Source organism: Halichoerus grypus, chromosome 9, assembly GCF_964656455.1.
Source record: "Halichoerus grypus chromosome 9, mHalGry1.hap1.1, whole genome shotgun sequence".
NCBI classification, from domain to species: domain Eukaryota; kingdom Metazoa; phylum Chordata; class Mammalia; order Carnivora; family Phocidae; genus Halichoerus; species Halichoerus grypus.
Window position 1 is genome coordinate 120,768,632 of NC_135720.1, and position 115,142 is coordinate 120,883,773.

At 40.2% G+C, this 115,142-nt stretch overlaps 1 protein-coding gene across 1 annotated transcript; it reads right to left on the reverse strand.

Moving 5' to 3' along the window:
• Positions 1–14,900: 14,900 nt before the first annotated feature.
• MYLK4 (myosin light chain kinase family member 4) lies at positions 14,901–97,587 on the reverse strand. The gene is made up of 13 exons (XM_078054420.1): positions 97,324–97,587; positions 78,644–78,651; positions 56,415–56,446; positions 41,097–41,132; positions 37,571–37,676; positions 35,070–35,163; positions 34,884–34,993; positions 33,783–33,924; positions 30,935–31,005; positions 29,993–30,121; positions 29,234–29,386; positions 18,906–18,984; positions 14,901–14,948 (listed from the first exon to the last, which is right to left on the reverse strand). Exons 1-13 carry the CDS (start codon positions 97,480–97,482, stop codon positions 14,901–14,903), a joined length of 1,167 nt encoding a protein of 388 aa, XP_077910546.1. The 5' UTR covers positions 97,483–97,587.
• Between the last annotated feature and the right edge of the window lie 17,555 nt (positions 97,588–115,142).

Sequence of the window (115,142 nt, forward strand, 5' to 3'; positions counted from 1 at the left end):
GGCGCCTGGGTCGCTCATTCAGTTAAGCATCTGCCTTCAGCTCAGGTCATGATCTCAGGGTCCTGGATCGAGCCCTGCATCGAACTCCCTGCTCAGCAGGGAGCCTGCTTCTCCCTCTCCCTCTGCTGCTCCCCCTGCTTGTGCTCTCTCTCTCTCAAATAAATAAATAAAGTATTTAAATAATAATAATAATAATATGAATCATTCAGGCTAACATGAAAGGACAACAGATAGTAACAAATCCATATGAAGAAAGAAAGAGCACCAGTAAAGGTACACAGGTAGATAAAACATCTTTTTATCTGATCTGAAAGACACTGCATAGAGCAATAATTATAAAACTACGTTGATGGGATGATAATATATAAAGATATAATTTATATAACAAGAGCACAAAGGAGAGATAAGAATAGAGCTAATTTGTAGCAAAGTTTTATATGCTATTTAAATTAAGTTGGTATTAATGCAAAGCAGATTGTTTTAACTTAACATGCTAATTATAATTCCCAGGAAAATCTCTAAGAAAATAACTTAAAAAACATAGTAAAAAAAAAAAAACAAGAGATTTAAAATGAGACACTAGAAAATACTGTTTAACACAAAATAAAAGAATGAGGGAGGAATAGAGGGGCAAAAAGATATGACATATAGAAAACAAAACTTGATCAATAATTACATTAAATGCAATTGGGTTAAATATTCTAATTAAAAGGCAGATATTGGCAGAATTAATTTTTTTAAAAAGCCACAATCTAACTACATGGTACCACAAGTGACAAATGCTGGACTCAAAGTTAGTTTGCATGGAAAAAGATATACCATGCAAACAGTAACCAAAAGACAGCTGGAGTGGCTATACTAACATCAGATAATATAGACTTTAAGACAAAAATTGTTACTAGCAACAAAGAAGGACACTGTTTAAATGATAAAAGAGATAATTCATCAAGAAGTCAAAAATTATAAACACACGTGCCTAATAGCAGAGCCCCAAAATGCATGAAGCATAAACTTAGAGAATTGAAAGGAAAAATAGATAATTCACTGTAACAGTTGGAGAGCTCAATATCCTACTTTTAATAATGAATAGAACAACTAGGCAGAAGATCAACATGGAAAGAGAAGAATTGAGAATGTGTGAACCAACTACACCTAACAAACGTGTATAGAACACCTGCTACTGAACTGAGCCCTTGGGCTGGCTGAACAATGGAAATTGACAAGACGCCAAACAGGAGTTCCAGGGAGGCTTTATTGGGGCTTATGCTCAAGCACAAGGGAGACAGCACAGAGGAAAAGTCCTTCAGGCTGGCCCCTGAGGAGAGGTGCGGGAGCGCTTTAAAGAGGCCCAGATGGGAAAAGGGTGACGTTTAAGCATGTAGAGGTGGAGATTTCTTGGCTCCTGTGCACTTAAAGGTCATGCTTCTTCATGTATTGCATGTCTAATTGGCATGTTAATCTCCACCCTTGGGTGTGATCTTTAGATTATATCAAGGGGACACATCAGTGAAAGGTCAGTGCTGGGGTCCACCTTGTCACAGACGGGGGTTTGGTCCTGTGTCCAGTCTTCATAGCCGAGTCCCTCCTTTCAGTAAGTCCCTTCCACTTCTGCATTCCTGCAAGATATACTACTTAAGAGGCACAGAGGTTTAGCTTTTCTTGTTATGGAGACAGCTAAGGAATGCTGGATTTTGCAGTTAGAATTGAGGGGACCCGAGTCCAGTCTCTGCTCTACTTCACATTCAACCATAGTAAAATATACTTTATTCTCAAGGGCACGAAGAACATTCTCCAGGATGGACCACAGATTAGGTCATAAAACAAAGCCTCAATAAATTTGTAAGAAGTTGAACTATACAAAGTACGTTCTCTGATCACAATGGTATTAAGTTAGAAATCAGTAATGGAAGGAAACTCACAAATATGTGGAAATTAAGAAACACACTCCTAAATAACCAGTAAGTCAAGAAGAAATCACAAATAAAATTAGAAAATACTTTAAGATGAGTGAAATTAAAACACAACATATCAAACTGTAGGGGATGCAGGGAAAGCAGTGCTTATACCTAATTTATATAACTGTTAACATTTATATTAGAGATGGATGTGATCACCATCATGGAAGTAACTTGAGAGTTATACCTATTCAATTGTACCAACATATCTCAAAACCATTTTAGAACTTTTAAAGAATAATTTTTAGGGTATCCATTATAGTTTAAAAAAAAAACTTCAATGATAGCGATTCTTTAAATTTAAAGGTTTTACAGAATTTTTGAAAACAGAAGTCATTTGGAGCCACATTAGTGCATAAAGTGAGTGGTGAGGCTCAACGATTTCACTGTTGCCTAAAGAAGTGATACTGATCTGATGTAGGCATTTTCCAAACAAGACAGTGGGCAATTCCTAAAGAGGAATTCCAAACATGCATGAAGTTAAAAAAAAAAAATTGGAATAAATGTATAGCCAAAGAAGATGACTATTTTGAGTACAACAGTCATTTAAATGTATATTTTAGGCACGTTTCTAAAGTAAGTATCCTCAATGCCTCCTTACTCTATGTATCCTACCATTTCCAGGTGGTTATCATTATATCTGCCCGTTTTGTTTGTTTCCAAGAGAAACTGGAAATGGTGACTAGGCAAATATTGGCCTAGGATTTTGGTCTTCTAAGTTAAGTTTATATTGACTAAATGAGTTTCTATTTGATCTTAATTTGATTTTTCCATTGTTTTGACAACTGAACATCTGTTCACAAGTCTGGGGAAACGTGTACATGTGTGTATATGCCCATACAAAACACAATAGACTTGTTTTTAAAGTCAGAAAGTCTATGTGCTGCGTATACCCATCTAAGCCTAATTTTTTTTATTTCCCTAGCTGTCTCCGTAGGATACCCAATGCCACATAATAACTACCAATAACTAATAAAAATGGCTATTAAGTTATATGCAATATAAGCTACCATATAAAGACTGAACAGTAAACACTGTTTACAGCTTACTACGAGAAAATGGAAACCTCATTTTGCTGATACGAACAAGATATCCTCTTATCCTATATGTTAAAGGCTATTATTTTGAAAATTACAAGTCCCAGTAGATTTCCACAACAGAAACAATTATTATCTGATTTGTTCTCTTTATGCTATTAGTAATGTATTGTAAAGTACCTTAACCAAGCATTCGATATTTTAAGAAACTTCTGGTTGTTAGCCAAATCTATAAGATAGCACTGCTGAGAGGGACATAAGGAAAGTGAAAGCTATTGCAGAAAACTGAGCAGAACCATGGGATCTGATGAGAGGCAACTTGGAAGGTAGGCTTGGCAGAGGAGCGTAACCATGTTTCACTTTGGAAAGTTGTGAGGTACTACACACCACAAAAGCTGCCAAGTTAATTTTACATGATAAGATATGGGACAAAGAGGAAGCTTTTTGGTGAAAGGATTTTTTAAAAACTGTTTTAAAGTATTTTTAAAAGAAGACTATACACTGTCTTTTGAAACCTTGGGAAAACTTCATAATTTTTGAAATGTAAAGTTCAATTTTATTAAACATGTGGGTAAGTTTGAAATTATTCAGAATATTAAAATTAATTTGAAAATAATTAAAATTCAGAAAACTTCAGGTGTGCGTCCAAGTTCTGGGCAACATTAACATGGTATAAAAATTGCTCAGGAAATTTACAGTGAACAGGTGTGTGAAGTAATTGAGGGGAAAAGAAGTTCAGACATTAATTAGCAAGAATTATGAATATCCTTGTTGAATTGTTTTCTCTCAAGTTGGCATATTTTTAAGCATATTATGGAGGAAATATTTTTTTTAATTATGAATACACATGGAAAATAAACTCTTACTTTTCATAATATTCTACACTTTTGCCATTAATCACTTGATGGCACATGGAAGAAAAACAAAAAGGGGTCTAAACCAAAAGAAAAATATTATAAATATTTTTAAGAGTTTATTCAATAAGACTTGCTAATATTGTTAAAATGTTCTCCCAAATCCAGCAAAATAAGGATTCATGCACTCAAAGGGTATCTCTGTTGAAATTTGGAGAGAAAAGAATAACTATGCCAAAAATAAGACCCAAGTCCTACACTCAAGGAGCTTACAGGAGGAGGGAAGCTGGACCAGAAAAGCAGAAGGTTGGAAAATAATGTGACAAGCCCCATGAGAAACACAGAGGATGTGATAAGGATGTTGCCCTGGAGGGGGAAGGCTGGTGGGATTGGGGTGTTTATCAGGTCGTCAACATTAGAGGCAAACATTTCAGACAGAGAGAAGGGGTGGTGAAGCTGCAGAATTATAAGCAAGCCTATGGTGTGGGTGCCATCTGACACTCTAGGGCAGCACGGAAACAAATACCTGAAAGGTGGGAGAGGCTTTGGAAACAGGCTGTGGGAAGAAGCTGGGAAGACTTTGGGGAGGGTGTTAATTTGAAAGCTTGAAGAGCCTGGAAGAGAGTTTCATGAAATCCTAATGACCTTTGAGGAGGTTGTGAGTGATGGCTTGAGGAGGAGAGTGAAGAAAATGTTATCTGAAACTGGAGGAAAATGATCTTTGTCATATAGTGGCAGAAATTTATCAACACTGTCACTTGATAGTGAGGAAAGTAGAAAACTTACCGAATGAACTGTGTGATCTAGCTAAGGAAATTTCCAGATACCGCTGAAAGTACTTCTTGGTTTCTTCTTGCTGCTTTTAATAAAATGTGAGAAAAGAGAAGTAAACTAAAGGAAGGACCTCTACACAAAGAGGGAGTTAAAAATTCCAGACTCTCCAGATAACAAATGATAATACAACTAAGAAATGGTTGGGGCCCCTGGCTCGCTCAGTCAGCAGAGCGTGGGACTCGTGATCTCGGGGTTTTGAGTTCAAGCCCCACGTGGGGTGTGGAGATTACTTAAAAAAATAAAATCTTAAGAAAAAAGGAAAGAAAAGAAAGAAGAAGAAAAGAAAGGAAAAATGGCTACCAGGTAAAGATCAAACCCAGGGCACTCCGAAGAAAACATGGTCCAATCATGAAGCCAAGAGTTTCAAATTCTTTGTTAAGACCTCCAAAATATCCAAGACAGTGCATCAGAGAATCACTCAGTCAAATAATAGGGCTTCTAAGAACTTGAGGGTATTGTCCCTCGATAGGCTCAGCTGAAGTCCAAGGTAGAGAAGAGTGTATCTTGAAGAGATCTGTGGGGGTGGTCTTTTCTAATAGAGTCAATCCCAATAAAATTCACAGGCGACCTATAAAGTTTTTAAAAGATTCATGTCACCAGGTGCACCACCAGCTTGGACTAAAATGGGCAAAGAGAGCACAGAGAGGAAAGGGGCCTTTGAATTCTCAAACTTCTCTGGGCAGGAGGTAGGTCAAGGAACCACCTAGCAGTTGGCTCATGGGAGAGGAGATTACTGCCTTCACTTATCTCTACATCTTGGAAGCTTCTAACAATAGTTGTGGTAGCTTCGGTCTGTCCCAGCACCAAGAATGAGGCTGACAGGGCAGTGAGCATTCTCTGCACTTTCATGACACTGTGCACACAGTGTTAGTGTGATGGAGACTCCAGAAAATACATCTTCTAGTGCTGGCCTCTTGAAGGAAGCCAGGAGGCCGCACCTAGCAGGGGCAACTGTTTCAGGGTGGGCTGGAACAGCAGCAGGGAGGTGCCCTCAGACAGTGTCCTGCCAGGAGAAGCTTCTCTCCCTGACATGCTGGCTCCTAAACTCGTGTAAAAATAACTGGGTGAGCTTGGAAGTGGCTCAGAGGCTCTAAGCTCTGCAGGTGAGGCCATGAGCCAGCTAAATACAGATTAGTACCTTTTATGAGACCCTACTTGTACCCACAGAAATGTCTGGGGAACATAAATTATAAGCACTTGGAGAAGCCCTATATGAGGAGCAGTTGAAATAAGTTACTGAAGGAGGAGCATCGGGAACCGCTTATCTTCCTGATGGGTGTGGATCATGAGGGGGGGTTGGCATCCCCTTTCAGAGCAAGAAGTGGTTCGAGGAAGTGAGGAAGTGGGTATCAGTGCCCTCCCTTTGTAGGAGTGGTAAGGGAGATTGCCCCACTCACTTTACTTCAGGGCAGAGCAAGGAGAAGGGTAAGAAGATGATTGGTTCTTAGCTCTGAGTCCCAGGCCCTGAAACTCCAGCGTTGAAGATTTATTTCTGTTAAAGGGTGGAGCTGTCCATTGGGACCTGTATTGTGCCAATATTGGAGGGTAAAGGAAAACTGTTTCTCATATTTCTGACACTGAATGTGTGGGTTATTCCCTTGTATTAAACAATTGTGGCATGAACTACTTGGAGTTCTCACGGACCTCACAGGTTAAGAGCTCAGTCCCACAATACTGCCCCTCCTTCAGACACCAGTCACAAGTGGTGGGTCCCCAGGTTACCCACACTTCTGTCTGACATGACTACAGATAGAGGCTTCCCATGACTCCTTCCTAAGGCTCAGTAATTTGCTACCATGGCTCACAGAATCCAGGGGAAAACTTCACTCACTATTACTACTTTATTATAAAGGGCATAATAAAGGATACTAATGAACAGCCAGATAAGGTAGATAGGGCAAGGTCTAGAAGGGTCCTAAGCACAGGAACTTGTGTCCCTGTGGAGTTTGGGGTAAGCCACTCCCCTGGCACATGGAGGTTCTTGTTCACCAGCCCAGAAACTCTCCAAACCTCTTTGTGTGGAGTTTTTATAGAGGTTCCATTGCATAGGCATGACAGATAAAATCATTGGCCGTGGGTGATTAATTCAGTCCCCGGCTCCTTTCCCCTCCCTGGAGGTGGAGGGGTGAGGCTGAAAGTTCCAACCCTCGAATCACATGGTTGCTTCCTCAGGCAACCAACCCCATCCTCCAAGAATCACCTCAGTAGCATAAACTCAGGTATGGTTGGAAGGGGCTGATCACGAATGACAAAAGATACTCCACTCACCCTACCACTCAGGAAATTCCAAGAGTTTGGGAGCTCTGCACCAGGAACCAGGGATGAGACCAAATATACAGTTTTTATTTTTATTTTTTTAAGATTTTTTTAAATTTATTTATTACAGAGAGAGAGAGAGAGCGTGCATGAGAGGGGGGAGGGTCAGAGGGAGAAGCAGATTCCCCGCCCAGCTGGGAGCCCAACATGGGGCTCAATCCCAGGACCCCAGGATCATGACCTGAGCTGAAGGCAGCCGCTTAACCGACTGAGCCATCCAGGCACCCCCAAATATATAGTTTTTAAAATATCACAATATCACAGACGATCAATGAGGTCTCCTCACTTTGGGGAAGAAGTCACAATGTCTCACCTAGTGGTCCTGTGGGAAACAACTGGAGTTCCAAAGAGAGGGATAGGATACCTTTGTGGGAGACAACAGAAAATTTGGTGGGGCTGTCTCAAGCCAGGCAGGGCGGGGAGGGGGGTGGAGGGGGGAGGGGCAGTTTGTTGACCCTGAGTCAGTGTCAGTCACTGCTGGGCTAACATGTGACTTTTGGCACAGAAGTGCATGTCATCCTCAAGCACGCATGCACGCTGGGAGCTGAGCAGCCCCAGCAGCATTTCCAGCCAATGCTGACCCCAGAAAGCAACGTGGCAGCTGATGACTGGGGGCCGTTGTATACTGAAATATTTCAGTAGCAGATCTCCTGAAACAGACACCTTACAGACACCTGTCTGAGGAATAATGGCTAAGATACATTAAAGGGATTGAATTACTAATTGCCTTAATAATTCATTAAACACTGTTCTGGCGCTACACACTTTACATATATCTCAGTCCATATTTTCTATTAATAGGAAAAAAAAATCCTAAATCTGTGTGGGTACATCGCAACCACCATTGTTTTCAAGTGGGAGAGTTGTTTTTCCACTGTGGGACCAGCCAGTATGTGAATGCCTCTGGAGCCCCAATTAAGTAGTGTGGCATCATTCTCTTAAGGTATCTGGTTCTGGGGCACCTGGGTGGCTCAGTCTGTTAAGCGTCTGCCTTTGGCTCAGGTCATGATCTCAGGGTCCTGGGATCGAGTCCCGCATCAGGCTCCCTACTCAGGGGAGAGTCTGTTTCTCCCTCTGCCCCTCTCCCTGCTCATGCACTCTCCCTCTCTCAAATAAATAAATAAAATCTTAAAAAAAAAAACCACCTTATTCTTAAGGTATTGGGTTCTAAATGTCACAGGATTTTTAACACGTCAGAACTTATCATAGAGGACAGAGTTTGTATTGCATTTACCAAATCCACTTCTTCGAATAATTTAACTCATTAACCAAAGGATAAATAAGGTCCATGTTTATTCTTCAATATAATACATATATATGACTGTTATACATCTTTATAAGGCAAAGAAATACAGCTGAATGAAACTATGTTCAGAAATAAAAAATATACATGACATGTGCAATCACCACATTACAAATCCATTTTTATTTCTTACCTACACTACTAAACCTCATCAAAAAGACTCACTGACATCCATCGGCTGGGACAACTACAATATACATACAATTCAAGATAGGAACACTCAGGTATTCGATGTTTTCTGCTCTTTTGAATAAGTAGTAGTTGAGTTATAAGCCTTCATGGAAGGTGAAACTACCCACATCAAGATCACTTATGGAAAGCACTCCTGACAAAAATGGAGCTCAGAGACATATGTGGAACTTCTAGTGGGAGAAGCCATTGACTTCATGCTAGGCAAAGAAGTCACCTTCATCCAGGACTCGAACATCTGATCGTCTAATAGTCCAGCTTCAAGTTTCCTTTAGGACAGCAAGCAATTTGCCTTTTGGAAATATCATTTTTATCCCAAAAAGGCTTTAGGGGAGCACTGTGACGGATAAGAAGATGGACTTTGATTCTAACTGAAGAAAAAGAGAAAGAAGTAAAAAAAAAAAAAAAAAAAAGGCAAAAAGCTAAAGCAAAAGCAAGCTGGGAGCATCATGGCTTTTGAGAAGTGAGCCACAGTGAGGGTGCAGGTTACTCCCATGCTGAAATTGCCCCGGAACAGACACCTGCCTCGCCCTCTTGCTACACTCACACGGATGGACCTTCCAAATGAGGTTCCCTCATCCAAACTGAACTAGTACATGTATGCAGCCTGACACCATTTGCCTCATGCCAAGAGTAGGGGTAGTGGGAGCAGAATGAGGAAAAAAGGAATGAAATAAAGAATAAGACCCTCATTTCCATAATATCAAATATGTATTTTGACTTTAAAACGAGAAAAAAAATTCTATGCTAAATTCCATAAAAATGGTGAAAATGTAATAATTCACGCATCTTTCAAAACACTTTCACATCAAAGTATGCCACAGCAATAGCAGCATGCCTATTTACATTTTCAAGGAAAGAAAGCAAAATAATAGCAAGTTAGACTAGAAACTAACATGAGAATTACCCCCATTTTGACCTAGGAATCTTTCCCCAAAGTAGTTCAGGTGAGAATCCAATCTCAGATGTTTTTATGTCACCGACTGGGACATGAGCTCTTTTCTCCCTGATTTTTAAATAGCAACAGGTTCTGGGGAAGTGTTGATATCTTACAAATGACAAATGGGGGCATGCTTTTTCTTGAATCCTTTGTGAGGTTTATTTCTCTCCAGGCAGTGGGAAATGCCACATCAGTGCTGAACTGCCGCCTTTTTCCAAAGAAAAGGCTACTGCCTAATGCAAGGACTGAAGCCATAATGTCCATTAGGAGGGCGGAGAAGCAATACAGGCTGTCAAATCCTAATGACTTCTTGGAAAAATTGATCACAATAGCCCCAGTCTCGCCAGACTCAGCTTCTCTGGTCCATGCTTGCATCTGGTTTGATTTCTCCGCTGTGCAAAGCCCCCTTTCCCATCAGAGCGGCAATCTACCAAGTTACCAGTTCTTGCTGGGGCAGCTGCACAGGGGCGTGGAGGGAGGGAACAGGATGAGCAGGAGACCAAAATTCTCCCATTTCGCTGTAACTCTAGACTGTAATAATCAACTCTGCAATGCAAACTATCCTCAGCTCTCATATAAAAGACACCCTGCTGGCGTGGGGATGCCTCCCCATCCAAATGCGGAAATTTAACTCCGAATTCAAAGGAGATCCATTCTTAAAGTAGAGTCTCCTTTCTAAACCTCTTAAAAAAAAAAAAAAAATCACACCCACTGACTGCAGGGTCATTAGTGGATTAATTTGACAAAGAAATCATTCCTTTATTTGGCCTAAGCTGCCTCTCCCACGTGTGTTGGGGTCTGGTGAAAGTTTCTCTGCCAACGTGAGTCAGAATGGGAGCTGAATGCAAAAGACCTCCTGCTCTATCTGGTAGAGAGTCCACACCACAGGACAGAAAACGCCCTTCCATGAGGGGTTTCAAATCAGGCCCTTGCGTCTTATTTAGCATTTGAGAGAATGCCAGCTCTCTGAGGTCTGAGTATTAATGCATGCACTGGCTTGTATTTTTCCAGACTCGATGAATACCATCAGCTAAAGATAGCAAGCACAGTAATATAACACTTCAGTCACAGGGTTTTGTTGTGTGTGGTTTTTTTTTTTTTTTTGTATGTGTTTTTTTTTTTTAAGGAAACCAAATTAAACATTTTAAGCATAGTCACATAACAGGACCAGGAGAAAACCAACCTTGAATAAATGCATAGGCCAAAGGAAAAAAGAAATGCATCATAATGTAAGAGCAAAGCTAGAAAGGAGTCAGTTTTATAACTAGCATGACCACTAAATTGGCATGTGGTCTTAACTAAATTACACATTTTCTTCTGTCTCTACTTCCCCTTTACCTTGCACATGAGAATAAGAACATTGCACATACAGTTATTCACAGGCATGCTAGAAGGACCCACTAGGTGGATACAAGCAATAATGGAGAAAAGCCAATGCCAATTAAAACTGCCCTCACTAATATGGCCATTACTATGGTGACTATGGTGACTATCGGAGCCTAGAACCATTTACAGCTAAAAATGCATTCTTATAGCTGATCTCATCACAGGAGTTATTTGGAAATGGGAAATATGAGGACAGCCTAAGAAGATGAATGGGGAGCATGGTGCTAGCTGTGTAATAGGAGTTTCGTGTGGCTCTGCATGGCCTCTCCTTCATAAAGAAATGGCACCCACGTTTCACTCTTCAGAGGCCCTGTGCCTTTCTGTGCCATATACGGTAGGGCTCACTTCCATTATTAAAAATCTGTAATGAAATGGCACATGAGTTCAAGAACAAGAAGAAGCTTCCAACTGGAAATCATTCTCATATCCAAAGAGTGAGCAGGAATGTTCCCCTCACTTTGATTTCTGAATGTTCTTTCTTCACAACCACTGAGCCATGCGAGATTCTGCGTAGGTGAGATCATTGGTCTTCAGAAATGTTGGCATTTACCCAGAAACCTGAGCGCTATTTCCAAAGTCATTTCAACATTGGAAGCAAAGCACCGTCCTTCCTTGGGATGCACACGACCCATCGCTCATTGACAACGGCAGCATGAGGAAAGCTCTCGTAACTGTTACGGTTATTCCTAAGGTTGTAATTCTTGCTCCACTGGTGAAAACTAGCGCATTTCACACGTGTGAATGCTCAGTCAGAAGAGAGGGGAGTGCCTTGTGAAATGCGCGTCACTCATTTGAAAGTAGAATCACTGCTCAGAAGAAACTAATGAGCTGGGACAAAAGTTCAGAATAAACAGAAAACACGACGTCTGATGCCTCTTGCCTCAGGATTCCAAGACAGCTCAAGTTCCAGAAAGCAGATTATTTATGAGTCGGATTCACCTGATTTCAGACCAAATCAAAATAACAAAGTCTGAGAAACCAAGTGATCAAGGGTTTGAAAGACAGAATTTTCTTCTGGTGATATGATCACCCCTTTGAAAGGCATAGTTTAAGGACTGGAAGCAGTTTTCTCCCTCTTAATGTATCCTCCAGGTTTAAATGTCTCAAATAAATCTCCAGTCTGATTGTTCTAGGAAGCTGAGAAAGAGCAGAAATCAGGTACCCCTTATCCCAGCGACTAAAATCAAAAAATAAACATTGAAAACTCAAGATGTCAGGGAAACATCTTCCCAATTGTGTACTGCCATGGGGTGTGGGGTTGTGAGGAAAGGGGCGTGGGGCTTTTCTGCACCCCCAGGACCACAGCACTAGGCATCCGCCTTAACTGGGCGCTCCGAGTTCAAGTGTGGCGGCTCCCCCACCCCCCATGGCCACCCGTCATCCTCGGGGTCAAGGCATCAGAACTGCTGATTTTTCCAGAAATCTTCCCAAAGCAGCAGCGACCACAGCAGTTTTCCTGCTAAGCAAACAAAATATGACTCTTGTTAATTCAGCAGGGCTTTTAAAATTGTAATTAGTTGGTTGTGCCCCTTAGGAAAACCATACATGATTTTTTATAATGCATGTGTGCGTGTGAGAGGGGAAAAAAAAGAAACCCCTTGCAGGATTCCACGCTTACCAGAGTTGGGTTTTTTTTTTTTTTCAAGTTTATGCAAGATATTTTCGTACTATTTGCAAAATCGAAGGACAAGGCCTCTTTGTTTCATGTGAAGCACAGCCAGCCCCCGAGCTTTCTGCCACACCGTCCGTCCTGTCGGTGACCCCGCATCACAGTCACATCGCGGAGCAGGCGTGGGAATGTTCTCCTTTGCGTTATGACCACGGGTGACACGGGCCCCCACGCCGTTTGCGGCCCTACATCACTCCTGTGCAACTGAGGAGGTATCCTCAACTTTTATTTCACAGGTGGGCAGAAGATGGAACGAAATGCCCCGGGTGGCTTTTTAGAGTGTTTCCTCAACACATCAAAAAACCTCTAACAAATTGCAGGAGATTTATATGCCTCAATTTACATTGTGGATCCTGCCTTATTCATAGGGCCTGGAAGTCATTCTTTTTCCACAGGAATAATCTTCAACCACCAGATTTTAAAAATCAATATTATCACAAAGTTGGTTTTACTCCTAACAGAGCCTGCCAAAAACCCATCTTATCCTGGCAGGAAATACTATAAAAAATGATTTGAAAAAAAATTCTTCTCAAATGAGGCTGCTCTCAGGAGTTAATATCTTAAGCTTACATTTTAATTTGAAAAAAAAAAAAGGAAACTAGGAAGCGCCCACATCCCATGGACCTGAAACAGCTCTTTCCCAGCCTGCAGTGCAACCAAGGTGAATTTCTGTGGCCAACTGGAGCCGGAGGGACGGAAGAGTGGAAGGCAGCCAGCCCAAGTGACCATCCGGAGGCGGGCCTGGCCATGCTCAGAGAAAGTTCGCATCAAGCAATTCCAACCAAGACGGTATCCAACAGCGCCAGTGCGACTGGCTCACATGTCTTTGTCCTCTGCATAACTGTCACTGCTTGGGCTGCCGCCATCCTCCATCGTGTTGGGTTCAAAGTGCCAACATGACATGGAAGGACTGTACCCCCTCCCACTGTCATTCACTCCTCGTTCTTACCCTGCCAGACCCTGGCCACAGGTTGCAATGTGACCTCCTGTCACCCAATGCATTCATCCCTACCAGGCCTCAAAAGTGACTCCAGTGCTCATGTGGGAATGCAGTTTGTGGTGAACCCTTGAGGTTTGTGGTCACTGTGGATGAAACCGGCAGGGAGAGCCTCCTGCGGACTCTGGTGCCCACCACTCATAGGGAAGGCCAGGCTGCACCTCAGCGAGCCCAACAACCCAGGCCTGGGAGCACTGAGAGTCCTTTCCTTCTCTGCATTGTCACAAGACATAAAGCTATCTTCTACCTTCCCCAAAACTTTACTTTGACACATGAGAATGGTCATTGTAAGTAGGAAGCCGAAGGCTTTCTGTTGATGTTTCATAGATTTCTAGATAAATGATAGACTTCTAAGTAAGTGACCCATGGACCAAAGGCTGAATGTTTTCCTAACTCTGGTCTGTGACTTTGGTTATGATTTATTGATTTGTCTTTGCCTGATCTTATCCTATGAAAGATTCAAGGTAGCTTACAAGACGGACAAAGAAAAACTTCAGGACCAGAATAAATACCAGTCAGAATAAAAGAGTAAGACCAGTGGGCAGCAAGAATACAGATTCATAAGTCTTACACATTTGTTAAAATTGAGTTGCAACAGTGGCCATAGACTTACCGCCCCAAATTAGAGAACTGACTTGCTGGAGGGTAAATGGGCCCCCAACAAGGACATAAATATTGGGATTTCTAAAAGTCCTCCGTAACAAGTGCACTGCTTTAGGCTTCTCCTTTAGAGCATAAAGTAAGCTAGCTTATTGATATAATCAAAGGTGTTCATGTGTAAAACTATATCTTAAGAATTCTGACAAAATTCTAAGCAGGGTAGAGGCTTTGTATGAAGTGGTGCTTTCTCCAGGTCCAAGAGTAGGCAGCTCAGGGAAGAAAAATAAGCATGGGCTTTAAATTCAGAGACACCTGAGAAGTCACATTCTACCATTTACTAGCAACGCAGCTTTGGGGGAGTTATTTAGTCTTGGAGTCTCTGAGATCGGTTTCCCTAACAATACAAAAAAATAAGAATACTTCCTCTGATCCCACACAATTGTGAGGACTACCGGAGACTGCCCTATTCAGTTATTGGCACCTCCTGAGCTAATTATCAAGCACCTTCTATGTGCCAGGCCCTGGTTTCCAGGCTTTGCTTGGATTATCTCATTGGAGCCACTCAACGAGCATAGGAAGTAAGACTATTCCCAACCCACAAATCAGGAAACAGGTTTTTCTGCTAGAAAACGGCAGATCCAGGCTGCACACACAGCAGTCTAAAATCAGGGCCCTCCCTGTCAGCAGAAACACCACCCTGCTTCCCACATAGTGCAACACACATTTGACTTATTTCTTGCTTTTCTCTCTGAAGGCTTGCAAAAACATCTCTTTAGGAAAAGACCCAAGACCAACCTTTCAAATGGGTGCCTTCCATGGATTATTTGGTCACAAGGTTCTTTGCGTTAGAGCAACAATTCTTCTTCTTCTAGGGAAACCAGAAGACATTTGGAGAAGGATTAGAACTTTTTTTTTTATCATTTCATTCCTAACTTCTGATATGAGAACACCTAAAGAGTCAATAACTTGCTACTGAGTAGAAAATGCTCTTAGAGAGATGTTCTAGAAGCCTACATTGTTCATGACCCTCTGACAGATACACTGACCCACCTTCAGGGTACAATTCGAGCATGTTCCCACTTTCCTTTGTCATCACTACCTTTCCTCTCAGGTCAGAAACAGAGAGCTTGGCATCTGATGACACTTCATTTTTACACGTGTGTGTTTTGTCAAAACTCATTTCCACAAACATTCATGTTGACAAAGCATGAGAGTCAAGACTGAGACAAAGATGTTGCTTCTTCCAAAAGTTTTCAAGAGTACTTAAGTGCCACAAGAGAAGTCCAAGAAGATGGAGAAAGCACCTCCAGTTTGGGGATTGAGAAGGGCCGTCTTAGAGGAGGTGGCCTTTAAAGTAGGTCTCAGGCACTTGCTAGGATTTGGGCTGATCTAGAAGCAGTAGCAGAGACAGGACCAGACACCCGAGACCAGGGCATGCCAGAGCAGGCCTGGACTGCTGGGTTGGTTTGTTTGGTGTGCACGATGGGGAACGCTTGAAGAATTTTTGGTGAAGGAGTAAGATGATCAGAGTTATCATTAATGAAGTAATGATTTGGTGAATTAGAGAACAGATGGACAGAGGTGAAATATCATGTTCTAAGGTATTTTATTAGTTCAGTAAATTGGAAAAAGGGCATGATCTAAGGTCATAAAACTGGAAACGGGAAGGAAAGGTAGAGGCTTATTAGTTCTGGCAGAAAAGAAACAATGTCATAGTTGTTCAGTTTTCCTTCCTCCAGGCCCAAAGCATTTATTAAGTCTGCAGTAGGCGCTTGATGAGTTCTAACAGATTTGTAATTTCGGAATGCTTTGTTCCACTCCAGCTGAGAGCTGTTTCTGATGGAAGATGGGTTATATATGGATGGTTGGAAATGTAAGAGCATAATACAGAAGGCAGAGAGCTACAGGGCTTTAATTCCTGGGGAAAAAAAATCCTTAAATTTATTGACTGGTTATAGGCAGGCTTAGTGGTTAAGAAATGGTAAGTGCTTTTAAACATGAAGCAATTAAAAGAGATAAATAAAAGTTCAGGAAAGACTTTTGAAAAAGAAATTAGATTTAAATAGTAAATAGTTTTGGATAAGACTTAAATTCCCAACATAAAGTTAAATTCTGATTTTATAGAACATATCGGAACAAAGATCATTCCAAAAATGAATCTTCTGGAAAAATCTAGTCTTAATATTTCATTGAAAAATAAAATACATTAAGCTTGAATACTGGCTTTCAGTAACACCAAAAATGTACAGTACATAAAGAGTTCTGAAAATATCATCAGGCCCCCTTTGTCCATTATCCAGCAGGACAGCAGAGTGGTGAAGCTCTGCCCAGACTCCAGAGCCCGCCTGTCTACACTGGGATGCTACCTCCATCATTTTCACCTGGTGGGATCCTATACAAGTACTTAACCCCTATCCTCTGTTTCCTCATCCATGTGAAGAGAATAACAGTATCTGTTTCAGATAATTGGTATGTGGATTAAATGAATTAATTTTTATAAAGCAGTTGGAACAGTTCCTGGCACAGTGCCATATAATTATAACTTTAATGATAACTAACTAGATTTCTACAATGGAATTTGTTTTTTTTTTCATTCATAGATATTTGTGAAATATCTATTCACCTAGTTACCAACAGTTGGATAAAATAACAAAAAGGTGATTTTTGTTGTTGTTACGTGGTTTTAAAAATATTTTAAGCACTTTTTAAACTGTATAATGTCATTATTTATCTGCCATGGTTTCCATATTGTCCTACCACGTCAAAGTGTATTTGGACACCAATAAGCTTGGATAAAAATACATTGGTGGAAAATTGGCCCAAAATAGGTTGGTAACCCTAATAAGCAGGTTATGTAGTCTGGGTGACGTACCAACTAGGTAAAAAGTCTATTTTTACTTGACATCAGTACCAATTATCAAGGAAAGGTATATTCAGACACAAATAAAACTTAGTACTGATGCTGAATTTAGAAGTAAAGTTAATTTCAATAAAAACTGGATGTGGAAAAAATGAGTACCTGAAGCATAGTCATTCCAAGGTTTGTTGGTCAGTGAAAAAGCTCCATTCCAAAACCCTGGGGAGGAGGGAGGATGGGGAGCAGAGATGGAGGAAATGAAAGTGTATCAAACGCATACGACTCCAGGGCATGACAGTCGCCATCTTTTTTTTTTTTTTTTTAAGATTTTATTTATTTATTTGAGACAGAGAGAATGAGAGAGGGAGAGCACATGAGAGGGGGGAGGGTCAGAAGGAGAAGCAGGCTCCTTGCTGAGCAGGGAGCCCGATGCAGGACTCGATCCAGGGACTCCAGGATCATGACCTGAGCCGAAGGCAGTCGCTTAACCAACTGAGCCACCCAGGCGCCCGACAGTTGCCATCTTAACAGATGCTCATGTCAGACCTTCCCCAATGAGGCCAGAAGGCAGAGATTGCTTATTGCCTCTCTATATATCTTGGCCAGTTAAACATCCTAAATGTTTAGTTGAGTTACTTAAATGTTACACTTTTGATTCTGTGTTATTTGTATAATCCATAGCGATGTGGGTGGAGAAAGTCTGGAGGAGGCTGTTATAGTAATTCAGATGAGGGGTGTCATGCGTCAGGATAACCAAGGGGATGGAGAAGGTTAGACAGATTCTAGAAATAATTAGGGAAAATAATGTACAGAGCTTGGAGATAAATTAAATATGAGATGGGAAGATGGAGGGGAGGAAGGAAACAGCAAAGCCCGGAGGTCTGGTTGAGGCCACTGGGTGGGGGTGGGGGGGGTTGGGAGGATGGTAGAGGACGAGGGGAGGTGGGGAAGATGAGTTCAGTTTAGGACTGAGAAGATCCAAGTGGAAATGTCAAGTACACAGGGGGATATATGGATCTAAAGCTTAGGAAAGGAATCTGTGCCGAAGGGACAGGCGGCTGTTGGAACATAAATGGCAATTAAGGCAATAGAGTAGATTAGGGATTTTATTGTACGAAGTTAACACAGAGTGTGGGGCTCAATTATTTTCAACAAGTTCTCAGGAAAAAAGGAAAAAAGAGAGAGAGAGGCAAACCAGGAAACAGACTCTTAATGATAGAGAACAAACTGAGCGTTGATGGAGGGAGGTGGGTGGGGGATAGGCTAGATGGGGAATGGGGATTAAGGAGGGCACTCGTTGTGATGAGCACTGGGTATCGAATATAAGTGATGAATCACTAAATTCTGCACCTGAAATTAATATTACACCGTATGTTAACTAACTTGAATTTAAATAGAAACTTGAAAAAAAAAAGATTAAAAAAACCACAAGTATTTAGGTCATCTTCATTCAGTCTTTGGTAAGAGTCTCCTTCACATATATTTATAATACTATCTGGATCAACCTTAGTATTACAGTTTTTTGGTGCCAGAGCAGACTGAACCAGGTAAGCATCAATGTTAAAATTCCAAGTTCTGTTTTAAGGAGACATGTTTATCCCGAATGTACACTAACCTATATTCGCCAAAATGTTGTATATTTATATATCCTAGACTTTATATGTGTGTGCGCATAGTACAGTGATGTAATTTATTTTATAATGAGTACAATGATTGAATAATAAACGTAATAAATAGTTATGCTGAAAATAATATCTCCTAAACAACATAAGAAGCATTTATTTAAAAAAAAAACAACACAAACTGCTCAATAAAAGCATTTTAAGCAATTCAACACTAGCACAAGATTGGAAGACTGTGAGAGATGGAATTAGAACCCCATATGAGGCTAAAATGCTTCTAGCCTCTGATCATCAAAAGACAAAGGTTGGCTAGAAAAGGAGAGGAAAATCAACAAGCCTCAGTTACCTGTGTGGTGAGTCTGGAGTGGAGTTTGTGGTCTGACAGCCAAGGGTGCTTGAGAGCTTCACTTGCACTTATTCTCCAACTAAAGGGAAATGTGGAAGGCTGTTAGCAGAGACACACCAAGGAGGCCTGAATCTGTCATTCACCCCAGCTCTGGCCATTGCCTTTGGGAGACCAGATGGTCAAATGTCAAATTCACAGGCAATTCTATCTCCTCTGGAACTATCGTTGATGATTGTAGGTTACCAGCAAATCCAGTCAGGGTAACAACAGCAGTAAGACAAGTGAGGCAAATAATTCAAAATTCTTGTTCATAATGGAACATCTACTTTCCAATACAAGTAACCATTTTTCATGCAATGTTTGAGCTTCATGAATTGAACTTTTATCAGTCAGTGGAAAAACAAATGCACACTTAACTACTGCAAGAGCCAAATGCTAAATGATTCTTGATAATTGCAAAAGTGATTTATATATTAAAACTCTTGAATAATATGTATCACTAACTTTTGAATTAAGAAATTTTGGGGGCTCCTGGGTGGCACAGTCAGTTAAGCATCCAACTCTTAGTCATGATGAGGTCATGATATCAGGGTCGTAAGACTGAGCCCCACATCAGGCTCCACCACACTCAGCGCAGAGTCTGCTCGGGATTCTCTTTCCCTCTCCCTTTGTCCCTCCCGCTTGTTCTCTCTCTCAAATTAAATAAGTAAATCTTAAAAAAAAAAAAAGGTTTTGAATACTTAAATAGATGAAAGTTAATATAAGTACTGAGAGAGAGTTCATTAGATACCTTTACAAAGAAACTATATCCTTTTGAGCTAGCAAACGTTTATACAATTTAAAAAAATAACATGGGAAAGAATTATAAAGATTATATTATATTCTAATTCCAAGTTTTATAAATTTGTCTTGTGTGCTAACATTTACCACATTAAACCAAATAACCTTTCAAAATAAAAACTATAAGTGAGTGCAACGATCTGGAGTCTACTTCTGAAACTGTATCAAGAAAGTAGTTTCCAACGATCATGGAGCTTCAGTTTGTAGACTGATTCAGTAAAATTGTTTCATCAGATACCGAACATTTAAGTATAAGATTTGAAGAGATGATAAGGGGGGCGGAGCAAGATGGCGGAGGAGTAGGAGACCTGGATTTCGTCTCCTCTCAGGAATTCAGCTGGATAGGGATCAAACCATTCTGAACACCTACAAACTCAACAGGAGATCGAAGAAAAGAATAGCAACAACTCTCTGAACAGAAAAGCGACCACTTTCTGGAAGGTAGGACGTGCGGAGAAGTGAATCCGAGGCGTTATTCGGGAGGATAGACGGCGGGGGAGGGGCCTCCCTCGGCCACTTCTGGCAAGTGATAGAGCGACGGAGCACAAAATCGGAACTTTTAGAAGTCTGCTCCGCTGAGGGACGTCACTCTGGTGGCGAAGTAGGGGGTGGAACCCTCGCGGGACAGTGTGGTCTCAGGACCCTCGGGGTCACAGAAAGACCGGGGTTGCCTGAGTGCGGCAGAGCTCCCAGGTACTGGAGCAGGGAAGCCGGCTGCAGAGACGGAGCCCAGGCGCGGGCTCTCAGCTCGCGGTTGCCATAAACCGTGATCCGCGGCACAGTCGGGCCACCGCTCCTCTAGCAGGGACCCAACAAGCGACAGATCCGGGGAGACTCACCTTCTTCCCCCGGGAGGAGAGGTGCGGGAGCGCACCGCGGGGATCTGCTGGGTTTGGAGACTCCACCCGGGGTCAGGTGCCAGATAGAAAGGCGCGGTCACAGGCCAGGTGAGCGCGGAGTGTGGCCGGAGACCGGGGAGACGGGAGTGACTGACTGCTTTTCTCTGGGGGCTCACTGAGGAGTGGGACCCCGAGTTCTCGGCTCCTCCGGGGCGGAGACTGGGAGGCCGCCATTTTCACTCTCAGCCTCCAAAGCTGTACAGAAAGCTTGCAGGGAACAAAAGCTCCGGAGAGCAAACCCGAGCAGATTACTTAGCCCGGACCGGCAAGGGGGGGGCAATTTTGCCTCCGGCAAAGATATTTGGGAACCACGGCAACAGGCCCCTCCCCCAGAAGATCAGGGAGAACAGCCAGCCAAGACCAAGTTTACCGATCAATGAGAACGGCAGAACTCCAGCGCTAGGGGAATACTACACATAGAATTCATGGCTTTTTTACCATGATTCTTTAGTCTTTCAAAGTTAATTATTTTTTTTAACTTTTTTTCTTTTTTCCTTTTTTCTTTTTTTTTTTTGAATTTTTCTTTTTCCCTTTTTCAACCAACATCTTATCAATCCCTTTTTTAAAAAAAAAATTTTTTATTTTTCATTTTTAAAGTCATATTCTATCCCTTCATAGTAGTTACCCGTATTTTTGGCATATATATATATATATAAGTTGTTCTCTCTTTAAAATCTTGAGATAGCTTCTTCTAACAGATCAAAATATACTCTAAATCTCTAGTGTATGGTTTTTTTCTACTCCCCTGCCTGATCACATTCTCTCCCTTTTTTCTTTCTTTTTTTTTTTTTAATCCTCTTCTTTCTTTTTTCAAACAACTTATCAAATCCTTTTTTAAAATTTTTTATAATTTCCATCTTTACAGTCATATTCCATCCCTTCATCATATCAACCCTTATTTTTGTACATATATAAGTTTTTCTTTCTTTAAAATTTTGGGAGGGACTTTCTTTTAACAGACCAAAATACACCCAAAATATAGTGTGTGGCACTGATCTATAATCCAGCCTGATCATATTTGATCACATTCTGTTTTTGTTTTGTTTTGTTTTGTTCTGCTTTTGTTTGTTTTTATCTTTATCTTTTTCTTTTTTCTTTCTTTCTTTCCTTTTCTTTTTTCTCTCTTTCCCTTTCTTTTCCCACTGCTTCTGGTCTTTTCTGATTTGTTTAGAGTATATTTTCTGGGGACGTTGCTACCCTGCTAGCATTTTGTTCTCTCATTAATCTATTCTCCTCTGCACAAAATGACAAGACGGAAAAAATCACCTCAACAAAAAGAACAAGAGGTAGTACCGACTGCCAGGGACCTACTCAATACGGACATTAGTACAATGTCAGATCTAGAGTTCAGAATCATCACTTTAAAGATACTAGCTGGGCTTGAAAAAAACATGGAAGTTATTAGAGAAACCCTTTCTGGAGAAGTAAAAGAATTAAAATCTAACCAAGTAGAAATCAAAAAGGCTATCAATGAGGTGCAATCAAATATGGGGGCACTAACTGCTAGGATAAATGAGGCAGAAGAAAGAATCAGTGAGATAGAAGACCAAATGATGGAAAATAAAAAAGCCGAGAAAAGGAGAGATAAACAACTACTGGATCACGAGGGCAGAATTCGAGAGATAAACGATACCATAAGACGAAACAACATTAGAATAATTGGGATCCCAGAAGAAGAAGAAAGAGAGAGAGGGGCAGAAGGTATAATGGAGCAAATTATAGCAGAGAACTTCCCTAATTTGGGGAAGGAAACAGGCATCAAAATCCAGGAAGCACAGAGAACCCCTCTCAAAATCAATAAAAATAGGTCAACACCCCGACATCTAATAGTAAAACTTACGAGTCTCAGAGACAAAGAGAAAATCCTGAAAGCAGCTCGGGAGAAGAGATATGTAACCTACAATGGTAGAAACATTAGATTGGCAACAGACTTATCCACAGAGACCTGGCAGGCCAGAAAGGACTGGCAGGACATATTCAGAGCACTAAATGAGAAAAATATGCAGCCAAGAATACTATATCCAGCTAGGCTGTCATTGAAAATTGAAGGAGAGATAAAAAGCTTCCAGGACAAACAAAAACTAAAGGAATTTGCAAACACGAAACCAGCCCTACAACAAATATTGAAAGGGGTCCTCTAAGCAAAGAGAGAGCCTAAAAGCAACATAGACCAGAAAGGAACACAAACAATATACAGTAACAGTCACTTTACAGGCAACACAATGGCACTGAATTCCTATCTTTCAATAGTTACCCTGAATGTAAATGGGCTAAATGCCCCAATCAAAAGACACAGGCTATCAGATTGGATTAAAAAACAAGACCCATCGATATGCTGTCTGCAAGAGACTCATTTTAGACCCAAAGACACCCCCAGATTGAAAGTGAGGGGGTGGAAAACCATTTACCATGCTAATGGACACCAAAAGAAAGCTGGGGTGGCAATCCTTATATCAGACAAATTAGATTTTAAACCAAAGACTGTAATAAGAGATGAGGAAGGACACTATATCATACTTAAAGGGTCTCTCCAACAAGAAGATCTAACAATTGTAAATATCTATGCCCCTAACATGGGAGCAGCCAATTATATAAGGCAATTAATAACAAAAGCAAAGAAACACATCGACAACAATACCATAATAGTGGGGGACTTTAACACCCCCCTCACTGAAATGGACAGATCATCTAAGCAAAAGATCAACAAGGAAATAAAGACTTTAAATGACACACTGGACCAAATGGACTTCACAGACATATTCAGAACATTCCATCCCAAAGCAACGGAATACACATTCTTCTCTAGTGCCCATGGAACATTCTCCAGAATAGATCACATCCTAGGTCATAAATCAGGTCTCAACCGGTACCAGAAGATTGGGATCATCCCCTGCCTATTTTCAGACCACAATGCTTTGAAACTAGAACTCAATCACAAGAGGAAAGTCGGAAAGAACTCAAATACATGGAGGCTAAAGAGCATCCTACTGAAGAATGAATGGCTCAACCAGGAAATTAAAGAAGAATTTAAAAAATTCATGGAAACCAATGAAAATGAAAACACAACTATTCAAAATCTTTGGGATACAGCAAAGGCAGTCCTAAGAGGAAAGTATATAGCAATACAAGCCTTTCTCAAGAAACAAGAAAGGTCTCAAGTACACAACCTAACCCTACACCTAAAGGAGCTGGAGAAAGAACAGCAAATAAAGCCTAAACCCAGCAGGAGAAGAGAAATAATAAAGATCAGAGCAGAAATCAATGAAATAGAAACCAAAAGAACAGTAGAACAGATCAACGAAACTAGGAGCTGGTTCTTTGAACGAATTAACAAGATTGATAAGCCCCTGGCCAGACTTATCAAAAAGAAAAGAGAAATGACCCAAATCAACAAAATCATGAATGAAAGAGGAGAAATCACAACCAACACCAAAGAAATACAAACAATTATAAGAACATATTATGAGCAACTCTATGCCAGCAAATTAGATAACCTGGAAGTAATGGATGCATTCCTAGAGATGTATCAACTACCAAAACTGAACCAGGAAGAAATAGAAAACCTGAACAGACCTATAACCACTAAGGAAATAGAAGCAGTCATCAAAAATCTCCCAACAAACAAGAGCCCAGGGCCAGATGGCTTCCCAGGGGAATTCTACCAAACATTTCAAGAAGAATTAATACCTATCCTTCTGAAACTGTTCCAAAAAATAGAAATGGAAGGAAAACTTCCAAACACATTTTATGAGGCCAGCATTACCTTGATCCCAAAACCAGACAAAGACCCCATCAAAAAGGAGAATTACAGACCAATATCCCTGATGAACATGGATGCAAAAATTCTCACCAAAATACTAGCCAATAGGATCCAACAGTACATTAAAAGGATTATTCACCACGACCAAGTCGGATTTATCCCTGGGCTGCAAGGTTGGTTCAACATCCGCAAATCAATCAACGTGATACAATACATTAACAAAAGAAAGAACAAGAATCATATGATCCTCTCAATAGATGCAGAAAAAGCATTTGACAAAGTACAGCATCCTTTCTTGATCAAAACTCTTCAGAGTATAGGGATAGAGGGTACATACCTCAATATCATAAAAGCCATCTATGAAAAACCTACAGCGAATATCATTCTCAATGGGGAAAAACTGAGAGCTTTCCCCCTAAGGTCAGGAACGCGGCAGGGATGTCCACTATCACCACTGCTATTCAACATAGTATTGGAAGTCCTAGCCACAGCAATCAGACAACAAAAAGAAATCAAAGGCATCCAAATCGGCAAAGAAGAAGTCAAACTCTCACTCTTTGCAGATGATATGATACTTTATGTGGAAAATCCCAAAGACTCCACCCCAAAACTGCTAGAACTCATACAGGAATTCAGTCAAGTGGCAGGATATAAAATCAATGCACAGAAGTCAGTGGCATTCCTATACACCAACAACAAGTCAGAAGAAAGAGAAATTAAGGAGTCTATCCCATTTACAATTGCACCCAAAACCATAAGATACCTAGGAATAAATCTAACCAAAGAGGCAAAGGATCTGTACTCAGAAAACTATAAAATACTCATGAAAGAAATTGAGGAAGACACAAAGAAATGGAAAAACGTTCCATGCTCATGGATTGGAAGAACAAATATTGTGAAGATGTCAATCCTACCTAGAGCAATCTACACATTCAATGCAATCCCCATCAAAATACCATCCACTTTCTTCAAAGAAATGGAACAAATAATCCTAAAATTTGTATGGAACCAGAAAAGACCCCGCATAGCCAGAGGAATGTTGAAAAAGAAAAGCAAAGCTGGCGACATCACAATTCCAGACTTCCAGCTCTACTACAAAGCTGTCATCATCAAGACAGTATGGTACTGGCACAAAAACAGACACATAGATCAATGGAACAGAATAGAGAGCCCAGAAATGGACCCTCAACTCTATGGTCAACTAATCTTCGACAAAGCAGGAAAGAATGTCCAATGGAAAAAAGACAGTCTCTTCAACAAATGGTGTTGGGAAAATTGGACAGCCACATGCCGAAGAATGAAACTGGACCATTTCCTTACACCACACACAAAAATAGACTCCAAATGGTTGAAAGACCTCAATGTGAGACAGGAGTCCATCAAAATCCTAAAGGAGAACACAGGCAGCAACCTCTTCGACCTCAGCCGCAGCAACTTCTTCCTAGAAACATCGCCAAAGGCAAGGGAAGCAAGGGCAAAAATGAACTATTGGGACTTCATCAAGATAAAAAGCTTTTGCAAAGCAAAGGAAACAGTCAACAAAACCAAAAGACAACTGACAGAATGGGAGAAGATATTTGCAAATGACATATCAGATGAAGGGCTAGTATCCAAAATCTATAAAGAACTCATCAAACTCAACACCAAAAGAACAAAGAATCCAATCAAGAAATGGGCAGAAGACATGAACAGACACTTTTCCAAAGAAGACATCCAAATGGCCAACAGACACATGAAAAAGTGTTCAATATCGCTCAGCATCAGGGAAATCCAAATCAAAACCTCAATGAGATACCACCTCACACCAGTCAGAATGGCTAAAATTAACAAGTCAGGAAATGACAGATGTTGGCGGGGATGCGGAGAAAGGGGAACCCTCCTACACTGTTGGTGGGAATGCAAGCTGGTGCAGCCACTCTGGAAAACAGTGTGGAGGTTCCTCAAAAAGTTGAGAATAGAGCTACCATATGATCCAGCAATTGCACTACTGGGTATTTACCCCAAAGATACAAAAGTAGGGACCCGAAAGGCTACGTGCACCCCGATGTTTATAGCAGCAATGTCCACAATAGCCAAACTGTGGAAAGAGACAAGATGTCCATCAACAGATGAATGGATAAAGAAGATGTGGTATATATATACAATGGAATATTATGCAGCCATCAAAAGGAATAAGATCTTGCCATTTGCAACGACGTGGATGGAACTGGAGGGTATTATGCTGAGCGAAATAAGTCAAACAGAGAAAGACATGTATCATATGACCTCACTGATATGAGGAATTCTTCATCTCAGGAAACAAACTGAGGGTTGCTGGAGTGGGGGGTGGGGTGGGAGGGATGGGGTGACTGGGTGATGGACACTGGGGAGGGTATGTGTTCTGGTAAGCGCTGTGAATTGTGCAGGACTGTTGAATCTCAGATCTGTACCTCTGAAACAAATAATGCAACATATGTTAAGAAAGAAAAAAAGAAGAAGAAGAATGTAGCAGGAGGGGAAGAATGAAGGGGGGGAAATCGGAGGGGGAGAAGAACCATGAGAGACAGTGGACTCTGAAAAACAAACTGAGGGTTCTAGAGGGGAGGGGGTTGGGAGGATGGGTTAGCCTGGTGATGGGTATTGAGGAGGGCACGTTCTGCATGGAGCACTGGGTGTTATGCACAAACAATGAATCATGGAACACTATATCTAAAACTAATGATGTAATGTATGGGGATTAACATAACAATAAAAAAATTTATAATAAATAAATAAATAAATAAATAAATAAATAAATAAAAGATTTGAAGAGATGATAACCCTTTACTTTAATCCATGATGGAAAGTTTAGTAACTTGATGACAACATCACCATTAGGAGGACCTTAAACAGGCAAATATAATTTTTTTGAAACTCTTGACCTCCACCAACCTCAGATGGAAGTGCTGTTTTGTTGAATATCATGATTTTCAGTACTGAATCCCCAGAAGCATTCCAAAAGCTGACCGTGCCAAAAAATTATTATTTCTTCACTGTAATGCAAACTTCTGAAAGCTGACTATTAAAAAGTTAACAATAACATAGTACTAATAATTAATTTTTTAATAGAATTTCGAGTTTATTTTTGTACCCAGAAATTTACTCCATGATCGTATTAGTGAAGCCCTCAGACCAAAGGAGTGAGTAGGGCATGGCGCTGGAGGCCACCAGGCATGGCTAGGACTCTGCCCCATGCTAACCATGTGACTGCTTGACTGCTCTCAGCCTGTTTCCTCATTTAATCCAGAATATTAAATCAGATAACACATAAAAGTGGATCTGTTGAATAGATTCTCAGTAAGTGTAGATCTCACCCACCAAAGATGTGATAGAGTTGACATTTTCCATCTGGTGTTCAGTGATGTACACATAATAATAATAATAGTGACATCAGCTGTTGTGCCTTTCCATTAAAGATAAAACCCATGTCTGTGCAGTGCCCTCTCCTCACACTGACCCCTCCCCCCCCCCCCCCCCCGCCTGGCTAAGTCCTCCTTACCCTCTAGGATGCAGTCCTGACTGACCCTTTTCAATAGACTCTATCTTTGCATTAACTGCATTGTATTCTATCTTTTTAAGAAATACCTATCTCTACTCTTAGACCATGGGGTACCTAAAGGCAGGGTCTGACTTTACACATGTGTTCTCAATGCCCCAGACACATTTCCTGGCAGACTGTCGACAAAGCACCTCCTTGGTTTCAGGTACTGCTCCAGACCCATGTTGCTTCTTTAATCCCCTCCCCCCAAATACACCCTCCTATCTGTTCACGGTCATGTTTATTAATAACTTAAAAGCCATAAAGATAATAAAACAATGAAGCAAGGCTCAGTATGGTTGGCCTTGAAAATCTTAAACACCATTTACCATTTTACATTTTAGGTATAAAACCATCTGAAACTGTTTTTGACTAAATCACAATGTCCTTCCCCTGCCTGTAATTCTAAAACGCAAGCCCTTATGTTTCAAGGTCACTCTTTTTCATCTGCTGAATTTTTTTTATAGATTTTATTTATTTATTTGAGAGAGAGACTGAGTATAAGCAGGGGAATCAGCAGAGGGAGAGGGGCAGAGGGAGGGAGCAGGGAGCCCAACGTGAGGCTCAATCCCAGAATCCTGGAATCATGACCTGAGCCGAAGGCAGATTGTTAACAGCCTGAGCCACGCAGGCGCCTCCATCTGCTGAATTTTGAACTAACGTGGTTTTAGCATGACAGAAAATAGAAGGCCGTGTAATATGTAACAGTTAAGTGGGCAGCCTTAGGGGAAGGTTGACGTGTTTGACGCTCAGTTCCACTGACTAGCCATATGATCTTGGGCAAACTATTTAGAGTCTCATCCATAAAATAATAATGATAATTCCCACCTCTTGGAGATGGATGGGGGTTAAAAGATAGGTCTATAAAGCACTTGGCAACGTCTGGTCCACAGTAGGCTCTCAAATGAAATGATACTTAAGTGTTCAGCTACACAGAACCGGATATGTGCTTTGTAGATATGAAAGGGGTTATGGAAATAACTTATCCCAAACCCTTCATTTTGAGGCCCAGCAAGAGCCCCTAATTGCTAGAGCCTTATTGCAAAAGGCAGAAGCAGGGAAGTTTTTGTAGCCCCTTTCAAGCCTCTTGACCAAACCAGTCCACGATCTTAGTAAACAAGGTCAAGAGCATCACACTCTTTCCATTTACAACTTTGCATGGGCATTGGAGATGTCAAAAAGAGAATTCGGGAATTATTTCCACGAATTGTGGTTAGCCTATGCTTCCCTATTATCCCTCCTTCTTCCAGAGCCCGGAACCAACTTGGGTTACCTCTTCTCCTTAATCAGAAGCTTGGAGATAAACTCCCTGGCCTCCTCCGAGATGTCCTGAAATTCTTCATCCTCTAAATCCCACCTACAGGCCAGGATGTTGTTCAGGGTCTCAGCGTCATTGTCACCCAGGAAGGGAGACAAGCCACTCAGTCTGTAAGACAGAGGAGCCAGAGCGAGTCTCGTTTAAGTAGCTTCAAACCCTTTACAGAGAGGTTGCTTTTTCTCGGTTCTGTCGTTTAAAACTGAGAGAAGTCAAATAACCGGATAATTAAACATAATTTTATAATATATTTTTGCAATCAGGAAAACGCTTCATTCCCCCACCCTGGCCCCTAATGAAACACCTGCAGCCATGGAGTCAGCAGCCCCCCTAAAATATGAAATCTCTAAGGAGAGCACAACTTCCTTTTTAGAGCATTTACAGCTGCTAAAGTCTGCCACACACTCAGATGGCCAACGCCAAAGGGTCACCCTGAGGAGTAAGGCTAGCCTTCGTCTTTTAGGAGATCAGGACACAAGTTGCTTTTTAATTACTTTTAGGGCATTCAGTGGTGTCCTAACAGTTAAAGCGATTACAAGTAGACATACATTTACTTTTTCAGGTGATGCACAGGGAAAGAATTTACTCCTTTCACCCCCAGGATTCACAGAGCCTAGAAAGTGACTCAACATGGCATGGTGTTATTTATTTGTTAAAAGACATAATTGGGCTATTATGCCTGTGTGTAAGTGTCAGAGAGACTGGAGATCTGCTTACAGCATATAGGCAATGACGCCCACACTCCACATGTCAGTGGGAAAGGAAACAAAATCATAGTTCACAACTTCAGGGGCAAGAAATTCCGGAGTTCCAAAGTTCACCTTCAGCTTCTCTCTGGGTTTGTATCTGGAATTCAGGAGACAAAGTGGAGGGATGGAGAGGGTCGATCAAACATCAACAATCGTAGAAACTGAAAAGATGCAGTCTATAAGACAAAATAACTTCAGCCACACAGCAAATTTTGAATACACAGGCTTTAAAGGAAATCGCGTATTTAGGAAATAATGTTAAAAACTTGTAAAAAAAAAAAAAAGTTCCAGGAGTTTAAGGGTCGTAATTCATACTATAAAATCTTAATAATCTGAAACAGTGGTGGGGAAAGCTGGTGAGAATAATTAGAACACGTGAATTCTAGAACACAACAAAAAGAAAACTGATACAATCCTTGACATGCCAATGGCTTGAGTAAGCCCACATTAATGAATAAATGAAATGCAATTATTTGCATCCATTTTATATTCACCATTAATGTACTGAAGTCCACATATAAACTCTTCGTTCACTTAAGAAGCTTATATGTACCAGAACCCTTTGCAATCGCATTTACACTACTCAATTTTTAAAGTAAATCTTCTCTTTACAGATAGAACGAATATAAAAGACTAAGACAAACTTATGAATTCTAAATTAATGTCTTCAAATTTAATAACTTCACTGTATGAGATTTTTAAGTTTTCTTATTTTTTTCTTGGATACACCGTAGAAACCTCTAAACATTCCAATTCCAAAGTCAGCAAGGTAAGGCTGGGATATAATTTTTGTCAAGTTAATTCTAAGTGAGAGTCTAAAACCAAGAGATATATCAGATTTATCTTTGCAAAGAAAAGCACCATCATGCTCACTACTTCCGTTCATATACCTATGTCCAAATACACATACCTTCTGGCCAATCCAAAATCAATAATTTTTATTTGTTTGGCATCCCGATTCACACACAGGATATTCTCAGGCTGCCAGGAGAAAGAGACACATTAGCAATGAAAACAACCATCATTCACTCAAATTGTCCTCGAACCACAACTAAAAATACAACGATGCTCAGGAAAAACATATCAGGCCTTTCACTTTGGGTCTGGCTTGTCTGTGTGGGTATTTTCTCCTTTAATTTTGTGGTGGATGAGGTTGTGGGTACCCTGCCAACCTTGCATTACCCTGCCTGTCCCTCTCCCTGGTTCTGCAGTTTACCATAATGTGTGAGTTCAGGCAGGGGCCTCTTTGAGGGAAGAAAGACAAGGAGCCTGCTTCAGTACCTTCCAAACGGACTGGTGGAGGCTGTCTCGGACTTGACATCTGCCCCCCTAAAATTATTAAGTATGAATTTCCCCTTCTTGGAGGAATATCTTTCCCAAAGATTTATGAGCTCCAGGAGAAATGGCCTGATTCCTTTAAACAGTCACACCGAGGATGTAATATAACGGGAACGCTGCTGACCTCCAGATTTTCCCTTTGCACTTAATCCGTGAGAAAGTCATGTGTAAAAGGAAGACTTCCCTCTCGTTCATTCTTCATTCTCAGCAATTCCAAAGTTTTACTGAGTTTGTTCTCAGTGCCCAAACCCTTGACTAAGTGTTCCCTTGGAGTTTGACTCTGGTTAAGACTTTGCCCTCTGTCAAGGTGATAGAATTGGGGGTGGGGGGTGTAGAGGGAGAAAACGTGGATAGTAGCATTGCAACTCAGTGTTTATGGAATGTCTTACAAGTGTGCCTGTATTTGTTAGGTCAGAAAAACTGAGGTCTGAGAAAAATAGGAAATTTGATTTAAAGTCTAGGTCATCCATAAAAGAGAAATAAAGTTTTCAAAGAATTGCTTGGAACTCTCAAGTTCTTGCTGGGGTGCATTTAGCCAAGTTTCTGAATCCTCAGGATCCCATGTCCCATCCTTTATGTGGGATCACAGCTGTCCCTGCCCTGCCTGTCTGGGTGGAGAGGAGGTTCAAATGAGATCAGAAACTAAGAAGTAATGGATGAAATGATGTAGAGTCTCCTTACCAACATTCAATGGACTATTTGGTTGGCATAGTGTCTTTGGAAGCCCTTTTCTAAAATATCTCTAAAATTGGTGTCTATGAGTAAAAGCTATTGATAAAGTGGATATTCTATAAGAATATGTGGTTTCATGCTTAAATAACTGATCGGTATGAATAAAGCTGTCTGATTCTCAAAGACTACTATGACATAAAAATGTGTTTACAGCTTTGAGGGCACTTTAAAAAGTTAATTTTTTTCTAACTATGAAATGAAAGCATATTCATTGAATAAGATTTTCAAAACACAGAAAAATATAAAGGAGGCCATTTTTCATTTTTAAGTCACCTATAATCTCCCCTCCATGGTGACAAGCACTCTTAATATTTTTGGCCCTTTTCCTTCCAAGGAGCTTTCTGCAAGGGATGAGTGGTCCTTAATGACCCATCCAGCTGTTGCAATTACTATTATCTTTACCTACAAACCATAACTAAAATTGCCCATTGCAAGTCCTCAATCAATGTTATGAAGCCACATACAGAGCTGTTTGACTTACGATAGGTCAGGTCCTAGTTTTAGTTGCCAGTCAAATCCCTTTAGGGATATCTGCAGAAGATCTACACTCAAGGAAAATGCTCCATGGAAATACACATTATCAAACAGTTCCAAAGCCAAGGGCTTTGCTAATGATTTTCAACTTCTGACTTTGTCTTTTATATATCACTTCCTCCTGCCCCATGAATGGGAGAGGTAGCACACATAAATCAAGGCAGTGAGGGAAGCTAAGTTACAAGAAGAGAGGACCATGGAAACCAATTTAAGGAAGTTAAATCTATTTAGCTCTACAATCCCCGATGACTTGCAATAGATGGTATGTTATAGAGAATATATATTTTATCTCACGGTCATGCTGTGCAAACAGGGAAATGAGAAAATGATTGTGCCACACAAGAAGAGGCAATTTATGATACTTAGCCCCGATATTAGAGCTGATCAGAGTTATTGAGCTTGGGTCTTTCACTGGTCCTAACTAGGTATAGTCCAATTCTAGGCACTTCATACTGGGAGAGAGATCAAAAGGGAAGGGTCATTAAATAAGATGAGAAAGGCAGGTGGCTTGGCTCCCCACTGCTCACATAGGTTCTCCACCATGCCCAACGTGGTGCCAGCCCCACCCCCACCACCCTTCTCAGCTCCTAAGCATTTTAGCACCGACCTTCTGGCTGCCCTGTATCCCATTCTGCCATAGGTTCCTACTCAGTGTTCTAGCATGCCCACAGAAAAACAAATCCCTAAAGTCCAGCACATCCTAAAAGAGTTTGAGACTGCTAAGGATGCTTGGAGAGCTGGGAAACTTGGCTACCACGAGGGAATTCTGAGTTAGCTAAAATCCTCCCACCTACTTATTCTAAAAATGAGGGGGACACAGCAAGGATACCATGGTGGTGGTAGTGGTGGTGGTGGTGGTGGTGGTTTTAATTCTAAACTTTTAGGGAAAGCATCTCCCATATGGATCCCTTTCACACAGGCAAGTTACAAGAATCTGAATAGAGTCTCTGAAGGTGGAGATATGCAAATATTAGGGGGTGGTGGAAGCCAGGAACGGGGAGATGACACTAAAAATCCAGGTTTTCATTAATTCCCGAATATGTAACTCATAACAGCATAAATTCCCCAAGCTGGCATATAGTATCTGACGGGGCCCACTGATCCACAGGAGGGGAGGGTGGAAGGGGTTTCATACCAAATAGAACACGCTGTACCTTCAGATCCAAATGGAGAATATACATCTGATGCATGTGTCTTATGCCCTCACATATCTGCTTGATGAACAGGATGGTGTCAAACTCAGTCAGATTGTAGTTGTCATCGATGATGCGATCAAACAGCTCCCCTCCGTCCACACTGCAGAGGGAAGAGGCGTCAAGTCCTGAGTATGGCTCCTCCGTGAACACAGCCACTTCCTGGAGTAGCAGCCACGTGTTTAAGCTCGTCCAACTCTTCCAGCAGGTGTGTGTGCCCGGTGACTTCTCCACCTCCATCGCTATCTCAGCTACATGATGCTTAGGCTAAAGGCCCTTCTTTTAGCTACCATCAATTTCACAACCCGAAAGCCTCAAGGTCCCAGTCATCTCGTGGCTGCAGTTCTGTTATGAGTCTGCATCTGCCATTTCCTAACATATACGGAAGATAAAGAGGACCCTACAAAGGCTGGGAGAGGAATCCCAAATACCAAGTGATGGTCAAACAGGGTCTTCTCAGACTACTTTCAGTGTTAAAGTGCTCCTATGTGCTTCTGATGCTAGACTTTTTATTACCCCAAATTCCTATTGCGCGATGATAAACAAAACCCCAAGCAGGGGAAAGAATGAACTGAATCACAATACTGATTCAGCGTAATTGAGAACTACTCACTTTCTAACTACTTATTAATTTTTTATAAAAGTGAATTTAAATGGAAGTTTCTTAGCCCCAGTTATTAAGAATTTGAAGTGAACTTTGTATTAATGATTAGGTTGAAAAAAAAATGTGGTTCAAAAATCACTTTCCTTCAGGTTAACCAGAATAATCTTTAGGCTGGCTATTTGACACAATAGCTTAGATATAAAGCTATGTCTAGGGTGTCATTCTACTTCTTCTCAGTAAAATCACACATGGAGATGTGTATTCCTAAGTAATTTTCCTTCTGAAACTGATGCGATTGTCTGATACATGCCGGTCAGAATCAGAAGTGCACCAAGCACGGATCTAGCAACTTCTGAAGCAGGACAGAGCTACCGCCGCGTAATCATGCTTGCGTGCAGCTGTGCAGGGGAGGGGTGGAGGAAGGGTGGAGGAGGGGGTGGGGGAGGGAGAACACGTACTACTCCATGACCAGGACAATGTCATTCTTAGACTCAAAGGCGTCGTAGAGCTGAATGAGGTTCACGTGATCCAGCTGGTTCATGATGTTGATCTCGTTCTTCACTTCATCCTGAGAAGAAGGAAAGATGCTTTAGCGAAGTGAAGATGATGACGGCAAGGACAGATCCGCGTTGCACGGACTTTACCTTATCCTTGGTGCCTCTGGTCTTGATGATCTTGGCCGCCAGCTTCAGACCTGTTGCTTTCTCTTCACACCTGTGAACCTGGCCAAAGCGCCCCCTGCCAAAGAAGAGGACGTGGTGCAGCGTGAGGTGGGGCCAAGTGGAAGACGCCCCTGTCGGGGCATTTCTCTTTTGGGGTTTGAATGAGCAAACCTGTTAGTGTTATCTACTGTAGCCAATAAACTTCTAAAATAATGGGCGCCTGGGTGGCTCAGATGGTTGAGCGTCTGCCTTCGGCTCGGGTCATGATCCCAGGGTCCTGGGATCGAGTCCCGCATCGGGCTCCCTGCTCCTTGGGAGTCTGCTTCTCCCTCTGCCTCTCTCTCTCTCTCTCTCTGTCTCTACTGAACAGATAAATAAAATCTTTAAAAAAAAAACTTCTAAAATAATGTTAAAGTGTGGTCTCTCCGTCATGGGCTGAGGGGTTTCCCAGCCCTACCCCAGACCTACTGAGGCAAGAATCTAAGGTGAGGCCCCAGAATCTGCATTTCCACAGAGTTCCTTGGATGATTCATATGCACCCTAAAATTTGAGAACTTGTTATAGAAAAAAATAGAATCTTTCTGAATCCATATGAATGGAATAAGTTAGGCTTTGTAAGCGAATGAACAATACAGTCTGTAGGTCAGGCATGTAAAATTATTTTTGGAAACTGCATATAAATAAAGTGATAACAATATTACATACAGATACATAAAATAAAAAATACATATTACATAATCACCTATGAGATTTTTGACGGTTTAGCTTGGATATAAATTTTTATACACTTTAAAGGACAGCTTCTTACACATGTAATCACATACCGAAATGTACACTCATGAACAATTTTAAAATGTGACTTCTTGCTTTGATTCCTGATTTAGTAAAATAGAACACAGGTGCCTGCTTGTGCAATGTGGCTATCATGGCAGGGGGCTAAGGGGAAGCTTCCTGAACAACACTGTGACCCTAAGAACCCCCCACATTCCTGGAGGGCTGCAGAGGTGAGGATGGTGGCCACAACTGACAGAGGCAGGGTGGTGACCAACTGAGTTGAGGTCCCACTCAACTCAGCTACATCTGTGCACAAACAGATTGGTCTCGGAGAATGACATTTCCGTAAACATAAGCCAAGGGAGGACCTTAATTCCAACTACCATGTCCAGACCGTGAACACAGCCCCAGGCACGTCACATGTGGCTACTGATGAAGAAAATGCCCTGGGGTTGCCTGGGTGGCTCAGTGGGTGAGCGTCCCACTCTCGATTTTGGCTCCGGTCATGATCTCAGGGTCCTGAGATGGAGCCCCGCATCAGGTTCCCTGCTCAGCAGAGAGTCTGCTTCTCCCTCTCCCTCTGCCCCTCCCCCTGCTTGTGCTCTCTTTCTCTAAAGTAAATAAATCTTAAAAAAAAGAAAAGAAAAAAGAAAATACCCTGGGAATTGTCTCAAAGTGTCTTCTGCAAATAACAATTCTCCTTCCGAGAAACAGTTGCTGGTTTGCCACCGAAGTCCCTGACGACCCAAATGAGCTACTACGTGCAGTAATACTAAAGACTCCCAGGGCACCTATTCATGTTTCAGGGTTTTCATTTGTCTCTCTGCCCTTTCTCACAGTCTCAAGAGGAGCTCTCTATAATCAGCAGGCTGAGGAGGAAAGCATTCAGGGGGTTCCCCATGGTGCAGGCAAAAGAAATATGGGGCAGGAAGAGGAAGAAGGGACTTCACAAATGGCGACCACACCCCCAATGACCAAATGCAGAAACATGCACTATAGTTGCTGTACATATTTTCCATGGTTGGTAAGTAGCTTTTGTGTAAATGTTCTGCTTCCTTATGCTATTTCACATAGATATGCTGACAGTAGTAAACTTTATAATTTAGACTTTAAATCACAAGATATCAAAGGGGGATTGTGTCTGTCATAGAAAAGGAAGGAATATCCCCCAGTAATAAACTCGGTCCCTGATGGACTGTACTCTTCCTTCTTCGGGGAGAGAGTATGCATTTAGACGTCCTTTAAAAAAATTCTTCAGGGACTGAAGCAATCACTCAAAATGGATAATAGTAATTAATACAGTAACAACATAAATGGAAAACCAACAACAATGATAAAAAAAAGATTTAACACATGCCACAAGAAATACACAGTGTTGTTCACTCATTCCTACATTTTGTGTCTCCGTTTTCAAGTTTTGGACAGCTTCTAAACCTTCTGGTGACTCACTGGGGCTTCTCCCACTTTCAGATATTACAACATGGGAAGTAAAGCAGATAATAAATGTGGACTTCAGTCACTGTCACCACATCAACCTTTCTGACATCAGTAGCGATTTTCAGAAATGCTAAAAATCTCTTAAAATGCTTGTTTATGATGTTTCTGGTTCTTGGGTCAAGACTGGCAAACATTTATGCAATCCTCAGGATCTGCCTCTTTGAAAATGCTCTTCTTTTGTGGAAAGCGTGTTAAAATTGAGCATTACTTACCCTCCTAAAACTTCCATTCTGCTCACAGTATAAAAGACGTTGATGGCTGCTTGTTTGGCTGTCACGATACGGTGATTAAACGGGGCGGGAGGAGCCGGGACATCATCTAGATGGTGAGAGGAAGCAGTCAGACCTCTTTCTGGCACCAGACTGGGCCTCAGAATAAAATAAAATGGGCCATCTATTTTATTCCTAGTGATCCAGGGAATATATGTTTCTATTTCATATTATGGTCTGTAATTCATGAAGGTGACACCTGACATCTTTCAGAAAGAATGTCAGGACCATGTAACTGTGGTTTATACCATCTTCAGGACAACTTTTAGAAATGTCACAATAGTTGAAAATCTCCAACCCCAAACAGTCCATACGGATAATTCTCTCAAGCCCAAAACCATTTAAGTTCTAAGATAAGGAAGTGTTTGATCCATTAAAAAAAAAAAGCACCACTGATAAGGTTCATTATTTTAATTAAAGCAAAGAAAGATGAAGAGTTACTTCATGTCATTGAAATGTTTGCTATTATTCTACATTACTTTGCAAAATATTTTAGCCTTTATTTAAGACACTTTTAAGGCACAGAGATGAATTTTTCCTGGCTGGAAATAAAACAACCAGTAAAACTGGCTAAGGACATATTCTACAGCTCTCAAATTTCTCCCACTTCCCACCCTCCGGTCTAAGTGTTTTAACTCTAGTCCACCTCATGATCGGTTCTAAAACACAAACTCAGTAATATTCTTCCAGCATTCTTTTTATTTTTCCATGGTTTGCTTTCTGTGAGCCTATTCATTTCCCCATTTATTCCATATTTAAGCATCTATTGCATGCAGCTTCTTACATGCATACAAGGATACAAGGGGAGGTGAGTAGATAATAACTTTGCTTTCAGAACTTTAAATGTATTCAACACATAATTCTGGAGCACTTATCTTGTGCTAGGCACTCTGCCAAATGTTAATATTTTTAAGAATTCAGATAATAGAAGTGTCTGGGAATCTGATTTGATATAGACATTCATCTCTCACACCATAAATATGCTGAAAACGAAAGAAGTCATGAAAGAATTTTCTTGGTGGCATTCATCTCTTCAGACCAAAAAAAAAAAAAAAAAAGTGATTGAATTACATACACAAATGGCATCAGTATGGCATTCTGTCTCCTTCAGGCTGTTAGGCTAAGTGAAATTTAGTTGGAAATGCTTGCTGGAAAAGGTTAAGAAGCTTTAAAAGGCTGAAACAAAAACCATTTCCTACCCAATGGGGCCATCAGATCTTGCTGTCTGGAGGTCTTAGTTCCAGCAGATGCCAAGGGTTTGCCTTGTAAGCCCCCCTGGGCTTGTCTGGTTTCCTGTGTCCTAAATGTGTGTCCTTCACCTGGACTCTCTACATCTATTCTGCTCTTTTTGCTGTCCTCTTTGGTGAAGCACTCCCCCGTCACCCTCCGCTTGCTGCTGCCAGTGTGTTCTGCTTGCTCAGCATTCTGGAAAGTGGGCGCTAGCACTGGGTTTTCCAGGATTCGGGTTGTAGAAATGGCTTTTACATTGCTGATACACCTGGAAAATAAAATCCACCTGCAGCTCTCAACGTTTCAAGGAGATAACTTTCAGATGATCAAAAGTCTTAGCACTAAAGCTTCCTGAACATGGTGCTTTGGTGAAGCTTCATGATAGAGTTGGCTGTTTCAGCATTTGGGATGAAATGGAGCAGTATGCTTCCCCATCAAACGAAGCAGCACAAGAACGGATGTAGATAACAGGATCCCAGGGACTCTCCCTGATGACCTCATTGTGACCCCAAGTTATTCCACTGACCCTTTACAAAAGCAGTCATCTTATGATACCTAGCTAATTTGATCTTCATTTTTTTCACTTCCTTTTCTTATAGAAGAGAGAGATTACTAAATTAAAGTGTACTAAAGGAAGCAATCATCTCTGAATATTAACAGCAGGGAGAGTAAACCTTTATTGGTCAAAGAATTGAACTAATTTCAGTTTTTTAACAGCTCCTTACCTTACTAAGCAGATCTTTGCAATGATGGACTTTCTTAATAAACATTAGCCTTTATGTTTAATTCTTTAAAAATTTGACTTCTCTATGATTGGGTTTCAAATACATTATTAATAAATGAAATAAAAATTATATCTTAATTCCGTAAAAAACACAGAGATATTTGGATACTCTGTTCCAGATAGAGTCTGTGGCCCATCACAACATAGAGTAATTGATTGTGGTTGGCTACATAATTACCTGAATTTATATGTGAAACTTTGCAGTTGAGGAAGAGTCCTTCAATAATCTACTTCTTACTCAATCCTCACAATACCTTAGGAAAATAGCCAATTTATCATGCATAATTTAAGAATTAGTTTCTTAACTTACAGATAAATCTGATCTCATTATTCAGTTCTTGATCTTAGGAAGCATGTGCTTTATATTGCTAAAAACAAGAACTTCATACTTAATCTTAAAAATACTGATTGATAATAATCATTATCTTTATCAGTTGACAGAAGAAAACAGTAAAAATGCCTGAAAATGTCACAGGCAAGAAGAAAAAGTAATGGCAAGAGAACAGGGCCAAGAAAAACCCACACCAGCTGGGAAACTGGTTTCTAAACCGTTGCTTTAAAAACTCACTTCACTTCTCCTTTTGGTATGGCTTTAAATCGCAATGGTTCATAGGTCTACCAAAAACATCAGTTGTAGGCGTGCAATGCTTTAAAGCCTACCTTTCACAGATTTGATCACCATTTGTTTTATCAACACACTGCTTTTTATTTGAACACTTGTCCAACACTGTTTCATTTGCAATTGCTGGTCCTCCTTTTGTCTCAACTTGGCTTTCACTAGTATCTTCTTTAGAATGAAGCCCATTTTTCTCTCCTTTGAACACTGGACATCCATTTTGATCCACAGTGGCTTGCTTATCATCTCCAGAACTATTACTTTCTTGTCTGTTCAGTCTCTGTGTACTCGAAATGTCTCTTGTGTCTATATTTTCTCTTGGCTCTATGGAACTTCTTAGAGCAAAATCTTCGACTTCGTCTTGTGGTCTTTCTGTATGAAATGTGGCAAAACTTCTCTGAACTAGAGAGGCATTGGTCTTCTCAGAATTGTTCTCATTGAGTTTATTAACCTTTTTTTTCTCGGAGGAGGGCTGGTTCTTCTGGGAAGATCTCTCTAAAAGCCACAAAATATTTTAATGGAGGATGCATGTGATCAGTATAATTTCGGCTTCACATAATGGCATTTCTATTCAGGTTTCTCTTTATCAGAAGATACAAGATTTTGAAAGGCAAAGTAGACATGAACATGACCAACTGACTGACATTTGGGTTCCCAAAGAGTTTCTAGTTTGTAACTAGTAGGACCCAAAGCCAATCAAATAAAGATATTCAAACAGCACTTCTCCCAACACAGGGCTTTATGAACATGTAACTCCTTCTGAATAAGAACAACGGCAACAGGACTTTTACATCACAGCTTTCCTTATGCATAAATATCTAGTCTTCTAAAGATGTTACCTGTGAGGGCCGGTGTCCTTTTGCCTTTGACAGGTGCTGTTTCCTTCAGACCAGGGTGTGGCCGTGACTTCTCCTTAGCCTGTGGATACACAATTGAATAACTGAAGTTACTTATTGATTACATCAGGGTTTCTCAACCTCAGCACTACTGACACATGGGGTGGATAATTCTTTGTTGTGGAAAATGTCATGAGCATTATAGAATTTTTGCAACATCTTTGTCCTCTACCCACAAGAAGATGATGATAGCTTCCCTCCCAGTTATAACAACCAAAATGTCTCCAGAAATTGTTAAGTGTCCCTTGGGGGGGCAAAATCATCCCAGATTGAAAACTACTATATTACATGATTCAAAAATAAAAAAAAAAACCCACTAAAATTAATAGCAAGTTAGAGGGCAGGACAGTCTGAATTAATGAAACTGTATAGACTACAATATTTAAAAACAAATGAACTCACTACTCTAAAAGAAATTCTGTTAAACTCTGGCATTGTTTGTAAAAGAAGGCCCATCTTCATGAATAGATTAAAAGATATTGATAATGTATATGTCACCTCTGACCTCTGTTCATATTGTCTTGATATGGTTCACATATTAATCAGATGAAAATGAGAGGATCTATATGAATAGGTTTTGTAAACCAGAAAGCAGGAGACTAAAGTAAGCTTTTCTGAATGAGGTTTCACATGGCTTAAAGCAGATGACCATTTTCCTAGGCAGATAAACATCCTTCTCACAGTTTGGCTTCTCTGAATTTGCTTAGCCAACTTTTCTTAAATACCACATAAAAAGTAAACATTAGCCCAATCCACCCAAGTTATCACAAATTCTGAAGTTGTGCATTATAAATTAATGAAATTGTATGGATGTCCAAAGAGTCCGTTTCTTTTCTTTGGAAAGAGAGCGAAATTTGCCTTAGGGTGACTTGCAAGCATGAAACGCCGCATAAGTGCAGCTCAGGGGCATCAAGACAGAATGCTAATATACTTTTAAATAATCCAAGGGGCAGTCTCATAGGTTCAGAGCATTTCCATTTTTCAGTTAGAGACATTGAAACACAAAGGTATGTTTAGTAAATCTGTGGAAAACCAAAATTAGACATTATAGCCTCAGAGTTTGTAACTTCCTCTTCTAGGTGAAAGCACAATACAAATGTTCTGCAACTTCCTCAGGCAAATCCAGCTGCTCTCTCCTCTGCGCACAGCATATGCACCCATCCCAGCATCACTGACAACACTCTTAAACGTTTTTTCCCGTTAATTTCCCACTAGCCTTGGGCAGAAAGACTGATTCATCTTTGAATCTCTGGCACTTAGCCCAGTGACTAGGATATAGTGATGATGGTGGTAATGATGGTGATGATGATGGTGGTGGTGGTGATGGTAATGGTGATGATGATGGTGGTGATGATGATGATGCTGGTGGTGGTGATGATGATGATGATGATGAGGGTGATGGTGGTGGTGGTGATGATGATGATGATGATGAGGGTGATGGTGGTGGTGGTGATGATGATGATGATGATGGTGATGGTGGTGGTGGGGATGATGTCAATGATGATGATGGCTAATATACACTAAGCACTGTCTACATAGCAGGCACATTTCTAAGCATGTTATTAACTCAGTTGATCCTCATAGCAACCCTTTGGGATAGATACTGTTAGCCACATTTTATAATGAAATCAGGTAATTTCCAAGCATTATACAATTCAGAAATGGTTGAGCCAGGATTATTAGTCAGCTGTCTCTTTCATTCTGTGCTCTTAACTACTACGTTGTACTGTCACTTAGAAAAAAAATAGAAGATTACAGGCAAGGTATGTTGTTAGTATTTATTGAATATCTATTGCACAGCCAGTACCACGGGAGATAAGAAGGAAGATTAAGAGAGATGGGTATAAAATGGAAACACGTTAGTAGAGTGAAGAAATAAATATTTACCAAGCAACTAGAATTAACATGGAAGAAAGGCAAGAGAGAGAGAATTTAAGTCCAATTTTGAAAATAAGTCAAATTAGCCAGATAAGAAAGTTTAACAAATTGTGTTTAAGATATTGTATAATTTTGTCTTTCAGTGTTTCTCTTTTGAAATGAAAACTCCTGGTGGATAGACATTGTGCTTCTGGATTTATTCTGGATAACGTGTACATTGGTGGACTTGATAATGAAAACTGTTACGTTTTAATCAATTTCAGTTCATCAAAATAGGTAAAATTGAGAATTTGGTGGTAAGACTCCATAGAGTGCCAGATTGATGAGCATTTGCCTCTAAGGTCATCCAGGTATTGGTGGCAAAGGTCCAGGAGTTGTGCTAACATTCTTTGGGTAGAGCAGCTGGAGTTGACCAACAGGAGAAGCTATTGATTCTGAGGAATATAAGAAACCAGCTTCCAAATGAGGCTGTTTTTTTTCTTTGTCAATTATATATCACATATGTTTTACCACTTAAATAATGTAAAGAGGTTTTATTCATTGCCACAGGCTATTGTATTTTCATTTCTCTATGTAATACTGACATCTAGAGGAACTTTGAACTGAGTTTCCAAAAAACAGAAGCTGTATCTCTCCTTTCCTGTTTCTGGACAGCAACTTCAGCATGAAGAGCTTTTACTTTGTGTTTCCATGTTATCTGTAGAAGTTGCTAAAATAAGAAGCACAAGTCTGTAGATATATCTTGTCCAAAACTGAACATATTTTCTACCTATGAGAGAGGACATGACAGGACTGTTAAGCATGATGTTCCTATAAGGATTACTATCACCCTCTGTTAATAGATACAAATCATGTCAGAGATTATGTTCCTTTGCTAAATTCACACTGATGACCGAGTTGAACATGAGGGCTTCATTTCATTCAAATTCATTCATTATTCCTTCACTTAATAAATACTTCTGTATTTGCATATGGATTCCTTTTGTGACCAATTACTCATTGCTTTTATAATAATCCATCAATGCATTTAGAATGACGTACAGAAGGGGGCGCCTGGGTGGCTCAGTTGGTTAAGCAACTGCCTTCGGCTCAGGTCATGATTCTGGAGTCCCGGGATCGAGTCCCACATCGGGCTCCCTGCTCAGCGGGGAGTCTGCTTCTCCCTCTGACCCTCCCCCTCTCATGCTCTCTGTCTCCCATTCTCTCTCTCAGATAAATAAATAAAATCTTTAAAAAAAAAAAAAAAAAAAAAGAATGACATACAGAAGAAAGGAGACCCAAATCCCAAATGCCCAAGTATTTAAAACAAGTTCTGTTCTCTCCACTCTGTACAGTTTTCTAGACTGGGGGGAGTATGTGCCCTGAGTGTGTCTAAAGTAGTCTTCAGGTTGTGTAAAGGAAATGTTAGAACTCATTTCTGTCTGTTTTCCATTCTTTTAAAATTTATATTTTATATATTTTTTAAAACATGTATGAATAAAATTGGACAGATATATAATTTATAAGTATCTGTAATATACTAAATTTATTTATAAAATAAATATACATGTATTGTTTATCAATGTGCATAATTTCTGAATAAACATACTGGGATTTACTTAAATGCATTTTACTGATCGCAGTGCAAAATCAAAATAATTTGGAGACCGTTCCTCCAAATAACACCATTTCTTACATTCTGATTTTCTAAATTATGTGCTTTAGAGAAGAAACATTCTAATCAGCAGGTTCAAGGACAAGCACATAATTTGAACAATCAGCTCATGTCTTGCAAACTGCTTTTAAGAGGTCAAGATTCATTGCTTAATGACTATTTTGACAATTTAGACCAATTGTATGCACTTTATACTCTGGTCTCCACGCAGTTTCACTGACTGCCATAGAAACAAGAGCTGAGCAGGAAGGCAACATCCATCCAGAAGAGTGTGCCCACCTACCTGGAGTGGAGCTCACTCCCACCGCGAACCACAAGCCTGTCCCAGTACTACACTACAACTCTACTTCTCCTCAACATGGTAGAGCAACCAAAAGGAAAATTAGTTCCATTGAATGACTCTGCCTCATCCCTCTTTATTTCCATTCAATAAAAATCAACTTTAAAAACCCATCTTAAAGTGGATTTAAACTTTTAAAGAACAGAAAGGCAAAATAGCTACTGCCTCCTCTGGGTGCCCACAATGCAGTGATCGTCTTCTGGGTATTGTATGGTCACTTGACATGCCTGTCCCCCCACTGGGATAAGGACCCTTCTCTTCACCTACGGTTCCCCAGCACCACATGCTCAATATGCTCAGTGAACCCCTGTGCAGTAAAGAAGTGCCTGCAGGACTGGTGCCCTCATTCTGACAATATTCCTTTTTATTTTTTAGTGTATATATATATATAATTTATTTATTTTACTTTTTTTACATTCAATTAGCCAGCATATAGTACATCATTAGTTTTTGATGTAGTGTTCAACAATTCATTAGTTGCGTATAACACCCAGTGCACATCACCACAAGCACCCTCCTTAATACATCACCCCATTACATCATCCCTCCACCCCCCTTCCCCTCTGTAACCCTCAGTTTGGTTCCCAGAGTCCAGAGTCTCTCATGGTTTGTCTCCCTCTCTGATTTCTTCCCATTCAGTTTTCCCTCCCTTCCCCTGTGGTCCTCTGCATTATTCCTTATGTTCCACATATGAGTGAAACCATATGATAATTGACAATATTCTTTAATCAGGCTGTGTCACTGAAAAGCCCGACTCACCCAGCACCAACCGAAATGCATCCCTGTCACTGATGCTCATATCCTTTGCATCACTTAACTGATGGCGAGTGATATCCGCAGCCTTGCATTTGGGGATTATGGTTGCTACAGAAAACTGTTTTTTTACCATCGCGATGGAACATGACTATACTAACTGCATCCCCTAAGCTGAGAGATTGTCATATCACTGCTGTGGAGACACCAAGAGGAACACTTTTTGGCAATTTTAACCCTAATGCCTAGAAATACAAAAACAAAATGATAACAATTTATAATGATGTTGTTAAACTTTGATTGGGCTCATCATGAGGGAGAGAAAAAAAACAGAGCCCAAAAGAAATACAAAAAGAGAAATTTTCAGAATATCCAAACTACATTTCCTTGCTTGAGTATAGAAAATAATTTTAGAAATCATTTGTAAAGTAAATCTATTTCTTTTCATCTTCAGGGCACACTCAAATTCTTGCCTTAAATGAGAAGACTCCCTAAAGTCCCCGGCTGATAAAAAGAATGTTCACAAAGCATAACCTGTTTCATGGTCCATGGGGACTGGCATGGAATAAGGCAGGACAGGATCTGACTGACTGAATCCAGGAAGGGAAAGTGTTCACCTTGGCCTCAGGACTCAGTAAGCAGACCCTCCCGCGCTGCTGAGAAGAACATCAAGGATAATCAAACAGTCACCTGAGAATATAACCCTGCTAGGAAAATTAAAGCCTTTTGATGCATCCTCTGTTACATGGACTGTGCTTCATTCAGAAAGCAAGTAAGTAGAATTCCTCAAGGATATATATCAAAAAAAAAAAAGGTCTGAAATTAAAGGCTGGTCCAGGAAAGTCTAATTGGACCATCTGTCAAGTAAAGATACATGGTAATTTTACTTTTATTCGATTTTAAGATGTATTGAGCAGAACTATTAAAAAAAAGAGTGTGCTACCACATTTAACTGTCTCTTCTAGCAGGAAAAGACTGAATAGGGAACAGCACTGGTCAAATGCACTGCATTAGGTTATTCCTTATTGACTACAGACTTTTCTTATTTTATTTTATTTTATATTACTTTTTTACAGACTTTTCTTATTTTAAATATACTTTCAGGTTTTCTAATTCCAATAACCTCCTTGCTATGGTCAAGCCCATGCAGGCCATATGTTTAGTCCTGAGGTAGTGGATGAAGACCAACGGGTCAGGGGGTGGCAGACCCCTAATATCTGCCCCGCCAGCCCAGGGGCTAGGCCAGGCTGTGGATGAGAGCTACACGTCGTTAAAAACATTGGCTCACCTCCATTCTTCTATCTAGCCTGCCTTTGTTGATTTTAGAAGAAGCAGTTAGAACAAGTTAAGAATCTTCACCTAAATATTTAGTCACATCAGGTACTTTGATCATATAGATTGTGTTTTTTCCTCATCTTATGCCCAATGGATAAGCTTACCCCAAACATCTTATATGGATTCATAATTTTGTATTTCCTTCTCATCATCACCTCTCCTGTCCTCCCCACACAGAAAATGCTGAGCCCTCTGACTAGCAACTCCTCATTTTTCCCACTCAAATTACCCATGTGACTTTGGCTGGCTACACATGTGATCCCCTACCTTCCAGGCCCAAACCCCCTTTGTTCTAACAAGGTCAAAACCAGGGGTGGGGGGCGGGATGTTTGAAAATATTTGATGCATGGGTTCCACCCCTAAAGGGGGGGGGAACTGCACACTATTGTTTTTTCTAATATCCTCCCCTTCCCCCACCCCACAACCATACACACACACACACACACACACACACACACCAATAACTCCAAGGTACTGCAAGGGTTGGGAGCCACTGTCTGTCTGCTCAGCTCCCCTCACTCTGGGTTGTTTTGTTGTTGTGTGTTTTTTTCCTTGAGTCCTTCTTACCACCCAGGCTGCTGTGCCACAGTTTTGAATGATAGTAATAACACTGGAGACGTGGTGTTTCTCCTAATGCCCAGTTCCTCTCACCCACAGCAAGGGTCTTTGATCCTCTCCAGGATGGATTATCCAGCACACCCCTGCCTCTTCCTTGCCGGCCACCCAGGGACACGTGTGTGCAAATGAGCCTCAGGTAGACCTCCCCAGAGACCACAAAACCTCCCCTCCAAAAGTGATCTCAGGGGCATCAATAAAAAAGCCAGCATTTCCAACCACACCTGAAATCCTCTGCCTTGCTTCCTGGTCAAAGCTTAGTTAATTGAAAGTGATTCAATTCCTCCACCAAAATGGAGGTGAGCAGAAGAGGGGAGGACTCAGGTTAAGTGAAGAAACACCACTTCACAGGGTGTAGAATTATTTATAGCCCTTTACACAAAAGCATATCTGAAAACCATAAATGGCATGCTCTGCCTTCTTGGGATTCTGTCACCAGAAAAGCAAGTGCCTGAGCACTTCAAAAACTGTGCAGCAAGATTAGTAAGAAAGTACAACGGCGTGTGTGTATGTGAGAGAGAGAGAGACAGAGAGAGGAGAGAATAACCAATTTCAAATGCAGGTACAAATGGGATTATAGCTCCTTGATGTTCATTTGGTTAAACTGAGTCTTACTTAGTAAGATTCTTCTGTTATACTACACAAGACCCAACTTTGGAATGTTTTCACATGAAGTATACAGTGTTTTTTCATCACCTAATAAAACTCTTCTGTTTCTTCCTGCCGCAGACAGTTTTACAAGCATTCATTTCACAGAGTGTTCTCAGTGTGCTTTTTAATTTTTTATTTTTGGTTCACTTTTATCACTCCATCTCCTGTCTCCTGCTCTGAGAAGCAGTCCGCGTTGTGGCCCAGCCTCTCCCCACAGGCTGGCTCGTGGAAGTGGAGTCTGTTTTTCCTCAGTGTTTCCTCAGGTGAGGTGAGGTGTGGTCCCACGGGGCATCAGGGAGAGTCAGAGATCTGAACTTACATTCCCTGAGCAAAATATCTAACCTCCTCATGCTTGGCCTTTCCATATCTTGCCCTGCACAGCAAACTTTGCAAGCACACTACAAAGTAGCTTTAAAAACCTATCTCTGAAAAGCAATGAGAAGCTGCAAAGCTCTTAAAAAGTCTCTGAATTTGGAATATGTAGTCCAAACTCAGTAGGTAGAAATAATCAGTCATGACAATCCCCAACCTTTCATCTTCTAGTCCCTTCCACTCAAAGTAGGTCCGTGGACAACAGCAACCCAAGAGCTTGTTGGAAGTGGAGACTCTCAGCCCCTCCCTCCGCTTATCCAATCAGAATCTGCGCTTTAACCATTCCCCAAGTGATTCCCATGCACATTACAATGTGGGAAGCATTGACCCAGATAATATCCATAATGACTTGGTGCGAAGAAATATTTCACAAAATATCTGTCATGGCTGCTTGTATTTATTTGAATCTGGCCTCCATCCACAAAGAGCCATTGTCACACTTGGTTAAGCTTAGAGGGAGGACTGTGGAGAAAGCTGGAAGGAGCCAACAAACGCTCCACTGGTCTGGATGTCGGCTGCCCTTGAGAGCAGTGGCCAGTGGAAGTCCAGAACTGTGTGGAAGATCAGTGAGCTTTGAAGAATGTCCAGAATTTTGACACTGACCCAAGGAGTCCTAGCAAGGACTCAGAAGGGTATACAAGACCTGATGTCATGTAGTTAGAATTTTCCACTAATCTCTGGGGTCTCTACCAAACTCAGGTCTCAGAGAAAAGCAACATTAAGGTGTAAAATTTCTGCTATGGGCTGAATGTTTGTGTGCCGCCAAAATTCATATATTGAAGCCCTAACTCCCAATATTAGAAGGTGGGGCCTTGAAGTGGTAATTAGGTATAGATGATGTCATGAGGGTAGAGTCTCTATGGTGAAATTAGCGTCTTTAGGTATAAGACCTGAGACCAGGGCCTTTTCCTCTGTCTCTCTGCCACGGGAGGATACAGAGATAATGCAACTGTCTGCAAGACAAGAAAAGAGTTCTCATCAGAACCAGACCATGCTGGCACCCTGATCTCAGACTTCCAGCCTCCAGAATTGTGAGAAAGGAATTGCTGTGTAAGCCACCCAGTCTATGGTATTTTGTTACAACAACCTGAAGTAAGACAGGTACAGGGAAACTGTGCCAATGGTAAACTCTAGAGAATCAGGAATATATTCTGGTCAGTTCCAAAATGCAAATAAAGTTAGGATTATTAATATAAGTGCTATAACTTGGTTGCTGTAAAGGTGATTATCAACCCCTTAAAAGGAACAAAAGTAATTTTATTTAGCCCAGTTCTTATGAAACAAAAATTTTAAAGTACACAGATAGTACATAAACTCTGATACCATCTAGTTGTCTGTGCTTTCACTCCTAAGATATACTTAAAGTCTCAATTTATGGAGAACATTCCGAATACCTTACTGAACTCTTCGTGTTCTTACCTCACTTTTTTGTTTTATTAGGTAAATACAGGAAAATATGCAGCTGGTACCCTGGTACTGTACCAGTTATTAAAGTAGGAAAGTACTTCTATTCTGGTTGGTAAAGAGTGGATGTCCTGAGCTCCTGATCTAATCACCTTCCGAACCCTCATAAGACCCAGTAACTTGAGGGTCAATATCCGGCATGGCTGGGACCCCTAGGTCCCCATCCAGTGCAGTCTGTTCTGAAAGGTGAGTGGCTGTGGACTCCCGCCTATGAAATTCAGTTCTGCATCAGTGAACATGAATATGAGTGCACCTGGCCACAAGAGTAGGCTCATGGCCATGCAATTTTTAATATTGGAATAAAAGCTTTTAATAGTATCTGTGCTGTTCCTGAAAGTTAATTATTAGTAGGAATTGGAAAGTGTGCCTTGACGCTCAAGGAGAAAGCAGTGACTGATGAGTAAAGAGGAGGTAGGAGAGTTTCTATCAGCAATACCTTTGCCCACCTTAGACCTTGGGACAGTGGTCCAAAGTTTATAAATCTCCTGCCCCAGAGATTCTTAATCAGTAGGTCTGGGCTGGAGCTCAAGAACATTCTTCATAAGCTTTGGAAGTGGTTCTGTTTTAAGTGCTCCAGGGATCATACTTCCAGAAAATGTATGAAATTCTTATTCATTATTTAAGACCCTACCTCAAGAAGTTTCCTTTTGTTAATTCTTCCTTGAAACACTCTAGTCCCACATCCTTCTACCAAAAGAGGAGTCAGTCTTTCTTCCACTTTTATTGACAATACATCCATCATGTACTTATCATACTATGTTGGCATTATTTGTTTGCATGCCTGGCTCTGCCTGGATATTTTGGTATCTCTAACATCTCACTCGGTATATGGCAGATAAACACTGATTGATTAGAAAGTAGCGGTGGGGGCTGATGCTGAGCAATATTTACTGAGCTGAGCATCTCAACCAACTGTATAAAATTTCCAGAAGGGGTGCTGTAGCATGCCCTTTATTATATCCTCTCCAGTATCAGGCTTTGCTGTCTCGCCCTTAGGCTCCTGTGGCACCTAGAAGTTCCCACTTTCATGTAGAGAAATTTGTTGGCCTGAACCTCTAGGAGAAAGCTCGTAGCCTTCTCAGACCTTTGCAAGAATGTAAAGGCTTGTGTCACCAATTCACATCTGAGACTGCATCTTCAGCGTGGGTTATTGACCTAATTTATCATTTGACCACCTTCTTAACAAATGTCTTATACTTAATAAAAATCAGAACATGTGCTATAAACATTCATTTGCTTAATGCATATATTTAAGATCTATTATTCATATAACTGCATCAACCATAACTTTTTTTTAATGTGCTATAACACATTAGCACAGAGCGACACTTAATGAATACATTTTTTAAAGATTTTATTATTTTTAAGTCATCTCTACACCCAACTTGGGGCTCAAACTCACAACCCCGAGATCAAGAGTCGTATGCTCCACTGACTGAGCCAACCAGGGGCCCCAAGAGATGCTTAATGGATACTTTCAATGATAGAAATGAGAAGAGGATATATATTGTTATTGCCACATTTTACCTTGTTATGATTATGGAACTTAATTTTGCCAGAAGACAAGAGCAAGCAGTACCTACTTCCTCTGAAATGTTGGATTACACTTCTTTGGATAGCACCTAACTCACCATTAAAATAGGTGCTAAATAAATGGCTCTGCATTTTCCTGCCGAAGCCCTCTACCATATTTCTAATGGTGATTAAGTCAGACATCATAGCCATTACTCCAGCGTCCCTTTAGCGCTTGAGTTCTGTGATGCCACAGAATCGAGAATAAAGCTTGGCACGGTTACAGAGCACACTCTGAAACTTTCCACGCCGGCAAGAAATTGCTGCTCGGTGCTTTTCCAATGATCTTGCTTGTTGGCATCTCTTTGTGGGGATGATTTACCTAAGTGAGGCCTAAGTAAAAGTGTCTTTATGGCAGATCATAGAAAAAAGTCATGCTTGTTTGGTTTGTGCTATTTATTTAGGTCTCCATTTCTCAGCAGGCGAGGGCTTTGCTTCAACCACATTAGGCCCTGTCAACAGGGAAGGAGTTCTCTTGGAGATTTTATCAACAATGTTTCCGATTTGCCCCTTGCTGCAAGGAGAAGATGGGAGTAGTCCCTGAGTTCTTCAGAATTCTTCTACTGTGTCTTCTCAAGCACTGCTCAGAGGTAGTAACCAGTGAGGTGGGGCTGGGTTTATAAAACATGCCACTCAGGTTCCTTTCCAAATTCATGGTCTTGGGCATCTGTGGCAGTGAACCTGCCTCTCATTTGCTGATTCAGAGAGGAACAACGTTCTTATTCTCAAAGGCTAGAGATTGCTATTTCAATAGACAAAGGCAAAACAAAGCAAAAGGTAGCCTTTTTTGTTGTTGTTGTTGTGGAAACCAGCTATTTATTTTCCATGTTGGTTTATGGCAGAACAGGAAGGAATCTGAAAAATCACCTTAGATTTAACATCACAAATTTACATGAGGTTTTAGAAAGAAATTAAGGCAATGGGAGGAGTTTGCCTCACAATCCAGTAGGTAGATGCTTAACTTTTGTATTCTCAACCACACAATGTACTCCCCAAAACCCACAATATTGTAAGGGTTCAAAACAAGACAAAGAATTAGAAAACTTACTAAATCATAAAATCCATTTTGAATCTGGAGAGATCTTAAAGAGCATTGTGAAATAAGTTAAGGACACCTAACTCAAAATTGGAGGCAGGAAGCCATGCCGGGAGGGCGGTCACACACATGGCACTCATTGCAGCTTGCTTAGTCCAGCAGGAAGAAGGAAAATTTCCTCTCAACCTGGCAACTGCCCTCACCTGCAGCCAATAAGAGGGCCCTCTACTTCCATTACCTACAGCCAATGAGAAGCCACCACCACTATGAACTCTCATTTCCTGCCGATGAAATTTTGTTCAAAACAACCCCTTCCCACTTCCTCCTCTCCTCTATAAAAAGACACTCTCCTCCTTTGTTCTCTGTACTTGGAATGCACTTGAAGAAATCACTCTCCAACTGGAAATGAATCTCTCTGTGTCCTGATTGACACTGGAGGAACACTCTAGTGCTCAACACCACTTCCATTAAACAGCCCCTGCCTCAGAGTCCTAAACAGTTCAAAGAGTGAAGGTCTCTAATAAACCTCAACAGGTTCCTATGCCTAATGATACTCTTCCGCTTAGGCCTTCTAAGAGATACCCACACTTTTCTCCTTAGTTCCTCTACCCCTTTTGATTTATTGGGCCAAGGTTTCCTAGAAAAATATCGTGCTGGAAGTTCTTTCTCCTGAAAAGGGGAAATAATTCTAGAATTTCACAGTAGCAACCAAAATAGCCAAGTAGGTAAATCTGATGACCCTCAACATCTTTTACCTGCTATGTTTCTGATGGCCCCCAGAGCTAATTCCAAGGACACTAATCATTTGTCCCTGTTGGATCATCTACCACCCTCCTGGGTAAATCCTAAACTGATATTGGCAGAATCCACAGTGCACCTCCTATTAAGATCCAAATAGATCCCCCAAAACCTCTCCCCATAATTAATCAATACCTGTAAATAAAGAGGCCCTTCAAGGCATTAAGCCAATAATAAAATGGTAAGGGCCAGGGCCCCCTCATCCCTTGTATCAATCCCTGCAACATTCTTATTTTACCTGTGAAGAAACCAAATGGCTTGTCCAGGACTTCTAAGCCATAAACAATATTGTCATCCCCCACCATTCTATTATTCCCAACCTCCACTTTATTTACCTCCAATACTACTGAGAGCAAATTTTTTCATGATCGATTTATGTAGTGTTTTCTTTAGTATCCCAGTAGATAAAGGTAGTCAATATCTTCTTGCTTTTACTTGGGAAGGACAGCAAAGCTACAGGAGAGTAATGCCAGGGTTTCACAGAAAGCTCACAAACGTTAAAGGCTGGCCCAGATGATATCAAGTTCCCCGGAGGCTCCACAATAATACAATATATGGATGACTTACTTCTTTGCTTCCCTTTCCAAGCCTCCTCACAAGAAGATAGCATCCATGTGCTAAAACTCCTAGCCAAAAAAAGGATATAACATCTCTAAGGAAATATTACAATCTGTTCATACTCAAGTTCAATATTTAGGACTTCTAATCTCAGAACAAGGACTGCATTTGGATCTAGACAGTTTTTATGGCATCCTGAAATTCCCAAAGCCCCAAACCAAATGTCAACTGTGAGGTTTTCTTGAATTGGCAGACTATTATTGAAACTGTATCCTAAAATTCTCCTTATGACCCCACCTTTATATACCTTGTTAAAAACTATTAAACCTGACCCTATCATCTAGGAAGATCCAGATGACATGACTTTTCAATGTTACAAGAAGGTTTAATAAGACCCCTTGCCCTTGAACATCCAAATTATCAGCTCCCTTTCTTCCGTTTTGCATACAAAAAGGAAGGGAATGCCCTTGGGATACTCAACCAAAATCTTGGGGATTACCACCAACCAATAGGATCCTGCAACAACTAGATCCCACAGCCTGGGGATACCCTCCACCCCCATGCCTCAGAGCTCTACCTGCTACTTACCGCTTTTTTTGTAAAGGCCACTGAGGAAATAGTCTTGGGATCCCCTTGAACCCCTTCGGTGCTGCCAAAGCTGCTCTTAGCTCTCATCACACTCAGCATCCTTCAAGAAGCCATCTCACTTCCTATGAAATTCTACTGTGAACTGCCCCTTATACTACTTTTGCTTGCTGTAACAACCTTAACCCTGCTACTCGTCTCCCCTCCTCTACCAATGAAACCACTCACAACTTCTTAATACTAACAGATCCCCTTCTGACCCCTGTGATGACTTAAATGAAACTCCTCTGGATAATAGTAAGTTTTCATTGTTCACTGAGGGTTGATATTGTGGTGGATATTCAATATTAACTCCTTTTGAAGCAAGCAAGGTAGCACCCTTGCCTTTGGCTACTTCAGCCCAACAAGGAGCTATAAGCACACATGGGCCCATATTCTAGCCAAAGATGAAACTGCCAACATTTACACCAACAGGATATATGACTTTGGAGTGGCTTGCAATTTTGGAATGTTAGGGAAACAATGTGGTTTCCTTACTTCCAGTGGAGATAAAATTAAAAGCAGCCCTTACTTTCAGGAATTACTGGATGCCATACTCTTACCTGCTCTTATTAAAATCCTGGGACATTATAAGCTTGACTTTCTGGAAGCCAAAGGAAATCATCTTACTGACATTTCCATTTAGAAATACTGCCCTCAAAGGGTCTAGAAGTCAAATCTCTGTCATGGTCCAAAGGAACTCGCTTCCAGATGATAATTTGGAGAAATTAACTGCAGACACCAAACAATAAAACAATATTGGCAATCAAATGGTTGTTAGTATGATAAGAGAAACCTCTGGTTTGGACCAAGTATAAACCTGGTCCTACCAGAAATTCTAAAGTTCCCACTACTGACCACTGTACATGCATTATACCATTGATCTATAGATAAAATGATGTTTATAAATCAATACTGGTGGAGAAATATCAATAAGACTGCAAAAAGTACCTACCTTACTTTCCCTACCTGCCTAAAATACAATCCAGGGAAACCTGTCCACACTGTTCCTGGGCACTTTAAATTGCCTAATGGGCCATTCAAATTTTGGCAAATGGACCTTATCAGCTACCCCCACGTCATGGAATCAAATATGTCCTGGTAATGATTTGTATGTTTTCGCACTGGGCCAGAGCCTTTCCATGTAGACAAGCTACTATCCTTCTTCAGTAGGTAAAATCCTATTGGAATAAAACCATGCCTACCTGGGGAACTCCTCTTGAGCTCCATGACAACTGAAGAACCCATTCTACTGGTCAAATATTATGGCAAGTCTGTGCCATTTGGCCAGCTGGATAGCATTTTCACTGTGTTTATCATCCTCAGTCTTCAAGGCCAGTCAAAGGAACTGAACTCAATTGGAAAAATTTATGGAAACCTTCCAAATCCCTTGACCAGAAGTATTGCCATTGGCCCTTCTAAATCTCAGATCCATCCCCTTAGAACTCTTAAACCCTCATCTTTTGAGAAAATTACGGGGGTCTCACACATCTAGCTTCTCCCTCTCCTGACCTGCACATTATAAAGGAGATATACATTACTCTTACAAAGCTCTAATTACAGCCCTTGAAAATAATCATACTCAAGTAGAGCAACATTTTCACAGCACACTTCTGGGAGACAAAGACATCAAAGACCACACTCTGTAACCTAGGAATTTTGCTAATTGGAAAGGATATCGCCAAAAAGATTCTTTTCAACCCTGCTGGAAAGGCCCTTATCAAGTGTTACCAACCAATCCTTGTGTCACCACACTGTAAGGAGTTGACTCCTGGATCAATGTGTTTCATCTAAAGAAAACCCCGAACCCTGACTGGACCAGGACACCAACTGGTGACCTCAAATTAAAGATTTTTAGGAACTGAAGCAGACAGCTTTCCCAAGATGACAGGATCAGGCCTGTATATTCTCTCCTTTCTGCTTTTTCTCACCTTGTTTCTCCTTCTCTGTCCTGGAGAGAGAATGCCCTTGCTTACATTTCCCAATCCATTGCAAAAGGAAGAAGCCTTTCTGATTGTTGGACCTGTCATCAGAAACCTCAATCCAGCTGTGACAGATGTGACCCTATAGCCTTCCCAATAGCAAATTTTCCCTTCATCTCCAATGTGACCCCTAATTATACTTGCACCCCCCCAGATATTTCTCACTGAGTCAAACCTCAACAACAGGTTTTCCTGTACCTTGCTTTGACTTCTCCCCATCATAAATCCCAATGCAACAAATTGTACCTATTCACAGGGATAAATTCCTCCAGAGAAGTAAAAACCCAATTACATAATATCTGGGAACATACACATTGGCCAGAAAAAGTTCCACCTGATGATCTATGGTCCTTTGATCTCTAACTGGTTTGGGCTCCTGGTTTAGCACTATAATACAAGCTGGGGTCATTATTCTGCTCCTCATCTTATTTTGTGTAAACATTTTTAAATCTTTGTGCCTGTTGCCTGTTGAATCTTTATAAAAACAACATACCCAATAGGGTGATGCTGACTCAATGCTTCAAGATGATCTCCAACACTTATAACCTTGATAAGATATAGACTAGGTGGAAAATGCCTGGAAGCTCTCCCTCCCCACCCTTGCCTGTTATCCAGATGTGGCCTCAGTGTTTTCCAGCCTGTGTACTTTCCCTCCGGCATGGGACATGACACCCAGAAAAGGTCCTTCCTGGCACCAAGGGACAAAAACGATTCTAATAAGGAATAAATGATCCAATTCGCTATCAGCAATGTTTTTGAAGAAAGATCTCTATCAAAAGGGGGAAATGTGAAAATGTGTTAAGGAAACCTAACACAAAATTGGAGCCAGGAGGCCATGAAGGGGGCAGTTCTCATGCTTATGGCACCTGTCACAGTTTGCAAAATCCAGCAAGAGAAAGGAAGAATTCCTCTCCCCTGGTGACAGGAAGCTGCCTTTCCTGCAGCCAGTGAATGGCCACCACCACTTCCAACGCCTGCAACCAATGAGAATCTGCCACCACTTCAAATTCCTCTTTCTCCAATGAACTTTTGTCCAAAACAACCCCTCCAAATTCTTCCTTTTCTCTATAAACAGACACTTTCCTCCTTTGTTCTCTGGACTTGCCTATGGTTTGCCATAGTTTGCTTGTCCTGAATTGCAATTCCTCTGCTATTCCCAAATAAACTAGATTTTGCTGGCTGAATCACTTACCTTTCTCTTTGAAAAGATTCACAGCACATAGCCCAATCAGCTCAACTGGAGATGAGAAATGAGATTCTACCCAATTTCACCTAATTATAGGAGATTTTAATAATGCTTAAAATGTCCCTGCTAAGAGGAAGGCTGTTATATTACTGGTGATTTTTCCCACAGCACCTTCATCCTTAAAAACGTAATAGGACATTGTGGTATACAGTCTCAATCTTTATTTCCTCTCATTAAAAATCCACCCACCACAATACAGTTTTTGAACGTACACATAGTTCTCGGCATTTCATTTGTTATTATATATCAGTTTTCTATGATGTTTAAAAGAAGTAGGGAGCTATAGATTATGTTAGGTATTGGCGTAAGCCTAAGCCTTAGAATCTGTTTTGGTGATGGGTTACTATTGTGGGAAGTACATAGTTAGGTCAAGGAAGATTTAAAGTGCCTATTTTTGTTTGGAGGAAAAACAAATCCTTCTCAAATAAGACATAATGATGGATAGGATTAAGAAAACTCTATTAGCACATGCAGTAACTATCTGAAGAGAATCTTTAGTCTTAGGCTAGACATCCCCTGAGAATGGAGAGCGGCTGGCTTACTTTCCTTGGCTTGTGAAGAACCCCACTTGGAACTCTCTGTGAGGTAAGAGAAGAGCACTATCATGCATGTCGTGTATTTCCATTGGAAGCAAAAAACAATTGCAGACTTGGGCTTCTACCCTCCTGGAGACTATGCTAGACTACACCCAGATAGCAAGACATAAATACACGGCTATGATGAGGTGACATCTGGTCTCTGCAGCAGAAATGCACAATCACTGATGGAAAGTTCAATTGTGAGTATTCCAGGAACAGGATTAAAGTCTGTTTTCAGTTAAGAACCTCAGTAAAAGTGTGCTCCATCTGTGTTTACTACATGCAGCTGCACCTCTCAGAGTGCTTAATGAACTTTCTCTTCTTTGTGAGCACTGACTTACACTCAAAGCTAACAGCCTTAAGTAACTATCATGAGCAAAGTACTTGTAGAAGACAGCATAGGCCAATATATGTGTGTTCTTCCTCCATTTACTGAAAGGGACTACATACTTCATACTCGCATGCCAAGCTATCTCACCAAATTCCAGAAAATGAATCTAAACTGTGAAATGAGAAACTGCTAAAAGAAAAAAATATATAAGTAACTTTTTCCAACTATTCTGGTCATATCTCATTATGTTCATGTATTAAAATTTAGGCCATAGTCTAAATATACTTGAATTTCACATTTAATGAGATCAGTTCAATTTGGCATTTAACAATCACTGTAAAATGTTTCATTTTGATTTAATTCAGTTATAAGCAATATATTTTTCAAACTGACCTCATTACTGGTGGAATACATTTACACAAATATATAACTTACTAGCAGTATCGGTCAACTCTGAACATGAAAAGCTCTTCACATGCTATTACTTTGCTGTCGTTCATTTTCTGTTCACTCCCACAAAATTACTCATATTGGCACCAACTTTTCCTATCTAATAGAGAAGTAGTGTTATTTAAAATTAAGTAAGTTCCAGGTAGATGTTATAATAGTGTTAAGTATATTTTATGAATTCTACTTATAATTAGAATCACTGCAACATTTTCTCTACTAAAAGTCGTTACAATAAATGTCAAGTCAAATGCAGTTTTTCTTTAGAATTTTAAAGAAAATTAATCAGATGAGAATTACAACTCCTATGAAAATCCACATTCTATAAAATGGAGACTCCAGCTGCAAAAAATCCTCAAATCAAAATCCTAAAATCTGTATTTTTTTCAAGTGATTAAATAACTAAGGCTAGCTTATTATATAATGTGGATATATATTTTAATGAAATAGCATACCATTCATATATATTTCATAATCATCCATATTTTTATTAAATATTGCCTCCATCGATACTGATTTAACCAAATTAATGTCTGCAGACTGTACATAACCTTTCCCCCTAGATGATCTAATATCATTATTAAAATTTAAAAATAAGAATTTTGATAGAATTAACCCCAACGTAATATCTAAATAATGTTTCATTTTAATAACTAATAATATTAAAATAAGTTCCCTTTCTAAGTTCAAGTTCTAATCAAAGAATGCTAGCTCCAAACTAGAAGCTGAAAAAGTTGACAGTGAGTATATAAATATACTTGTATACTAGTACTTAGAAATAATAGAAGTGTGTGCTTATGATTTATATTCTTTGATGAAAACTCCATTTTTAAAAATTTGCCTTTAAGCATTATATTTTGGTACATTCTCCTTCAGTGGTTTTGTGGATCATTTTTCAGAGGATATGAAAGAGTTGACCTCTACTTATCAAAGTTCTACTTCACAAACTTTCCATACAATGTAGGTTTCATTGTCATAAATTTTGGCTGTGGGAAAAAAAATCATGGCTCACCTTTCTATGTCCTCTGCTAACAAAACAGAAGGAATTCTCCAATCTCAAAAAATATATTTGCTTTGATTTAAGCCATTAGTCTCATTAGCCTTAGGGAGTCCAGGGGTAAATTGGCTACTCCTAACACACTTAGGGATTCTGGCAGCTCTCAGCTTTTCACCAGGGTTGTTGTTTTGTTTATACCCAGGACTATATGTTCCAGTCCACTTAATCTTTTGGCTTGTGACTTTGTACTCCAACTCACACCTACAAGTTCTTGTTTCCTCCTTACATGGTTCCCTCGTGCTGAAATCTTTATATTATAGGAAGGCCTGGGTTCACCTTCTGGTTTGAACACCTCAGTATATTTTCCAACCTAGCACATAACCCTGAAAACACTATCTAGTTTCTTTCTAAATGAGCAACTCTGATATGGCACATATTTTAAAAATATCTTAAAACTTTAACATCTCTTGGCAAGCCATGTACCTATCAGATTTCTGATGGTTCCTGTTCTCTTAGAAGATCCCTTGGTTTCTTCCGCTTAGACCTTATCCCATTAGTGGTACTCATTACTCATGCATAATCAGAAACTGATAGCTGTGTGACATTTCTTCCTACTCTGGTCATCATAACACTCTATCAGTGTTTTCATCTACTCGTATATTTGACATCTATGAACACTGAGCTAAGATTTATTCCTCTTGGAGAATCACCAATCCTTTCAACTCAACTCTGTACGAATGATCTCAAAATTATCTTTATTCCCAAAATCCCAATGATTACTAGATCTTAATATCTGAACATGCTATAAGAGTTTTGAACTCTGAATATCTAAAACAAAACTCAACACTTTATACCCCACATTGGCTTGCCTTCCTGTTATTCCAATTTCTGTCAATAGTGCAATGATACTTGTGTCCTATTTGTTAATCTTCTAGTGAAGCATGGGGTCCCTCTCAATGCAAGACAGGGCTAGATCTGGGCCTTGCACTAGAACCTTCCATCTTCCCATTGGGCATAGGTCACAAAATAGGCTCACCCACCTTAGAATCCAAGGCCATGGCAGGCTCCAGTGTTTGAGCACGTGAATGGCAACAGGAATCCAACAAGTGAACACAGCAGAACAAATGGGAATCCAGAGAAACATTGATGTGAATTCCAATCAGGAAGACTAAATTTTGAAAGGTCTGCCCATGGTTATTAAGGTCTTGGGTACTGAGTTCAGGTCTAATGATACAGCTTCAGCCTCTAGGTTTGAGGTCTAGACTCAGCTCTTGCACACACCACCAAAGATTTAAACAGGGACCAGCAGAGCCTAATCCTAATATCTGACACATCCTCGGGATGGAGTATTTTGGTGGAGGGACTCAGGTGTAGGAGGCTCATTATGAGAATTCAGGGAACGCACAAGGGTGACCTACACATTTGTGAACTATGTTGAGGCCGGGATCAGCGTAAGCTTCATACAATGGTTTGAGATACCAAAAGGAGTCCAGTATCTGCACAGAGACATTTCATTTCCCAAATATTTGAATAGAGAGAAATTCCTAAAATAAAAGCTCCCCTATCTAAGGAATGGCAGAGAGGTCAAGGCTGCCTAGTGGTTCTTACTTTACACAAAGCCTGTGTAGCCATAGCAATTAAGGCATAAGATACCTTGAAAAGGAGGTTAAGCTTACACTTGGAAGTCATGGAACAAGGTTCAAAGTCAAAACATGCATTATAGGGCAGTGACCCTCCACCCATAGCTGCGTGATAGAATCACCTGAAAAGTCTTTGAAAAATACCAATCCTGGAGTCTTCATTCTAGACCAATTATACCGAAACTCTAGAGTGAAGCCCACACTTTGGTATTTTTCTCAAGGCTGGTAGTTATCATATTTAGCAAATGAAAGCATAGGATGCCCAGTTAAATTTAAATTTCAGATAGAAAACAAATACCTTTGGGGCACCTGGATGGCTCAATTGGTTAGGCATCTGCCTTCAGCTCAGGTCATGATCTCAGGGTCCTGGGATCGAGCCCCGCATTGGGCTCTCTGCTCAGCAGGGAGTCTGCTTCTCCCTCTCACTCTCCCTTTGTCCTCTCTCTCTCTGTCTCTCTCTCTCAAATAAATAAATAAAATCTTTAAAAAAATGCCAAAACAAAAAAAAATTTTTTTAAATACCTTTTTTAGCATAACTATGGTCCATACAATATTCTTAGACTAAAAAAATCACTCATTGTTTATCTGAAATTCTATTTTAACTGGTGTCTTGTATATTTTCTCTGGCAACCTATGTGACTCTAATGTGCAGTCAAGGGTTGGGAACAATCACCCTAGGGTTAGCTTGCTAGGGTCCTATCCCTCGAATTTGCAAAGTTCATCTTAGTGGAATGTGAATTCTGTTACCACATTCAAGACTCCTCTTTCAGATTTGGTGAACTAGGGTTTCATCCACCAAACTTTATCAGTGTGTGGTGAGGACATGCTAAGATTTGACAGAGGTGAAATAAAATCTTCCATACTTGAACATATATTCCATTAAAATAAGAAATAATTTTTTTAAATATTTACCTAAATAATAAATGATCATGTTGACATTTCTGTCATTATTTAATAAAAGTCCATTTGGAGCAAGACTTATAGGAAAACAACTCTTTAAATATAGTTATCAAAAGTACCCTCTTAAAAATAAACTTTTAAATATTGGTTTAAAGCTTCCTTCATCTATAGGTTTTCTGGCAATGAAAGCCAATTCCAGTGTTGAATGATGCCTCCCTCCTGCAGGCTACTTTCAGCTTCAGTGGTGGTAGAAGCTCCCAAGCCATGTGGCTCCTTAGGAGATTCAAAGCACACTTTTTAATATTTTTTAAAGTTAGTGTTTAAAATGTTGACCACGTTGAGATCAAGGGACAAAGGGCTGAATATTTTATAGTATTGCAGTATCACAGCTGATAGTTTGCAGGATCACAAATAATTTGTCACTAATAATGTCCAAGGTATGGAAATCTGTAAGCCTTTTATTTTCCAAATCAGAGTGATAAGTTGACTTTCATAATACTGTATCTTGCACTAACTCATCTCCAGGTGTGTTTTTTTAAAGACTTTATTTATTTATTTATTTGACAGACACAGAGAGAGAGAGTGCACAAGCAGGGGGGAGGGGCAGAGGCAGAGGGAGAATCAGGCTCCCTGCTGAGTAGGGAGCCTAGTGCAGGACTTGATCCCAGGACCCTGAGCTGAAGGCAGACACTTAACCAACTGAGGCACCCAGGCGCCCCTCCAGGTGTGTTTTCTTGAATGGGACGCATAGGCTGGACCTGTGGCCAGTCCGCTGCACTATGCACAGCCCTGCACACAACCACATACACAAGTCTAGGATAGCAACCATCATCCTCCATGCATGCCGCAGCAGGGCACATGCTGAAAACCACAGCTCTAGGTTCCTATTGATCCATTCAGGAACACATATTGAGTCTTGTGTTTTAATTACCCACAACTTCAGCCTTCTGTTATCCAGTTTACATGTCTCTGAATGTCCCACAAGACATGGTAAGAAACTCAATTGCAGAAATCAATCTTTAATCACAGCACTCCCACATCAGCTAGTTTAGTAACCCAGGAGAAAAAGGGATGAGTTTAGCATGACATTTTCTTGATGAATGCAAGCTACAAATTTTTGTTAGTGTTTTAATATGTTAGCAAACCCCTACCTTCATTCCCAGATGGGTGCTATATACTAAATATTCTTAACTACCAGTTACTTCCAAATTTTTCATTAAATTCTCTTGCAAATGGCTCAGTACAGATGAGATAAAATGAGGGGAAGAGTCTCTTTTTATTTTCAAACTGTGTTTTAGTATGACACAAGAAGAAAATTTTCTGGTTGTTTTCCATGAGCTCTTCCATGGGGTGTCAGCCCCGTGGTATGAACATGATCATGTATGAATAAGCTTTAACAGGGCGGCATTATCTGAGGCACGAGGAGGTGTAAGGATGCTTTGGAATGGCATCTGAGACAAGCATTCAGCACATAATATTATCCACTAATTAAACAGTTTTTCAGTAATGCTTAAAGTTGGGTATCTTTGGTTATACAGAAAAATAAGACACATTTTAAGGTATATAATTTTAAAGTAGGCTCTGAGGATTTCACTCCAGAGAGCAAGATATGAGTGATGCTTGTTTCTCACAGTCACTAATGTTCTTCCGTCCAATCATAGTATCCTTGACAAAAGGTGCTTCTGTACCAATATAAACAATAAAAATAAAAGTTATACATTACGCAGGGGAATACATATCAGAACACATATCAGAGTCTGCCATTTGAAGTAAGTTTTTCTCATCTTTTGTTTTAAAGCAGAAGAGGGACTGCTGTTAAGTGGTTTATTTAAAGAAACCATCACCATGTTCCCACTAATACTCACAGTAATCTAAAACCCTCAAGCGCTGGTACTACTCTCCCAGTAACAACAGCTTCATCATGTTCTGGGGCTCATATTCATTAGGGGCCACCTGAGCTGATGGATGACCTCTGTGGAGAGAAGCCGTAAGTCTCAGCTGGTTCCGTTTTGTCTATCAATGGTGTTCACCTGCTGTGTTCATAAGTACCCATGTGCTCTCTGGGACACATAGTTCTCATAAGTCTCAAGTTAGCAAATTCCAGAGGATGGACCATTTATGCAGAGGCTTGCATATTTGCAAATAGCCTGATGAGCTCTGCCCAGGCCCTTGTGTCTACTTCAGGCCATTTAAAAGCCAGTAGGAAACCACCAATTATTCAAAGAATATCATCAGTGATACAAAATCTCAAGCGATCTCTGACTTGAGCTAAGCAGAGTAGCAACAACAAAAACCTAGAATAATCATTAGTCTATAATATTCATATTTTGAGAAGTTGATTTTAATGATCATGAAAGTCATAAGTAGTGGTTTCTAAACTTAATTAAAGCAGTATTAACCAAACCGAATTTCTAAGGGTTTCAAGGAGTATTGAGGTGAAGAAGACCCCGGTGAGGTATGCCATCTTCACGGAGTCAGACTCCTATGCCTTTCTCACCAAGACTTTATGGCAAAAGGGCCAGATACAAGCTGTTCTGCCCTGCTCAGCAGGGTACCGTGCTTCGAGTCATAAAAAGTCCTGAAGAAAGCAGGCTATTCAAATCCATGAAATGTTAACTCCCTGATGGGATCATCTCCATCAAAATTGATTATTAGTCTATAGCCAGTGTGCTAGGTTCTAGTCCCATTTCTGCTTACCAGCTGTGTGCCCCTGAGGAAGGCATTTAATATCTCAAAGGCTATGTTTTTCTCTGCCAAATGGGCTTACTTTCTACCAGATCCAAAGATTATTGGGAGGCTAAGATACAGGGACAAATGTGGAAGTGTTTTTAGAAAAAGAAAAGCAACCAAAACACTAGTTCAATTTAGTCTTCCTCAAACAAGCATTTTCAAGTGTCTGCACAAACAATGTTTACTCTGAATCCTCTCTTTACTGCCAAGGAGAAGTTTCTGTGTGTCTCTACATCTAGACTGTCACCACTGCTAAAATAGAAGGAGTGTCCATGCGTGACCCTGACGCTTGGAAGAACACTCTCCCTTTTATATAAGAGTTCACACAAAGCTGCCACTGGTATTATATGAGAGAGGAGGAGTTCCCCACCCCAAGAGTCCAGACACGCTTTAACTGTCAGGAATCCCCTGGGGAGGTCACTAAGGACCGGCACAGCCAGGTGGTGCAGTTTCCCAGCCAGTACCATTTAAAGGTCGTATTCCATATTTAGGCCCAGGGATAGGCTGGCCAATGTTCCCTCAGCTACTATTCAGTAGAGAACGTTGCGTTTTTTATTCCTCTTCAAACACAAATAAATTGTGGCCACTTCCACCTAAACCCAGAATGAAGAATGATTTTTTTGAGTGTAAAGTAACAAAAACCAAAACCACCATGAGATACCACCCATCAGGATGGCTACTATCAAAAACAAAAACAAAAACAAACAAAAAACAGTGTGGGTGAGGATGTGGAGAAATTGGAACACTTGGGCACTGTTGGTGGGAATGTAAAAAGGTGCAGCTACTGTGGAAAATAATGTAGCAGTTTCATAGATAGATAGATAGATAGATAGATAGATAGACATAGAATTACCATATAATCCAGCAGTTCCAATTCTGGGTTTATACCAAAATAATTAAAAACAAAGACTCAAAGAGATATTTGTATATTCGTGTTCACAGCATTATTCATAAGAGCCAAAAGGTGGAAGCAACTCAAGGATCTATTGACAGATGAATGGATAAACAAAGTGTTGTATATACATACGTTAAAAAGGAAGGAAGTTCTGACACAGACTACAATGCGGATGGACCTTGAAAACATGCTCAGTGAAATAAGCCCATCACAAAAGGGCTAATAGTTCATGATTCCACATATACAAGGTACCTAGGAGAGTCAAATTCATAGAAAGAGAAAACAGAAGGATGTTTACCAGGGCCTGGAGGAGGGGAGAATGGGGAGTTAGTCTTCAATGGATACAAAGCTTCAGTTTTGCAAGATGAAAAAGTTCTGGAGATGGATGGAGGGGATGGTTGCATGGAAGTGTAAATGTCCTGAGAAACCACAGAGCTGTACACTTAAAGATGGTTAAGATGGTATATTTTATGTTATGTTTTACCATAATTTTTTTAAGTCATAGACGCTAATATATGTAATGCTGTTTGGGAACTTTCTAGAGAGAAAATAGGCTAACCAGACAATTGTGGACAGAGAAAAGTGCCATGTTAAGGTTTCCTGGCTACATTAAAGGCCTGAGCACAGGAGATTTTATCGCTGAGGAGGAAAGAAGTATATCCCTAAAGGGCATCTGAGTCCAAGCTTTCTGCTGACTTTCAAGAATGAGCTGGTCCTGCTTCAAGTGTCCAGTCCATAGGTGAGGATCAAAATCACAAACAAATACGTTGTTCTTCTCTGGTTCACCTTTGCAGAAATTCTTGTTCTCTTTCCATTTCTGAAAGAGGTACGTATTTGCACCACATGGAAAATGAAGGTGTTTTCCCTGCCAGAGAAGGAGATGAAATGTTTGCACAGTAGAAGAACTCAGAGCATGTGTGAATCTAAAGTTCTTTGGAAAAATCCAAGATTCATGGAAACTTTTCTGTGCTAGGCAGGAGCCCATGGTTTGTTACGCACGCCCACCGCCCAGGCTCCCAAGACTGCTGCCACCATGAATTTTTGAGCCTTCATACCGCACTCAAAGCTCTTGTTCCCCAGTTCCTTTTCTCGAAAAAACCACCAATAAATACTTCTCTGTAAATGCAGAAGAATACCAAAATGAAAGATTCTGAGTATGCACTGTTGATAAGTGCATTGGTTAAGCTCAGTAATTATCTCTTTCCTTATTTCTTTTCCTCTTCCCCAAAGGATTTGAGGTTAGTACCATGTGGTTAGAACATTTTAAAAATTGGATTTGGTGCTATGATCCACAATTTTAAATGACAACAATTTTTATGGACCCTAAGTCGATGGAGTATTCAAGGTACCGTAATCAAAATATCATGAATCATCCCTTTGGCTTTTATTATTTTTTTTTTAAGTTGAAAATAGACTTGTACATACTAGCAAGGAGCAGAATGTGGTAAGTGTGATCCTATTGGGATAAATCCTTTAAAGCATTTGCATATATGTTGATATGCAAATAAAAACTTCTAAAAGAAATCACAAGAAATGATCAACAGTGTTTACTGTGGAGAGAGAAACTTGAATTGGGACCTCAGAGTAATTTCTGTCCATTTTGAAGTTTTCTGTACAGTTTGAATTTGCTACCCCAGGCTAGTACGTGTATATATACATTCATTCATTCAAGATAAAATGTTGGGTACGCTCGGAGGAGTAAGACAGAACCCCTGACAGAGAGTTTCTTATAATCTAGTAAGACAAACTGATGAGTACATTATTAAATAATTATGTGTATGCTGTAATTGTTTAAGAACGTGGGTTCAAATTCTGAGTTGGCCATTTTCTAGCTTTGTGATTTTGGGCAAACTATTTACTCTTTCTGTGCCTCAATTTTCATCTGCAATAGGATAATCGTAGCTCCTACATCATCACGTTTTTATGAGCATTGAATGAGCATATGTAAAGCACTTAGGATAGTGCCAGGCACATGGGAAGCTCTCACTAAACTCCATGTTATTATGGGAAAGATGCGAGATAGGTAACACAGCAGCACAGGGCAAAGAGGGATTTCTTCTGCCTGGGTCTTGGGTTATCAAAGGCTTTGAAGTGAAGTTGCTGCTTGAGCCAGGACCTCAAAGATAAATCGTTTTTTGCCAGTGAATAGAAGGGAAAGGACATTTCAGGGAAAGAGAACAGTGTGAGAAAGGGCAGGGAGATGTGGTTGCCTGGACAGCAGCCCAAAAGAGGCAGTTTGAACTCCTGAACTTTCCTTCCAGGAGCGTCTCAAGGAAATGAAAAAGAAAGAGCAACTTTGTTCATTTTTAAAGTCCAGTACGTAATTTGTGTAAAGTCTGACCCTTCATATGGCATTTCAGACTCACTTGTTAAATTGCTTTTTTATAGTCTTCTTGGTAGAAGTTCACACCTGATCAAACATCTGTAAATGAACTAGTATAAAAAATGAAAATCCTGAAATATAAAGCAGATACCTACACAGACCTCCAGAGCACAGACATGCAGGATGGAGCAGGCCTCACACCTCTGCAATCCAATTGACACCTGCTTCTGGGGTCAAGTCATTTGCAACACAGTTTCGTATTGGGAAATGGCCTCGTGATGGGCCTGCCTCAGCACCACTAAATGGGATTCAAGGCAGAGTCTAGCACATCATCACATTCCCCTGGTTGTCCCCAAATCTGAGTTTAGACTAGGACCTTGCACTCCTCAACTCAAAGTCACGTTGAGTGGGCACCTAAGTGTTTGAGATTGCACTAAGTCTAGATCGATCCTCACAAGGACCCTATGGGAAAACATTCTGATTTCCTTCTTGTAGGGGAAGAATTGAGCTTCTGAGAAGTTAAACAATTTGCCCAAGCTCCCGGCCAATAGTTAGGATTTGTATCCATGTCTTCTTATTCTGCGTTCAGTGCTCTTTTCACTATCTGCTGCCTCCTCTGAGAAATGCCTTAAACACAGCATGTCAAGATGGCAGCCTCCCAGTATCAGAAAGTGTTAGAGATGGAAGAAATCCTGGATGTCTACCTGTGGTCTCCAACACATACACGGAGAACCCCCTCATTGCCCACGATTCCAGACGCAGCTTCGGCATTGTGTGGAGCCTGACTGTGTCATAGATTGCCTATCCAACAGCCTTCTCCCATCTTCCCTTCTCACAGACACCTGTGCTATTACATAATATGCTACATCCTTCAACCTCCTTTGCAAATGGGGTAGTCATGGAGATATAAACATAAAAGAATAAAAAGCTTTCAAGAAAAATGTTTTTGCCCTTCCATTGCCCCTCCTTCTTCAAGCTTTAAGAAAAGCAGATTTTGTGGCAGGAGCTCCAGCAACCACCTTGAGACCACGCAGAAAAGGCCAGAGAATTTCAGAGACCTTGGCTATAAACCAACACCTCTGGGCTTCTTTATTGTGAGGGTCTAAATCTTTATGTGTTTAATCCCCCATAGCTAGAGCTGTCTGTCTAGAAGTTACATAAAATTCCTAAGTGATATAGTGGCTAAATAATAGTACAAACTGAATGTGGGACTATTGTTCAAATGTTTGTTTATACTGGTGTGGTGAGTAAAATTCAGACTTACTTTAAAGAACTGCTGAATATAAATAGCTTTCAGTCATGTATTTTCCCAACAGGAAATAACAGAAGTATCACTGCTATTATAAGGGAGTCTGTGAACTTTTTTCTTTTACATTAATAAGGTTGGAAGTCACTAATCTCATTAGATCCTTAAGTGACTTTTTAAGTCCAGTTCTCTAAATTCATGATGGGGTTCTCTTTCCACCATTCCACTGGCATCACTTTGGACTTGCTATTACAGACAGATCATACTAGTAAGCAGTGAGCAAAAATGGGAAGCTAATTTTGAGCAAAATTCTTGGGGCTTCTTAGGGAAAGCCAGCACTCTTCACAAAGAAGACTCTTCAAAGGGCAGAAAGTGCAGCTAAATCTTGGGTTATATCCTTGAGTCACATCCATCCACATGGGAGAAAACACTCCAGTTAATTTTATGCATAAAGATTAGCATATCAAATGTCTGTCAGTGAGGAATGATGGACAGAAGGAAGAAAGGAAGGAAGGAAGGAAGGGAGGAAGGAAGGAAGGGAGGAGGGAAGGAAGGAAGGAAAGAAGGAAGGAAGGAAGGAAGGAAGGAAGGAAGGAAGGAAGGAAGGAAGGAGGGAAAAAATGGAGGGTGGGAAGAAAAGACCAATGCGTAGTATTTAAAAGAAGCAGAACAAACAACATTCCTGTGAACTGGAAGGCTGAGGTGCAATTTCCCCATCTTTTATAATAGTCCCTTAGAGTGTGAAAAGAGGGCCACCGTTTCACAGGTAAAATTGTGAATTTGAAAGCAATTAAATATAGTGATTTTTCCCACCCAGCTACAGAATTGAATGTGCCAAATAATTTAGTATTAATTGACTGTGAAAATGCATGGCATTTTATAGCCCTGAATTTCTTGCCTGTGTTTAGTGATTTATTAATTATAAATGACATGTTATATTTCACAGTTTGTCTTTCTGTTATTTTCATTAGAGTAAGTTCTTAACAATTCCAAGTTCAGGTACCTGAGAAGTCTATTAAAAAAGTATGAAATTTGTTTAAAAAGAAGTGCAAATTTAATCCAGTTCTTTTAATTCTGTAATACAAATTAATAGCTAATAAAGTATGGTTCAAGTACATGCCATATCAGATTCACATTGACAAGCAGCATTTGCAATCAGAAGAACTAGTTTGTCTTTCTACGTGTAAGTTCTAATAATATCCTTGAATATTTTCTCTCTTACCTAGGTTGCTAATCTACAATCTTGTTTACACTAATTTTTTTAATCAAATCCTCCCTCTGCCAAGTAGAACAAAGGTAATTTTTTCTTAAGCAAATCCTCTCCTGCCAAGTTGAACAAAGGTAAACTTTAACCAAGTCCATTATCACTAATTATAGGTTAGCAAAATTTGACTACATGAGGTTTTACTGTGTGACTGTGATGTCAGTGCTCTCATATTTAATGAAAATTGGGGTGGGTTTTTTTTTTATAAATTAAGTGAAGTAAAATCACAGCTGATATATTTGTAAATGTATCAGTAGGGCCTTTCCGGTTCAAAACTTACCTCCTCAATGTACTCTTCCCTAACTCCACACTCTGCTCCTTCTTTAAACCCCATTAAAATAACAGTAAAGGGATTTGTGAAATGACAAAAACACACACAAAAAAAAAAATGAAAGGAGATGACAGTAATAGACTTTTGGAAGTGGGAGGCAGATGGATAAGTGGTAATCAATCGGGCACCTGCAGGAGAGCTGAATCCTAAGACAACAGAGGAAAACATTGAGAAGTAACTTAAATTGTCCCACAAAACCCCATAACATCACCTGGAAACCTTCAAATATACTGATCTCTAAGTCCTATTCCCAAAAATTGCAGTGTAATTAGTCTGGCATGTGGCCTAAAGTTTGGACTTTTTTTCAGATTTCCTAGGCGATTCTAACATGCAGACAAATTTTGGGATCCCTGCCCTAACATGAAAAACAGAGATTTAAAACTAACAAAACAAAGCAGTTAAAGGAAATAGAGATTATGTGGAGAAAAGAAAACTTTTTAAAAAACTCATCACTATCCTCAGAGAAATAAGAGAATGTATTAAATCTATGTAACAAGAACAGGATTCATAAAAAAAGAAACACTCAGAGAACTAAAAAGAGTTCTTGGAAATTAAGACTATGATAGTAGACAAGGAAATTTAAAGAAAACTTCCACAATAAAGAGTGTCATTGAAAGCAGAGCAACCAGATATATAAAATAAAAATGAAGTGAAAAGATAAGAAATTTAGAAGACTAGGAGATCCAACATTCAAATAATAGGAACTCCAGAACAAGGAAATATGAGATTGTCCAAGAAAGTTTCCCAGCTTGAAAGATGTAAGAGCCCAGAAAACATCCCACACAATGGATGAAACACCTGTACAAGGCCTATCATTATGAAATTTCCAAATTTCGGGGGCAAATAGGGTCTCTCACAGCTGCTAGAGAGAAAAATAATATGCCACATACAAAGGATCTGAATTCTGAACTTATTTGGACTTTTCCATAGTAATATGAAAACAAGAAGACAAGTTACAATACCTTCTAAATCCTGAAAAGAAATTATTTCCAGTCTAGAATTATACACCAGATAAACCATTATCCAAGTGCATATGTAAAATAGTCATTTTCAGACATGAAAGATCTCAAAATATTACATCCCTCCATCACTTCTCAGGAAACTACCAGAAGATGTGGCCTATCTAAACAAAGGAGTAAAACAAGAAAGAAAAACAAAAGATATCTACCAGAGGATACCCAATATAGGAGACAGGAGACAGGGTTTTTCTACACTGATGGGGAGCAGAAATCCTAGGATATCAACCGTGCTTCAGGCCTAGAGGGCAACCAGCGTAGAATGAATTAAAGTTCAGACTGATCAGAAGTCTCTGGGAGAAATTCCTTCAAGAATATAAAGTCGATAGGATACTTAATATATCTGAAATTTTGTAGAAAAGATTTAGACAGTTAATAGTTTGGTTTTGAATTAATGACAAAATTTTTTTAAATAAACAAATTTTTAAAATCAAGGCAACCAGTAACTCCAGCGAAAAGAAAAGGCTGAGCAAGAAATGAAAATACACAATGAAGGGGAACCCTCTTACACTGTTGGTGGGAATGCAAGTTGGTACAGCCACTTTGGAAAACAGTGTGGAGGTTCCTCAAAAATTTAAAAATAGAGCTACCCTATGACCCAGCAATTGCACTACTGGGTATTTACCCCAAAGACACAGATGTAGTGAAAAGAAGGGCCATATGCACCCCAATGTTCATAGCAGCAATGTCCGCAATAGCCAAACTGTGGAAAGAGCCGAGATGCCCTTCAACAGATGAATGGATAAAGAAGATGTGGTCCATATATACAATGGAATATTACTCAGCCATCAGAAAAGATGAATACCCAACTTTTACATCAACATGGATGGAACTGGAGGAGATTATGCTAAGCGAAATAAGTCAAGCAGAGAAAGTCAATTATCATATGGTTTCACTTATTTGTGGAACATAAGGAATAACATGGAGGACATTAGGAGAAGGAAGGGAAAAATGGGTGGGGGGAATTGGAGGGAGAGATGAACCATGAGAGACTATGGACCTGAGAAACAAACAGGGTTTTAGAGGGGAGGGGGGAGGGGGGATTGGTTAGCCCGGTGATGGGTATGAAGGAGGGCACGTACTGCATGGAGCACTGGGTGTTATACGAAAACAATGGATCGTGGATCACTACATCAAAAACTAATGATGTATTGTATGGTGACTAACATAACATAATAAAATTAAAAAAAAAAAAAAGAAAAAGAAAATACACAATGAAGCTCTACATTGCTCTCAGTCATGAATAGAATTTTCCAAAATCACAATAATTGAAACACTGAAAATTTATTTAACCAAAAATTACAATTATGTTGGGAGAATGAGGGGAATAGGCAGGACATAAAAGGTGTGTGTGTGTGTGTGTGTGTGTGTGTGTGTGTGTGGTGGAGGCGGGTGATGAAAGAGACTTTATCTTTCTTTCTACAGCATTCAATTAAAGAAGCCTAATTATGAAATGGAAAAACAACATATACATGTTATTTAGACATATGGTGGTAAATGACAAAAAGAATCAGCTAAAACAAATAAAAATGCTTACCTCTGATGAGGGGGAAGTGGGGAATAAGGGTAGGGACTGCTGTTTCTCACCAAAAATTTTAGAGAACTTTATGACTCTTTAAATTATGTGAATGTAAAATGAATATAAAAAATTTATATGAAAAATATGAAGATTTTTATATAAAAATATTTTATGTATCTTATATATAAAATATTTTAATTATGAGTGAGCTGCCCCAATTTTGGCAAGAAAATTTGAGACCCTGTTATATCACCTTAATAATTCACTTTTACATTTAATAATTCACATTTTTTTAATGATACACCAACTTCTCATATTGTTACTTCTCTAATTAAAAAAATAAGTTGTGTGATGTCTGATAATTATTAAGATGACTAAGGTTTTAAAGGTAAGCTTTCTCATCCCTGTAGAGCATCAGAAAGAGTGTATTTTAAAGCTTGCAGTGAAGTAAATTCGCTCAAGCAATTCAGCATTCAAATATTTGAAAGTACAAAAGATGCAAAGATCTTTCAATAAAACTGGGTGACTGCCCTCACACTAGGCTACCTTGAAGTTTTCTTTCTCACTGACACCCTAGGGTCTGCATTTGTTCTTTCATTTGCAAACACTTCTCCAAATTTCCTCTTCATTCATGGCTTAGTCAAAACACCTCATAAAGTTGGGGCTTTTCACATCCTCAATAAGGGCTCAGGTAGAAGTGGTTGGGCTGTGGGTAACTCTGGCTCCAGGCATATCTGGCTAGACAGATACCTTTCATTAGTTTTGCTGGCTCTCAGGGGAGCCTATTTCTGGGCTCTTCTACACAAAGTTATATTGACTGTTTCTGATATTCCTTACACTGGCTCTTAAAGATTACTTTGTCTTCCTTTAGTCCCCCTGTAGCCAAGAATGATGTTTCTCCTTCTCACCTAGCGCCTGTGCTGGTGATCTAGACACGTCAAGGACGTTCCGGTGGCTGCTTAGTCATCATCATCCAAATGTTCCTGCTCCTGAGGGTCCAGCGGGGGCTTACTCTGGGTTAGGGATTTGTTAAGGAAAAACAACAGGAATCCCAGAGGGTTCAGACTTATAGGAGCTGTGAAGGGGTGCTCTGACATTGAACCAGCTGAGAAGAAACCAAGCAGAAAGGCATCTAAAGATCTTAGTCACCCCGTGCTGAGAAACCGAAATGAGAAGGGTCACTGAGAGCCATAAGGGAAATCGTGGAGGAAAGAAGAAAGTCTCTTTTTTCTTTTGCCAAGTAAACTCACACTACAGAAATTCATCCTTTACACCTTTATGGCCAAGACATTAGACCTAAATAATCCAAGACATTTGAATCTACTCAACAGTTCATTATTTACCAGAGATCTTCAGGGAGTCCATTTCATCGCCATGGAGTGAACCTATAGACCACAATGTGGTCTAATTTTCTAAACACTGTATGTAACACAGCAGCAGACAAATGAAAAATTAGTTCATGTCTTGATGATGATTAAGACAGGCAGGGAAATCCTCATGGAGAATCCTCATATTCTATTAAGAAACATAATTTTTTAAGTTCAAGCTCATGACACAAACAACTCAAGCTTACTAAAACTATATATAAAATTAAGAATATATTGTGTGGCTAAGCAGGATGCTAGACCTAGCATCTTTTGAATTAAATCTTGGCGTGCAGAGCACTTTTTAAAATAATCTCATGTATCTGGGGGGAATATAAATCAGAATTCAGCATATCTCAGGATTCAATATATTAAAACAATCAAAGAATCCTACATTCTGGAGGGGCACACAAATGTGTCTCATTCAAACCCCTTTTATAATATCCCTGACAAATAGTTATCCAGCTACAAGCTCATGACTTCATGATCATGTTCCAATATGGAATGACCTCAGTGTTTGGAAGGTTCATTCTTATATACCAAGGTCAGCATTCTTGGTCTCATTTTCAAGACACTGACATTGAATTTACCAAGGAGCAAGTTGGTGCTGGGCTGTTTTCTCTTGGCTGACTTCTCTCCTTATCGGTTGTACATACTATGAAATGTCTCACGGAGTTGAGAGGCGCTAAAGCATTTCTAAAAAGACTAAGAAATAATCAGCATCTCCAATGTATTTAGGAAATGTATAATGCTTGTTGAAGTCCAAAACTGAGACTCTGCAACTATAGAATTGCAAAAAAGTACAATGTTTCAAGTTACAGACAGATGTAATAAAAAGCAGAGAAGATGGAGGAGGTGAGAGAAAGAAGGAGCTCTGGGCACACAAAGCCATAGCCATTTGCCAGGAAATAGTTCTAAGTGTTTGGAGACTGTAGGTGAGTGGTTTTCGTGAAACCAGATCTCAGTGTTAGGTGTCTGCTTAACTAAATTCCATCCTTGGTGCACTCCCCTAGCCATTGAGAAAGTTACTCACTCCAACTTAGAGGACACAGAAGCCCTGCCCAGAGTTGTAGGGCCATTACAAGAGATGAGAAAGCATAGTGAAAAGCAGGAGTGGCTCAAAGGAACCCCAGACCAAAGCAGCCCTCACACCCTTGGCTTTTTTTTACTATATAATTAACCAAATGGTAACTCAAGCTAAAACAAATTTCTATGTAAATATCTTAAAACGGGATTATTACCTTACAGCAGGAAAGACCAATTTTGTGGTATATAATACTTCGGAATTATAAATATGCGTCAGATACCGTTACCTGAAATGTGGCCCTAGTAAAGTCCACTGTGTGGTTTCAGAGAGCGTAGGCACAGGCAGATGGGTGGAACCCCAAGGGCCTGGAGAATTGCCTGTTTCTGGTCTCTTTGGCAATCTTTATTAATCTTAGAGAACTGGCTCCGTTAACTAAATCGAAGTCAATTGCTACTACCCTTTAAAACAAATACAGTGGGTCCACTGTTCTGCCTCAAACACAAAAACTTGGGATTCTACTAATCTAAGAGCCTGAACACAAGGCAGGAACAAGACACAGGGAAGCCCCAGGAGGCTTTTGGGTAGAATGGAAATTGAGAAGAGTGGGGAGCATGCCACGGGAAGAGGCTGCCCCAGAGCTGGTGACAGGGAGGCACTAGAAAGCTCCCCTTCTCCTCAGGAGTCTCAGACACAACCTCCCCCATAAGTGGGTGGGAAGCCCCCAATGGACAGGCATTTTTTCATAGACAACAAAAGGCAGTGTTTTCAAAAGTTCAGAATACCTACGAATTACTAGGGGCGGTTCCTAAACATAAGGATCAGAAATTCTGATTTTATGGGTCTGGGATAGAGCTCAGAAATTTAAAAAAAAGAGAGAGAGAGTAACCTGGTTGGTTCATATCTTCTCCTTTTACTTCTTCTTGTAATTATCACTATTATTAGCTAGCATTTACTGAGGACTTCATAATGGCCTGGCCCTGCTCTTATTTAAGCCACCTCAACCTTGTAAATGCTCATTTTTCTTCCATTCCACACACAAGTAAGCCGAGGCACCGAAGAGTGAGGTAATGACTCCAAGACCACTTGGGTAGTAATTAGCAGGGCTGCTATCTCGATTTTTCAAGGTAACCCACGTGCCATAAAATCCTCACAAGTAGCATCAGACAGTGGGGGACAAGTCTCGGGGCAGCATGCATGCTTCGTTTCTTCCTGTTTGTCTTAAAGTATTTTTCGGACGTAAGACACATGGGGTACAATGACACCTGCCTGTTTGCTGCACAGTGGAAGGTTTGCACCTTGACCTCTGGAGGGGCTGTTTCTGTCTTACCTAATCATGTAATGTTTGAAGAAAGAGCTTAAAAATAAAAGAGTTTGGGGGCACCTGGGTGGCTCAGTTTGTTAAGCATCTGCCTTGGGCTCAGGTCATGATCTCAGTGTCCTGGGCTCGAGCCCCACGTGGGGCTCCCTGCTCAGCGGGGAGTCTGCTTCTCCCTCTCCCTCTGATGCTCCCCTTGCTTGTGCTCTCTCTCTCTGCGTGTCAGATAAATAAAAATCTTAAAACAAAAATAAAAAATAAAAAAATAAGAGTTTGATAATGCCCAGCCTTCGGGAGAGTCAAGCTCCTCTATCAGGCTCTCCGAGGCCTCGGCCCACCTATTTTCCCATGTCAGCTCCTGCCACTTCCCCTTTTACCCATCTGCATGCTGGGCCCTGCTCAACAACGCATTTTCTTCCAGCTGTGACTTTGCTCACTGCCCCAAGCCCCGCTGCCCCGCCCTGTTCCCATCATGCCGGGCTAGGCTGGGACTCCCACTGGGGCTGAGGTTGGGAACCAATTGGGGCATCACAGGTTGTGTTTCTCTTCTGTTCTGGTTATCACTGTGCACCGAAAGTCCTCCGTGCTGGCGGGCTTCTCTTCACAACTTGGAAAACCAGGAAATTCACACCTGCATTTTCTTGATCTTCCAATCAATTCGCCGAGCCCCCACCTCCCAATCAGCGGACTCTCTGGCCTCCTCCACCCATCCCCACCCGAGTCCCATGAGAGAGAAGCTGGCGAACATTCCTGGCGCCCGTAGTTTCAGGTTTCTGCAGCTCTGCCTTCGGTCGCTGCGTCCCCACTGAGCCATCACAGGGCCCACCCAGCATGACAATGAAGCTGTTGCTTGCTGGTCCCCGTGAGCGCCCTGGAGCCCTGCGTTCCAGTCCACCAGCTGCAATCACACCGGAGGTTCCCGGGCGTTAGCTCCCAACCCCCGTCACAAAACACGTCCTGTGCAGCCTTAATTGTGAGCCACGCCCCATTGCTGTGCAAATAAAACTACAGGAAGCCCAGAGAAATTTGAATTTCAGAGAAGCAATGAGTAAATTTAGGGTTATTTATGTATGTCTCAAATGTTACATGAACAGACTTACACTAAAAATGATGCACTGTTTATCTGAAATTCAAATTTCACTGCCGGTCCTGAACTTTATTTGGCAACCCTACCCTAGCCCCTGCCTACAGCAGTGGGCCAGACCCCCCCAAGGGGAGTTTCTCTTTAGGCCTCTTTGGATCTTTTCCAGACTGGAGACTTTAGTTCATCAGATGTGTTTTAATAACTTTGGGGACAAAAGCGAAGGTCTCATTTTGTTTCTAGGAGGCTCCTCCTCAGGGGCATTTTTCAGCATTTATCCACCAAGACCATTGGGAGAGGAGTTTTTGCCCAACTACAAAGGAACCCGTTGAAACCTATCTGGGAGGCAGTGGTTTCTGTGATTTTCTTATTTACATAACCCAGAAGGGTTACTCAAGCAATTTCTCCCAGCAGGACCACTGGGCCCAAGACAACTTTTTACCTCCATCCAGATGGAGATGCATTTGGCAAATGCTAGCTTTTCTTCTCCCTAAAGCACTGCCTTCCCAGGAAACCCACTGAGATTTTGCAAATGCATTATTTACATTCTTAAGAATGAACTCTTAGCAGTTCAACAAGAACAAATGGAGAGCAGACTAAGAGCAAGTTCTCGGTTCAGGCGAGTCGTCCACATTCAGTGTGTGGTTCACACACCAAACAAGGAAGCTCTTCCAGGAGGCAAATGGCCTGAAAGCCAGTGTTTTCCCGCGGCTAAGCCTAAGGAACGGATGCCTTTTTCTTCTCCCATAAGTGATGTCAGCTGACCAAGACGTCAGTCCATGGGGCATGTAGAAGGATGTTCCCACAAATCTACGCCTTAGAGGGAACGCTTTTCAAAATGTTGCACAAAGGTACTTTCCCGGCTCAGAGTGACCCTCTGTTCCAGGAGAGTTGCCCAGCACAGGGGGAGAAAGGATGAGGAAACATCGAGAGGAAGCAAGTCTCACAAACCCAGTTTTCCTTAATTACAACATCGAACCAAGGACTCCAAAGAGCCACAGGAGCAGGTCCTTATGTGGTTAAAGGCGCTGGCGTTTGCTGAAGAGGCTAATTTTCAGCCCACATTCTCTTACTCAGCACTTTTAATCAAAATAATCAGTCCAGTGTCTGAGGAGGGATGGGGAATGAATAGGGCAGTGTAAGAATCCCTTGTTGCTAATGAAATATTTAAAAATCCAGGACAGGGATGGCCTGTACTATTTAATACAGAGGAGACTCTTACCATGCCCCTCCATACCCTGGTGGGGTTTTTTTTTTTATTTGCAAGAGGAAAAAAATAGAATTTATGCACCTTAAAAAAATATGAAGTGAAAAATTATCCATTAGCACAGCAAAGACCTATTTCCAGGAAACAGGTTTTAAAAGAAAATTCCTGACGTCCTGAGGTTAAAACCAGGAGGTGTCATGACTTTGAAAGTGAACGATGAAAGAGCCACTGTGTCCAGGTGCATACAGGCTTGCCTCGTTTCATCTGTTAAGCGAGGCTGGTTAAATCCTTGGTTGTGGTCCAAAAATATCCTGGCAGTTAGCATCTTGCATTAAAATTTATAAACCACGAAAGACCTTTTCTTAAAGAAAAGTTAATTCAGGCTGGATGGCCTGGAAAAAAAAAAAAAGTATTTAAAAGGGGTAGTCATCAGAAGTGGTTATATGGAAAACTAGAGGTAAGTAATACTTTTTACTCCCCTAAAACATACTAAAAATATAGCAATAGTAATTTCAGAAGGAAGGGAAATGGCACCAAGTATAATTTCATTTCTAAGAAGTCCCTGGAATTGCCAGAATTGACTTTTCGGGGCAACAAAATAATCGTAGGAATATTAGCAGGAAATCGGAGTTGTCGTGTGCATGGAAACAGGCTGCCCTTTGCTCTCTCCACTCCGGAGCCAGCTACGAGGTTCCTCCCTCTCCAGACTCTGCTTAGGCAGGTCTGGAGGGGCACTCAGCCCTTTCCCTCCATGTCTCTCTGCTGTGCCTCCTTCTTTAGTTCACCTATTCGATCCGCCTTTATTGAGCACCTCCTGTATGCTGTCTGGCTCTATCTATTCTTGCTCATCCTGCAGAAGCAAACTGAAGCACCATGTGCTCAAAGAGGCCTCCGTGAGCTCCCTGCAGATTAGGTCAAGTCCCCCGGCCTCTTGCTTCTCTTCGCCCTCAGCTCTCTTTTCAATGGCCTGACTTCTCTGGGAGGTGGTGCGGGCGGAGGGGAGATGGTTTCTTTCACTCACAGCTGCATCCACACCCCCTCACCACACACCGGGTACCCACTGGCAAAATGAATAAACTCCAAACACCACGATTCGAGTTTCACAGGCCCATTTTATCTGGTTCATCTTTTATTCCGAAAGGACTTGGAGATTCGGCTCCGAAATTGGAGTTTTAAGGGATTGGTAAAGAATAGAAAGTGGCAGCAAGGAGAGGGTACTCATAACAGTAGATGGCCATGACGTGCTCTCTTCTACATGGTACTGAGGTTGTCAGCAGGCAATCTGAGCAGATGACTCCATTTCTGCATAAACCTAAGTGGGAGGAGAGAAAGCCCCAAACAACAGTGGTCTGCAGGCGCGTCCCACAGGAGGTCGGCCTGGACCAGCCTGCTGGCTACACTTGGAGAATTACAGTCCCCAAGAACCCGCGTGAATTTGCCCAGCCTGGTTTTCTTCCCGATTCATACAGTCAGACCTTTCAACCTTGACTAAATGATAAGCCTCTCGAGTAACAGTAACAATAATATTAATGTGAGCTACCATTTATTGAGTGCTCAGTATGTATCAGACAGAGTGCTGAGGGCTTTATACACAGTGTCTATGTATTCTGCATAGCAGCCAGCGTGAGAGCAGTATTATTAACCCCATATTTCAAATACCTACTCAGCAAGCTACAGGAATTGACATAGGTCCAACAGCTAATCATGACGGGCACTGTAAATCCCATTTCTTTGGCCTCCTCTATAGATCCTAGCAGGTATCTGGGCACTCGGGAAGCATTTCATAAATCTTTTCCAGTTGGCCTGAGCAGAACAGTACAATTCCTTGCATTTCTGGAGACAGTAGTCCCACCTGGGCCCACACACACAGCCAGAATCCATCTGAGCTGGACGCTGGTCTTGACGGAGTTCATTGGCCAGCTCCGCAGTGACCCTAGGGAATGCCGTTCTGTGCCAGGCCATGCGGAGTGAACCCTGAAGCTGCTGGAGTCTTGGGAGGAGGTGAACTCAACATTCTGGGAGGCTAATGGAATCTTTTGCCAATGCCATAAAACTGAAAATCTAGAGGGCTTTGCAGTAATGGCCAAAGGGACTGCACCGTGCTTCATTTCTGCTGAGAGTGACCTCCCACTGAAGAAGGTGCGGGCTTCGCTCCACCTGACCTTGGTTGTTCCTCCTAAACATTCTTTCGTTGACAACCTTCCTTGACCCTCTGTCCCCAACTGCTGTCTCGATCTATTTGTGGATATGTTCAGAGCTAAGAACACTGGGGTTGGATTTTATTCAGTGTCTCAAATACATTCAAGGAAGGCTTACTTCATTATAATTCTTCAGACAGGGACAGGCCCTCCCACCTGCTTGCATGTCATGCAAAATGATTCTCAATTCTTCTTTAAACCTTTGTATTATATCTTTCTTCTTTTCGGATTATTTTTAAATCTGTTGGTTTTATTCTGGGTGAATCCTCTTTTGCTACCTTAACTACCTAGTGTATCTTCTACCCAACTGTAAAGAAGCCAACGTTCTCTCTTCTCTCACTGGGTATGAAAGAACCAAATTTTTAATCCTACGAAACATTTCTCCTTTTAGTCTTGATGGAGCTGACATGAAGAAAGAAGAGTTATGGTGGAAATGGAAATATATACGTAAAAACTATAGTTTCCCACAATTTTCCGTGAATTCATAATCCCCAGAGACCAAACAAGCAACAGGAGGGTCAAGAAGTTCTGTAATATCAGCTGACAGTTATGCAGCATGGACTCAGAACAAAAATCATCTCATCTGTGTGTATTATTACCAGTTTATTCTATAGATAAGGAAATTCAAGTGGTCACAGGACTAATTTCACTATAAGTGGTAGGGGTGATGAGTACTCAGGCCAGATAGTTCAAAGTTTCATATATTTTTATAGTCTAACCAACCCACAGCAATGACACAACATCACCTTCTTAGTTGCCAATTGGCATCTGCCGATACGAATAAGTTTAGGGATAGAAGAAGGGACGTGAGCTGGCTATCAATCAAATGGTTTCCCTTGAACATTGCTAACCACATTTCTCGTAAGAATCCCCTGAAAGGTGATTAGAAACACAGATTCCCAAGCTCCACTCATGGAGATTCTGCTTCAGTGTCTTTCGAGTGGCTGGGGATCTGTACACTCCCCAAGCCCCCTAGGTGATCCTCAAGAGACTTTGAGACATGCTGTCTTCGAACAGCGTTTCTCTTCCCAGATAAACAAATTCTCAGAGAGTTACATAACGTAGTCAAGGTCACTTATCTAATGTGAGTGGCAAAGGCCAGATGGACCCACAGACTCCGGATACCAATGATCTTTCCACTTGACCCTGAGAGCTTCTGAACCAAAAGCCATCCTAGGACCCGCGCCAGGGGAAGGCGATGGGTCCAGCTCCTTCAAACCACAAGTGCTCATGCTTACGTGCCAGGAAGCACCTGTGGAAGAAGTAACTCCGGGACCAGGTAGAATCTCAGGGATTAGTCCTTTACTCAGCACATACGTGGCTTTCAATTAAACCGCCTGTTGCTTTGTCGGCAAGAGCCGACCAAGGGATTTCCATGACGCAGAGCCTCATCAGAGGGCTACAAACTCTCAAATGGGCAAGGAACTTGATATCCACACCCGTCTCTGAGAGTGTGACCTTCACAGGGAAAGCAGGCCATTCCTGGCACTTCACAAGTTCTCTCACCCAGCTAATCTCACTGGCCGGAATGCAAGCTTCGTATTTTGTCTGCCTGGGAAATCTAATGGAAAGAACTATTATTAGACATATTTATTTTATCAAGGAAAATATTCTCATAAAATGTTCAAGAAAGGATATTGCCTGGTTCCCAAGAACAGCCAGAGAGACCCTTTGGAGGATACACACGTATACATTTACGTCTTGAATATATAGGTGTGTGTATACATGTAATATACATATATATTACTTAGGTAAGCATATATTCTTAAGTGCAGTAGGAAATGTTTATTTTCCTTTCAGCAATTTTTTGCAGTAAACTTTAACCCTTCGTTTTTCAATTGCGGGAGTAACAAATATTCTAGTGCTTCTCAGACTTACATATGCATGTGAATCATCCAGAGACCTTATTAAAATGCATTCCTATTTAGTAGATCTGGGTGGGACCTAAGAGTCTCTATCTCTAACAAGTTCCCAGGAGATGCTGACAAGTCACAGGCCACGCTCTGAACAATAAGATTCTGGTTTGTGGCGAATGACCATCTTCATCACACATAAATAGCAACTGTTAAGGATCAGACTATATAAAAGGAACAAAAAAATAAAAACTACGTTCAAATTAACCTACTCTTTATTGAATAATTAATTCCAAAAGGGACTTCAGAATCTATGCAATGTCCCTCGGATAGAATTGTAAACAATTTTCACTCAATTTTATTAGAGCCATTTCAGAGTACAAGTTGATAGACAGATTTCGACTTGAGAGAAAGAGGAAGCAGACTGCCTTCTTCTTCAGAAGGAGCCAGAAATCACCCAGAATTATGGGTATTCTCTTATTGCAGACACTCTGATCTGTGGGTAGATGAAGAATGCTGGAGTGGATCAGATCATACTGATCTCTCAAAATTGATTCTGCCAGTCTAGAAATGATTAAAATTTCATTCAAGCACATCCTCTTGGAACTTTTTGAGGAAATGTCCAACACCAATATCATTCCAAATATTCTGCTATTTGGAATTCTACTCATTGCTTTGTTTAAATATTTGACATAAGTATATTAATAATTATCTTCACTTCGAAGACTTAAAATATGAATTTTTTCCTAAAATGTGTTGGTAATAACTAGAGCACAAATGAAAATGGACATGCCTAACACAGTTGCTAAGAGGGATACAAAGAAATCTAGGGAATGATCCCCACAGGGAAGGAGCCCCAGCTTTTTAGGAGCAGAGACCCAACCTGTGAAACAATTATTACCAGAAAGGGTACCAAAACTACCCACACAAATGGCATATGTTATTTAAATGGTGTACTTAAAGGATGATGTAGTTAAGGCAAACTTGGTGTGGGGGGAGGAGGCGGGATGTCAGATTAGAATCAACGGTGGTGGGATTTGAATCTGACCTTGAAGGACAGGAAGGATTTCAAAAGGCATAGAAGAGGAGAAAGAATGCGGTAAGGTGTAGTGAAAATAAAGAAGTGGGAACAGATATTAAATTTGGGGGTCACATCTCTGTGCCAGGCACCAAGCCACTTGCTAACAGATTAGCTAATTTAACCCTCCCAATTATTCTGCAAGGTGGGCATTCTGGCCCATTATGATGAACCAGGGACAGAGATTCAGGCTAAATGACTAAGGTCACACAGCTGGTAAGGGGCCCCACGGGAATTTGAATCTGGGGCTATTTGATACCAGAGTTGATAATGGATCCTCTCTAAACCAGCATTCCACAAGGTACATCTTATGGCATCCTGAGACGTGAATATGATTCGGGAAACAGAAGAGTTCAGTGGTCAGATAAATTTTGAAAGCTCTTAGGATAAATTAGAATGCTAATAGTGTTTCAGATATGAGCTAACATTTATTGAATGCTTCCCATGTGCCTGGTTAAAATGGTTCTGTTGCTGTTTTAACAGGGGACCTCTCAGAGCCTTTAATATTGTAATATGCATTGAGAATGTCCAATGTTATGTGTTGGGGAATAATATTAATAATCCCACATAAGATGATATGATCATGCAAACACACAGTATTAAAGTAGAATAATTGGAAATAGACAGGCTTCAATTAGAGGTCATTATCTTCTGGTAGACAAGCTTAAGAGTTAGCTATTATGCCCGGTGACTTTCCATTCTTCCCTGTATCCCCCAGTAACTTCGCTGTAATATACAATTCTGTTAGTAAACTGGGTGTGGCCTCCTGAGCTTGGGACCAGGGATGGTTCTCAGAGAACAGGGTCGGAGAGTCGAGAGGTAGATGATGCAGCATCTCTTGTGGTATCCAACAGCTAGGTAAGTCGGGTCTAGTCATTCACCATTTGAAATATCAAGAGATGAAGGTGCTGGACAGGACCCCAGTGGAGTCTCCTGCCCCTTTTGTCATATCAGCGATAGTAATTGTTATAATTTAAGAGTTCATAAATCTTTAACTGTATCTGTGTCAGGCTTGAACGACCCACACATTGCCTTGACTCCTGTGACATATTCAGTAACATGTGTCCAATAAAATAAACAGGCTCTGCCTTCTCTCATGTTCTATCAAGCCCAAGTTACTAAATCCTTCTCTATTTAAATACAGTTGACCCTTGAACAACGTTGGGTTGGGGCTGCTGACGCCCTGCACAGTTGAAAATCCACGTATAACTTTTGACTCCCTCAAAACTTAGCTACCAACAGCTTACTGTTGACCAGAAGCCTTACAATCATGTAAACAGCCAATTAACACATATTTTGTATGTGATGTACTGCATTGTTACAATAAAGTAAGCCAATTTAGCCTATCATTTTCCAGCCTTATTATATGTTTCAGAGAATCATTAGTTCCAATATATTCTCGCCTAGCTTCTGCTGTGTTCATGGACCAACACTTGCTGATGGCTGACTTCGGCCACAGGACACCCATCCTACGATCAGAAGGCTTAGCCTGAAGTGGTGGGACTTCACTGCCCAGCCGCGGTAACTTTTGCAACTTCTCCCCACTAGAGGTCACTGTTACATCGCTGTTCCAGAAAAGAGCCTCGCCGTCAAGCAAAAGAAACCGGACCGCTTTCAATCTAGCCACTCTGGCTGTGTTTGCATAGAGAAATAGAACAAACAAGCAGAGCAGTCATCAGATGGAAACTATATTTCAGATAATGTGCAGATAATACAAACTGTCCTTAGACAATCCATCAGAGACGATTTGTTTTCAAATACTTCACGTTTAACTTAAAAAAAAAAAAATTCCAGTTAAATTTTCTTCAAATAAATGTAGTTTTCCTTTTCGTGTTATGGGGCAAGCTAACCCATTCAAGAGATATCATGGTATATAGCTGTATAACTCTGGGCAAGTACCGGATGTCATTAAGCCTCACTTATCTATAAAATGGAGGTAATAATTATATAAATTCATTGGACATTGAGGATTAACTGAGATGCTGTATGAAAAGTTCTTAACCCGGTGCCTGGGACACAATAAACAACATAAGTGTTAGCAATCATTAGTATTAGCCATAGAGCCAATCAGGGAAGTGCCTACAAGGTTTAAATGAGTTATTTGTAAATTGCTTAGAACAGGGTCTGGCATACAATGAGGGCCACTTACATGCTTGTTAAATAAAATAAGTAAATAAATAAATAGACCCAGGTTAAAGCATAAATTCTAAATAGGCAGATGCAAACACAGCCTTAAGAATGTAGAAACTTACTTATATTATCCTATTAATTCAACATGCTTATTCTGGAAGGTTGGGAAGAAAGTAGGACCTAACACAGGTCATTGTTCATTTTTAAATTTCTAAATAACTACAGATTGCCAAGTGGTCTAAAGGGAGATCCTAACAGAAAACATCTCTAATACGTGGAGCTCAGACTGAACAGAAAAAAAGCTATTTGCAACCTAAATGAGTATCCTATGTTTACCCTTTAAATACCTGATCTTGTGTCATCAGATTCTGCCTCTTTTTGACACCATCAGTGAGCATCAATACATGAAACAGCTTGTGTCTTTGGGTTTCAAGTATCTACCCTCCAAACCAGAGTCGTAGCCTGCGACGACCCTGGGACAGTCCCAGCAGAGTCAACAGTGTGTCTTCATGCAGTAGAAGCTCAGTAATTCCTTACTGAGTAAATTAATATAGAATATGGGCCCGAAGATCTAAATGACTTTGATACAGGCTGATTAACCTCATTTACATTCTTGTTTCATCAAGTACATTTTTAAGGAAGACGGTCTCTTTCAAAAACAAAACAGAACAAAAACGTGGAGGGTCTGGTGGTGAAATATGCTATGATTACTAGGACACTGGTGCCACTGTCGTATTCTGTGCTGAGGAGTTAGCAGTTTGCCCACCATTGCCTGTTCATCATCAGTGCAAATGTCAGTGCAGTGGAAAAGGTCAATAATTTGAATTATTGTGAAAATAGTTTTGAACTTGCAGACCTCTGAAAGGGTCTTAGGGTGCCCCAGGGGGGTCCAAGGATTTCACTTTGAGAACTGCGGGCCTAGTGGATGATGTTCCAGTGAAAGACGATGCTGAACAAGGTAGATTCATCATGTGTTCCCCTTGCCTGTTCCATCCCCCTATTTCTCTTTCTTGGACAATTTGGGAAAACACCAAGGGCTGCTGGGACCTTCCTTAGGGTTTAGGCTGGCACAAGTGATGAGCACTTTCTGAGGTCACGCTATGATACTATGTAAAGCCCTCTCCAGAGAACTGAAGGGGCATGAGTGACTCAGGGCTGTGCAAAGGCCTCTAGCAGATTCTAGGAGACTTAGAAGCTCCAAATAAAATATTCAGCTCCTGTTAGTTCCTCCTCTCTTATCCTCCAGTGTCCAAGGGAGCTCAAAACCCCTTTCAGAATCTGAAACCATCCTATAGACCAAATATATGCTAGAGGCAAAGATATCCAAGCTAGAAGTGGGCCCCTGGAATGACAGATGCTCTGGAATAGAGCGATAGTGCAATGCTTGTCAGAGGTTGATTATTATGCCCCATCAGAACTCTGCAGTTAACAACTCCATGGGTATACCTGCATGCTGGCACTCCAGAAACAGCAGAGAAAACTCCATGTAGAATTGTATGGCTGGGGGCTCCTGGGGAGCTCAGTCAGTTAAGCATCTGACTCTTGATTGCATCTCAGGTCATGATCTCAGGGTCATGAGATCAAGCCTCGCATGGGGCTACCTGCTCAGCGGGGAGTCTGCTTGAGATTCTCTCTCTCTCCTTCTCCCCTTTGCCCCTCCCCCTGCTCTCTCTCTCTCTCTCAAATAAATAAATATTTTTTTTTAAAAAAGAATTGTATAGCTGGATGTGGGGAAATGCTATTATAAAACATTTCTATTGCACAGAAGGTAGAGTCATTTCTCAAGGACACAAGAAAAAAATACATTTATGAATTAAAATCTTGTCTCTATAATTCATTTTTATGCTTACCCCTCACCCCAGTTAGTTCAGATAAGCCCCAAGCCATACAAAAAGTTTACAACCTTGTTCATTGCTTACATTTGGAATGACAAAGCTAGAAGCTAAAGGTCTAGTAGACAAACGAGACGTTGGGCTCACACACCCCTCATTCTAGCCTGGTCACTGCCTTGCTTTAGAATTTCCTGACACCTGGCCACTGACAGCAGCATTACACCTGCTCTGTCACCACCTGAGCCTTCTAACTGGGCTCCTTGCTGCTCAGATTCTCAGCTCCCGAGTTGAAGCCTTGGGGGAACTGTTCATAGAGGGAGAGCCTGAGGCGCAGGAAAGTTAAGAAGCAAGATGCTCCTGCCTAGAAAGAGGTGGTGCCAAGGCAAGATGCCAGTGGGCCTGGCTGATGGCCAGCCAGCCATCCTTCGAGGCAGGCCTGCAGGACTCGAAAAGCTGCCTTGCTCCGGGCCAGCTGAGCCAACGCCTGCCCGGGATACGTGCTGTGTTGTGTTCCCACCGGCCGTGGCCAACACGGAACCTTCACAGACACCATGCAAAGTGCCCCCCACCCCTTCCGTGAAAAAGCCTGGCTCTAGTAAAACAAAACACGTAAAGAGCAACCCGGAAAACACGGTTGGGAGGGTAATTCTGATTTTAGGTAGGAATAGTCCTCCCATGTAATGAATCTTGGGCAAGTCCAGTTTACCTCTCTTGGACTTTGAGTCCCCCCTTCAAAGAAGGATTTGGATGAGCTGAGCGCCAAGGCTCCTATGTGCCTTGCTCCCTAATCTCTGAGTCACAGCTTCCTTGCTAGAGCCTGTACAGGTCTTCAGTGTCCCATTCGTTATGGAAATGCCACGCTAACCTGGGCTTATCAGAACCCTTGAGTGGACGAAGCCGTGAGCCATGGATTATACTGCAGGTTTGTGCCAGTATCCAGATGAGCACATACCATTCCTACCTAATCAATGGACTAGCAAATCAGACACTCCTCCTGAAGTCAAAATTGTAAATGAGGTTGAAGTACGTGGAACACCCCTGGGAACCGAGATCAGCTACATGCAACTGAAAGTGCCAGAGGTTAGTCACCCGATGGGACAGCTCTTGACCAGTGGGGATGACCCAGTGCATCATTGCTGCTCCCCCCCCCAGTCCTCTGTGTGGACAGTTCTGAGGTCATCCTATCCAGCAGTGGTCAGCCTGGCAAGAAAATGACAAATAGCGGGGCGCCTGGGTGGCTCAGTCGTTAAGCGTCTGCCTTCGGCTCAGGTCATGATCCCAGGGTCCTGGGATCGAGCCCCGCATCGGGCTCCCTGCTCCGCGGGAAGCCTGCTTCTCCCTCTCCCATTCCCCCTTCTTGTATTCCCTCTCTCGCTGTGTCTCTCTCTGTCAAATAAATAAATAAAATCTTTAAAAAAAAAAAAAAAAGAAAATGACAAATAGAGTTGAAAGTACCAAGTGGCACAGGGCAAAGACCCGGAAATAGCCTCCTTAGTCTAGGGGTCCAGAGACTGACGTGGGATCACCTCATCATTAGGGATTTGGGGTGATTTTATGTTGTACACTAGTAAACCATTTTTAAAATGTGTGTGTGTGTTACTGTGTCTTTGAAAATCTAGAATAAGCATATCAAAACCATGATTTCACTCTATTGTTGCTTTTGCTAAAATTTTTTAAATAACTTGATATGTGAAAATATTAATTGACAGGGGTTAAAGTAGTAAGCAGATACAGCAAAACCCATGAAGGTGGCCTGAAAACCTGAAGTCTGAGAAACACTAACAGCTCAATATGCTTTTCACAACTATAATGTTTTAGGTGAATTTCTTTATCAAGTATGTTAAGCATTTTCTTACTTGAGAACACAGACTTGATTTGCAATATTTATATTTTTACTGTATTGCTTTAACTTTCAGAGAAAATAAGATGTTTTTTTCTCATATTACACCGAATAACATAAAACTCTCATAATTTTAATTATTCTGAGAACCTGAAATGACACAAACAATATGATTCCTCTGTGTGTTTGGTCTAGGACACCCAGAACTTTACATGGGCAAGTATTTGTACCCGATGTATTGGAAAAAATCTTTCGATTGCTTTATGTTCTATGGATATCCCTATACCTGTATGCCAACACTATGTTTTATGTTCTACGGATACTGAGTACATTAATATCACAAGTAGGATTCTCTGATGCCCTTAGAAAAAACAGTTCCTAAAACTTCTGGGCTTGCAGAAATTTCTAAGACAATAGGTTGTCCATGTTTCTAAATAACCATTAACAATGGGGGGAAAAAGCAATAGGCTATGTTATAAAAATCTGACTTAAGAGACATTTTCTTCACAGTTAAAAAGTTGCAAAAACTTTTTGAAATACATTCCCACAACTTTCCCAATTAGTGCATATATCTTGTTGACTTTGTCATTGGGAAATACTATGAGGGCTACATTCTGGGAGCTTGGGTGGATAACTCATTCTTTTCCATATAGAAGATGAAAACCCTCATGGTATTTCCCATAGGAGATCTGTTAAGCAGCCAAAAATGAGTAATGCTTGGACAACACTGACCAAGTCTGAAAACACAGACCTAATGGTGACATTAGGTCAGACCTAAAGAGACTTAGAATGTTTTATGATCTTACTTAAAAAAAAAAAAAAAAAGTCTGTTCCTGTCTATCCATCTTTTTCCCATCTCTTTTACCTTGTCCTCAACTAAGATAGATCAGATAATAAACCATCCCAAGGTTTGGCAATTCCTCTGAAAGTGAACGTAATGGTCCCCGAAATATTGATTGTGTCAGGGTCCCGTGGAAAGGCTCAGGGCCATTATGAAAGCCTGACGCCTGAAGCTCTCAGTCCACCAACACCACCAGGATGCGGAGGGGGTGGTTTCTTGTTGGATAAATATTTCTTTATACCTTCTTTGGTATCTGCATACAGGTATAGAGACAAATTTTTTTAACTATAAATCATGCATTCTCCATGAGGGTAGTATCACCCCCCAAGGGGGTAAAATTGTTTCTTTAGGAGGGATAAAAAAAAAAAAGCATTCCTTTTACGTATAAAGCACAAATAATGCCTATAATACGTAAGCAGGTATACAGTATATCTGTGGTGTTAAGATTTCACAGGAGGGGTTTCACCAGGGGAAGAAACGCCTAAAAGCTCTGCAGGGGAGTAGATGGGAACAAAACAAAGTGGAGGGACACTGCTACATATCTCCTTCCTGGGATTCAGGCCGGTTTCTGTCCTCTCTTCCAAACGGTTTTTATACTGTCTTGAAAATAATGTATCTTACGCTAATTGATAAAAGTATTAAATCTGTAGAAAGAGCTGTTTTCCCAGACACGAATACCCTCTCTTGGGAAGTGCTAAAATCCTTAGAATCTGAATTATTTCTCTTCTTTTGGAATTGGACTATTCTCTGGACTGAATTCCATTCCTGGAATAGCTGCCGTGTCACGTGAAAGGCGTGATCCGGCAATGGTTCCAAAGAAAGAGCATATAGGCTGGGCGAGCTGGCTCCCCCAGGGGAGGCGGCCGCTCTTCGGATGCTGCCTTCGCCATAGACATGATAAGGGGGACATAAGTTTTACTCTTGTGTCATTCTACTTTCATAATTAAGTCATATACGTAGTAGGGGAATGGAGAGATGTTCACATTATTTTGCTCTCAAAACAAAAATAGCTCGCCAACTTTAACATGCAGCAAGAATGGTTGCTTTGAGGTTCCCCGAAAGTTGGTGCAAGTGCTTGGAATGTTGAAATGAGCCACATGCCACTATTATTATCCCAACCCCTCCTAAGGCGGTAGTCTCTGGCAAGGATTAAGACGGGGCATGCATTCCGTCTCCTTTGGCAAGCACCACTCCCTGGTTGGAAATAGAACAGTAAATAGAACAGTAAAATGAATCTGTCTTAATTAAAAGTGATGTTACTACCTGCGTGTCCTCCAGGGCAGGAGCCTGTCTGTGACCTCCCCGTGTCATCATGGACTGGAACACACGCCAGAGTAAGGAAGACGAGATAAGGCACACGCTACCTACAATCCAGATGTCTTTTCTTCTAAGTGCTAAGTCCATTCTCGGGGAGCGGCTATGGAAGTCACTTGGCTTATATGCTCCTTCCCTCCCCTGATCTAGCACAAGCACGTTTCCAAGCACATGCTTGTTACATGCCCACTTCTGAGGAGTAGTCGCTGCCCCATGGCAGAGGGTTCTCACAGGGTCCTGCAATTTGTGTTTCCCAGCTACACGATCCACAGATAATCTGCCTCTTTAAAAGGAAAAATAGGACGGCTTGCGTGACAGATCTGAAACAGGTGTAGGGGCAGAGACAGACCCGCTGGTGACAAACGACACCAACTTGAATGCGCTTGTCCCCAGTTCAAGGACGATTAGCACCACAGAAACTGGCATCTGCCTTGCTGGCTGGGACACCGCCAGGGAGCTTTCTCCTGCCCTTAGGAGCAAAGGAGCAAAGAGATGGGGTAGGGAAATGCAACTTTAAAAATTGCAAAGCCTCCACCCTCAGCCATGATATTTTGATATCTAAGTAAGTCACTGTGAGCACCACCGGCGGTACAATTTCACAGTGGTTAGTCAGGAAATGCCATCTGCGATTAAGCGCACCAACTGCAATCAAAATAGGGAGATCCACGCTTTGCTCCAACCCACTCTATGCTATTCACATCCTGTCGATAAATATTTTTTGTTTGGTCTTGGAGCATTTGTAGCAGGCATTTAAGCATTCTGCCTCTGTTAGAGCCATCCTTGTTTCTACTCCCACAGCTCTGCCTCACTCCCCTGGTTCGGACCGTGCCTTTCAGATGGAGGACAGGAACCAGGGTTCTACAGGAAGGTGGGGGTGGGGGGCGAAGGACAAGGAGGTGAACATAGATAACCTTGGGCATAAAAAGTAGGTATATGTATCATAAGTGGGAGCAGGCAAAGGGAGGCAGACAGAACCAAATGGGAGAGTAGAACTCTGTTTGTCTGGCCCTTTTGTCTTTTATTAAACAAATAAAGTGCGTGTGCATGTGTGTGTGCGTGTGTGTGTGTGTGTGTGTGTTAAACAGTAAATTATATCTAAGAGAAGTATAGCAGGGGGCTATTTATATAGGTAACAGAGAACTAACCGAAGAAGAAAACCTGGATTTGATTCTATAAAAATGATACTAATTATAGTTATGAGAGTCATTTACCATTTATGAGTTAACGGTATATACACAATCGCTAGTGAGCTCATCCCTTGTATGTAGCAGATTAATTTTTTTGTGTTTTACTTTATTTCAACACCACATTATGTAGGCTTAGACCTGGTTTATTATGGCATATCTGCTAAAAATTTTTAAAATTCTACATTATTTAGGTGATTTTGAACACCCTCTAGAATATAAGACAATGAGAAAAGTCATTAAAAAAAACAGAATAAAAAGGGAAGTAGAAAAATAAAGTGAACAAACCACAGGAGAAAAGTAGAATATGTGGCATTTAACAAATTCAACAAAAAATAAAGTAGAGGAAAAGAAAGAAGATAGTTAAAATTAGTCTAGTGGGGGAAAAATAAGTGAAATTTAAAAACCTGGTTAAGAGCAGGAAAAGGAAAAGAACCTGAGTTTTACCAGCCTGGACTAGGGAGTAAAGACTCTTCTAGAAAGAAATTGCACTTCACGCCTTCCAAACAAAGCTTCCATATCACTAGAGTATCGGAAATTCAGAGTAAATTATTTCCAATGCACCACAGTGACATTTTCTACTGTGATGAGCAATGCTAATCTTCTCAGAAAGAGAAGGACTAAAAAGAAAAAGGAGAATAAGTTTTCTCCACTTACGGCAAATTATGGCAAGCATTTTTTAGACGGTCCCTGGAGAGTAACGCCTGATATTGTGAAGATTTACTGTGGCCCCAGCAGAAGATGGAGACATGTCAGTCTAGCTCTGTCTGCATACCTGCTGACATCTGAGCTACTGGAATGCCCTTCTCCACCCACCCGCGGCCAAGGCCCGCTGCCTACCCTGGCACCCACTGACTGGGCCAGCCAGGGCCTCCAGTACTGTGGCCTTGGCAGCCACACAAAGAAGAAGAGCTCTGTGTCTCCCCTTCATGTTCCATCCATCCTCCAGAGGGCCAGAGAGAGAGAGACAGGGAAATTTATTGCTGACATCTCTGGGCCCTTCGCCATTTACAAAGAAGAAGCTGAATGGGACATAGGGAGCTACCAGTCACTCCTTTCCATCTTCCACCCAGCATCGACTGCAGGATCAAGGCCAGAAGGCCCAGGTTACACGCGGGACATCAGACCAAGTGCAAAGGGTGCTCTCTTAGGGTTTCTGAGGAGCAACATTCTCAGTCTTGCCCTCAAAAATATCCAAAAATACTTAATGTCCAAATCATTTGATTTCTGATATTCTGGTGCAGTTTATCATGAAAACAATTCTTCCTAAAAATGTTTCTGTTCCAGCTTAGCACCATCTCCCTCTTCAAAGATAATTCCTACTTCTAAAAATTATATCACAGAACCCGGAGGAAAACAGTCCTGGAAAAATAATCAAATTCATATAACTATTACCAGTAGCTGGTTATTTCAAAGTTATCCAAGAAGACTGTTTTGTCTTCTCTGTCCTAGAGAAGTTAATGAACAGAAAAAGGAATCCTTCTGTTTATTCATTTGCATCCTAATAGCCCTAAGGAGGAAGTCCTTCATATGTGACTTCAATTTCGCCTGTGGAAGTTTCTTTTTGGTGTATACTGAACAAGATATTAACTCATAGGGAAAGTGGAGGTCTCAAGAAACCTAAGTTTCAACACAACTCCTTTCTTTTCTCCAGCACGTTTTATCATTCCATACTCACTGACAGTTACTTAGCAGCCCTGCTTCATTGTCCGGGGCACCGTTAGAAATGCCCTTCCTGTCCTAATAGTGCTCTTCAGAACAGTAGTTGGACAAAGAAGGATATTTCCAATCCTGCCTAGTAAGAATCACCTGCTCTGATCTTTAAGAATACTCATTCCTAGCCTTCAACCAGAATGCAGAATTCACTTCTACAGATCTGTTCATTCCACAGACATTTTGGGGACCTCTTCTGTGCTGGTTACCAGGGGAGTCCAAGTACGAGTCATTCAAGGTCTCGACCTTGAAGAGCACTATCGAGAGAAAGGTGACAGACTTCGAAACAATTGTGTATGCTAGAAGAAAGGCACAGGCAACATGCTGGGAGGCCAACCCTGGGCCAGGAGCTGCACTTCCATGGATCCATGAGTGGGACTGACTAAGTCAAGAGAGAAGAGAAGACTGCTGTTGGATGACAGTTTACCATGGTGAACAGATACTGTGCTAAGGGCTTTATACACATTATCACACTTAAATTCCTCAACAGCCATCGTCCCATTATTCTGATGAGGCAGCATCTTGGCTGAGGTTAGGAACTTGCCAAAGATCAAGTAGCCAGAATCAGGCTCAGGGTTTCATTGTGCACAACTGAGGACCCAGGCGTAACCTTCAGGGAGGGCTTGCTGGTCCCCGTCTCTGACCAGTCACTGCCAACAGCTTTGTCACCTACACTGTGAGGAACTCAAAGTCTTGAGGAAATTAGAAACTCTTCTGCAGAACGATTGTGCCCCTCATAGTGCTTCTCTGAATTTCACACCCATCCTTGTAAATGATCCTTCTCAAGAAATGTGTGTTTCCAGAAGTTCCCTTTCATAACATCTAAGCCACTAACCACAACGAGGAGAAGCCTGCTGGTAGAGATGCACATTCAAAGCCCCTCAATTACTTACCAAACTCTGTTGTATAATCTACAACACGTAATCCTCAGTGAAACACAATGAAAAATATCTTAACCATAAACGTTCCGTAATTCTTCACACAAGCGGCAAAAATAGAATTTGACGAGTCTGATAAATGGTTACATTTACTGATTCATGTAAGAACAGATAAAGTAGAACTGATACTTTTTACAAGACTAAATTAGCACATAATTACCTCATTCTTTCCAGATCTTGATTCCTGTTCACTGGAACTTTCTTCCAGAAAACATTTCACTTTCTCAACCTTTTCCATGCACTGGAAGAAGGCCATTTCCTCCAGTTTGTTACTGTTATAACATGTGTTGATTTCTTCCAGCCTCTTCACTTTTAACATCTTGGTGGTGAGTCCGATGAAGTTACTGTCTGGAGTGTGGTTTTCATCTCCCTCTGTCCCTGATTTGTAAATTAAGACGCAATCATGAGCTTTGAGTGTGCCCTCCTCTTGACTGTAAAAAAAAAGGGGGGGGGGGGACAAAGATCTCATCACTTACTCACATATTTGACTTCTGGAGAAAATGACCAGTGAGAATTTTGAAGTCCCTTCTATTTAAACTGGAAAGAAGACCCAAAACTAGGAAAAGAAATGCTAATGTTAATATCAAGTTTCAAATGCTGGAACTTTGAAAGAAAAAAAGGATTTTTTCCCCCAACTTGTCCTACAAAAGTGAACAGTAAAAGGCAACCTTCAGTCTCCCTGGGTGACTGTATCTCTCAGTGCATAAAATGAGATGTATATCAAGTGGCCAATTTAAATATAGAATATAAAATTTCGTTGGGGTTAATTGGGATTGCAGGTTTTGCTCCTCCCATCCCCAGTAGGAAGGGCTCCTTCCTGTGTGAGGGGTCTCTCATGCTTCCCCCAGGGGAATTTTGTCCCCAAAAGGGGGGTAATCTCCACCAGATGGCCCATTTCCAGAGCCCTTCTCTGCCTACACCAGAAATGTTTGGTGTTTATTCTAAAAAAGAAATTTCCTTACAGCGCTGTCACGCAGATAAAATACCCAGATAGCTTTCTTCGATTTGTCATTAACTGCTAGGTATCGAGTGCAAATCCTTGTGCTTTCTTTGAAATACTTTTATTCCAAATTAAGTAATACACATAATACCGCTCTGATACTAGAGATCTACACATAGTTTATGTCCACACACTTGATGGTATGGGGGCTTGGGGAGAGAGAGATTGATTGGAATTTGCGGCGGGTTCCCACCGCTGACTGCTGAGGCCCCCTGCTGGAGATTTTCTGAAAATTGCTTCCAGCTTTTTTTTTTTAATTTATTCAAAGTTGTAGGAGTTTGAGAGTAGAAATAAAGCTTACTCTCACACACCAAAAAAAAAATTTTTTTTATTTGAGAGAGAGAGAGCATGAGAGGCAGAAGGGTCAGAGGGAGAATCAGACTTCCCCCTGAGCAGGGAGCCTGATGCAGGACTCGATCATGGGACTCCAGGATCATGACCTGAGCCAAAGGCAGTCGCTTAACCAGCTGAGCCACCCAGGTGCCCCTGCTTCCAGCTTTTTCTCAAATTTAAAATCATCTGCAATTATCTCCACAAAACTTCATTTTTCATTCTCTCAACTCAGATAGTAAAACTCATATAAACCTTAAGTTCCAAATTATTAAAAATCCAATGCTCTGCAAAATTCTTCTTAGCCACACAAAGACCTTACTTCAAACACACTGAAATGTAATACCAACCAGAGTTCTAGAACTATGATACATTATAGATCAATACTAGCATTCTTTCAAATTGCCCTGAAAAAAAAAACATTATTAAAAAAAGGAGGCAGATGCATGGCTATTTCTAAGGCAAACTATGACTTATACACAATATGTAGTTGCAGATGGTACTCACGTTGGATCAGGAAGCCACATAAAAATTAACAAATTAAAAAGAAAACAGGTCCAAGATATAATAATTTTGCAAAGAAATAATAAATGTTAAGCTCTACCTGGAGTTTGGTACAACCTGTTATTTAAGGCAACATAGAAAGAAGAGATATGAGAGGTTATAACAATTATTTAAAATAGAGTAATTACCATGTATAGGAGGACATCCTAGGGTTTGGACCCCTTCAAGTGCAGAGTATAATTTCCAGCAGATAAAAGGAAGTTTTACAGAGTTCAAAATGACTACACAATTCTCTGGTAAAGGTCTTTACTCTCAGTCAGAATAAGTCTTCTGAAAAGACAAGTGTCCACTCTGAAAGGAAGTATCCTCTCTCTCAAATGCCACTTTGAGCCCCTGTTTAAACTAATATGGTCCTTGATCTCATGTTGCTCAGCTGTTGCCTTCTTAGTCAGATGGGGAAGACTATTAATTTTAGACACCAGGCTTTTCAAGGCCAATGGCTCCATTTCAGAGGTCAGGTAAGGAGAGGATGTACTGGGAACAGTGGATGAAATATCACCTTCACCTTTTCTTCTCATCAGTGTGGTAATACTCTCAGAATTACCAAGCAGCATTTGCCTTTGGCGATCAGATGCCCCTGTTATCCACATAACTATTGCATTTTCTTCCTTTCAAAAACCATCGAGAATGAGCCGGAAAAGCAAAAATTGATAAATTGCACTTCACCGAAATTCAAAATTTGCTCTTCAAAAGACAGCATAAGAAAATGAAAAGAGAAACTACAGACCTGGAGAAAATACTATGAAATCACACATCTGATAAAGGATTTGTATACTGAATATACAACCAACTCTTACAAATCACCAATATAATAACAACCTAATTTTTAAAAATGAACAACAGATTTGAAAGACATCTCATCAAAGAATATATATAAATGAGTGGCTACAAAGCACAAGAAAAAATGCTCAAAGTCAGTCATTAGGGAGATGCAAATTAAAATCACAATGAAATAACATTTTATACCCACTAGAAGAGCTATGATTAAAAGAACAGACAAGAGTAAATGTTGGTGAGGATGTGGAGTGACTGACTGGAACACTCATCATACATGTTGGTGGAAATGTAAAATGGTACAGGTTTTGGAAAACAGTTTGGCAGTTTCTTAAAAAGTGATTTCCCAAGTGACCTAACAATTTTTTTCTAGATACCTACCCAAGAGAAATGAAAACATGAACACTCAAAGCTTTGCACATGGATGTTCATAGCAGCATTATTCACAATAGCTAAAAATTGGCAACAACACAAATTTCCATCAATTGGCTTGGTAAAAAGAGATATGTGATACATCCATTCAAATGGAATACTCCCCAGTAACAAAAACGAATGTAGTACTGATCCCTGCTACAACTTGGATAAACAAAAACGTTGTGCTAAGTGAAAAAAGCCAGAAATAAAGACTACATACATAATTCTATCTGTTTGAAATGTCCAGAAAAGGCAAATCTACAGACACAAAAAGTAGATTAGTGTTTGCTTGGGGCTCAGAGCAGGAACAGAGATTAACTATAAATAAAATCTTTTTGGGGTGATAGAAATGTTAAAAAAAAAACTGTTCTGTGGTGATAAGTGTGCAACTCATTAAGTTTCCTAAAACATTACTGGATTGTATACTTAGAATGGGTGAATTTCATATGTAAATTTTACTTCAATAAAGTAAGAAAAAGGAAAATCTAGTAATATGATTAACAAAAAGTAAACTTGTTAAAAGAAAACAAAAAAACAAAGCACTACTGAACATTTATGGCCAGCTTTTCCAGGTGACCAAGGCTGGGATCCAAGGGGACATAAATTATACCCATACTTGTTGGGTCACCTGGGGCCAAAGAAAAGGAGAAGGGAACAGTGAGTCGGGGAAAAGTCAAAAATCTCCCTCTTCTCGTGGTATGAATACTACGTAATGCATGACTTGTAATTAATAGAAAAATTAATGGCAATTCAAAACTAAATTCTATCTCATTTTCTACTCAAGCCAGGATTCTTAGAGCAAGGAGGATAATGACGTTACAGAAAGTCCAGATGTATTTACATTAAACCCTTAATATTTCCAAGTGACTTTGAGTAAGTAGCTGAATTCTGTGTAATAAAAAATGAACATAAAAACAGGAGAGTTTAAAAAACTAGACAAAAATATATATGGGACCATTTAAAAATTAATCTCCTTCAGAAATATTAAATAATGTTTTAGTTCATTACTTCTGTAATGGTTTCACAATTTGTTCATCTAGTTATACCCTTTTTTACTTTCTTATAAAATGTAAATGCATGTCATTGAGTAAATATGCTGTGTATTAAACAATACACGTGATATTCAATTGGAACAAAGAACATTGTGTAAATACTATTCATAAATAAATTTCCAAAGCTCATATGACTTTCATATAATTTTTGTTAAATATTTTTCCTTTCCTCTGACTTCTTTCTTTTTTTAAAGATTTTTTATTTATTTTATATATGTAGAGAGAGTGCATGCAAGCAGAGGCAGGGTGGGGGGGGTAGAGGGAGAGAGAGAGAGAATCCCAAGCAGACTCCCCACTGAGAGAGGAACTCACACGGGGCTTGATCTAAAGACCTCGAGATCTTGACCTGGGCCAAAACCAAGAGTCCCACTCTCAACCACCTGAGCCACCCAGGCGCCCCTCTTCTGACTTATTTCTTAAAACTTAAAACCTACAGAGAATTTACATGAATAGAACAATGAGTATCCATATACCCTTTACGTAGATTCACCAAATGTTAACGTTTGCTATATTTGCTGTCTCTCTTTTCTGAGAGTAAGTTACAAACTTCATGAAACTTTATCCCTAAATACATTAAGCGTATGTCTCCTGAGAATAAAGACACTTTCTCACCTAACAGGATCCAATCACAAATCACATAGCACATTTAGTTGGCAAATCTTTTTAGTCTACTTTTATATATTTGGGGAACAATCACCCAGTCTTTTTTTTTTTTTAACCCTCATGACACTGATGTCATTGGAGACTTCAAACCTATTTTTTCACAAACTATCTCATTTTGAATCGCCTCCTTTTTCTTCATATTTGGAACTGGGCAAACCACTGGGTATGAAAACCATGGAAGTGATGTTGTGTCTTTCAGAACATTACAAGAAGTGCTACATGGTGTAGCTTGCAGCATGATCTGTCATGTGAAATTTGGTGATCTGATTAAGTTTTCTCCAATGCAAAGTTACCCTTTTTCTTTTTGGAATTAATAAGCAGCTCTGTGAATTTATGGATATCCCATTCCCCAACAATCTATCACCCTATGATTTTAGTATCTATTCTTGCCTGAATCAATTATTACCACAGCAATTCTTAAGCAGTGATTTTCTAATTCTATCATTTTTTCTACATTTATTAATTGGCATTCATCTGTAAGAGAAGAGCTCTCCATCCCCATCCTGGTCCCCTTTGCTTTTTAGTATCGCCACGAACTGGTGGATTTTTTTAAATGAATATACATTCCCTATATTATTCATTTTGATGCTCAAATTGTTCCAGATTTGGTCCATGGGAGCACTTTTGAGCACACTCCTGTGTACTTCTGACATGCCACCATTATTTTTTGAGTACTTCCTTACTTCATGGCATAACAAGATGTTCAAAGCCCATGTTGTACCTTTCCAGCTCTATTTCTAGAATCTGCCATTTCTCAAAGGAGCCCTGGTTCCTTTTAGAGAAGAATGTATTTAGAAATTAAGACAAGGGCAATAGGAGTGTTCTTTGCTACTGGGGATCATTGCTTCTAGCTCCTTCATGGACAAAGCTAGGAAATATAATTTTTTAAAAATCATGAGTTCATACTTGTATATTTTTAATTCCAACCCAACACCATAGGATTCTTTCTTCCCCTTCCCCCATTCCATATACATATCTCCCTCCCATTAATTATTTAACCATAAAAATTTTTAAAACACAATAAAATGCTTGCTACAAGGTGAAATCCATGCTACTATGTGACTACCTATTCCAAACAATGGAGAAAAGTCTAAGCGTGTTTATGTCCAATTTTTAAAAATTCCATTCTACAGCATGAATCATCATTTTCTTGGTTTCTGGAATTGGAAGAAGGGTATATTTATGTTTACATTCTTGGGTATGCTTTTCTGCCTTCTAAATTAGAAGTGAATTTCAGGAGTTAGAAGAAGCTTATGATAGTAACAAGGCATGAAATTACAGAAGTGCAAAGCCCAAGTCACGCTCTTCTGACCAAATGTTGGCCTGCTCTTCCCTTCCCTTCCCAAGAGGATAAGGTTCAGGGGAGAAATTTTCCATAGGGAAAAATACTGCAGTAGAGAGGGTATTAGTGGTCGATGAGGAGATGGATGAAAACTTCACCTACTTCTAGGGATGTGTTACTCCCTACTAAAGGTAAAAGTTGTATTTTTAGGTAGAAAGTAAATCTGGCTATTATGTAATGGTTCCTAATAGGTTCTTAGGTTTTATGCTATATGCTCAAAAGCATTGAATTATTATTATTATATTTTTTTGGTGCAAAAGGACCATAGGAACTGGCAAAATGGCATTATACAGAAAGGACCACAGGAGTTGGTAGAGTTGCCTTATACAGAAACATCCTCAGTGTAAATGAAGTCTGGGTGGGCATAGAGCGATGGACACTCTCATATACTTCTGGTTGGAATGTAAATTATTCTAATCTTTATGAAAGGCAATTCAGCCATACCCTTTGACCCTCAAGTGCATTCCTAAGAATTTTGCCTCCCCCAAAATAGAGTTGTACACAAAATATTATCTTTGAATTCGTATATGATGACATTATTTATTGTATTTAAAACACTGAAAGAGAACCTAAGTATAAGCTGGTTGAATAGATATGGTACTTTTATAAAAAGAATACTATGCTTCCATTAAGTCCCATGTAGAAGAATGTTTAACAACACGAGAAAAGATGAATGTGGTAGTTAGGAGGAAAGGGACAGATTATAGAATAGTATATGCAATAAGATTCCAATTTTGACTAAAAAAAGATGCTTTATAGATATATAGATGAATGGTAATACAGATAGACACACAGTTAGGAAAATGGATAAGGTTGCTACACCAAATATTAGCAATGCTTAACTCTAGAGTGGGGATGGGAATTAATGTTTGTGCTTTTCAAGAATTACCAGTTTTTCTAAAATAAACATGTATTTTCTTCTTAATCTGAAAAAAATGCCATTAAAATAACAAGTGCCTTAATAAAGAGACCAGCCTAGTGGGTAAAGCATGGGCTTTGTAAACAGCTTAGGCTTACATTTGAGATTTACTTGTTGTGTGAACTCAGCAAAGTTGCTCCATTTTCCTAAGCCTAAGCTTTTTTCATCTGTTAAATGAAGATAACATTTACCTTACAGGGTCATTCAGATATAAGAAATGAGATAAAAATGGCTGATGCATCAGAGGGACTTGATAAATGTCAGCCTTTATGGTTATCGTTGGTAATATTATTGCTAATATTACCAAATCTCATAAAAAATAAAAGATTCCAGTTGAAAAACTTAAAACTTAAATTCTAAGGAGGAAAAATACTTCCAAGTATCTCAATTTTCTTAACTGCAGGGCAAGATCACTTACTGTTATTGTACATCAGGGCCTTACCAGCCTATGGCTGCAAAATGAAGTCATGCTAACTTGAAATATATTTTTCTTTCATTGGAATATACACATTTAGAAAGGACATACAACTGTATGTACAGCTAAGAAATAATTGTAAACTCCCATAAAACCACTATCAAAACTAGAATATTGCTAGTGTCCCAAAATCCCATTCCCTTGTCCTCCCCCTTAAATTAACCACTATTTTGAATTTTTTATAAAAATTTCTTTGATTTTCTTTGTAGTTTTACCACTTATAATGTGCACACTAAATATACTGTTTTATTTTGCTAGTTTTGGATTTGTTTGTAAATGTGTTCATACTATTTGCATTATTTTGTATCTTTTTTTCAGTTAAAACTGTCTTTGATTCATCATATTATTGGAGATAGCTGTCTTTGTCATTTTGCATTGTTGTGCAATATTTCATTCTATAAATATTATGAAAGTTATGCATGCACCCATTTCGGCTATTTTCAGCTTGGGACTTGTATGAATATTATTGTGCATGCATGATGTATATTTTCAATGTATATACCAATATAGACTCTCGCCAGCACTGCGAGAATGTTCCTGCTGTTCCATATCTTTAACAATACTTTACTTTTTCCTGATCTAGTTGATATACAATAATTTATCATTTTTAACTTATATTGCATTTCTCTGTCTACTGAAGAATTGAGAACATTTTCATGTATCATTTGGCCTTTGTCTTTTATTAAGAACATATTTCTTTGCTAATTTTTTATTAAATCTGCTATCATTTTTTCTTACTGCCATGTCGTTTTTCATGTATTTTATTACTATTAATTAGTTAAATTTAATTATTTTTAAATAATTTTTTAAATAATCTAAATACTGTGCTTGGCAGTAGTGTATAAAGTCAGAGAAAGAAATAAAGGGCATTAAGGGTTGGAAACAGGGAGAAGGCCAGTCTCACTCAATAACCATGTAACATTAGAGATGTACATGAACCATGAACATAGATGTAACATTGATAGAAATGATGCTCACAGACATCCTGCTTCTGTTCCTGATTTTAAAAGGAAAGGTTTTACCATTTACCATTAAGATTAATATTTGCTCTAAAATTTTCATGGATTCTCATTTTCATATTAAGAAACTTCCCTTTTACTCCTAGTTTTCTAAGAGTTTTTAAATCATTAATGGATGTTAAATTTTATTAAGTGCTTTTATTTTTGTGTGTCTTTTGAGATGATTGCATGGTTTTCTCCTTTAATCCATTAATGTGGTTATTTATATTATTGAATCTTCTAATTTTTGAATCTAATTATTGAATCTAAAATCAAGCTTGTGTTTCTAGAATAACTCAACTTGGTTATTCCTTATTATCTTTCATATATTACTTAATGAGATATGTTAATATTTTGTTTTTAAGATTTTTCCATCTATGGTTCTTGAGTAAGATTAGCCCACAGTTTTTCTTTAAAAAAAAAAAAAAAAAGTCCTTATGGGGTTTTCAGCCTTCTTTCTGTTATAATAAGTGCATTTAAGATTACAAATTTATCTCTAACTATTGTTTTAGGTATGTCTCTCAGGTTTTGAAATGTAATATGTTTGTATCATTGAGCTCAAAATATGTTCTTATTTCCATTCTGACTTCTTCTTTGACTCATGGGTTATTCGAAATGTGCTTCTTTCTCTAGAGAAAGGTCTAGAGAGGGTCTCCCTGTCCCTCTGCCAAGCCCTGGGAGCACTTCTCAGAAATCCAGGACCTAACAAGTTTTCGGCTTGAGGCTCAACTCAGGAAACTGCAAGGCTGCAAAATCACACAGAGCTGAGGCTGCAGCCACACTGCTCAAAGACAGACACTTTTTTTTTTTATTATGTTATGTTAATCACCATACATTACATCATTAGTTTTTGATGTAGTGTTCCATGATTCATTGTTTGCATATAACACCCAGTGCTCCATGCAGAACGTGCCCTCTTTAATCCCCATCACCAGGCTAACCCATCATCCCACCCCCCTCCCCTCTAGAACCCTCAGTCTGTTTTTCAGAGTCCATAGTCTCTCATGGTTCAAAGACAGACACTTTTAACATTATTGCTCAGTGCCAAGGCAACCTTCCCCATGGTCCTACAGGAGTAGTTATGGCTTTGGATTTACTTCTGGTTCACTCTCACCTTCAGGGTATTGCCCTTTGTGGGGCATGAGCTTAATGGAGGAAGGCGTAGTAGACCCCTCTGCTTGGGTAGACCCCAAGCTGGACTACTGTCATCCTCATCCTATGAGGCCACCAAAATCCAAGCCCACATTTGGCAGAATTGCCAAAAGCCCTCAGGGCAAGAGGAAATATTGTGTGCAGGTCCCTCTTGTCTCTGGATTTGGATTTCCCTTGAAGTTTTGCCTATTTTATCAGGCCTTTGATACTTTAAAGATTTTTTAAATATTTTACTCAGCATCTTTAGTTGTTTTCAGCAGGGGTATTGATCTGAATTTCCCAGCTGCCATTGTTGAAAATGGAAGCCTCTCCCATTCATTTTTTTTAACCAAGATAAAATTTGCTTATGGTGAAATGCACAGATCTAAAATACTATACAGGTCTGTGGGTTTTGAGAAATGTGCATACCCAATTAACTAACATCCTAATCAAGATATAGAATATTTCTATTATAACCCCTTTCAGGGAATTACCCCAGAGACAACCATCCTTCTAATTCCTTTTTTTAAAGATTTATTAACTTATTTTAGAGGGGGTGCAGAGGGAGAGGGAAGGAGAATCCCAAGCAGGCTCCCTGCTGAGCATGGAGCTGGATGCAGGGCTCAATCTCACAACCCTGAGATCATGACCTGAGCTCAAATGAAAAGTCAGACGCTTGATGAACTAAGCCACCCAGGTGCCCCATCCTTCTAATTTCAAACACTATAGTTTTCCTGCTCTTACCTTTTCTTGAGCTTCCTATTAATGAAATCATAGTCTGTGCTGTTTTGTGTCTGGCTTCTTACACTCAACATAATATTTGTGAAAATCTTGTATGTTGTTGCATACATCAGCAGTTCATCCTGTTCTATTACAAGGTAGTATTTCACTGTGTGAATAGACCACAGTTTATTCCTTCAGCTACTCATTTACATTGTTTCCAGGTGTTTTTTGTTTTGGTTTGGTTTCAGGTTTTTTTCCTGTTAAGAATAAAGATTCTATAAACCTTCTTCTACAAATTTTTTTGTAGACATGTTTCATCTCTCTTGGGTAAATACTTAGGAGTACAAGTGCTAGGTCATAGTGTAGGTGCATGTTTAATTTTATAAAAAACCAAGAAATTTTTCAGTGTTTGTACCATTTATACTTCCACCAGCAACGTACTAGCAACGTATGAGAGTTCCCATTGCTCTACATCCTCACTGACATTTGGTATTGTCAGTCATTTGAATTTTAGTCATTTGCATGGTATTGTCAGTCATTTTGAATTTTATTAATTTGCATGGGTATGAAATAGGATCTCACTGTATTTTTCAAAATCAACATTGTTCAGATAAAATCTGCATTAATAAACTGCACTCATTTTAAGGGTAGAGTTTGATGTGTTTTTTTTTTCAGTTTGATGTTTTTATAAATATATACAACTGTGTAACCATCTCCTCAATCCATATACACCATATTGCTATCACTATCCCCCAAAATCCCTAATACTCTGTCACCATCAATAACGCCCACCTTTCTGCCCCAGATAGCCACTGATATGAGTGCTATCACGAGAGATTAGTTTTGCCTCATCTAGAATGTCACATAATTAGAATCATACAATATAGACTCTTTTGTGTCTGGTTTCTTTCATTCAACGTAATGTTTCTGAGATTTATTTATCTTGCTGTATATATTGGCAGTTTATTTTTTACTGAGTAGAATTGCATTGTATGACAAAACCAAAATTTGTTTGTCCATTCATCTGTTGAAGGGCTTTTGGGGTTTTATAGCAGATTTATTTGTCCATTCATCTGTTGAAGGGCTTTTGGGGTTTTATAGCAGATTTATTCATAATAGCCCCAAACTTTTCAGTTTGGGGCTATTATGAATAAATCTGCTATAACCATTTGCATACAAGTCATTTCCTGGACATGTTGTAGATATGTTTTCATTTCTCTTGGGTAAATTCCTTAGAAGTGGAATCACTGGGTTATGCAGCAAGGGTATGTTTCACTTTTTAAGAAAATTACTAAATGATTTTCCAAAATGGTTATACCATTTCATACTCTCATGATCAACACATTAGGGCAATGCATTAGAGCTTCCAATGCTTAATATTTCCAGTCTTTTTTTCTTTTCAGTCATTCTAGCAGGAATGTAGTAGCATTTCATTGGGCTTTTTGTGTTTTTTAAGATTTTATTTATTTATTTGAGAGAGAGAGAGAACAAGTTGGGGGTGCCGAGGAAGAAGGAGAAGCAGACTTCCCACTGAGCAGGGAGCCTGACGCGGGGCTCAATCCCAGGACCCTGAGATCATGACCTGAGCTGAAGGCAGATGCTTAACCTACCAAGCTCAGGCCCTCCTCATTGCAGTTTTAATCTGCATCTCCCTGTGCATGTTTCATGTGTTTTGGCTATTCATATATCTCCTTCATGAACTATTCTTTTATACCTTCTCCCCATTCTGTTTTGTCTTCTTATTGAATTGCAATAATTCTTTATATATTCTGGATATAAGTCCAGTATAGATGTATGTATTGAAATATTTTCTCTCAGTCTGTGGCTTGTGTTTTTATTTTCCTAAAGCTATCTTTTGAAGAGCGGATGTTTTTAAATTTTGATGAAGTCTAATTTATATATACATATATTTTTTAATAACTAGTGCTATTTGTGTTCTCCCAAAAAATCATTGCCCCAAAGTCATGACGACATTCTTCTACGTTTTCTTGTAGAAGCTTTATACTTTTAGCTTTTACATCAAGGCCTGTGATCCATCCTGAATTAATTTTTGCCTGTGGTGTAAGGTAGAAGCCAAGGTTCATTTTTTCTATTTTGTTTATTCAGTTTTTGACAAGAACATTTGTGACCTTCATATTAATTTTTAATGCCTTTTTTAAAAGATCTCTGAGATTCTCCTTTGCAATGCCTCACTCTACCAACCAGTCACCTAGCAGCTCCCAAAGTATCCCCAACTTATTTCTGGAAATTCTTCAACGGGTTGCTTAGTTTGTGTTACAAACTATTCTGTTGACCACATCATCCTGTGTCTGCAGGGCTCTACGCGTACTGAAGGCCAATGCTCAAGAGCCTCCTTGAAGAAGCCTGACTCCTTCCAGTGCTCATGGTGTCCACGGTGCAACACCAAAGTCTGTGCTGTGGATGCTGTCCACAGGTGCTCTTAAGCTGCCCATCCTCGGGGGCCAGAGCAGAGCTGGGGAATATGGCCTCCTCTCCAACTCAGTGCTATTGGGTCTTCTAGCTCCCAAAGCAGCACCATTTATGCCCAGAACATCCAGTTTCTCGCAGTTTGTTCATCTTCTGGGCTTCAGCCCTCTCTGCATGAGGTTTCAAATGCAGTTTGATTGGCAAGAAGGAAACAGATGTCATGGTAAACCCTCTGCCATCTTCAATTAAAATCCATGTTTCCCCAAAGCAACTCAGTCTGACTTCCCAGTGGCCATTCTCCATTGTTGGAGATGACCATCTTATTCTTACCCAAGGGAAAAAAAAAAAAAAGGTATCTTTTTTTCTTTATGGAATGTTGTCTAAATACCTCTGTGTCAGTGGGAAGTCTTCACCAAACCTTCCCATACCTGAAAACCCAGTCAGGTGACTTTTACAGAAGAAACAGAATGCTCCAAAGGTGAACCTTAGGAAAAAGGCATTAAGTCTATACTTGAAGCCTGCCTGATTGCTTTTATTCATGGATTCCATTCGAGCACATTCCTAGTGTCTGCTTCATGGCAGGCCTGGGGTCTGACCCTGAGCATACAAGGTGAAAAACTCTGTCCTATAATGGAAGTAGAGGCAGGAGAGCAATGGGAAGACCTGTAATTGGGAAGTATAATCCTATGAAGTGTCCACTATAAGGAATAGACAAGGTGTCAATAGTCACCAGAGCATATGGCAAAGGGCACCAAAGCAGCCTGGAGGGTCGGGGCAGGTAAACAGGACTTATCTAAACTGGAGAGTAAATACTTACTCAGACATAGCAAAGGGCTAGAAGGGAACTCTAGGGCAAGGAAGTAAGATGTATATGTGTGAAAATATGATGAATATCTTTAGTGTTTTTACCATGAAACATAACAATGGCTGCTAGTTTGTGGCAAAAAAAAAAAAAATACCTTAAGGAGGTATCTTTCTCCTATTTTACTAGAAGTTTTTTTTTTTTTTTTAAATCAGGGATTGAATTAGAATTTTGTCTATGCAACTTTAAATTTCAGTTCAGAAGATTAAGAAACCTGCTTTCTCCAATAATTTAATAATACCTAGTACTGGCTAATGCAATTCAAAAAGGAAACAAAATAATAGATAAATGCATTGAAAAGGAAAAGGCAAGAGTATTGTTCTGACAGCAATTCTCTGACACCAGCTCGGTGTCCTATAATTCAATTCGATTCTGACACCAACTAACCAGGGTTAGTATCAGGCTAAGGGCAAAGTCCTCCACAAGACTGCCCCCACACCATCCTCAAGTCTGAGGGGCCGGCTGCACTCCTGACCAACTGGATACAAATCTGGGGGTTCTCATGACCCCCTCAGTTTTGATAATTCACTAGAACAAATCATAGAACTCACTGAAAGCACTCTACATATAATTACAATTTTTTGGTAAGGGATACACAGAATGCAAGGTCTGGGAGGATAACAGAAGCAGAGCTTCTACGCCCACTCCCATGGAGACAGGGCTCATTACTCTCTCTGCCAAGAAGAGAGATATTCACCAGCCAAGAAGCTCAAATGGGCTTTGGTGTCCAAAGTTTTTATTGGAGTTTCATTATGTAGGCATGATTCATTAGATCACTAGCCCTGTGATTGAACTCAATCTCCAATGTCCCTTTCACCCCCAGGTTGGTCTGAAGTTCTAATCATGTGGGTGGTCTTTCTGGGGACCAGCCACCTTTCTGAAGCTATGTAAGAACCCATCAGAGGCAAACTGATTAGCATAATAAAGACTCTCCTGTCACTCAGGAGAGTCCAAGGGTTTTTGAAGCTCTGTGTCAGGAGGTAGGGACAAAGTTCAGATATATTATTTTTATATTATATCAATAGAAAATCACTTAAAATCAAAAAAAGAGTTTGAAAAAAAGCCAAACATAAAATAGATTAATAAAAAGTCAATGCATTTCTTTTATACCAGTAAGACCAGTAAGAAAATAGAACAATCAGAAGACATTATTACAATATCAAGAAAATCTATACAACCTATAAGAATAAACTTAATAAAAACTGTGGCATAGATTCCAGAAGATACAGGGGAATATTAGGAAAGAAAGGAACATGAGGTTAGGTTAAGGGAGAGGAATCACAAAGCAGAAAGGAGAACAGATAATTATAGGGCTCACTTCTAAGATGGTGACTAAAGATGTCAGGGATTAACTGGACTCAAAATGTCCAACATACCTTGGGTATGAATATGAGGAGGCAAGATGATGCCTGGAGGTTCAATAATACTTGTGGTTACTTATTTGAGTCATCCACTGAATACATCATGCCCAAACTGACTCTGGGGAAGGAGGACAGAGAAGATCGATACACTGCTCAAAGTAAACTGCCAAGGGCAGTTGAAAATAATTAATCAGTGGGTTATTTAAAGAGAAAATTTAAGCCTAGATTTTACTGTTTTACAATGGTCTCATTTCCTGCAACCTTATCATATGGTTTAAATTTATTTGTATTTAGCTGAGTAAAAAAAAAAAAGTTTAAATTTGGTTAGAAAAGTTGCTATGGTAGATTCACTTTATTTTTCTACCATCACCATCTAGTGGAGAAAACTTTGAACTTCAGGCAGAATGAGCTAGGGTTCAGGAATAAAATAGAGGCATTGTGTGTCAAGCAATATACTACACATTTTACATTTATAAGGTCATTTGCTTCTCACAGCAGATCATTTAGTGCCTCATCGAGATAGGCATTGTTGTTCCTCTTTTAGATTTGGAAAGTGAGTCTGGGAAGTTGAGTATCTTGCCCAAGGTCACACTGTGGACAATTCAAACCCAGATTCCTGAAGTCCATATCAAATGCCATTTTCACCTCACAGTACATCCAAATACCTCAACTTTATTCATGGATATGACCATGGATGCACAATATACATACATATGTGGAGAATTTTGTCTTTTCTTTATATTCTTTCCTTTTTCTTATTTTTTCTTATATATAATATATACATGAGCAAAGCACATGTATTAAAAAGAAAATACTGTATAGTTTTGAATTCCAATTTTTACTCCATATTATATAAATACTTTCCCATTATAATAAATACTTTTGATTTTACCCATAAATACATATACATATTAGGTAACAATGAAGACAGATATAGAATCACATTTATATGTAAATATACAGTGTAACCTTGAAATGCATTTTATTTTTTTTAAGGCATTTTTATTTATTTATTTATTTATTTGACACAGAGAGCACAAGCAGGTGGAGTAGCAGGCAGAGGGAGAGGGAGAAGCAGGTTCCCTGCTGAGCAAGAAGCCCGATGTGGGGCTCGATCCCAGGACCCTGGGATCACGACCTGAGCCGAAGGCAGTTGCTTAACCAACTGAGCCACCCAGGTGCCCCTAGAAATGCATTTTAAAAAATTGGAAGAAGCTGCTAAAATATTAACGATGCTGATCTCTGAGTAGATTTTCCATAATAACATGTATTATTTCTAAAAATATATATATTTTAAGCCTTACATTTACCAAAAGAAAAGACATTCAAGAAACTTCACAGTTGTCTAATTTGTTGTAATTAAAATAATTTGCTTGTGTTAGGGGTGACCATAAGTCCCTATCTTTCTATAATCATTTAAAATTAATGTAGTATATTACATTTCCATATTTAGTAATACTTTCTTTCACAACCTGTTTTGAGGACAGCCCTAGAACCTGAAGGGTAGCAGAATTTGGCACACCAAAATATACCACTTTGGCATAATGATTAAAAGTGACCCTTGAACAACACAGATTTGAACTCGGCAAGTCCATTTACACATGGATTTTTCTCATAAAAACAGTACTGATATGTGGAATTTAAGAAACAAAACAAATGAACGAAGGGAAAAAAAAGAGAGAAGCAAATCAAGAAACAAACTCTTAACTATAGAGAACAAACTGGTGGTTGCCAGAGGGGAGGCGGGTTGGGGGATGGTTGAAATAGGTGATGGGGATTAAGGAGTGCACTTGTCCTGAGGAGCACTGGGTGATGTATAGAAGTGTTGAATCACTATATTGTACACCTGAAACTAATATTATACTGTATGTTAACTCTCTGGAATTTAAATAAAAACTTAAAAATAAAATAAAATATTTGAGCCTGCCAAAAAATAAAAATAAAAACAGTACTGTACTGTAAATGGATTTTCTCTTCCTTATGATTTTCTCAGTAACATTTTCTTTTCTCTAACTTACTTTAAATATAGTATATAATACATAAAACATATAAAATATGTGCTAATCAACTATTTATGTTATGGGTAAGGCTTCCCATCAACAGTAGGCTATTAGTAGCTAAGTTTTGGGGGAGTCAAATGTTATATATGGATTTTCGACTGAGTTGGGGGGGGGAGATCACTGCCCCTAACACCACAATTGTATGAGGGTCAACTAACTGTATTTTGACTTGAAAGCAATTAAGAAGCAGCAGATACAAGAAAAGCTCTCTGCTCTCCCCACATTTGCCTAAAAGCAGAACATAAATTTGTAAAGACGCCCCTCCTCCCCTCTCTAGCCAACTAAGCCATGTTGGCTAAGCCTCTGACTCTTGATTTCAGTTCAGGTCATGATCTCAGGGCCGTGGGATCAAGCCCCACATCAGGCTCCGAGTTCAGCATGGAGTCTGCTTGAGATTCTTTCTCTCCTTCTCCTTCTGCTCCCTCGCCTGCTCGCATTAGTTCTCTAAATAAATAAATAAAATAAAATCTTAAGAAAAAAAAAAAGAAGTTAGTTACCCTCAGAGACAACTCCAGACCTTTATCAGCCCACAGATGGCACCAGAGAAATCACAAACTTAACTGGCCCTTATCTTCCATTAGTTTCCCATATATTTACCTTTCCACTATTTGCCACTCTTGAAACTCAGTCCTTTTCCTTTGTCTTGTCACTCTTCTACAGATTATTCTTTGGTTAAGATGTAGTAAGCCCAAGTTCATCACTAAGTACTTCCATGTATATGAGCGCCTTACGTGTTAATAAATGTTTTTCTTTTTTTAATTTGTTTTCTCTTTTTAGTCTCTTTTGAAGATTTAATTCACGGGGGCCAATAAACTTAAGATGGGTAGGGGGAAAAGACTTTTTCTTGCCCTAACAAACCTCAAAGTACTTGCTTCTGTGATGTT

Bases quoted from the DNA above. Each gene is read 5' to 3' on its own strand.
- MYLK4 (XM_078054420.1), bottom strand. From the start codon at position 97,482: ATGTTAAAAGTGAAGAGGCTGGAAGAAATCAACACATGTTATAACAGT. The intron at 35,164-37,570 runs GTAAGTAATGCT...CTTCTTTGGCAG, and splicing joins AGAATGGAAGTTTTAGGAGG to GGGGCGCTTTGGCCAGGTTC. The intron at 31,006-33,782 runs GTACAGCGTGTT...TTCTCCTGGCAG, and splicing joins TTCTCCATTTGGATCTGAAG to CCTGAGAATATCCTGTGTGT.